General features: G+C 34.3%; 1 protein-coding gene across 4 annotated transcripts; it reads right to left on the reverse strand.

The window, feature by feature from the left end:
• Positions 1 to 28,750: 28,750 nt before the first annotated feature.
• On the reverse strand, positions 28,751 to 116,518 carry Ube2e3 (ubiquitin conjugating enzyme E2 E3). Of its 4 annotated transcripts, none has more exons than XM_071619013.1 (6): positions 116,330 to 116,518; positions 114,653 to 114,871; positions 112,859 to 112,909; positions 34,626 to 34,758; positions 30,790 to 30,937; positions 28,751 to 29,381 (listed from the first exon to the last, which is right to left on the reverse strand). In XM_071619013.1, the coding sequence occupies exons 2-6, from the start codon at positions 114,844 to 114,846 to the stop codon at positions 29,284 to 29,286; spliced, it is 624 nt and encodes a 207-aa protein (XP_071475114.1). In that variant the 5' UTR covers positions 114,847 to 114,871; positions 116,330 to 116,518; the 3' UTR covers positions 28,751 to 29,283. The 4 variants fall into 4 exon arrangements, with proteins under 4 accessions (XP_071475114.1, XP_071475111.1, XP_071475113.1 ...); XM_071619010.1 differs by lacking the exon at positions 116,330 to 116,518 and adding an exon at positions 115,899 to 116,275; XM_071619012.1 differs by lacking the exon at positions 116,330 to 116,518 and adding an exon at positions 115,488 to 115,692.
• Positions 116,519 to 144,179: the final 27,661 nt, after the last annotated feature.

A 144,179-nucleotide genomic window follows, 5' to 3' on the forward strand; every position in this document is an offset into this window, starting at 1 on the left:
ACTTACACTATCACATGCTCTGCAGACCTGGGTGGGGAAAGACCCTTGTCAGGAAAGACATAGTGTCTTATGCCCTCCATGCTCTGGGCTGAACTGCTCAGAACTGCAGGAAAGGACACTGGAAACAGCACTAGTTGCTAAGATAATCAAATACCTTAAAGTGGAAAAGTTGAGACTATTAGAAAATGAAAAGAAGTAGGAAGGTAGAAAGGGTGGCTTCAATGGAGGAGGAATGAGATCAAGACCATCTGGATCCAGATTCAGCCTTCACATGGGACCCCCAGCCACTGATTCCCAAAGGCTACTGCACCCATTGCCACAGAAACACAGATCAGACTGGCAGAACAATAAGGACCAATGCAGATTTTTGTGTTAAAATGTTTGTTTTCACTTAGTAACATATACCATTATTTTTGTACTCCTAATTTTAGCCCATCTTTATTTATTATTAATCTGGGAGCCTCACAAAATGAGTGTCTCTGGAAAGTCCTAGAGAAGTCCCCGAGCATTCAGGCAAGGCTGGAGAGTAAGTGTGTTAAGGAGAAGACTCAACAGTTTGGGTTCTGAGGATCTGGGAAAATCAGTGTAATGAGACTGGAGAGGGCTCATGGGAACACCAAAGGGAGAAAGTCCCCATATGGGAGGCACGTCAGGCACTTCTCAGCTCCCTAATAAAAGAGAATGCATGGGAAAGCCTTGGTTTTATCCCATTACCTTGTACAAACTTTCTGCCACTGATGTGGATATTCTTCTTTTGCTGATATTCACACTCATACTATTCCCTATATTTTAAAGGTCAGTATAAACCACATGCTTTCTCAGATGCTAAATTCTACTAAGATATTCTTAGGTAAGCCAGGCACCATCCAGACTTGTTTACGAACTCTAACATTCCCCTGGCTAAATGCCAGGTGTTATTTTGACTTGTTTACAGACTCTAACAGGTAAGTAAATATGTAAAATATTTCCTTACAAACTACAAAAAGAAAGTTGTTGGGAACTTGGCATGAAATCAATAGCATATCCTATAAAAGTTAAAAGATATCCTTAATTAACAAGTGCTATGAACTTAATATTGAAAAATAAATTGTGCAAGGCAGGTTTTCACTGTATTGCCAAGGCTGGCCTTAAACTCCTGGGCTCAAGTGATCCTCCTGCCTCAGCCTCTCAAGTACTAGTTGGGACTACAAGTGTGTAACATCATACCCAGCTCAATATTTGAAGTATTAAAAAACATTATTGAAAACTTTAGAATATACAATAATCAAAAGTGAGTGGGTTCTCCTTGGGCAGAGACGTGAGGAAGAACACATGACTAAGAAGCAGTGAAACAAAATGAGATAGACCCATGGTGAGAAGGGGCTAGTGTGACAGCTTTTACATAAAACAGCACAAAATCTCTCTAGTATAAGCATTGACACTTGAAAACATTATAACAAACATTTCTGCATTAAACTTACATACTATTTTCAATAATATTTTAAAGATTTTTTCAATTGGCCTTTTGTATTTTGAAATAATTGCATATTAACATGTAGTTATTAAGAAATGATACAGAGGGGCTGGGGTTGTGGCTCAGTGGTAGAGCACTTGCGTGGCATGTATGAGGCCCTGGGTTCAAATCTCAGCAACTCATATAAATAAATAAAATAAAGGTCCACTGATAACTAAAAATACAAAAAAAAAATTAAAGTAAATGATACAGAGAGATGCTGTATATCATTTACCCAGTTTCTCTTAAAAATAACAATTTACAGAAAAATAGTAGAATTTTTTAAAACTTAAAAATTATACTGTAATATCACAACCAGGACACTGACATACAGACAAGATACAGAAGGTTTCCATCATCATAAGTGTCATTCAAGTTGATAGCCACATCTAATTCTCTCTCTTCCCTCCTGTTACCTAACCACTAATCTTCTATTACTATAATTTTATCATTTCAGGAGTTTTATATAAATGTCATCATTAGTGTATAACCTTTGGGATTAGCTTTTAACTCAACATAAGCATAATTCTCTGGAGTCTTTCTCAAGCTACTGTCTGTACCAAAGATTCATTTCTTTTTACTAAGAAGTCATAATACTTTGCCATCATATGAAGCATATGTATGTATCACACTTTGTTTCCCTGGTTTCTTGTTGCAGGATCTCTAGGTAGCTTCAATTTTGGAGTTATTACTAGTAAAACAGCTATAAGTATTTAGAACAGGTATTTGAATGAATGTAACTCTTCGTTTTTCAGAAATAAATTCACAAGGGTTCAATTGATAAATTTATAGAGTAGTTGCATGACATTTTGCTTTTTCCAGAATGCAATATAGTTGAGATCATATAGTTTGGAGCCTTTTCACATTGGCATCTTCCACTTAGTAATATGCATATAAGTTTCCTCCATGTCTTCTCATGGTTAACAGCTCATTTCTTTTTTAGGACTGAATAATATTCCACTGTCTGGATATACCACAGTTTATTCATCCTTTCACCTACTGAATGACATTTTTGTTGCTTCCAAGATTTGATGAATATGAATAAAGTTGTATAAACATCCACATGTGGGTTTTTGTGTAGACATTAAATTTTAAGCTCATTTGAGTAAATATCAAGAAGTGCAATTGCTAGAACGTTTGGTAAGAGTATGTTTAGTCTTTCAAGAATCTGCCAAACTGTTTTCCATAGAGACTATACCATTTACTATTTTTCCACAGGCAATGTGTTAATAATTCAGTTTCTCTGAATCCATCATTTGGTACTGTTACTATTTTTTAAATATTAGCTGTTCTAACTAATATACAGTAATATCTTTGGTCTTAATTTGCATTTTCTAAATGGCTAGAGTCTTGAATATCCTTTAATGTGCTGATTTGCTATCAGTATATCCTCTTCAGTGAAATGCCTCCTCATATCTTTTTTCCATTTTCTTATTTTTAATACTGATTTTGAGGGTTCTTCACATAGTCTACATATAAGTTCTTTGTCAGATCTTTGCAGATACTTTATCCAAATCTGTAACTTTTTAACAGCTTGTATTCTTCTTCTAGCTTATTAATATAGCTGACTACATTTAATGATTCCAATATTGGAGCTGCCTTGCATACCTGGAATGAAGCCCATTTGATAATGATGAATTTCTTTTTCATACTGCTGACTTCTAATTGTTAATATTTTGTTCAGTATTTTGGGGTCAACATTCAAGAGGGATATTTGTCTGCACTTTTTTATATCCTATCATTGGTCTGGGTATCAGGTTATTACTAGCTTTATATAAATAAATGAAGTACTATCTCTTTTCTAGAAGAGATTATGAAGAATTGGTGTTAACTCTTTTTTTTTTTTTTTTTTTTTTTTTTACATTTTTGATAGAGTTTTCTTGTGAAACTACCTGCATCTAAAGATTTCTCTTTTGGAAGGATTTTAATTATGAATTAATTTTCTTAATAGTCATAGGGCTAGTAAAATTATCTATTTCATATTGGGCAAACTGCGATAGTTCGTGTTTTTTGAGTTTGTCCATTTCATGTGTTGTCACATTTATGCATACAGTATTGCTAATGGTGTTCTTTGTCTTTTTATGTCTGTAGAGTCTGTAATGATATCTCTTGCTTCATTCCTGGTATGAATATGCGTATCTTCTGTTTTTCTGCTTTGTCTGTATTGCTAAACATTTGTAAATGATACTGAATGTTTTAGGAAAGCAGCTCTTTTTTTTTTTTTAAATTTTCTCTACATTGTCTGTTTTCAGTGTTATTAGTTTCTGCTTTTAATTTTATTATTTCCTCCTTTCTCCTTGCTTAGGGTTAATTTTCCATTTTTTTTCTAGTTTTTTAGGTGAAAGTTTAGATTATTGACTTTGAGATTTTTCTTTCTTCTAGTATATTCCAATATAAATGTTTGTAGTATAAACTTTCCTTTTTGCCTCGCTTTAGCAGTGTACTCAATTTTCTGTTATATTTCATGTTTAAGTCCATTAAAGTTTTCTCCTAAGATTTCCTCTTTGACCCCATGATTCATTTAGAACTTTGTGTTTACTTTCCACATATTTGGAAATGTTCTTGTTATCTCTGATATTGGTTTCTAGTTTGATAGTATTGTGACCATAGAATATGGACTATATGATTTCAATTTTTAAAAATTTGTTAAAGTTTGCTGTATAGTTTGAGTTTGCGGAGGATATAGTTTACTTTGGTATATAATTCATATGTCCTGTGGACACTTGAAACAACATGTACTTTGATGCTATTGGGTGGGGTGTTCTGCAACATTTGATTACATCTCATTTGTATACACTGTTAACTTCCCCCATATTTTTGATAACCTTCTATCCAGTTATATCAGTTAGTAAGAGGGAGTTTAGACCCCAACTTTGTGGATTTATTTATTTTTTCCCTTTAGCTTTATCAAATTTTGCTTCACATATTTTGCATATATCTCTTTTGGTGTATGCATATTTACAGTTTTTACTCTTTTTTTATGGAACTGATACTTTTATTCATTAAACAGTGTCCCTCTGTCTCTGGTTTTTATCTTCACTCCAGGTTGATTTATCCAATATTTTTATAATCACATCTACTTTTTTGTGCTGTTGAGATTAGCCCAATGTGGATTCTTCCATTCTTTTTCTCTCATCTTGCCTATATCATTGCATTTTAAGTGAGTTTCCTGTAGGCAGTAAATAGTTGAATCATATTTTTAATGTGCTCTATCAATGTTTATCCTTTACTTGGTGTGTTTGGAACCAATATTTAGTGTAATTATTGAATATATTAACCCATTAGTATAACATTTAATTTTTGATTTCTTTTCATTTCTTTATTTTCCTTTTCTTGCGTGCCTGAGGATTACTTGAACATTTTTTAGAATTACATTTTGATTCATCTGTAGTATTTCTGAGGGTATCTCTCTGCATGTCTTTGTAGTGGTTGCTTTAGGAATCACATGCTATTTATACACAGGACTAATCAGTCCTGTGTTGAACTTTTGCCAGTTCAAGCCTTATCTCCTTTAGATCTCTGTATCTACCTTTATATAAAATGTAATTATCTTAAACATTTCCTCTACATGCATTTAAGACTACATCAGTCAATATTCTGTGTATCAAATGTCAAACATAATTTAGGATATTTGGGAAGTAAATCCTATTACTTATATTTTTGCCTATGGGCAGTTCCAGAACTGGAACTACCTGTTGCTGGAAGGAGTAGGTCATGAGCATGGGCTTCTAGGTCTCCCAACAAACCCTGCAAAACCTTCCATCATTTCTTATCTTATAGTTGTCACAGGAATGACAGCTAAGAAATGGTGAGACATCTATGAAAATTTTATTAAACAATTATTATTCCTGCAAAATAGCAGGAATATTCATGCCTTCCCCTCTCCCTATATTCTGTTCTCAAATTTTGGCAAGTAAGATTTTATTCTCAGGCTGAAAACTGAAGAATCTTCTGGTTACTAAACTAAACCTGAAAAAACAATCCTATATGATCCTATACACACAGAACCTCCAATCAGCCATTTAGGGACTGACTCTGAAACCAAGGGCCTTCTGGCACTGAAAGAAATCTTCTGATGGGAAAGAAAGAAACCAAGGAAAACACACAGAAAAATTAAAATGTTAGAAGAATCTGGGACAACACACTAAAGTGAAGAGAAAGTAAAAGAGAAGATGCTGCATTCAGGAAGGAAGAGTATGATACCCTAAAAAAGGAACATTCAAAGAATAAGAAAGAGTTCTTGAAAATTAAAAACAAAACAAATAAAAGTCTTAATAACAAGTTGGGAGGTCAGGTTGCGGATGTTTCTTAGAAAGCAAACAAACAAAAACAGATACAGCATAAAAACAGGAGAAGAAAAAAAAAAGGAGAAAACCAAATCAGAAGTTCCAACATCCATTAGTAAGAGTTCCAAAAAGCTATAGTATATAAAACAAAGAGAAGAAATTATTAAATAATAGAGCATGATTCAGGACAGGGCCCTGGAGGAGAAAGAAATGAAACTGACAGATTACCTATGTGCTCAGCTCTATTAATAGGAGTTTTAGAGATCTAGCAAACAGTTTGGAAACAAGTTAACAATGGGAACATAGAAAACAAGTTCACAAACAAAATTAGGCAACTTTTAGAGGGGAAAGTTGTATAAGAAAGAAAATGTAAATATGCTACAATATATGATGTTACTGTGGAAGACTTTTGTGCTGTCATAATAATATAGCACTGAATATATTTTTAACCCAAATGTGACATGATTTGAGGGGAATGGAGTGAGGGACAGTGGAAGATGGTATGGGCTGGGGTATAAACTTCCATCCTCTGGAGCAGAATCTCTTTATCAACAGATAATGCCACAAATGAGAAAAACAAGAAATAGCAGTATAAATTTGTTATTAGAAATATAGAATTAAAAATCAGAAAATAATATATAAAAGAGCCAAAATAATTGACATACCTAAAGAAAAAGGAGTCAGAGTATGGGAGAGTTGAACAGAGGCCAGTCTCATGAACTTAGGAGTACTATTTTAATTTAAATGCTGTTGTTATTTTACTTAAAAACTAATTTGAAAATACAAGTAACAGTGATAACAATGTATAATGAGGACATGTGAGCAATATAGAGAAATACGAAAACAATTAAGATTTAACCATAGTCTAGGGTGACATATTCCTATCTACAAAGATTCTAGTGTGTAACTTCCAGATATTTTTCTCTGAACCCAAAACAGACATAAAAGAAAAAGCAGTACCTCAGCACTAAGTAGCTGTGATTAGTTAATTTTAAGGTCAAATTGGCTAGGCCAAGGTAGCCCATTTGGTTAAATACTATGTTAGATGTTTCTGTGAAGCTATTTTTGGGATGCCATTAACATTTTAATCAGCAGACTGTGAATAAAGCAGAGTGCCCTATACAGTTTTTTTCACTGCTGTGACAAAATGCTGAGAAAATTAACTTAAAGAAGGAAAGATTTGCTTTGGCTCATGGTTTCAATCCATAATTACCTGGCTTCATCACTGTGGGCCTGGGTGAGGCAAAATATCATGGACCACATGGTAGAGCAAAACTCCTCACATCATGATGATCAAGAAGCGGAAAGGGATGGGGGAGGGTAAGGGAAAGGTCCACAATCAACACATATCCTTCAAAGACACACCTCCACTGACCCTCTTCCAAGTAGGCCTCACTTTCTAAAGTTTCTACCACCTCCCAATAATGTGACCACCTGGGAACCAAGTCTTCAACATATGAGGCTTTGGAGGACATTCCAGATCCAAATTATAAAGCCCAACATATATACATGAGCCTCATTCAATCACTTGAAGTCCTTAAGAGTAGATAAACCAAGGTCCTCCCAAGAGAAACAGAATTCTATCTCCAAACTATCTTCAAATTCCAAGAGTAACTCTTCTTTGAGTCTGCAGCCAGTCAGCTTATGCTGCAGATTTTGGACCTGCCTATTCCCATAATCATGTATGTCAATTCTGTAAAAGCTGTCTCTCTCTTCATTTGGTATGATTCTTTCTGGAATGGTGTTTAAGTAGTAGTGTTTAAAGACACACAGAAAATGGACTTGACTGAGAGAAATGAGTTTGAACTAAGTAATATGGAATATTCTCTAAATGGGAAGATTAACTGGTTAGGTGGTTTCCATGACTGAAGCACACAGAGAAAGGCATAATAAGCCTCATTAATATGAGACATATTAGTAGAGAGATTTAAATTTTACTACTTTAAGAGATGACATTCTGCTGGTAATTCTCACTTTAATATAGCTGCAATTATTTTAGTCAAGCCAAAGACTAAGGAAAATTTTTGAAAAAAATAGTAACAAGTAGAAAGGCATAAGACTGACTCACTTTGAAATCCCTGAAGATAGAGTTGGTTTCAATTCCCCACTGTCTTAAATTTGCTGTATTGTCCTGGACAGGTTATTTCATTTTATAATCTTGTGTTCCCACATCTATCAAAATAGGGATAATTATACCTCTCATATGGCTATGAAGATAATTAAATAAGAGGATGTATGTGAATATAAAATCCACATTATGTTGGACAAGAAGTCGTTAAAGAATAATGAATATTAGTTGCTTCTAGGGAGCAGTTTAAAGGATATCAGTTCTTAAAATGACTCTTCCTGACAAAGAGAGTTTAATCTCTCTCTCTCTCTCTCTCTCTCTCTCTCTCTCTCTCTCTCTCTCTCTCTCAATCACAGGGGAGGGAGAGGGTAGAAAGGAAAGAGAAGATGGGGAAGAAAGAGCACTAATCACCCCAAAACCAAATAACAAACAAGGAGAAAGAGAATGTAGGTGGAATATTCTCAATGGGGAGGCACAGAACTCCAGCTACAGGAACAAGAAAGGAGAAACTGAAACATTGTTGTCTGTCCTTGTATAGGTGACCCAGGTTAAAATATTAGGATTTAAATGCATCAGAATTTCTCTTAGGTATAGAACTGTCTTTTTGTTCAGGAAAATACCTTGATTGGTCATTTTTTCCCAGCATGATGCATACTACAGGTATTAACAGGAAATAAAACTATCATTGGAGGCTCTGCAGAAGGGAGAGTTTTCTCATTTGCTTGTTTTTTCCTCTTTGGATAAAACGAGAGGAAATGAGTAAAGGTCAGAGAAAAGGAGGAAAGGAGAAACCAGCAAGGTAAGAAAAACACCTATGGGGAGGTAAGATGAAGAATAAGTGAGCCTTCAGGTAGGAGAGTAGACAAAGAACATGAAACCTAGTGTGCTGAGCTTCGTAAGCTGAAGAAGCTAATGGATGCTAAAGGTTCTCATCTGTTCATTGGCATGTTTATCCTCAGGAACATACACTTTGAAGTTCCTAGCATGCAAGGTGTTGTCTGAATCCGTTAAGTCCCAAGGAACCCACAGGTTTCCAATGAATTACTTTTCCAAACTTATTTCTTGTCAACACACATATTTTCCTACAACTATTTTAAGCACCCCATCAACCAAATGCACTCTTCCATTATCATCAGAGGTATTTCTACTATTTTGCCCTATCTTCTGCTCCTTAATTAAACCCTATATAAGGTTCAATTCAATGGCCTCTTCTTTCAGGAAGTTTTCTTAATTACTGCAGTCCAGAGCTACTTTCCTACCCAACCCCCAAATTTTAATGGCTTTAGGATATAGTATGTACTTAATTTGATAACATTTTCAGATGCATGAGTTTTATCTATAAAAAACACTCTTTAAACTACTTCAGGGAAGTGGCTGGTATATTTAGTAAAAGTTACTGAAAACATCAGAGTGTCACAGCTTAATGTTCTAGAGACAAATGACAAGGAGGCTGCCTGAGTTTTTCAACTTTGTGGCTCTATGTTTAAACAGCTATGTGTTTTAAGTATAACTACTTCATGTTTCATAATGTGCAATTTGTTTATCACATCTTTGAAAATTTATACTAATGTTGGGGCACAATGGCTAATAAGTATTTATTATTAATTAATTTTCATCATAAGCTACAAAATATTTAATTTTGGAAGGCCAGGACTCAAGCTGATCAGTAAGTAAAGCATATCTGTTGTGCTTGCTTTTCAAAAGCTTTATAAATTCTTTAAAGAATTCCCTATTAGCTCTGTGTCCTGGGCGCAATACATTTTTGACAGAAGTCTCCAATCAACAATGGAATAAAATTATTTTGTTGGTCTCTATAAATGTAAAAACAACAGAATTTTGGACCCACCAAGTCATGCCCAGAAACATTTTGCTCTGCTTTTTCTTGGCCAGTTCTTGTTTCATATAATATGTTTAAGAAATCAGGTTGATTTGGGAAAAATATGCTCCCTATAGAACATATTTTGGCTCCCTGTTTCATTGAAGAGGATTGTACTGGGGCAACACTGCCCAGCACTCCCAGCATTATTTGGGAGAAAAATATTTCTAACTCCATAAAGAGAAAAATAAAAATAAATCACTCAAGATTGTCACTAAATAATAATAATAATAATAATAATAATACTTCCATAAAAATTGAACCTCAGCATTTTGTGACACATGAAGTACCCTTCTCAACTTCTAACCAGTAAAAGCATCCTTTTAGCAGGCTGTCCCTTTAATACAGGTGTTAAATGCAACACTAATGCTTAGCAAATAAAAATGACGACTTTCTTCTTTCTGTGCCCCATCTCAAAATACACAGAAGAAAAATGAACAACAAATGGTTGTAGAGAAACTATGTCTAGGGACCTGTTTTTGCCTATTATCCTGGGAGAAATCCCTCTGCTGTTGAATAGCACCTTATTTTAACAATGGGCTGTCTACATCTTGACTAATTATTTTAAATGCTATTGTGTATGAAAATCACATTGTATGCTTCTCAAAATGCAGATTTTTGGACTGCTATGCAATAATTTGTGTCATAGATTTGAAGCAATGCTCAGGCACCTATGTATTAACATGATGAGTTTCTGGATCTTGTACTATGTAGGTTCTATGTTCTTTATAATAGGAAATGGGAATAATGCTGAAGTGAATCTCAGGAAAATTAGTCACAATAAAAAATCTCCTATATTGGGATTTTTAAAAAGGGATCAAAGAAACCACATCCAGGGATGGGCTGGCTGGCACAGTAATAGTTCAGTTCTCTTTCCTGCTCTCCCTCCCTTTCCAGTAATCCTTCCTTTCTTGAGTGCTGTACAAGTCACCTTAACTAGAAGATTAAGGGTCATTTTTAAAAATCCCACCCTCCTCTCCTCTTTACTGCTTATCTAAATAGTCATGAGATCTGTCTGCTCTGCTCCTAAAACTGTCTTGACTGCCATCCACCATGTCAGGTCTCTACTTAATCCACCCTTCCATTAGAATGTCACTCCCCATCTATTTCCCCACAGACCAGACAGAAATATCTCCTGCTTTCACAATATCACAAAGCCTCTGATTATTCAAAGTGTCACAGGCTTCTCCAGGGTTATAAGGCAGCTGAGTGACACACAGTGCTAGGCAAGACTGTGACCCTGTGCTTCTTGGTTACTCCCTGTGGTTGTGTTCCTTTCTCCCTGGACGACTGAGGGAAGGAGTATAATCAATACCCAGCCCTGCCCTCTCAGATGCCCACTAAAGCCATCTGTACAAAAGAAAAAAAAAAAAAAAAACTAGAAAGCCCACTGCCAGCTCATCCCTCAGGAAAGATAAATAATCAACCTTTCACAGATATTATAGACCAGATAAAGTAAATTCATTGTTTTAGTCTGTTTAAGGGAATCAAGATGTAAATGATTTGAAATGTAACTTAATAAGAAATGAGGATGCCTAGAAAAACAGAACCAAAGACAATTTCATAGAAAAAAAAATTCTCTAAAACAGAAAATAATTCAAGCATTTATTTAAGGATGAGTTAACATTTCAAATGATTTACCTTAAAGAGTAGCCACTCTACTTTCTTACCTTGGTTAATCCAAATAATTTCCAAAAGCTCAACAAGGACTATGTACTATGAAACTAGTAACATTCATTAAATGAATGACTTTCAGAAATCAGTACGCATGTTGTGATGGACCTATATATTAAAGAGCACAATTAGACAAACTATAAAGTGATGATCAAAAATCAAGAAAATTTTGCCACTTCTTCTTGATGCTGCCAATTCCAAGAACTAAGAGGTGAAGCTTTGATGTTGACTATTGAGAGTGCAGTTATAAAGTTCACAGTGACAAACACAGAACTAGTGGCAAAGGAAAAGCAAAGTGCTGAGGCCCAGAAACAGGATCCCTGCACATGGTCCAAACCCTGTCCTCAGAAGCATTAAACACAGTTAGGACTTATGAGTGATTAACAGATTTATTCGGACATGTGCCAAATACAAGGTAGTTTCATGAGGTTATTAAAAAACATGCTCTGGGATTTACATAGAGCCATGGTTCTAAAGAACAAGGTTTTTCATGATGCACATTTCCTGACTGCTTGACTCTTTCATCTTCCATAGTGTTTTGCTTACACTGATCTATAGTTAGAAATGCTTATGCCAAATAAAGAAATAAGCCAGTGGTGATGAGCTGAGAGAGTTTCAGTTAATCATGAGATTTCAGCAAGAAAAAGAACTAGTCAGATTGTTAAAGAGGTTCCTTTTCTGAAAACAGAGGCTTTAAGTAGCTGTTTAACCATTATCCCATTTGATTTTTAAAACCACCACATAAGTATTATTTTTATTTGCATTCTACAGATGAAATATTTAATCCTCAGAAAAGTTAAGCCATGAACCTAAAGCTTAAACAATCAGACGTGAATGGAGAGCTCATGCTATTAACAACCACCCTATATGCCAAAACTTACAATAGCAGCTTCACTTAAGCAAAAGTTGTCTACTTCTCACAAACTGGAACAAATAAAATCTTAAAAGGTAGAAGATAACTATCAGATCATTCTTCTCTCTACTTAAATAAAACTAAAGAATGAATCCAGTTAAGTGGATTACACTGAAAAAAATATATCATACGAATTAGATAAAAAACACAGTGGGGAAGAACAGTGTTCTTAAGATCTAAAATAAAGTTGTACTTTTTAAAACCAATAAGACTGAAACTGTTCAGATGGTTCAATATGAATATAAGACCTGGCTAACATTATCTTTTTACTTTAAATTTACAAACTGTTAGTTTTACATCTACACCCCCACCCAAATAGTAACACTAAATGTAGAAATGAATTTGATGACAAATATTTGTTATATATACCCTCAATGTCACATTTTCATATATGAATTAATCCTTATGTAGTCAAAAATTCCCCTTCCTGCTCCCACAGGAAATGCTATTGGGGAGTGACAGACACCAAGTTAACCAGCAGAGGATACAAACATGGTGAGGTAGCACCAGGGGAGACAGAATCCTGAGGCTGGGCTGGGAACAGGAAGAAGCAGCTGGAGGACACCTTCAGAAGCAGCAGGAACAGTGGGTCTAGATGACCCCTTTGTGATGGGCTCTGTGGGGTTCAAGTTTACTAGAAGGAATGAAACTGAAAATCTCAAACTCCTGGCACAGAAACAAAAGCAACCTTGTGTCTGAGGAACCTACTTGGGATCCAGGATAAGAGGCACTCAAGATCTTCAATAGTTCCTAGCTGGGGTAGCGGTTGGGGTGGGGGTTACAAACTTGCAGGGAAGGAAGCAGAAAGTGTGGTTCCTGTGAAGATCTAATGGTGCATGGGTGGGGCTCTGGGTGTGTGGCAGTCTCTTCACCTGCTTCTGAAGTTGAGTTCTCAAGGCCACAGATGGGAAGTCAGACATTGTAAAGTGAGGAAGATGGTAGCTGGGAGATTTCTAAGCAATCATCCTTCCTTTATTTAAGTAAAGGGGAGAAATTTTGAGGAACTTTGGTACAAAATAACTGTTAATGCACTTTCTGACTGGATCCCAAAGCTGGCAGCCTAGGAAAATACTACCTATTACATGAGTGTAGAAAATCCTTAATAGCAAATAACTAATAAACATTTATTGAGGTACTATGAAGTTATACCTTACGTGGGGCTCTAGGGATGTAATAAAGAGTAAAAAGCCTTGGTTCTTGCACTTATGTGCTTCAAAAGTCCAGGCAGGGGAAAAAAAATGCAATCAAATAGTCACACAAATGAGGAAATAGTAAGATACAGACCCAGGTGACTTCTACTAGGGAGTCTGATTATAGAAAAGAACTTGGCCAAAGTGGGTTGGGGGGAGGGCATGGAGGAGATTTCCCATTTAGAATTCTTTCACATGGTGACAGTCTGACTTGTAACTGAACTATCAAAATTGAAAGTAGTAACTAAAGAGGTTTCTATAGGAGAAAATAAAGAGAGATGCTTTAGATAGATCTGTTGAGAATAGTACTGCTAAGTAAACCAGCCACTCACAAGCAAAATTTGGTGAATCTTACTATAGTTTTATGTAGCACATATTCTTATACTGTTATGAACCTGTGGTTGCTGAGTTATTGCCAATTCTAATACCCAGCTGTGGCATGCGGGTACTTTATTAGTTGTTTTTCACATCTCCAATGAGGGAAGCTAATTTTCTTAAATGCATACCTACTAAGAGAAATTTTACAAATCACAGAATACTACAGCTCAAATGGGATGGCTATATATTATAATGAAAGACATAAAATTGCTTTTTAAAATGAAAAAATATGTAATCGCCACACTTAATGTGTTAAAATATATCTGCAAACAAAATATTCTACATAATTAATCTTCAAGACAAATTTAATTTTGTTAATCCATAAACCAAAGTGATTATCATACTGCTACCTGAAGGTCAAGAAAATGTAACCATATTTTTTTTTCTCAAAGTAACAGTAATAATAATACATTCAAAGACATTAAGAAAGAGAGAGAACTGATTACTATAGAAAGGAAACCTGGAGATAAAATTCTAAGTTTTGTATTTTAAGCTATTATAAAAATAAGACTGAAAATTTCTTTCCATGCTAACTTATTTGACAATAAAATATTTAGCCCCATCTTTATCATTTAACTTAACAAGAATGAAATAATCATTGCTTTGAAGAGATAAGAACTTTTAAGACATTTCTCCTAGTTGCTTTTGGATGCTTTTTCAATACACTTCCAGGTTCTCAAAATATTTCTAAGTTTTTAAAAGAGTCTTTCAAGAAAAGCCTGCAACATTTGAAACAGTATCACTATCATCTTTCACTGAATGCCCTTATGCAAGCTGTGGATTTTAAACAATTTAACCCACCACAGTCGGAAATTGATTTAAATAATTTTGAAGCCCAGAGCCTACTGAAGATCTTTTCTTTCTCCTCCTGATAGGAGAGCCACCAGTACATCTTGATTTCCTTCATGTGGCTAAGCTTACAAAGACAAGAAAGACAACATCATGACAGCTTGAATGAGTTGTCCTGTTATTTCTAGCAAAATAAAAATGCTGGCTCACTCCTCAAACAATAGCTGGGGTATTTGAGATTTCTATTCACTCTCCTTCAAAATCACCACTTACTCAACAATTTGCTTCAAATAGGGTACAGGTATTTTTTATGAGCTAAGTTACAGTCACTGATAAAAGTGTTATTGATTCTTGTAATATCAACATTAAAAAGATTTCTGGAGATGACTATATTTTAAGCCAAAGAATGAATCTCTAATGGTAAAATTCTAAGGTGAGTGAGAATCTAGAAAACAAAGGATGTAATATTGAATATTGAATACTTTACAAATCATATATGAATTAGGCTGGTCTGGTCTTGGTTTTTCCATCTGAATTCTTTCCCTTAGTTTTAACAAGAATTGAACAAAGAATTCAAAGCCACTGACCTACCATTTAGATTTGCTTCAATGATGTAACTCCAGACTAGTGTGAGCTCAGTATTTTAGGGATTTTAGCCAAGTAACATTTTAGTGGCTCTGGGTATCTAAGGATTAACTTTTGAGTCTTTGCCTGGTGGTGGTTGGTTGATTTGGAGGATTATATATGCACCAGATTTGGAGGATTATATATGCTCTACTTTAGAGCACCCTGAAAACTCCTGGAATTATAGAACTCTTATTAATCTCCTCCATCCACCCATCATGAGTCTGGAAGTCCAGATTCTCAAATATAATCACATGATGGAGACAGTGGCAGGGAACACACATGATTTTAAAAAAAAATATCTATACAATTTTAACACACATGCCTGACTTCCCCAGCTGGTAATCACTAATCAAGTGAACAAGTTTTATTGCTTATTAAATTTGCACACATAAAATCCAACAGTGGCTATATTGTCATTATTTGAATGAAAAATATCATAAAAGTACAAGTTTTGTTTTATACACAGAAAATGTTATGATTTTATAACTCAATTCAATTCATGCATGATTTGCCATACACATTTCAAATTAAAATATAGATCTAAGCATCCAAAAGTCAAGTTACTATAATTTTGATAATCCCTTTAACTTTGCTGGTAATTCAAACTTAACACCATTTAAAATAACATAAAATGAGGACAGCTACATTTTAAACACTTCAACATTAACTTCACACCAACAATATACCAAATGCTATATAGCAAATAGCCTTCTTAGATTAAGACAATAATTTATTCCATTTAAAACTTAAAGTTTGAAAATCTGATTCTGACCCTGTGCTTCTGCTAGATTAGCCTTGATCTTTATGATTTAACTGAAATACTGGTAAACAAAACAACCATTAAATTCATCTTCTTGAGTTACAGTTGTTTTCAACATACTGAATAAAAATAATCCCTTCTAAAACTGAGATTTGTGGCAAATTTTCACAATGGGGACAGTGAAAAAGAAGATATTGTTTCTTTTACAATATTGCTGTATCAAGGAGAAAATAAATTTACCCATAATTCCATACCTTAATTTCTTGTCTGTATTTTTTTAAAAAAATTTATCAACACTTTTTACATTGTTATAACATTTGTATACAATTTAGGGGAAATCACTACTTAAATCCTAATATACAGAATTATACATAAACTTCTGAGGCTATAGTGTAAAATCTGCAACATGTGATATATACCATAATCCCCAAATATCTAAGAATTTCAAACTTCCATACCAAATCACAATTTCCTTTCCTTCTCCCCTTGACTAAATAAACAAAGATGGGGTTCATGTGAATCTGATTTCACCATCTACAAAGCAATACACACAGAAAATTGTAATTGTCTTGGTTGTTTGGCAGTCTCTGTGCAATCATTGTAAAATTAAAGTCCCCACCCCCTTTGGTATAAATATCCCCATATCAACAAGCAATTATTTCAAAGGTTCTTAATTATATCTACTCTTACTGAACTTGTTTTGTAGGAAAGGTAGGTAGTTCAGATGACAGACTTCTCCAAAAGGGAAAATGTACCTAAATATACTACAGTTACCAAAGGATGAGGGTAGAATATCTTGTACTTGTAGAAATATCAATCTTCATGCTACTACAGTAAGCTTGGGCCAGTCACTGTGTCTCTGCAATTCTGGCTACTGTAATATAAATACCATATTTATATTCTCTCTTTGGGGGATATTATAACAAAAAAAACTAGATTATATGTAATAATTTTGAAATCTTCAGATGAATAGTACTATATTTTTTAAAAATATTCATTTCTAATATCCATTAGGACAAATAGCACTTATTACTAACCAGCACCACTGGTTGGAAATTGATAATGAATTTACCTTTCCAACAGGTTTGAAGAACAGTTCTGGAGAGCATACTGAACTGGTTTCATTTAGTAACACACTGACATCTAGTGGAGATTTATAGTGTGCTATGGATTACCTTACACCCCAAACCAACCACAGTTCTGATGCGGGCAGAAAAAAAAATAAAAGCACCTTTTGGTCTTTATGCAAAGCATAAAGAACAAGATACAAAACAAACAAACAAACAACAACAACAAAAAACGAAGAAGCTTAAGTTTTTCTTGTTTAATTAGAAACACTGGACAATTCACCAGACATAATCAAAATGGGGTGGTAGAGATGGGAAAGGTGAAGCATTACTTAGTGTTATGATTAAAGTGGTCCCCCAAACTTCCCCCAAACTCAGAATTTTAAGGGACCAATATATAACTATGTGCTTACCTGTTCTTGTACTTCAACAGTGAATGCAAGCAAAGGTGGGGGGTAGGGAGAAGGAAAGGAGGAATACTGAGAAGGGGCAGTGGGAAGCAAGTCTTACAGGATTCCCACTACATCCCTTGAATTCATTTCTATATCTCTTTGAGGTTAGAATTTTGTTAATTCCGGAAGAAAAGTTCCTTTAAGCAATGACTGTATAAGCTTTTTGGCATGTCACTAAGCATTTATCTAAACCTACTTATTTAATACACAGCATTTCCTCTGGAATAAGTATGTTCCTCTGTAAATAGTATGTTTCCACTACCCTCTACCCTGTGCTTCCAAAATGTCTATCACCGTCAGTGAAAACATGACTTCTTTCTATCCCACCCAAAGGTTACAAGAAATAAATACTAACTGGCCCCATGAAGAAGGCAACTTAACACTTATATACCAAATATTTATTAAGACTGTTACAATCATAATATCTGCTACAGTTCAAATTAAACCATGCTCCCTCCTCCCCCTGTAGTGAACCTGACAAGAACTCAAGAGTGAGATGATCTATTTGATCTACACCAGCCTACTTCCTTATTTTCTACTGAGCTTCAAATACTGGATGGAGGGAGCTTCTTTACACCACTGTGTAATAGCTTCATTATTCCATTGAACAGGAAAGGGTGAGGAGGAGAAGTTCTGGAGTTGGAATAAAGAATTTTTTTTTTTTTAATATGTACATACAGCTGTGTGCGTTAGTCTCTGGTTCTGGCAGACCCTTTTCCACCACCTCTCTTCTGAGGGGGCAAAAAAAAAAAGGAAGAAAGAAAAAAAAGAAGTGAAAACACCTTACTGTTGGTCTCCAAGAAACATGGAACAAAAAGAAATCCTCAAAGATTAGGAATGTGCGATTTTTCTCATGAAGAATGTATGAGTTTGTTCCCAGCACATGGTTGTAGAAATTTTTAACTCCTTCACTCTTTCATTGATGTCTGGGAATCAGAAGAATCACCTAGAAATGATTGGGCCAGACCAACTCCCAAGCTCAAAGTCCTAGAGGAATCTTAAAAGACAGCCACATTGCTTAGTTACAAACAAAACATGCTTAATACAGCCTTAAATAAATATGTATACATTGTTGGTGCTGTTAAACTTTAAAAGAGAAATATACTCACTTTGATCTTCTTGGGAATTAATAGTAAACTTCAATCTTCAGAGCCCAGAGACAAAAAACGGACAAACAAAACAACAACAACAAAAAGATGGGACACAACCTATTAGCAAAAGCAAAAACAATGTTCTAACAGTGAAGTTTCACGCTGCACTCACTCAAATGTATTATTATCCATATTTATTGTATTTTACTGCTTAAAAAGCCTTTGCAAATATTTTATGCTGCCTGCTTTGCCACTAAATAATTCCCTCACTAAATTTCAACAGTTGCTTTTAGTTCAATGATATAATTGAGAAAATTCAAGCCTAGAAGTAGAAAAATAATTCCTAGTTGCAAAAAAAAGCAAATAAGAGATTTGAAAGCTTACATATGATGCTGATTAAATTAAATAATTTGACACTAGAGTTTAGCATACTAAAGATCAAAAAGCCACAATTGAAATATCAGTTACATATAGTTTTATTTATAAGTAAATCAATGATCCCTAAATATTCTAAAAAAACAAATGAAATTTAAAACTTATCCCCTCTCTGTTTGTTTTAACAGGAAGTATAAAAAAAAAAATGACAAGGCAACCCTTGGTAATTAGTTTTCACATATATATCATATATATCTTATTGAAGATAAGTTATAAAATAAATAAAACCTAGGGATTTATGGGAAGGCCCTCAATTTTGGCACTAAGGCTACTATCCCTACTGTGAAAAATAAACAAATTTTTTTCAGAGCAGTCGTCAGTCATTTTGGAGAGTGTGTGTATGTGTAACGTGTTGTACTAAATCAGTCTTCTAGTTTCATTCTCCGAGGATGTGTAGCTATGTTTTAGACAGGAACTGAATTTTCCAGGCATGTTCATATCTGCAGATGCTAAAGAAGAGGTGCCTCTTAAAAGATTAACCATGATACACTATATAAAATGAATCCAGAAATGTGGTCAGAGTGCTTGTGTACAATGTTTAATCTCAAAAAGAGAATTTACAATAACACCACAGAATCAATACCAAAATTTCTACAACCAGAATCCACTGCTTCCTATGCTCTTGGCTTCCCTGGAATGTTAAGAAAATAGAAACAAGATCAACTTAACAGAATCTGGGTAAACTTTATTGATCTCTTTATCCTTTCAACATTATGAGAGCAAGCAAGACAATATTTTTAATGCAGCTTCAAAGGAGTAAATCTTTTTCCATACAGTATAATCTTCTCCCACGAATCAACCCTCCTCCTCCATCACTTTAACAACCACAACTCAAGAGTACAGAATAGGAAGAACTTTGGCTGTTTCTCTTCGGGAGTTCTCACTGGAGTGTCTTGTCTTCTTGTGGCTTTTGGCATCCTATATTTAATACTCAGTGTTCCCAAAATGATAACCAGAATTATAAAAGCCTACTTGGAAAATAAATGAAGAGAAAAAAATACATTTCTGGTTAATCATTGAGGGTTCTAACAAGATCTCAGTAAAAATGAATACAAAACAATTTCTAATTTTAGTTAATAAAATATTTAAGAGATGCTAAAGGACTTTAGAGATGCTGTTCTCTAGATACCATTTGAGATACTAGTCTTGTAATCTTTGTCAGCTTTAAATAAGGAAATGCTATTCAAGCAAAGTGCCTGAGAAGAGGTATTAACCAAGGGAATGAAATGACCATTGTGTGATTTATAATCCTCCGTTCCTTTAAATTCACTTCAGTTTGAAAGAACTCCCTTTTGAGCTTAGCTAACAATCAACTTTAAATTCAGATTGTTTTATGCCCATGTTTAAACATGGCTGAATACTTATCAGTCTTAATGGAAACATCACTATAATGAAAATAATTTAGCTTAACTTTAACTATACCAAAGCACCTTCATAAAATGGTACTACAGGCATAGACATGTTTCAGTTTAACTGAAACATACATGTCTATGCCTGTAGTACCATTTACTGAAACATACATGTCTATGCCTGTAGTACCATTTTATGAAGGTGCTTTGGTATAGTTAAAGTTAAGCTAAAAAACATCTCCAAATACTCAAATCCAGGAAAAAAAAAATCGAAGTATAAAGTTGCCCACTCATCACTGAATTATTTTGGACTGAACAGAAGGCTCAATTTCAGCACTGCCAAATGCTCTTAGGCATAAAAGCAATGCACCATCTGTCTTGAAGCACAAGAGCCTTGGTTCACATTTAAAATACTGGTGTGCCTAGCAAAGTATCTTAAGCAATCCATTTTCTGATGCTTGACTACATGACCAGCAATAAGGTTACATGAACCAATATTTTGAACTATTGGTAGTAAAATAAATTACAAAAATGCTGGTGCATCAGAGACTTGTAGTCCTTAAAGAAGTCAGTGGTTTAAGGAGTGTTTGTGAGTCACTATTGCTATTTTTCTGAGGAAATATTTTTAAATGATTGATGCAACTGCTGCCGTTGGCAGAGTGACTCTAGTATGTCACTACAAAACAAGTGTATCTGAAATTGCAATTTTCATAGATGTTGCTTCGTCATGTAGCACACTACAGTGATGTAGTGAAAGAAAGCCAGGTTTTTAAGAAATCAGGACTTGAATTGGGTAAAGAATGGGCGACCACTGACTTCTGTGAGCAGACTGTCCTGACAGAGCTTACTATGGGAAGATGAATGTAATAGTAGTGTGAAGAATGGGTTTTAAACAGTTCCTATAGATAAGGGATATCCAAGCACCTGGATAAAATAGCAGGACTGGAAGAAAACAAAATCAAGACCCAGATGCCCTTTACAAATAAGGCAAAATTAAAGCAACTACCACCTGTCACTGTGTGAAATATTCTGAAGAATACTGTAATGATCAATTAAACTTAGGAAAGAAGAGCCATATTCTGTAAGTTGAGGGGAAAAAGTTTAGAGTCTACTTGGGCTTACATGTGCAATAATCACAGAAAAATACTGCCTCAAATTTCTTTCCTTCAGTGTCATCTCCAATCAAGCTTGGATCTCATCACTCCCCCAAAAAGTGTGCCCATACAAGTCACCAACTATCACTCCTAAACTGCTAAGTAACATGGTTATTGAGGCCCTCATCTTATTTACCAGTAGCACTAGATGCAGATCATTCCTACTTCCCTGAAACTTTTCACTTCCATCCCAGGTCCTCACACTCCTAGCTTTTCTTTTACTTTTTCACTGTTCTTTCCTGGGGTTCTTTGCTGATTTCCTCCTCTCCTCAGTATGGCAGTGCTAAGACCTCTTTCTTTTCTAGCGGCATTCATTCCCCTGATGAGCCTATATACTCTCAAAGCTATACATCTATTTACTTGAGTCCCAAATTTACAGAACTTATTCCTGAATCACAGATTTGTATGTTCATTGTCCTGACACCTCCATTTCCAGGTCTAATAGGCATAAAAAAAACCAAACCTAACTTCTCCCAATCCTATTCTCAGCTTATGAAAATTATACCCTTCAATTTGCTCAAGTCCTACATGCTTCATTCCTTTTTCATGCCCACCCCCCACCCCCACCCCAAAGTCAAAGTATCACAAAATCTTGTTAGCTCTATCTTCAACTGTAACTTTATCATTTCGTATTACCTATATCACTGCCACCCAGGTTGAAGTCACCATTCTCTTTTCCCAGGATTACTGCATTAGTCCCGTGATTGCCTTATTCCTAATTCCCTACCTTAACACCAACCCAAGTCTCTTCCCTAACAGTAATCTAATTTCAAGTACACCTAAGTCATATCCTGTCACTTTTGGGCTAAAAACACCTTCTGGTGGTTCCCCATCTTATTTTGAATACCAGCCATATGCCTTACAATGTAAGACCCTACATGATCTGTGCATCTACAGCCATCCTGCCCTAGCCTTCTACTCCTGTCCTTGTTGCTTACCTTTTTCTCTTTGGAATGTGTTAAGCTTGTTCTTCCCATGGAATGCAGCCTTTTCACTTGCTATTCCCTCTGCCTGGAATACTCTTCCCCTATTTGGTATATCCTTTACCCTTAATTAGTTCTTGACTACTCTTTTTATAAGTGAATAGCAACCTCCCCTTTCTCTCACCCAGCACATATTCCATGTTTCTATTTCCCTTCCCTGCATTAGTTTTCTCCATACCATCTAACACACACATACACAAAATTTAACAACATTTTTTGGGTAGTCTGTCTGTACTTGAAAGTAAACTCTACAAGAGCAGGGATTTTTTGTGAGCTCTATTCATTGCTAATCCTGTAAAATAATATTTGCCAGAGTATACAACTAGTAACTTGTTGAATGAAATGAACTGATCCTTTTTTCCTAGGACTCATAATAAATTAAGGAGATTATACACATAAAAATACTTTTAAAAAATGTGTCATTTGTCATTTTTAAAAACTAAGAGAAGAAAAAGTGCCTCACATACATAGTAAAATGACCTTCATATTCCAATGGACTTGAGTTTGCTTAGCTGGTTTTAACATGAGTGAGAAAAGAGACTAGTTAGAATTATACTTTTGGTACCAGAGAGCTCTTACCCAGTCACCTTTCAATTATATCTACTGGCACAAGGAAGACATTAGGTAACACAAAAGTGACCCTTTAATTTTTTGTCTTATTCCATTTCTCTTTCATTTCAGAAGCTAGTAGTGGAGTGGGGGACTCGGATGATAGTTTAATAAATGACTTTCAACACTTAAGGACAGCCCTCTCCATCTATCATATAATATGCTAGTTTTCTCTTCCCCTAAAGAATTTCTATTTTCATTTTTCCTGTTTCCCTAAAAGCGTACCATAAGCAGATAGAGTCATGTGCTGCCTAACAATCGGGATACATTCTAAGAAAAGTGTTGCTCATCAATTTCATTGTGATGAAAACATCAGAGTGTACTTGCACAAAGATGGCCACACTAGGCAATGTAATCTGATGGGAACATAGTGATCTATGTGGTCCACTGATCAAAATGTCATTACGCAGTGTGTGAACATACATATATTTTCTTTTTTACCAACAAATGGGAATAGGAGACATGGATCAATTAAGAGGATACTAACAATAATGGGAAATTATGTCAACTTTGTAGAACAGGAGCATTCTGGTGTATTTACAGACTTTTAAATAAATTATAAGATTCATTTTCCATTTTAAATAAGCAGACATTAAGTAGGTTATATGAATAAACTATTGCTAGTTTTCCATATTTCAGTTTAGCAGGAATATAAGCAACACTGACCATATACAGAGCACTCAATCAGGATGATGGGGAATTAAAAAGGCATGTCTGATAAGCTTCACATAGTGTCTGGATAGCCTTAAAAAGGCTTATTCCCATGACTTAATAAACATTTAGCAAATACACAACATATTAGACACTGGGGTAGGTACTGAAATACAGAAATGAAAAGTATAGGTATTACCTTAACAAAGCTCATTATCCAGAAATAGTGAAAAGGTGCTAAATGAATATAATAGTGTTAAAATGCAAGCTAGAGACATTGGGTACTAAAAGTAATTTGAAAGACAGAGTAATTATTTCAAAAGCGTCAACTAGTGTTAAGCATGTTTAGTATTATAATGATTGGGTAAACTTACCAAACATTATACTAATATTTTCATTGCTAAATCAGCAAGGGCATATGTTCAATTTATTATTCAACATCCATTTGTAATGGATACACAATAGCAAAGATGTATTCTCTTCTGCTAGGAAGAGGAAAAAATCTATCAGGACAGAAAAATGATGAACTAAAAGAATGTGAAAATGTACTCATATTTGTACAAACCATACTGCTTGAAAAAAATCTTTCAATTAGCACTTAAAATTTGTAGAATAAACTCACAATAAAGATCAGTTAAGGGATTATGCAGAATAAATGCAGTAGAACCCCCTTCTATTCTCCTACTACTTCCCTGAGAAAGAGGGAGGGAGGGAAAGAGATGGAAGGAAGGAGGGAGAGGGAGGGAAGGAAGGAAGATGGATTGATTCTTGGCTTTAGAGCAAACATTATCAAGGAGGGCAACTGGCTTGTTGCTGGTACTGGGAAATATGCACATACTTGCTTGATTTCTTTTTATTATTTCTGATGTTTATGTAGGTGGCATCTTAGAAAAGACTGACAAACTAAAACGTAAATGAAAGCAGAACAAGAGGAAGGAAGGTATCATTTTGGAAGCAACCTTGAGATAAATCTTAGGGATCTGTGGCAAAAACACAGCTCTTAGAGACCTGTTATGTAGATTTGCATAATGGCTTTAGCTATACCAGATTCAATAAGAAAACCTATAGAATTAGAAAATCTAAAGTGAAATTAAATTTATCTAAATACAAATTACTGACTAGAATAACTAGACTTGTCAATCCCTTTTATTATGTCATAGTTGTTTCTTTCAGAATAAATCTGAACTAGCACGCTGTCCCCAGTTTCTGCTTCCTAATCATAATTATTTATGTGTATTTACATCAGCGACAAAAACTAATAAAGAATGCTTTAAACTGTCTTTGGGCCTGAATGTGGGTCACCAACTACTACAAAACTTTCTCCTCCAAAGCTTGGTGTCTGTCAACGCCCCCACCCTGCCTCTTTCCCCAATATGTTGGACATATCATTTTAAATCTTCCAGTCACCTGAACTACTGGAAACACACACAGCTGGCAGCACAAAAGGTGGCAAACCAAAGAAGAGAATGCTAGAATTCCAGAATAAATACAGAAGAGAGAAACAGAAAAGAGCAAAGTGAGGGTGGTATCCATTTGCCTTAGTTAGATATGAACAGACAGACCTTAGAGCATCATCCCTCAATTCTCATTTTAACAAGGTTGATGCTGTCTGACAATGATCAAGGCTTTAACATGATTCATTACTGTTGACAATACAGTTATATAAACCACTCTCAGCAATTCATTTTATGACTATCAGTCAACTGTGTAGAAACAGTCCATTACACACTGGATGGATACACATTTAAATCACTGAAGAACCTTATAAGAAAAAGCTGATAAAGTAGTTATTAGGGAAAAAAAATCTACGTTTCATTTCGAAAAATGTGTATCTACTAAAATGTAATTATAAAAGCTTATTTACTTGCTTAGGTATAAAAAAAGGAATTTGTATATTTACCTAAAATAAGAAAAATTAACTAAAATATAATCCCATAATGGAGTTACTGTACAATCACTCAAGTCTTTTAAAAAAATGTTTAATGGTTTGAGAAAAATAACAGATGTCTCAGGTCATGTTATAAGTTTGCCCAAAGAACAAAATATAAATGGTGACTAAAACTTTGTAAATGTACTGCACTAACAAGACTATAACAGGTTAGGATCTGAAATCATGGGGCTGAAATTGATTTAAAATTTTACTACATATTCTTGTACTGTTTTAAGAATATACTTATTAGTATTCTTATAAGATAGTGGGTTGATTCCAATTTCTTTAAATAAGCATCAGAAAACAACACCTCAGAGTTCTTGTTAGAAAAGCACAGAGACAGGTGAAACTGTAATATGTACTGAATTTTACCTTATTAGTTAACATTACCTTGTTCTTAAAAAGCCAATATCTAGATAACTAAAACACCTTGTGGCTTTGAAAAATGCTTGATATATTTACCAATAAGTTTCCTGATGTGATTACACGTGCTATGTGGTTAATTTGCATCGTTTTCAAATTCAAATAAAAAAGGAGGAGAAATTAGTGATATTATATCTATGACAAATGTCTAAGGGAAAATATTAACAATCCTACCTCATGTTCACAGGAAACAAGTTTGTTAAGCTTCCATCTGAGATTAAAATAAGGATATAGTAAAATGTAAACTGTACTTCACTTTGTAAACTTCAGAAGTTATAATTAATTAATCTATGAATGTCCACTTTTGCAGGAAAGTGATAACTTGTGTATGTGTATTCAACAGTAAGCTATAATGTTATAAAAGACTCTTACCCTAGTGGTAGAACATGGGAACTGCATCTCTTAATTGGATTGGCTACATAATGTTAAGCAAGTTATTTAACCTGTCTGTATATCAGTTCCAACTCTGTTGAATGAGGACCATCAGTGTCTACTCTCCTAAAGCTCTTTAAGAGCATTAAACAAGATATAGCACATGAGCCTCTACAGCCTATAATTTGCATGCAGTAGTACCTTACTACCAAACTACTCCAAGGGCATGTGGTCATAGTGTGAACACTCCAAGTTCAACAGGATGCCTGGAGTCACTGTCTTTCTCAAGCACTTATAAAATTATATTTGGTCTTGTAAAATACAAATTTTGATTTTAATGGGTAAGAAAAAGTCTGGGTTTTGTTTGAAATATCACAATTTACATCTAGAGCAAATTTCATGAAGAAAATAATTTCTATGATAACCTATGTAATTACGAAGGAGATCTACAGTTTTTTTAGAAATAGAGAATGAGAAAAAAATCGAAACTTTGAGGTAACCTATGATAGGAAACCAAATGAAGTTTATTATTTCTTGAAAATATATCCTTTTGATTATCTTCTCTCAAACTTAGAAGAATTTACTCTCATTTTATAGGTAGGCTGACTCATTATAACACTTAGATACTATTAGCACCCATTTAAAAATGTTGACAGTTCCCTGAAAAGAGAAAGCAGAACAAAAATTTATGAGATTAGAATTACTGAGTTTGAGGGATAATAGAAAACAGGGAAATTAATTCAACTCTTATATTTCATATATGAATAAATTAAAACTCAAAGAAGTATCCTATTCAAGGCAACAAAGGTAGTTTGTGGGAGAGATGCAAATATTTTAAGTAACCAATTCCCTCAACTTTGTCCCAGGCCAACAAAGCAAAATAGGTTGGTGGTATTCATTAGATATATAGTAAGACCAGAAAATCCAATCATATCTATCTTCAAATATCCTATTATTGGGCATAATGAAAGATTTTCTAGCATCAAGAAAATATTTACTACTGTAGGACACAGAATGAACAATTTTGGTAATACGGAAAAACTACTTTTTAAAACTCCCCCAGTCTGATAAAAATTATTTTTGTTTACATAAAAGGTCTCCACTCTCACTGCACTGACTTGGACTCTATTAGATGTATTAGATTTTGCTTAAAATAGTCAAAGCTCAGAGGTTTTCAAACATAAGCCTCAAAATATTTTGTTTGTTGTTTCTTTGTAATAGGATAATTTTGGGGTATGGGGGTACTTAACTGAAAAACAGATACATAAGTTTCATTTTACTCTAAGACTTCTATGACAAATACTCAAGTAGGAGTCCATTATTCATAGTGATGAAAATGCAACTATAATCATATTTTGCTTTATTATCTTATAGCAATGTATTTTTTAAGCTAATGATTCAACTCTAAAATTTTAAGATGGTACTCTATCACCATATTAAGGACTAAAGAAGATACTTGCTCCATAAACCACAATCTTGATTACATGACCAAAGATAATTATACCATCATGGGGAATGGGAGGAGCACATTAATATGTTTACATACTCCAATAAGAAAAGCTTGATAATTATTATAATTAATAATTACGGCTAGAAAGAAATTAAGTTAAAACTGAGAAATAATACTATGTCTGCACAGTAACACAGTTCTTTTCTACCTTCAGGGCAGACAAGGGTTTTGTGTTCAACTCTGCCTCTGGCTATATTGGTTGGCCAAGTGTCACAGTAAGAAGGGTAAATGAATCATAAAAATTCAAGACCAGGATTAAAAGGAAAAGACACCACACAATAGCTATCAGATCAAAGTTATTATTTGACAATATTGCCCAATGCTGGAAAGAAATCACCAATTTAGAAGCAAAATGTTCTAAATAAGATATTTCCAGACACCTAAGTGAGTCATGGTTTTATTTTCTTTAGCTCAAATACCATATTATCAAAGTAAAACTTCATGGTTTAAAATTCAGTTTTGTATATTTCATTTCATTTTATTTTCTCATTAAGATTTAAAGGAAAAATCCTATACTTCAAGATTTTAAATGCTTTCAATTGAATAATTCATTCATTTGCAGTAGTCCTTAGTAGCCCATCTTCATATTCACATCTTTATTTCATCAACAATCATCTCAGACACACCTTCTGACAAGACTGACTTCAAACATTACGACAGGAAACTATGCCTTCAGGAGCATGTTTATTGTGTTTGAGATGATACATCAGTGCTCTCTGAGCTACAAAGGGTAAAAGGAAATCCTCTCATTACAAACTGACAAAGGTAAAAGGTAAAACATTTTCACAACAGCATGAACCACATACTCAGAAATAGATCTGGGTTTAATACAAATGACATAATTCCTAGTCATCTACGGCTACTTTTATAACTTCATACAGATAATGAATTAGGCTAAAATGCACTATAATATTTGGTAGACTTCAGGACCAGTATCCTTAGTACATCACAAAATACATTTTGATATCCCAAAGAAGCAAGACTTGCAAGTAGGCGTTTTAAACATAACTAATCTACAGCTACAAAGTTCTACTCTTGATAGCATTTACCTTTTTGGGGAGTCTCCCAGTCTCCAAAGGATAAAAGCGGAGAGTAGAATCAGTATAACATATACACAGAAGTCCGTATTGTAAAGGCTATAAAGATTTGCAGCACAGTGAGAAGATGCCTTCTGCTCCTTCACACTGCATACAAATTATGTGAATTATGTTGCGTATCTCTTGGTCCACTGTCTGGCTATCCTGTCATGTTCTGCTCTGTTGGTCAAATACTGAGTGGCTATGCTTCCAACCAGAGGATCCGCTAGAAAAGTAGAAACAACATTAAGATATTATGTGGAGTCTTAATGGTACAAGTCTAACATTATTTTAAAGTAAAACATTTCAGCAGTATCTTTACATATCTTTATATATAATAGATTGATTTTGAAAGAAAAATGCTTAAGGTAGTATGTCCATCTGAATATATTAATATTCAAATTAAGTATTCACTAAAAAATGAATGTTGAGTTAATGGATAGGATTTCTCTAAAAGACATGCCTTTAGTATGCAAAAATTATTTTGTAGTCTTCGCATTTTATTGAACAATAAAAATGCAGTAGGTGGTGTATTTCTGGTTTATTATAGATATTAAAAAATCACTCTTACATGGAACCCTGATCTAAGAATATAATGCTATTCAGAACGAAATTTTCCTTCATTCTATGCAATATGACTCTAATCACTATGTATGTCTCCATTTAAAAACATACTTGCCATTTTATATCTACGATGTAAACTTTTAACTGATGGTTTGAATTACTTTTTAAAGTATACATAATATTTGAAGTGATCCAAATGATAGTAAAGAAAGTTTTAAAAACTGCCTTCCTGACTCCAACTACTCCAACTTCTCTCTCTCTGGCAAACAATTGTTACTCATTCAAAATATTTCTTTGCAGAGATTTTATATGTATTCAACAAGCATCTTAAAGACCTTCCCCTGTTGTTAGTTTACATAGAGGCGCTTGATTATTTTTAATAGCTGCATTCTTTATTAATGGACACTCAGCTTATTTCTGTCTTTTGCTTTAATAATGATATAAAAACTTCCATCTATTTATCCATCATATATATCTAACTGTTGAGCCTAAGGTAACAATAATAGCTGTTAGTGAATTATAAAATATTTAGAAAGAATTAGCAATTTCTTTAAAAATGACTAAATAGTAAGATAAGTGAAAATCCAGATCTGTTTACCTTGGTAAACAAGTCAGTCACCCAGTTAGATATTTCTGAAAAAGTTACAAATTACATACTAATGATGCCAGAGTTTAAATAATCAAAATCTAGTACAGCTCTCATATCAGCTATCATTTTAATGTCCATTACTACTATATTTACTATAACTAACTTTAATCCAAAAAGGGAGAGAGAAGCCCTTCATTACTGAGTAGTTAAAACTCATAGAAGCAGGCAGCAGAGAAAAGAACGCACCAGAGTCAAAGACACTGCTTCCTTCCTGGCAGAAATGCACTCTATAGCTACATGTTTTAGAAAGAAGAGATTCTATGAATGATAGTGAAAAATATAATTGTAGAGTGGCATTCATAATTTCCTCACAAAATGTTTTATACTCATTTTTCTACACACAGCATTTATTTCTTTATGAACACTTAAGCTAACCAAGAAAATGCACTAGTTTTTGTTTATGCTTATAAAGATTGCTTACCAGGGTTGCAGTCTGTCAAAAGCGAACAAATAGACAGCAAAACCTTTGAAATAGTCAAAGCAGGACTCCAGTTGTCTTTAAGGATGTCCAGACAGATGACTCCCTGACTGTTGATGTTGCAGTGATAGATTCTCGTGCGGAAAGTAACCTAAATAGAGTAACATTAACAACAAAGAAAATGAATGCACCATTATCAACTAATATTCCATGCTTCATTGTCCACTAAAATTCCCACCAGTAACACACCATGAATGATACTAAACAGCAAATAATTTAACTATAGGTAATCTTGGATTAAAACAATAACAAAGTTAAATAGTTTTGATTCATTTGAATATCTTTGTTTTCACCTGATATAAAAACAACTACATTGATTTTAAAAGAAAGTAACCGATCAATTAAATCTAAATGAATGATATGGGAATTCTATGAATGTATGCACATATTGAAAGTAAAGGAGAACATGTTTGGGTGCCAAACTGTGAGAATCTGAAGAAGACTTTTCCTTAGCATAAAAGTTACATTAATTTCTTAGTAGAAATAATCACTATCCCACACATCAGAAAATAATGGAGAAGAATTGAGGGGAAGGTTGATAAAACCATCTATATTACTAGACTTTCTATTTTTCAGCCTTTGATTTTCACAATGGTTTATAGTCTAGTTAAGATTAAAACATTAAGATAAAATAAGCACAGTTTTTAGCTAATGGATAAAAGAAACTCATACTTCCCAACATGTGTGAGAAAAGAATATAAATCACAGAACAAATTACTGGCAAGTTTCAAAACAACCCAAAAGATAATTAGGTGGTTAGTTCATAATCTGTAGTTGTAGAAAGAAAAAAATTTTCTCATAGAACTAGGAGTACTGTGAGCTTCAAAATAGAATCTGGGAAGAAAAGCTGTTGAAAAAATGAGGAAAAGGGCTGTTGTGGCTCAGCAGTAGAGCACTTGCATAGCACAGACGTGAGATGTGCTAGGTTTGATCCTCAGCACCACATAAAAATAAATGAATAAAATAAAGGTATTGTGTCCAACTTTAAAAAATATTTTTAAAAAAATGAGGGGAGAAAAAGAGACAAGACACAAACACAATCTCAAAAGACCAACTGTCTAGTGGAAGAAGAGTAGGAAGGAGACCAGCTCCTATAGAACTGCTCTAACACAATATATAGAAGTTATATGTGCATCTAGAGATCTAAATTGTAGCTAGACAAATTAAGATGAGCTAAAAGTGTAAAACACATAGCATATTTAAAGACTTGGTACCAACAACAGAATGTAAAAGATCTTATTAATATTCTTATATTGGTTACATGCTACAATGTCAATATTTTTTATTTACCAGGTTAAATAAAGTTATTATTAAAATTTACTGTTTATTTCTTTTTATTTTTTTCAATATGGCTACAAAAAATGAAAATTACACATACATCTCTGCATAATATTTTTATTAGTGTTGCTCTAAGATATGGGAATTATATTCATTCAGGTCATTAACAGCTGACTACTAAATAGATATGAAAGTAGTTTACAAATACAATTAATATTTTAATTCCTTTCTGTTATTAATAATGAATTAACAGAGTAATATTCATGAAAAAAGATAATTAAATTTTTATTATTTTTCATGAAGTTCAACACCTTATGTAAACTTCAAAAAGAACAAGTATAGTAGAAAAATAATTGTTCCTAACACTAATACTACAACCCTTATTTGTTTCACTTCCCTAACTACAGACCTCAAGAATGCTTAATACTATATATCACAGCAAAAAATGTATATTAAAAAAATATAAAATTAAAATATTGCAATTTCAACAAATATTATTAGCATACTAAATTTTATAAATAACCATTAGCCAAAACAATTATGACAAATTATGTATAAAACTACATTTTGAAATTCTTATGGACAATTTTTATTTTCCACTAAAAGATGCTAAAAAATGTAAACATTATTTTAATTCAGTTAATTTTGTCTACATAATAAAAGTTGTATAAAACACACCTTGCTAATAACTTTCCCCACTAATTTTGCTAACGTTTTAAACCAATTTCCAATATGAAAAATTAGACATGTGGAAGTATCAACTATTTATAAATACAGTCATGAGGTTTGCCAAGTTGAATCACTGAATGCAAATTGAGCATCTAGTAGATATACTGATATTAAATAGGTCAACTAATTTGTATAGTTTGTGGTATTATCAACATGAGGGTTTTCACTTTTTATTTGACTGATTCAGCAAGATGGACTCTACAGACTTGGGTGCATTAAAAAAGACAACAATTTCAATATTGGTAGATTCTGATAGGATCACACAGTACAGCACTCAAAACACAGTCTTAACTGGGAGTTAAAGGGCCTTAGTATCTGCAATTTGGGGTAAACACCACTAGGTGGAACTATTATTACATTGTAAAATAATGCTTATTTTAAACAAACATTTTCACACACAGAAGTATTAATTCACTATATAAATGACAAAGAGTATAGGAAACATAAGGAATTATGTTGAAAAGAAAAACATTTCATCACAGACTTGATAACTTTCTCCTGGCATGTTGGACATCTCTGTAACAAGGGCAAAATTATGTTCAGGTTTAATTCTGGTGATTTTTATCCTTTGGCTTGATCATTCTAAATGAGCAATCAGGAAGAACCCATTCAAGTAACTGTTATATGTCTTAAGCTTTGCGAAATAACTGACAGTCATTACCAGGTTAGAACCCAGTCCTTCTTTGTTATTCATCCAATTTATATTTGAAATTAACTAATAGCCAACAAAAAGGAGGAACTTATCCTGCCAGATAAGTTCAAATTCCATTACCAGTCATACCCACAGAGGGCCCAAAATGAGTTTATTAAATATTATTAGTATTCTGCTGCCTTTCCTATCCTCTACTCTCCCCCCTCCCCTCCCATCTTCTCTCTCTACCCCATCTACTGTAATTCATTTCTCCCCCTTGTTTTTTTTTTTTTTTTTTTTCTTAGAATACAACAGACACTAGTATGGCAATATGTAAATTAGTGGATGTGTAACCGATGTGATTCTGCAATCTGTATACAGGGTAAAAATGGGAGTTCATAACCCACTTGAATCAAAGTGTGAAATATGATATGTCAAGAACTATGTAATGTTTTGAACAACCAACAATAAAAATTAAAAAATATATATTATTAGTTTTCCTTTCCTTTGTTAGGCTTTCTAGTTTTTGCTTACCTATATAGACAAAATTCACATTATTAAATCATTACTTCTGGAAACTGTCAAACAGGCTTCTTTTCTTTTCTTTTTTTTCTACAATCCTGGGAATTAAACCCAGGGATGCTGTACCACTGAGCTACATTCCCACCTCTTTTTATTTTATTTTGAGACAAGGACTTGCTAAGCTGCCCAGATGGCCTAAAACTTGGGATCCTCCTGCCTCAAGACTTCTGCTACACTGTGATTACAGTAATGTGTCGCTGCCCCACTTTATCCTAACACTTTCTTAAGGAAGGGTCATATGTTATTTTTTCTTGCTCATATCATAAATTTAAAATTTATCACTTTTATTTTTGTACAAGGTATAGTTCTATTAGTATTAATAAAACTGCATAACCAACTGAAAAAAGGTATAGCTTTATTTATAATTAACAAATCCTCTGTTGAATAAGAAGTTACTTGTGAAAGAAGTCAATTACTTTGAGTTTAAAAATCCTTGGTTCTGTGAGTTTCCATATCAATTCCTAAATAATAAAATTATTATATTAATATGCATTTGAATTCTATGATAACCAGTTTTGGAGAAAGATAAATATTAAAGAATGTATTTCTAGGTTCTTACCTTTGGTGGCTTAAATGGATAATCTGATGAAAATGTGATATCCAGAAAAAACACACCACCTTCATATACAGAACCTGGTGGACCAAGTATGGTTGATCTCCACTCATAAATGTTATCTCCTTTAGGCCCAGCACTACATAAAAGAAATTAAAATTTAGCAATATGTTCATCTGTAAACAATGCATATTAACACCTTAAAACCAATAAAGTTTAAGTTAAATTAGCAATCAAGAAAAATGAGGGATATCATTTGTTTCTAAGCTATTTCAAAATAGCCCTTTTCATATAAATCTTCAGTGTTCATTTTCTAAAAACACTCTCCTACAAACCTCAACACAATACTTTAATCTACAATTTGCATTATGAAGTTGTCAACTATCTCAATAATCCTTTAAAATCTTTTTTTTTCCCCTCCAGACACAAAAAACAGTCTTGGTGCCAATTATATCCTGTCTTCAGTCTCCTCTAACATGGGTTCTCTTGGCCTTTCATTTTTGTAATTAACATTTTTTTTGCAGAACATATTCTTATAAAAACAAACAAAACTCATCACTTTGAGCTTGTCTGGTATTTCTTCATGATTAGATTCAAGTAATGTTTTCCTGGTCAGAGCAACACAAAAGTGTTGTGTCCTTCTCGGTGTATCACATCCAGAGGTACATGATATCCACCTGTTCCTCATGGGTAATGTTTCATCATGAAGACAAGGTGCTGTCCAATTTACCTACTATTTAATTGACTACTTTACCCCACAACCAGTAAGTAATCTTTGGTCAGATAGTTGAAGATCATGCAAATATCCTGCCCCTTATCAAAATTTCTTCCCTATGATTCACACCCACTTGTGGACTCTTTGAACTTTACTAAAATGGTGGCACAATCATGATTTTTCAATTTTAGTACTTTCTCCACACTTAATGATGCATTACTGGTGTGGACTCATGGATTTCTATTTTCTTCCAATGTTTTATTATTATTCACTACTGCTTTTTATTTATTTATTTTTTTTTATGCTCATATTTGGCCAGTGGGAACCCTTCACTGACTCCATCTAACATGCCACCATTAGTTTTTAAAACACTTTTCTCCTTTCTGGCTCAATAAAACATTCCGGGCTCCCAGCACTAGAATCAGCTATTTTTTCAGGAAGACCTGGTTCTTTTTAGGTGAAAGTTGTTAGGAAAGTTCTAGGTGCTACTAAGTCATAGTTATATTTTGATACAATGTGCTCACCACTGTAATTTCATTTAGAAAATACAAAGAGAGTTCAAACAAAATCTAAACTCAGAATTACTTGTGGAAAGGCAGCTCTAGTACTCCTTAAATTCTCTTCAAGTCTTATAGACCTCTGTTTTTCTTTAATCATTACATAACAAATTATCTTGGCTTCCTGAACATATGTATATATAAAGCTTTTCTTATTTTGAAGTACTTATCATTTTAGAAATCCAAGTTCTACATAAAACAAGCACAAACTACATTGATAAATCAACCATATTAATTAACAACAGAACATTAGTTAAAATGATTGAATTACATGTTAATTCTGTAAAACATACTTTTATAAATTGTGAAACTTCAGGTAAGCCATATCATCAATTATCGAATGTATGCTCTGAGAAATGATTCATACCAAAAAATACACTAAGCTTGACACTATAATAAAAGTTACAGGTTGTTTCAATAATCTATATTTAAGGCAGATATATATGAACAATAAAACCTGACTATTGTGGCCTAAATATTTATTTGAAAATAACATTTTTATATGTTTTAAATATAAACAGCAACTACAACTAACCATAATAATGGCTCACTATTCTGTCGTTTGAGAATCATGTATATTTCCTACAAGTTAATATTCACTATAACAAAAAACATAAAACTGAGAACCAATTTTATGAAAGAAAGAAGTTTAACTTCATCAATAGCATGTCTTTTCCATATTAACTTTCCACTTGGTGATTCAAGGTAATCATAATAAAATTAAATTATAGCATCAGAGCTTGTACCAGCTGCTCTAGTAAAATGTTTCTAAATGACACCTTTTACATACTAGGAATAGTATTAACAATGTCAGCAACAGTTTACCCCATCTTTACTATAAGTCAGGTATTGTTTAAAAGCACCATAGCACATAATTTATTTAATTCTTTTACCAACCTTTGAAATGGGAAACAAGGCATAGAGTTAAATAACTTTCCATATAGCTCAGAGTTATAAAATGACACAGAATTTAAACAAGCTATATGGACTAGTCTATATTTTCCTCTAAGGTTTTAATATATTTCCCAGAAGTACCTACCCAAAGGGAGCTGTTCTCAAAAAAAAAAAAAAAAAACAGACTGTCTCAGAGAAATTTTTCTGTATTATCCTTCAGATGGCTGGACTTGACTGAAAAGCATGCAGTTGAGGACAAAATCCTCTCTTCAGACTTGAAGAATCTAACACAGGGAGTATAGGATCCATGTTAAATTCCCTCTGCTAGCTGGTGGAAGAGCTGGGATCCTCACACCAAACTCAGTTCTTCAACTTGTTTTCTTCCCACTTAAGTTATACGCCACAGGACAAGAGGTACATTAAAATTACAGCAAGATATTCAATGTGACTTTTCCTGTTGTTCTGGAGTAAAATGAGTAGGATATAGCTATGCTACTACAAAGTAGTATCCAAAGATGCCTAGCCTAAGGGGAATGAGCCTTGTGTTGGCTACCTTGTCTGGAGTAAGGGGTCTGTTCATAGTAAGGTACTATCTGCTACTCAAGGCCTGGGGAGGGTGGAGATGAGTAGGAAGCAATATGGGATAAGAGCAGCTGCAGGTCTGACTTCATTCTAATCCAAACAAAGCATTTTATAGGCTAACAGCTGAATTGCTACTGAGATCTCAAGAGAAGTAGAAAATGAATGATAAAAATGCTGAACAGTTTCAAGACAAGCACTATTCATACCTTTTTACTACTTCCCATCTCTCTCTCTTCCCAAGTCTCTCTCTTCCACAAGAGCAGCATTCCTTTTGTCTCTGACCAACCACTTTTCCCTCTCTATGGAATAAATGTCCACAAGAGTCCAACAATGCCTTTCTCTAACATTTAATAACTATTCAAAAAAGCCCCTCTATTTCACTACCCCTTCCAGCTTCAATCTCAATTATCGTCCTTTATAGCAAAACTCCCTGCAAGTATTATCTACTTGCTGTCTCCAACTTCTTTCTTCCTGTTTTTACTTGAAACCAATCCAAACAGGCTTTCCCTCCCTGTTCCTCCATCACAAAAGAGCTCTAATCCAAGGTCATTAATCTCATCACTCCAAAGATTATTTCTGAATCCGCATCTTACTTGGTCCAGCAACATTTGATAAAATCAATCATTTCTTGCTTGAAAATTTCTGTTTTGTTGTTAGAATAACATAAATTAGTTTTCTACCTAAACTTCCTGGACTCCTCTCATTCTGTACTGCCATTCATTATTTCCCCAACATCTAGATATTGCTAGTTCTTCAAGGCTCAATCCTTAGACCCTTCTATTTTCTATCTACATGTACTCTTTTGGTAATCCCACATAATTTTATTCCCTTTAAACATGCTAGTATCCTCTTAACTCCCAAATCTGTATGTACCAACTAGATTTTTATTCTGAATCTCCAATTATGCATCTAAATACTAAGTCTCTATTTTGAAATTGAATATTTAAATCTAGTAATTTTTAAAAGTACCTCACACTTACCACATCTCAAATGAAATTCCTAACATTCCAACTATAATCTTTCCTATTTCATCTAATGGCATGTTCACTTGTAAAACAAAGGAAACACTGCTTCAGCTAGTTATAATTTACCATTGCAGCCACCATCTTTTTCATCTCTTCCTTGTTCAACTGGCTGAAGCAATGCTGCTTTCTCCAATACACAATACACACTTCCACCTCATGACCGCCATATCACCAGTGTCTCCCTGCCTGGAAGGCTCTTCCCCAAGGTACACACATGGTTTAATCCCTCATCATCTTCAGGTTTCAACTCAAAAGTCACAGTTTCAGCAGTCCTTGCCTGGTCATTCTGTCCAAAATGTCACACATACCTTTACACACACTTGTCCCCCTTTCCCCCAGAAGCATTTATCATTCTCTAACATATTTCTATCTTTCTTACTGTCTTTCTCAGTAAGTCACAAGCCCCAGGAGGATATAAGACATAAATGGGGCTCTTTATCTTTCAGCAGCCTGAACTTTTTATGCCCTGAAAGTGATACATTATTTCTTGGTAACAAGAAGTGAAAAGGGTGGTAGGATCTGCCTAATGAGACAGGAAAGGAAGATGTCACAGAGTCTACAAGCAGTGGTAACAAAAATAAATATATAGATAAACTGTTATATAGATAAAACTTTCTTAGTTTCATAAGAAAGGGTCAATTTGTTTAGTAATTTACTTCACTGGCATTGAAAAAGTAAATTTCATCCTAGCTTTGGATCAAACTGTGAAAAAGATGATGAAATAACAACATAGTTTGCTGAAACCTCACTATAAGCTAAGAGCGAGCTGGGGATATAGCTCAATTGATAGAGTGCTTGCCTTGCATTTTTATTTTGAGACAGATAAAGTTTTCCAAGCTCGTCTTGAAGGCCCTGGGTTCAATCCCCAGCAACACACACACACACACACACACACACACACACACACTAAGAACGGTCAATTACTAAAATGCATAACTCATTTTTTTTGTCTAAATATGATTCAGCCAATGAGAAATATCTTCATTCTACTATTTTTTCCTTGCAAACCATAATTTCCCCTTCAAACATGATGTTTACATAAATTATTATATCAAAACAAAATTTAAAAGTAGGTATAAAGTATAGACAATTACAAACTGACACCCGGGACTATTCTGTTACCAGTGACTCTTACTGTTAACAAGTGATATTTCAAACATTACCATCATTAGGTCCAATACCTTACAAAATTCAGTTTTCCACTGTTTGAATGCTAATTTGGCAATTACTTTTCCAAAAGGAGTCATAAACACTATTATTCTACAGCATAGCAGTGATTTCCTGCAAGGACTTTGAAATACTTAAAAATGTGTTCATTTTTACAAATATACTTTTTCCCCTAACACAATGCTTTTTACGAGTCCAAGTTTTTAATCCTGTACTAAGCCAAATACAAAGGCATATCCTAAATACCATATGGTTGAATTTTTATCCCTAAGGCAAAGAGTCTAAGATGAGTTGAACCAATGCAAAGAGAACTAAGATGATATGTTGATGTAACTTTAATAGGCTTTATCAATCTAGATTAAATTTTAAGAAACTAAGTCTTCTGAAAATAAAAATAAAAGTAGTAAATAGCTATTAAATACATTTATGCATAAGAACTCGAATAAATATTTTCAAGGTGACAATTCTTCCAACTTCATCTATAGATTCAATGCAATTACAACAACAACAAAAAACCCAGCAAGTTATTTTGTGGATATCAAACTGATTGTAATGTTTATTTGGACAAGAAAGCCTCAGAATAGCTAACTCAGGAAGAAGAGAATAAAAGAGAAATGATAGTACTCAACTTAATATAAAGCTACAAAAGTCAGTCTGGTACTGGTGAAAAGAAAGACCAAGATAACAGAATAGAAAGTATGAAAATAGACACACATAAGTAAAATTTACTTGCTTTTTGTTTGTATGTTTGTCTTTGCCATGATGGGGACTGAACCTAGGACCTTGCACATGCTAGGCAAATATTTTGCTTCTGAGCTTTTTTGAGACAGCTTAAGTTTTCCAGGCTAGTCTTGAAATTGCAATCCTTTTACCTCAGCCTCACAAATAGCTGGGATTATAGGCATCATCACCATATCTGGTTTCAATTAACTAATCTTTGACCAGGGAGCAAAGACAATACAATAGGGGAAAGACAGCTTTTCCAATAAATGGTGCAGGAATGATTAAACATTTTCCTACAAAGAAATGAATCTAAACACTGAACTTACACCCTTCACAAAAATTGACTCAACATGGGTCACAAATCTAAGTGAGAATGCAAAACTATAAAACTCCTAGAAAATAACATAAGCGAAAAATCTAGATGATCTTGGGCATGGTAATGACCCAAAGCACACAATCTATGAAACAATTACTGGACTTCATTGAAACAAAAAAAAACTATTGATCTGCCAAGATAAATGTCAAAAGAATAAGACAAAGCATAGACTAAGAGAAGCTACATGCAGAAGAGAAAATGTATACAAAAATAATTTGATAAAGAACTGTTATCCAAAATATACAATGAACTCTTACAACTCAACAAGAAAATGAATAACTCAATTAAAAAATAAACAAAGACTTATACACCTCACCAAGAAGATATACAAATGCCACATAAGCACATGAAAAGATTTTCAATGTAGCATCATTAATACAGAATAACAAATTAAAACAACAATAACATACTAATGCATATCCATTAGAATGGCCAAAATCCAAAACCCTGACAACACTGAATGCTATGAGGATATAGAGAAAGAGGAACCCTCATCCACTGCTGGTAGGAATGCAAAATGTCTAAATTCATTTTTATGCATGTGAATATGCATTTTGTAAGACAGTTTGGCAGTTTCTTACAAAGTTAAACCTATCTTACCAGATGATCCAGCAATTGCTGGTATTTATCTATGAACTGGATTTTTTTTTTTAAGCCCAATTTAAAAAAAAAATTATTCTTTTTAGTTATACATGACAGTACAGTATATTTTGACATAGTTATACACACATGGAGTACATCTTATTCTAATTAGGATCCAAGTCTTGTGGTTGTATGTGATATGTAGATTCACTGTGGTGTATAATTACATGTACATAGGAAAGTTATGTCAGATTCATTTCACTGTCTTTCCTATTTCGGTCCCCCTGCTTCCCTTCATCCATTTTGTCTAATCCACTAAACTATTCTTCCCCTTCCCACCCCTTGTTGTGTTTTAGCATCCACACATCAGAGAAAACATTTGGTCTCTGATTTTAGAGGGATTTGTTTATTTCTCTAAGCAAATAGTCCACAGATCCATCCGTTTACTGGCAAAAGTCATTCTTTTCTATGGCAGAGTAACATTTCATTGTGAATATATACCACATTTCCTTTATCCATTCATCTGTTGAAGGTTCCAGAGCTTGGATATTGTAAATTGAGCTGCTATAAATACTGATGTGGCCATGTCCCTGTAGTATGCTGATTTAAAGTCCTTTGGGAATATGCCAAGGAGTGGGATAATTGAGTCAAATGGTCAATGAATATATGGAAAAATGTTCAACAGATCTAACAATTAGAGAAATGCAAATTAAAACTACACTGAATGGCAGTTATCAAGAACACAAGCAATAATAAAGGTTGGCAAGGATGTGGGGAAAAGGGTATACTCATATACTGAAGGTGGGACTGCAAATTGGTGCAACCACCCTGGAAAGCAGTATGAAGATTCCTTAGAAAACTTGGAATGGAACCATTATTCATATTTCTTCTTCTGTGAAGTGTCTATTCGGTTCCTTTGTCCATTTGTTGATTGGGTGAAATGGTTTTTGGGTGTTATTCTTTATATATCCTGGAGATTTATGCTCGATCTGAGTTACAGTTGGCAAAGATTTTCTCCCATTCTGCAGGCTCTGTTCATGTTCTTTACTGTTTTCTTTGCTGTGAAGCCTTTTAGTTTGATACTGTTCCATTATTTATTTGACTTCTTGTGCTTTAGGAGTCTTGTTGAGGAAGGTGGTTCCTAAGCCAACATGATGGAATGTTGGGCCTACATTTTCTTCTTGTAGGTGTAGGTTTTCTGGTCTAATGCCTAGATCTTTGACCCACTTTGAGTTTTGTGCAGGGTGAGAGACGGGGTTTAAATTTCATTCTCCTACATATGGACTTCATATGTGTTCTCCTACATATGAACTACATGTTTTCCCAGCCCCATTTGTTGAAGAGGCTATCTTTTCTCTAATATGTCTATGGCACCTTTGTCTAGATGAGGTAACTGTATTTATGTGGGTTGTTTCTGTATCTTCTGTTCCATTGGTCTTCATGTCTTTTGGTACCAATACCATGCTGGCTTTCTTACTATAACTGTACAATAAAATTTAAGGTCTGATATTGTGATGCCTCCTGCTTTCCTTTTCTCACTAAGGATTGCTTTGGCTATTCTGGTTCTGTTATTTTTTTCAAATGAACTTCATGCCTGCTTTTTTTTTAAAATTTCTGTGAAAAACATCATTTAAATTTTAATAGGAATTGCATTAAATGTATATAGTGCTTTTGGTAGTATAGCCATTTTGATAGTATTAATTCTGCCTATCCAAGAACATGGGGGATCTTTCCATGATCTTTCTATGTCCACACACAAAGACCTGTACATGGATGCTTTATTCATAAAATGGAAAAACTTGAAAGGAACTGAGATGTCTGTTACAGTTTGGATATGAGGTAACCCCCAAAAGCTCTTATTAATGCAGGAATATTCAGAGGTAAAATGATTAGATTGAGAGCTATAACTCAATAATTCCATCCTACTTTGGATGGATTAGGCAGTAACTATAGGTAGGTGAAAAGTGCTCTTTAGGAGGAGAAGCACAGAGCATGCCCTATAAAGGTATGCCCTGGAAGGCCTCTGCAGTCCTGCACCCCTTTTCTCTTTCTCCCCCTCTCTCTTCTTCCTTGCCTCCACGAGTGGAGCAGCTTCTCTCTGTCACACACTTCCCCAGTGATGTTCTGCCCAGAGATATGGAGTCAGCTACCTATCGACTGAGATCTCTGAAACCAGGAACCCTAAATAAACTTTTCTTCCTCTAAGTTGCACTTGTCAGGTGATTTGGTCAGTTTTGAAAAAGCTAACTACAACACTGTTCTTCAGTAGATGAACAGATATAGAAACTGTGGTACAACCGGATGATGAGATATTATTCAGTGTTAAAATAAAAGGGATATCAAGCCATGAAAAAAACTGGAGGGACTTTAAATGCAATATCACTAAATGAAAGAACATACTGTACAAGTACATAACACCCAGATGAGACAAAGCTATGGAAATGGTAAAAAGATTAGTGGTTGCCAGAAATTAGGGGAGAGGAAGGGATAAACAGGACCAGGACAGAGCACTGTTATGGCAGTGAACCTATTCTGTATGATGCAACAGTGGTAGATTTATATATCACTGTACATTTGTCAAAATCCAAAAATTATACAACACCAAGAGTGAATCCTAATGTAAACTTGGGAATTTTGGTGATAAGAATATGTGTCTAAGTAGGTTCATGGATTATAACAAATCTACCACTGTGATGTGGGATGATATCAGGGGAGGTTGTACATGTGCGGGACCAGAAAAGGGTAGTAGAAATTCTATATTCTGCACTCAATTTTGCTGTGAACTTAAAGTTGCTTAAAATAAGTAAATAAATCTTATTCTAAAGAAAACAAGTAAATATTTAGAACAAGTAAATATACATATATAAAAACAAGAAGCAGCAAATGTTTCTTTTAAGTGTGGGCTTATAAAAAAGCAGTTTCTAATTCACCAAGGGGTGTGTTCCTAATATTTGTCTTAAAACCAGGTATTTTGGACTTGGGATACATTCTTATCACAATAATATAAATAGTGATTTCATCCTGGCCCAAAAAAGTTTATTTAAACTATTTCCCCATAACATTGAGTTAATGCATACAACACTACAAATTTTAGAAAAAAAAAGATACTAAAAAAGCGATGTTTATTTATCATGGTATCAGACTGAACATTTAAAAAATACATAATCAACATTACCCTCAGCTGGACCTGTATGGCCTCAAATTCATTTAGTTTGTAGGCTTTTTTTTTTTTTTTTTTTTGGCCTATTCTTTCAAACACAGCTTTATAAGCAAGGAGAAAAGAAGGACAAAAAGTAAGATTCTGGTAACAAAGAGAGAGGCGAAAGAGAATTATTCTTGGAGAATTAGAGTGTGAAAATGATTGAAATATGGAAAATAGAGGGAACAGGATTTTAAAAGTGATGAATAGGTGTGCTCAAAAACACAGAAGTAAATGAACAGCCTATCAATCAGTTCAAGACAGGAATAAAGTCAAGATAAAAAGGAAAGCAAGGCAGAAAAGTGAATTGTAAGCATAAAAATGAAGAAAGGGGGATCTCCTGGGCCAGAGACAGGGTAAAGAAAATAAAGAAAGGGATGTCCCCTGGCCCAACAGATGAATGGATACCAACAGTGGGTATTCCCTTCAGCAGCAATGATGAAGACTAGGACTTAATGACTACAAGCAGAGATCTGGGAGGTAAACAAGGGAATTTCTGCAGCCGTCAGGAGACACATAAAAAGGACCAGTCAGTGTTAATGCTAGCATTCAAATAATATGTGAAAATCAAATGTTCTCAGTTACCTTAATAATTATTTTGCAATTTGGGCATTACATTCATTTTCTTGTTAGATGTGGTTGTGTCAGCTATCTTTATCACAGCTCAAGAAAGAAGACAATTCACTATCAATCAGTCACAATTAAGTAAAGTAACATAATTTTTACAATGAGACAAACTATATGGAGATGACTGATTAAAAAATATATCTATCTATAGATTATATGCAAAATATTTTATTTGGAAACTATATGTTAACTTGGAAACAGATAAATGAACATTTTAGATTATCAATACTTTGAAAGAGTAGCAGAGAAAACAACAGCATTTTATAAAGCTAACTCATCTCTTCACTGTAAATACACATTCAAAAGGAAATTCCTACATATAAAATGTTATTAACTCCATTAGACTGGATAACCACTGTGATAAGTTTTCAGAGTTGTACACATCATCTGTTGTAAAAGACACTTCAGAATTGGTTCATGACATTTAAAAATGAATAATAGTGCAAATCAAAATCAATCACTGTTAATATCACTAAAATAAGCAATACTTCTAACAATGATATACCTGTTCCTATTATGAATCTATCACTTTAGAATGCATATTATGGAAAGAGAGGATGAGAGACTGAAGAAGAAAGAAAAACCCATAAATTAAAATCAATCTTAGATTGGAATGAGTTAGGCAACTGAAAATTTTCATTATAAACCTTTTCAGGCCAGTAGCATACATTTCGGGGTAAGGTTTAGTAAATACATTCTCCTAAGCTCTAAGACTATATTAAAAACATAAAGATATTCAACCTAGTATAATTCATGGTAGTGCAAAACTACAATAATGTCCATTAATGAGAAATAAATGTATTTTTTAGAAATTAAGAAAAAAATGCTCCAACTTTTCTGCAAGAATTCCAAAAAGGATGACTGAAAAAGATAAACTGTAGGATTAAGGATATTATATGCAAAATATTTTATTTGGAAACTGTATGTTTATCAGTTTTATCAGATAAATATACAGTTTATCAGATACCATTTATTGGATACCTTTTGTCAAGTTTTTAAAATGTAAACAGATAATGCATATTCTTTACCACTACATCCATACATAAGCAGTAAAAATATATAAACTTAAACAGAAATTATGTACAAAAAACACAGGACTGTCTCTACCTGTGGGGAAGAAGGAAAAAGACTCGGAAGGAAACATAAAGAAGCTTCAACTACATAGTTTAATTTCCTTTAAAAAAATGTATTTGAGGCTTCAAATATGTTAGGATTATCAGATTATTAGTCACATATTTATTTCTGTACTTACATTAAAACAAAAAAGCTTCAAAGTGCATCAGAGCTCTTTTTTACTATAAACATAAGTACATTAAGAAGAAACATTTTATCGAGTGCTAGGGCCATGCCTATTTATCTGTGCAGAATTTTGTAGTTGAAAAAATGAGCCAAGAAGGTTAACTGACTTTCCCATGGATATATGTAGCTAAAATTCTCTTTTAAAATGTCTTCAAACTGGGTGCAGTGGTGCACAACTGTAATCCCAGTAACTCAGGAGACTGAGGCAAGAGGATCTTTAAGTATGAGGCCAACCTTGGCAATTTAGCAAGACCCTCTCTTGGGGGAAAAAAAAAAAAAAATTAAGGGGGTTAGAGTGTAGCTAGTCGTGGAGCACCCTTGGGTTCAATATCCAGTACTACAATCAATCAATCAATCAATGTCTTCATCATAAATTTTAAAGCAATAAATCCAAATATTCTAATTATTCAGCTCCAGTCCCCATAAAAGTTAACAGAGTCAGAAATAAAAGTATCTGATGATCAACATTTAAAAATAACATATTAAATCCTTCATATAATTCAGATTATTAACCTTTCTGTTCCATCTCTGTTTTAAATGTCTACTATAGTAATCCCTCCCCTATTTTAGGGGTTATGACCCTGAAAGAACCCTGTTGAACAAAGCAGGTGGTAACAAGATGAATTCTAGTGTTTTTATACTTACAACTAGAATATGGAGAAGGAAGGAGAAATAATAAAATTGACAATAAATTCCATTTTTAAAAAAATAAGGGGAAAAATCCATAAGGCATCACCTTTAAAACAAATATAAGTCATCTGCATTAAAAATCTATAGTGGTATGTAACTCTCCTCTGAAACATCATTAATAATTTTCACTGAACTATGATCAGCATACTGTACTGGTAAAAAAGCGAATTGTTTTCTTAACATTTTTGTTAATCAGATTCTAACTCCTTTAAAAGAAAGTTTTAAAACCATCCCTTATCAGATTAACAACTTTTACATAAATGACTGCAAAATACTTCTGTAACCTATTAGTCCTTTTGTAAATTACAGTGACAATCTGTGAAAGTATGATTTTTGAGACCTAGTCTTCTTTTCATATATTGAGAGAGTAGCAAATAAAAAGATTTCCTCTTTCTGTCCATCCCTGATGAAGTTACCTCATGGTTTACAAAGATAGAAACAATATTTGTTTTCATGGTCTTTTAATTTAGACTGAATTAAAATTGGATTATACTGAACACACCCCTAAAAAGGCAGTGTGTGTATATCATATATACACATAAATAACTTCACAGCTCACAAAACCATGTTTTATAGAAGAATTAAAGAACATTTCTAGCAGTTAGAAACAGATATATATAAAAAGACTGATGAACTCAAAAAGTAATATCTAAATGGCTAAAGATATCTAATGCAAAGCTTTCTTGATTCAGTAATTACTAAATAGTCTTCTTTAAAACTATTACTATAAAGTTTGTGCCCTGTCTATATTAAGTTCTATTATGACATTCGTGATTCAAACGCAGTCAGGTTTATTGTGTATAATCATGGGAAAGACTTTACAAGTGAATTAAGAATGCTAGTTCAGACAATATTTATTGTGAAGTACACTTGTATAAATACAGGCGAAAACATTGCTAAAACTACAGACACAAGATGAAATATTTTTTTTAAACAACCAAACTCAGTTAGTTCAACATTATTTTGAATATCTAGCAGGAACCAGTCATAGTGAATTAAATACACACTGTGAGCCTCATGAAATTAAATAAATATCAATAAATACAACATCTTCAGCTAATACCCTGATCACAATCTTACACTTAAGTCCCTCATTTTTTATATTCACATTTACTGTGGAATGTAATATTAGACTTCACTAAAATACACTCAGAAAGCTGCACTGTCCAGCAGATCCCTAATTTCTTTTTTTTTTTTTTTTTTGAGAGAGAGAGAGAGAGAGAAAGAGAGAGAGAGTTTTTTAATATTTATTTTTTAGTTTTTGGTGGACACAACATCTTTATTTTATTTTTATGTGATGCTGAGGATCAAACCCAGCGCCCCACGCATGCCAGGCAAGCGTACTACCGCTTGAGCCACATCCCCAGCCCCCCTAATTTCTACTAATGGAAGCATCAAAAATACCTTTCTTCTCCTAGTGTACTCAACTTTCCTCAGCTGACTACCTATGGAGTTCTACCTTTACGACACAAGAAGAGAGAAACAGGAAATTTAGTTACCAATGAGCTGTTCACTTAACAACAGTATCAACAGTGGTTGGGATTCTAAAACATCTCTAGCATATAGAACAATTTAATTACATTAAGCATATTAAGTACTACATAGACATGTTCAGTGAGTAAGGCTGGAAATCTAAGCAGTCTTTATAACATTTTTCTAAGGGAAACCCCTCTATTTCTATATTTCTCTCCTAAATTTCTAACAATTATTTTACATGTGAACAGTTATGATTCGTGAAGTGTCTTGGAAAAAGTCCCATTTCTCTAGGTTGGAAGTAAATTAGAAGTTCTTCATTCATACAGACAACTGGTGGCAGGGAGATAGCAAGGAAAATAATAAAGGGAAATAACTAATAACTAAAAAAAGGTATACCTAATCATCTGCTGGTAGTTCCCAATTATTTGATATTTCTATTCCTCTCCCCCAAAATGATCTCTCTTATAAATCTGTGAATTCTGATGAATACTACAACCAATCATGAAATGGTATTGATTATTATTCCATACTGGGCCTAGTGAACATGAATTCACCTTGCATTAAAAGGGGTATCTGAACTTCTGCAATTTGCAGTACTTGTTAGATTCAAAGGAGAAAACAAATTTATTCATCAAAGATTTGTTGAATGTATTTTGTGATGGGCACCTGCTCTACAAATGATGCAATGGTCACTGCCTTTGAGAAGATTATACCCTATTTGAGGATATAGATGTTAATTAAATAAATTTACATAAAAATACATAAAATAGAAAAATGAGACAAATGTCACAAAGGAAAGATATGCCTTGTCCAGGAAATGTGACCTAGTTAGGGAGATAAGGGAAGATTCAGAGGAAGCAATACTTGATAATATATTTGAAACACCCAGTGGGAGTTAATTAGCAGACTGAGAGGAAAAAAAAAAAAACTGTGAAAGACTGAACAGATGCAAACGCCCTTAGGCAGTAGGGAGCAAGGTGAATAGCAGTGCCTAGAAATAAGGACAATGTAGCAGAAGCAAAGAGAATATTAGGAAGTAATGCACAGGGAGATGGAAGTTATAAGGAAAGTAGTGACAAATGTCCCTATGGGACCTTGTCAGGATTGTATAAAAATATTTGTCTTTAATATAAAAACAACAAGGTTACTAGTTATAACACCATATGGGAAGTCCTATGTAGTCATGTTATAATGAAATACCTGAGATAATAAACTTATAAAGAGAAAAAGTTTATTTTGGGAGTTTTGAAGTTTCCAGTACAAGATAGGGAAGGCCAATTGCTTTAGGTCTCAGGTAGAGGTGTCAGATGACAATGTCAGGGAGCATGTGGCAGGTTAAACTGCTCAAACCATGAGCCAGGGAGAAAAAGCCAGAAAAAGAAAAGGGACTAGAATCCCCACAAATCCCCTTTGAGGGCATGCATCCAATGACCTAAGAACCTTCCATAAGGCCCCACCTCGCAATGGATCCACCCTGGGGCCAAGATTTCAACACATGGACCTTTGGATTACATTTACACAAACCATAGGGGAAAGTTATCAAAAGGTTTTAAAGCAGAGGGAGTGCTCAGGCTATTATTAACATTTTGGAAAGCTTCCTCAGGTTGCTATGCAGAATTTGTTCTACATGCTAGCAATTATTGCAATAATCAAAGTGAGAGATGATGATAGGCTGTACTATAATGATAAGAAAAATGGAATATGGAGTTGAAAGATATTTAGAAGATTAAAAAAAAAAATCAACCAAACTTACATTTTGGAATATGGAAGGTCAGAGAGAAGAGAGTATCAAGAAGAGCTTGGGTGGGGGGGCGCTGGGGCTGTGTCTCAGCAGTAGAGAGCTCACCTAGCACATGTGAGGCCCTGGGTTCCATCCTCAGCACCACATAAAAATAAATAAAGATATTGTGTCCAACTACAACTAAAAAAATAAGAGTGTGTGTGTGTTTTAAAGAATAGCTTATGGGCTGGGATATAGCTCAGTTGGTAGAGTGTTTGCCTTACATACACAAGGCCCTGGGTTCAATCCCTAGCACCACCACCACCACACACACACACACACACACACACACACACACACACACACAAAATAGCTTGTAGTTCTGTGGACTATACAACTGCAATGATATGTCATTCACTAACATATGGATGTGGAAGAAGACGGTTTTGAACGTGGTGGGATTCAGAAGTCTTTGAGATATCCAAGAAATCAAAATGTCAGAGAAACATACACACTTACATAAATAGGTATTATGTATCTGTGGGACCTGGGCTGTAAATATAAACTTATGAGACCTTGGTACATGGGTAGTACCAAGGTCTCATAAGTTTATAAGTTTATCTATATATGAGATGAACCAGGCTAGGGAAATAATGCAAAGTGAGAAGAGGAGATGATGTCTGGAACAAGAAAACTTTACGTAAGACAAATATATATGGCAGACCTGTGACTGATATATAATAGAAGGATTCCCCCCCCCAAAAAAAAAAAGAAAAAGGAAATTAGAGTAATTTGAGTAAAGTAGGGGAGCTATGGGAAGAAGAGCTGGGTTTGATAAGGGTGTAACAGACTAAGGAAGACTTCAACAGTGATGCCAACTCACATGACAGGAAAAAAAAAATCTTTTGGAATAACTTTCAAGACACAAAATAAGTAGGATGAAAAAAAAAGGATCATATAGATCAGTAGATATAAGTGTTCCTGTTATTATAAGTATAAACTATAAAAGCTATCTGTATGTGTAAGCTGCCAATATGAACTTTTTTGGGGGGGAAAAATATAAAAGGAAATGCTAATAGGGGTTATCTCAAGAGTCTGGCATTCTCCAGTGGAAAGAAAGTCTTTCCAATGTCAACTCTTTCTACTCTGAATTGTTTTCTATGTTTAAAAAAAAAGAGAGAAAATATTTTTCAAATTTTTTTTTTAAATGAGGGGAAAAAAACACTCAAGAGTGTTATGGAGGAATTGCAGGAGAAAATCTGAAAAATATTAAACAGAGTGAATTTCTATTACATGCTATTATAGCCTAAATCCTAAAACTGGAACTCCAACAATAGAGTCCCTCTAAAAATAACACATATTAATAGAAGAGTTTTTTAAAAGATATCTTACCTAGAATTATTTACACCATCTTAGGTAACTTCCTTCTCATTCTTTACACAGAAAGGTTTAAATAGGCTTATACAAAATTTAAATCATTTTGCCAATATCCTGTAACTCTATTTGACAGGATCTCAAATAGATCTACCTTTCATGTTAAGACAAATTCTAGTAAAATACAATTGATAAACATGTTAACTTCAAAGTTCAGTTTGTTACAAAGCCTAAACAAAACATGAATTCTAAAAGCACCTGTTTGTACATTAGTCTTTTCTTTATGTTGTTTTAGAGCTTGATACACGAGGAGCAGATATGGACATGTAACACATACCAGAACTATTTCTATTGCAGTGCTATATTTCTGTTCCAAATTTAATAATGTCTAAACAGAACTCATTCAATGCAAAATATATTCAAAATTCAATAAATCTATTTTCCTGCTTAATCATCTGTTTTATGAAAGAACTTTTTTCCTTTGTGAGTAATAAAATTATAAAACTTCGTAATATAGATAGTATACACAGATAATACCTAAGGTACTCCATTAAATATAGTGTTAATGATTCATTCTTGTGATAGCTACTGAGTACCTAACATGTACTGGGCATTGCTGGATACTGAAAACACAGTGATAAACAGAACAGACATAGTCTCTTCCCTCACAAAGATTATACAAATACTAATAACACAAAATTATTGATATAAAGTAATACGAGATAAATGCAAAGCCACTTACATAAATAGGATACCTCCAAGAGAATAATGAAGGAAAAATACTCCTTTAACAATGGTTCCTATGTATTTTTTTTCTCCAACGTATCCAAGGCAAGGCTATACTCACATCAATTAACATTGGTTCATTCAAATAAGAAGAAGAGAATAAGAGAAGGAACACCGTGGGGGCAATCCCCAAGTGATTCTAATAAGCAACTTCCTTTATTACTATTAAGAAAGTGAATGGTGTTACTACATTTGAAACCATGGACCCCAATTGACTCCCAAGTAGAATCACGTATGTAGTTTTCTTGTTGTTGTTGTTGTTGTTGTTTTTGGGGGTACTGGGGATGGAGGGATGGAACTCAGCGACATTGGACCACTGAGCCATATCCCCAGCCCTATTTTGCATTTTATTTAGAGACAGGGTCTGAGTTGCTTAGTGCCTTGCTGAGGCTGGCTTTGAACTCAAGATTGTCCTGCCTCAGCCTCCAGAGCCACTGAGATAACAGGCATGTGCCACCAAGCCCGGCTCACATATGGATTTTTAAGAATTACTGATCCCTGGTCCACCCCTGCCCCAAGTTTCTTAATATTAAGACTGAGGTGTGTCTGAGCTTTCATAGAAGTTTAAAAGCTCATCAGATGATAAATGTACAGCCATGATTCAAAACTTACTTAGGGAAAGAGGAGAGCTAACATAGGGAAAGAATGGGAAATAAAAGAATGAAAACAAAGTATTTCTACTCCTCAGATACAACATAATTACCTAGTCTCTGAAACTGTTACTCCTCCTGGGCAGATAGATGTAACAAGTTATAATGTTTTGCCAAAACTCATTATCATCTTTGGATTGTAGTGAATTTATTAAGGTAATGCTACTCTGTTGGTCTTAGCCAGGGGCATGCCAGCCTCCTTGGAAAACTTCCCTATTACCACCTCAGAAAGCTCCAATGATTACTAGCCTAAAATCTTTTTAACTTAATTGATCAAATAAAAAAAAAAAAGCTTGACAACATTTTTACTCATAGTTCACAAATAATTTTGCTTATATATTTGTAACTGAAAAGTAGAATAGCACGACAGTTTAAGGTCCTTGCTCTTCCCGCTTTATGCCTTCTTTTCTTCCCCTCTCTGCTTATATAGCAGAAGCATAAACAACAGATGTAACAATTAGAGACAGGCAAAATCTTAAATTTAGAATCTTACGGAAACATCTGCCTTTAAATTCTAATGTTAAGAAAATTCTAAGTAATGGGAAGATATAATAAATTATATTTAATTCTAAAATATTAACCAGTACACAGCACTAGACATTATGAGTGTTGTTCTATAAAATACTTTTCAAAGTAAAACTTAACAGTTTGAGACCTGTAACTCTGAAAGTCCTGTTTAAAAAAAAAAAAAAAAAAAAAAAAAAAAAACAGAAAACAGTGGACACTGAAGAATTTTAGCATACTGGTTCAGATAAAGAGCACTGAAGGATTTCATAATATGCTGTCATATACAAACAAATAAAACACAGAAAGTTCACTGAGATCAGAAATACATTAATCTATGTAACATAAAATACTTCTATTGGCATAATTGTGGAATTATGTCAGAAATTTTGAAATTATAAAGGTGGTTTACAACTTAAGCTAAATTGCCTATTCCTCAGGATGAAGTCTCATAAAACGCACAATGTCCTATTAATGTAAATCCATATCCTCTATTAACTCCAGTATTCTCTAGCACCACTACAGGTCTCTCCCAACCACCTTCATTTTTATTTCTTATGTCCTCGCTTTGTCTTTAAGGTCAGTTTTTAGCACCTTACCTCTTGCTATATATGATGTCATAAACATTATCACATACACTATATATAAATATCACTTTGAGATTTCATCCTGTTTCACATAAAGTACATAATGTCAGTTTCTAAGTCTTTAGTTGTACATTGTATATTTTGCCTTAGTCAGTCTGATTCAAGTACTTGCTTGACATTATACTTGTCCATACAACTGTGACCCAAACTCAACAAAATCAAAATAATTATTTAAATAAAACCTGGTCCTATAAAAGACCAACAATTGTAGTACTTAAGGACGACAAAAGTGTAGAGGTACAGGAATCTTCAAACACTACTGGTGAAAACAATGCAACTTCTTAAAGATTCCTAATCACATAAATCAAGAACTATTTGGTAAATTAATCCTATTTCCAAGAAGCAGTCCTAAAAGAATAAACAGGTGAATAAAGAGTTTTGTACAAGGGGGCTCAAAGCAAAACAGCAAGAGTAAAATTCAAAAAAACTTAAAATTTCAACAAAATGGTAACTATTAAATAATTTTTGGTTTATGAATCAACATTGACATAGCTACTAAAAACCAAGATTTGAAGACTAATGATATGAGGAAATACTCATAACAGATTAAGGGGGAAAAAGAACCCACACAACTGTAAATACTAGTTATTTAATTGTGTAAATATGTAACCTATTTTAAAGATGGGGAGAAATATTAACAGTGGTTATCTCTACAGTGATATAGTTGATTTTTATTTTTCATTTAATTTTGCTTTTATGTCTTGTCAAACATTCTACAATTATTACATATTCATCAAGATTTTTTTTAAATGGTTCTTTGACTTGTTTCATTTATATAGCCATAAAAATGAGTTTTAAGTCTTTCTCCATACCACCCAATCATTTTGCAAGTTCTTAAGAATAATCTTTCTTATGACACAGAAGAGAAGCAATAACTGTATTGGAAAAGCTTGGACATCACACAAGACCTAAAACCTGGTTACATTTACTAGATTTACGACAGGTAAATTACATAACTGTCCCCCTTTCTGTGTGTGCTGGCACCTAGCTTTATGGATGCAGTGGAAATGGCAACTTCACTTCCATTTCCCAAGTACTCAGGTATTTGACCTGGGACTGAATTATGGATGTTCAGAATTGAAAGGAAATTTAAAAATTATTTAGCACCAATTCTCTTGTTTTATAAACATGGAAACTGAGACTGGGACTTTCTCAAAGTCACAGAGATGGTATGTGGCAAAACCTGAATTCTAACTTGTTTCTTGACGCCAAGTTCAAAACTGTATTAACAGAATCCTTGGAAAATACCTTGATTCTTGGTAACTGCATTTCTTTCTACCTCCCTGATCATTGCTGTCCTCTTTCAATATTCTTGATCTGAATTTAAGTAATAAATAGAAGGCCCTCCCCAATGCCAAACATGACTTTTTTTTTTTAAGTTACTTAGTACATTCTGATGTTTAGCTTTTTGGTAGGCCAGAATAATAACTTTAAGTTTCTCAACAGCCTTCAGTTAACAAGAAAAGACTGAGTGATATTATTCAGGATGTATTCTACTCCCTAAAATATGCAAACAGATTCAATTTCAGGTATTAGAAAGCTTAGAATATGACTGAAAATTTGGGGTTAGACCAAAGAGACATGACAATTAAATACAATATGGTATCCTATAAAAAAGACATTAGTTTAAAAAAAAACTTAAAATTCGAATAAACCCAAGAATTTAGTAGTAATTTGCCAACACTGATTTCCTGGTTTTGATAAATGTAGCTAAAAGTTTCACAAATATTTCCTTACTTATACTTGCTTTCTGTCATCTAAAGGATGGGTGCCACTATGATGTTTACAGTCAATAAATCTGAGAAACTAAGGTTTGCCCAGATGACCCTCCACTTTGTGTTGGTGGGGATAAGGTCTTCTGGCTAAATTCAAACGCTCTTCAAAACCACATGACCTTTCATCAACCTGGTTGTCATTCAAGTCACCAAGTGAAAGCATTGCCCATTAATGTAATTCTTTTTTTTTTCTTATTATGCAGTAAACATATTTGTAGAATTTATTTAATTAAATTCAAATCCTGAGTATATTCTTTACTTACAGATAACTAATTTGTCTTTTTTCCAACCAATCTTTTTTTTAAATTTCTTACAAACATCACATCAATGTATTTCTTGACGAAACTTTACTGCAATTTGTGGTATTAAAAATCCTGTGTCACACAGCACTCAAAAGGAAAAAAAGAAAAAGCAACTAACATCTACTCTAACAATTAGTATAAAGCTACACTGACAACCTATATAAAAAAATTATAGCCAAAGCTTTTATTAATGTTCAACGCCTCTATGAGAAGATATAAGGGGCTTTGGTTCAAGTGCTATTTGACACTTCATATCTACTTTAAAAAGAAAAAAAGCCAGTCATTCTTTGAAGCAGTACTTTTCACTACATGTCTTTAGAGAAATGTGCTGAAGCATCAGAAGAAACTTCTAAGAGCCTACTTAAGAAAATTCAAGTCCTTTGCTCTTCTAAGGTAAAGAATTATTTCATTTACTACACAAACTCTTTTGACCAACAATACACGAGTAAGGGAGTAATGTTTTAAAAATCCCAAGACCTGTTTCTTAAATGACATTTTAAACTATGATTATTTTAAATATCATAGCTATTAAAGTGACTTTGTCATCAAACTGAAGAGTTTTTCCAATATTTTTAATCTATGATCTGTCTGAAAGCTCTGGTGATTACCCATTCTCATCCTTTGTATTTACATTAAAAAGAAATAACATTTTATTCTAACCCAAGAGTTTAGATATTCTATTATTTTTATATATTCCAAAGCAACTAGCATATTGCTTACCACAAAACAAGGTATTCAATAAATGTTTGCTAAATAAATGTCAAGCATATTGAAAATGTATTATGACACAAAATTGATTCTTATATAAAAAGTATTTCCTATCCACTAATGTTTACTGTATGCACATAAGCTGGGCATTGTAGCTGTGGTATGAATAAAAAGAATAAGATGTAAGCTGATTAAATTTACAAATATGGAAAAAAAAGGCTAGATGCATTGTAGTGTAACATATACAGAACTAGAGATTTCAATGTCCCATGAAAGAATGAAGAACTATGTATGCATCATTGATGCTCCACTGAATACACCAGAAAACTCTATAAATGTAATGCAGTCCTCAATTTTCCCAATAACAAGATTTAAAAAAAAGAAAAAAGCACTCTCCCACACATTAAATGTCAGGGAAACAACATGAACGACATGGATGAGTCTAAAACCATCATGCTAAATAAAGAAACACTCACAAGTCTACACAATACATGCTTCAACTGCTAGGACATCCTGGAAAAGGCAAAACCACAGTGCCAGAAAGCAGATCAGCGGGAGGGGTATGGGGAAAGGATATCGACCTGATCACAAAAAATATTTATTAGTTTAGCGGCAGATTATTTAATATCACCCAGTAAAATAATAAATCAATTTGTAACTAATGATTTTTCCACATTCCTGTTTCACCAAAATTACATTTCATTCTTTAAAATCAGTCTTTCATTATTACTTAGTGAGATACAGCATCTTTGTTTTTGCAACTGACATTGTTATCAGAACTTTTATCAGTCCAAATTATAATCTGTACAACTGCTTCATTTGACCTAAAAGTTTATCTTATATTTTGAATGTAACCATTTACTGAACTCGTTTAAATCAGCTTCATTGTGGTTAATTTATAATAAAATTTGCCACTATGAAGTAAATAATTTGATAAGTTTTGACAAATACACACAGTTCTGTAACATTACCACAATCACCATACAGAACATTTCTATGACCTTAACAAAGTTTCCTCCTGTTCCAATATAGTCAATCTCCCTCTCTCTACCCCTTACTCTTAGCAAGCAAACATCTACTTTCTAACACTATAATATAGTCTACCTTTTCTGGAATGTCCAATTTATAAAAATATACAGTGTGTAGACTTTTATGACTACAGCTCCATCTGAAATAATTATATATTACAGTTTACTTCTGGAATCTCTCTCAAAGGCTCCTTCCTGTGTTGAAGGTTTGGCCCCAGCTGTGGCACTACCTGGAGGTAGTAAAAGCTTTTAAGAGGTGAAGCTTAGAGGAAGTTGGTCACTGGAGGTATGTCCTTAAGGATGTATCTTGTCTTTTGCCCCTTCTTCCCTCTGCTTCCTGGGGTCCATGAGGTGAACTGCTCTGCTTGACCACCAGCTCTCCACCATGATGTTCTGCCTAACCAGAGACCCAAAGAGAATGGGGCCAAGTCAATGCGGACTGAAACCTCTAAAAAGGTGAGACAAAATAAATCTTTCTTCCTTTAAGGAGCTTTTCTGGGGTATTTTGTCACAGTGACAAAAAGCTAACATATCCTATTTCCAAATCAGATCACATTCTGAGGTACTAGGATTTAGGACCCAAACATACCATTTTGGGGGACATAGTTCAAACCATAATACTAAGTCACATGGTGTTTGTTTACAAAAAAAAAAAAAAAAAAAAAAAAACTGCCAAAATGCTACATAAAGTGGCTATACCATTTTTGCCTTTTTAATACATATATATGACAGTTTCAACTGAACCTAGGGGTATTTTACCACTCTTCCCCAACACTGAGTATGGTTTGGGATTTTTTTGTGTGTGTGTTTATTTCTATTTTGAACTTTAACCATTATAGTCAATGTGTAGTTGTATCTCATTGTGGTTTTAAACTGCATCTTCTAAATGAATAATGATGTTATGACTCCTTCACTGATGCCATGTCTATTCAAACTTTTTGCCCCACCTTTTTAAAAATTTATTTATTCTAATTTTTATATATGACAGCAGAATGCATTTCAATTCATGGTACACACATAGAGCACAATTTTTCATGTCTCTGGTTGTACACAAGGTAGAGTCACACCATTCGTGTCTTCATACATGTACTTGGGGTAATGATGTCCATCTCATTACACTGTCTTTCCTACCCCTTTGACCCCTCCCTTCCCCTTTGCCCTATCTAAAGTTCCTCCATTTTTCCCAAAGCCCCCATCCCCATTCCCATTACAAATCAGCATCCTCATATCAGAAAGCATTCAGCATTTGGTTTTGGGGGATTGCCTTACTTCACTTAGCATAATATTCTCCAACTCCATCCATTTACTTGCAAATGCCATGATTTTATTCTCTTTTAATGCTGAGTAATATTCCATTGTGTGTGTATGTGTATATATGTATGTATGTGTGTGTGTATCAATCATAGTTTCTTTATTCATTCATCTACTGAAGGGCATCTAGGATGGTTCCACTATTTAGCTATTGTGAATTGTTCTGCTATAAACAGTTTATAGCAGAACAATTCACAATAGTATGCTGTTTTTAAGTCCTTTAGGTATAAACCAAGGAGTAGGAAAGATAGCTGGGTCAAATGGTGGTTCCATTCCAATTTTTCCAAGGAATCTCCATAATGCTTTCCATATTGGTTGCACTAATTTCCTGTTCCCCCATTTGAACTGATTTTTCTCACAATTAAGATGTAAAAGTTAATATATGTTCTGGATATAAATTATTTCATCAGATACAGGTTTTACAAACATTTTCTCCCTTTCTGTGGTTCACCTTTTCATTTTATCAACAGTTTATTTTGATGAAGTCAATTTACCAATTACTTTCTTTTACTTTATGCTTAAAATAGTTTTGCTTAATTCAAGGATATAAAAACTTGCTTTTGCTTTATTCTATAAGTTTTACAGCTTTAGCTCCTACATTTAGATCTATGACAAATTGTGAATATGACATAACAATCAAGGTCCAGTATTTTTCATATGAATACTCAGTTATTCTAGTACCGTTTGTTGAAATCTTCTCCCTTCTGAATTAGCCTGGTACTTTCCTGAATACCAACTAACCATTTGTGTGTGGATCTTTCTCTGGGCTCTCTGTTCTGTTTCCCCTGATCGTTATATTCATCCATAGACCAATAACACACCATGATGATTACTATTGTTCGAGATAGTCCATCTCAGAATCAGGTAGTAAGTCCTCCAAATTCACCTCTCCCAAATTAGAATGTTTAAGATGTTTCCTGCTGTGATCCAATTCCTTCATCTTCTTTCAATCAGAAATTTGGTATTTCAAAGATAACATTCAAGAAAATCAGTACTTTTGTTGTTTGAAGAATGTACTGAGTGGACATCGGCTACCACATTGGAGGATTACTTTAATATATAGAGTCCAACATCACATAAAGTATATCTAGCTTTTAGCTACTGAAGGATAAAAAGTATTAAGAGATTATGTATTCATTACATAACCTTCTTCCCATCCCCATGGTAAAAATCCTAGGAACATATATAATAAAACCATGGATTATACTAATAAAATATTAACATATTACTACAATATATTTTAACATATTTAGCTAATATGAGTAATACACTATTACTAGTAAGAGTAATATTATTAGCACTTATAATTATTTAAAAAGTAACTCGTTGTTTGGAACATTTCCCCCCCAGTACTGGAGACTGAACCCAGGGGTATTTTACCACTGAGCTACATACATTCCCAGACCTTTTTATTTTTTAATATTTTGAGAGATGGTCTTGCTTTAATTGCCAAGGCTGGCATTGAACTTGCAGTCCTCTTGCCTGTCTCTGGAATAGGGAAGACAGTTTCTTTTATCAACAAAATGATGATTATTTCCATGAAAACAAAAAACGCTGTGCTTAAGTTCAAAAAGGAAAATTAACAGTTGGAAGAAACACTGTAACCCCCAAAAGAATACTTGGGAAAAGGAATATACATGTATAGCCTGGCATTATACAAGTTGGAGGACAATAGGTACCTCAGAAATCTTTTACTTGTGAGTTTCACTCTTCACCATTGAAAATATTGCTGGTGCTTGAACACAGAATACAAATACTGAAACAAAATTATTTGGCTTATAATGTATGTGAATCAAAAATTTTAAATACCATAAAGCAACTACATAGTTTGAATGACTTATGATTTGTATTATCATATATAAGGAACATTTCCAAAGGGGATTTTGTCATTTATTTAGATAGATTTACCCAAAATATCAGTTCTCTCACTTTTCCCCTCTCTAACCTTTCCTAACTTACATTACAAACCAATTCTTCCTCAGAAGATGTTCTTATTACACCTTTTAAATATGTAAAATATGTAAACTTAAAAGATTTTCCCATGAAAATTATAAAAACTGTGTTATGGTTTGGATATATAGGTGTTCCCCCAAAAGCTTCTGTGTTAATGCAGGAAAGTTCAGTGGTGAAATGACTGGATTTCTGAGAGCTATAACCTAATCAGTCTATCCTAGTTTGAATGAACTAACAGGGTGGGGTAACTGTAAGCGGGTGGGGGTGTACCTGGGAAGGGTTCATCTTCCCTGTGGCCTCTTCTCCTGGCCACCATGCACAATTGAGCAGTGCTCCTCTACCATATCCTTTCACCATGATACTCTGCCTTGCCTTGAGCTCAGAGTAATGAAGATGATCCTCCATGGAGGAAACAGAGCACCAGGTTGCTTTGTTGGGTATTTTGGTTACAGTGATGAAAAGCTGACTAGCACAAATTGTCAAATTTTAATTTTTTTCTATTACTCACACCGTTTCATTGGTAAAAGTCACATTTTGTCCTCTCAATACTTTTTGAAACTTTAATATAAACAGTAATGAAACAAGTAAACATACATACTGAACTTTGAGTTGGGCATGAAATAGTATTTATTGTAACATTCTCATTTCAGGAAATTTTAGATAGTGTATAACCCCAAAATCTTATCAAGCGCTTGCCCATAAATTTCAGTGGTTCTGAATCAGCTGGAGAAAGGAGGATACATTTAAAATTTATATTCTGTTCATCTCTATTTTCTCTTCATGTCAAAATTATGGTGAATAAAAAAAAATCTCCTTTCTGCTTTTGTAGACACTAAATTTTTCTTAGAAAAAAAATATCAGTTAACTGAGCATAAAGGCACATTCCTATAATCTTAGCCACTCAAAAGACTGGGGCAGGAGGATTGACAAATTCAAGGCCAACCTCTCTAATTTAGTGAGACCCTGTGTTATGGTCTGGCTGTGACATGTCCCCCAAGAAGTTTCAAAAAGGTATTGAGAGGAAAAAATGTAACTTTCACCAATGAAAGGTTCAGAGAAGAAATGACTGGGTTATGAAAGCCTTAACCCCAATCAGTGAATTAATCACCTGATGGGATTAACTGGGTGGTAACTGAAGGCAGGTAGGGTATGGCCAGGGGTGGAAGGGCATTAGGGACATGGCTTTGGGGTATATAGTTTTATCTGGCAAGTAGAGTGTGTGTGTGTGTGTGTGTCTGTCTGTCTGTCTCTGTCTCTGTCTCTCTCTCCTGTCTGATCATCATGTGAGTCTCTTCTTTCCATTACACTCTTCGGCCATGATGTTCTGCCTCACCTTGAGCCTCAAAGAATACAATACAACCTGTTGTCTATGGATTGAGACCTCTGAAACCATGAACCCTCAAATAAACTTTTCCTCCTCTACAATTGTGCTGGTTGGGTCTTTTAGTCAGCAAAAAAAGCTGACTAAAACACCCTGTCTCAAGATAAAAAATTTGGATAAGAAAGGATAAGAGATGTAGCTCCTCATTGGTAATTCATCCCTGGCTTCATCCCCTGTACCATAAGAAAAAAATACACACACACACACACACACACACACACACACATATTAAAAGAATATAAAGAGTTGATAATAAAGAAATGGAAAATGAGAAAGACCTAAGTTTCAAAAAAATAAACAAATACAATATCACTAAATGACTCATACTGTTTCTTTTAAACTTCATTATCTTATCTACATTATCTACCAGATTTTCTTCAACAGGACTTAGATGAATGAATAGCTTACTCAAATGATTTTCTGTAGTCTATGTATATAAAAGGACAGCATACATTTTTATCAGTTAGTAGAAGCCAACTTGTCAAAGAAATAAACTTCACAATTAAGAATTAATGTTAAATGTGTTATTTCATACTGTTGCTACCAGATGAATAAAACGTATTCTGTTTTTTCTTTTCCTTTGAAATAATGACATTTGCTTATCAACAAAAAGTGCACTTTGTCAGATGTTAGACTTTTTCCAAGTCAAGCTGGATATAGAACCTGCTCAAAGAGGCATTTAAGGAAGCAGCTTCTTCAGGGACCTAAATCTTCAGAAGAATGATCATCAGCAGTTTTTGGTTTCCAGATTTTGCTAATACAGTACCTTCCTGAAGCTGCTTCCCATTTCAGAAAATAATTCTTGGAGGATAAGAACAGGTTACATCTCATCTCCACAATGGCATTTGTGAGATCTTGCAAACTTCTGAGTTAGACAGAAACAATGGCATTTTAAAAGTTACTAACTTGGAAACATTTAAATCAGTAAAGTAGCTGATTAAGTTAAACTGTTATACAGTGCTTGGTGTTACATTAGAGGGAGTTAAGTGTACATTTTCCAAAACTGGAGCTAGAGGAAGAATGAAATTGAAAAAGCAGCATACACCAAAACTAATAAAGCAAAAACCTTCATCCATCAAAATGGGGAGAAAAGGGAACAGGAAAAAAGAAAAAAGGAAAAAGAAAGTACTAAATAGATAGTAAAAATGAGTCCCTATCTTCAGAATGTAAAGCTGAATAAAAACATATATATTAATAATAGTATTTTAAAAAGACAAAAGTTACAAAGGTACTTGTTTCAATTTTTGAAAAATGATGTGAGTCATGCTTCATGTAACAGTTTCAAGACATATTACTACAGCAGAAATTAGGCAAGTGCCCACACATATTTTTAATCATCTTGTTTTACTTTTAAACAAATAAAGCTGGAAAAATTTAAGATATAAAATATCTGAACTACATAATTATTAAATTTGATGTGACAAAAACAGAGAAAACCTGTACAGAACAATTAAAAGATAGTTTTCTCAAGCACACTGGAAATATTTAAAAACCTAACAATAAACTATTTAAAAAAGCAAGTCTGATCTAATTTTTTGAAAATCACTATCAACAGAATTTAACTTAGTCTGTACCTTTGGCTAATTTATATTTTTCTAGAAGTTGGACATATAGCATGATTTTTGAATGTGTGTAAATCTAATTTTTGATTAATCTATAATTAATAAAAAATAAAATGAATTGGTTGATTTCTTCCTCTCCACCTCACCCTAAATACAAAAACATAACTTACAGAAGAGATTCATCAGATTTCAAGTTGAAGATTATCTGAACTCTGCTGGGAGCCATTAGCCAAGTGGGTATGACAATTTCCTTGCCAGCGTACCCCATGTTGCAGTGACATTGAATGTAGGTGACCTTGCTCAAGGACCAAGGCGGATTAGGGTGTTCCAGGCTTAAGATAATCGGGTTTAGGGCGTTCCTGGTTTAGGTTCCAGGTTTAAGGTTTAAGATTATTCCTGCTGGGAATAGGGCGTATCCTGCTGCCTGAGTTCCCCTTGAGTTCTCACGGGATTCAGATAGTATTTTTTGGGAGACAGAAGCCCAGTGGATGTGGATTGGGCAGAGAACGTGGATTTCCCCAGAACGTGATTGTAGACGGCTGGTGTGAGTTCGGGAATAAAGAGTTACTGTTTGAATCTACAAGCTGTGTGGTGGCTCGTGATTGTGTGCCCAGCCAGACTGCGGCATTTGTGCCCAGCCAGACTGCGGCAGAACTCAAACTTTTCTCTGAAGTAAAAAATTTCTTCTCTGAACCAAAAGATTTCTTCTGAGACCAATATAAAATATAACCTTAATATTTTTAAAAAGCTATGAAAAAGTTAAAGGCCAATCTCACAGATGTAAGGTCTTATTGATAACAAAACACATCCAAGAGTTTATATTAAAAAAAATATATCATGACCAAGTTGAATATGCAAAATTAGCTTAACATTATAAAAATAATACAAATGCAAATCATTATATTAGCAGATCAAAGCAACATGACTATTTTTCTTTAGTAAACAAAGTATTTGTTAAACTTTAACACACTTAATGAAGATTTTACATATGACCACCACCAACAAAAACAACCAAAACACCTTGGAAAACTAGAAAAAGAAAGGGATTTATTTAATTGTAAACAGTCATCTTTCTAACATCTACACAAAATATCATTATTAAAGATGGAAAGGTTCTACCACACCATTTAATATTCAGAACAAGACAGGAAGTCCACTTATGACATGGTTTTGCTGGACAGTAGAATCCAATACAAAACAAAAATAAAAAGAAAGTTTTTGTTGTTGTTTTTTTGACATTCTTCTGAAGACTGTTAAAGATTATCATCTCTAAATTGTATGTTAAAAAATGTCTAAGCAAATTATTAGAATTACTAACAGTATTTAGGCCATGTTTTAGATCCAGGACATCAATTAAAAATTAATCTCCATAGAGCAGAAATAAACAATTGTTACAAGATATGATTTACAACAGCATCAAAAAATACTAAATACCTAGAGATAAACCTAACAAAAGATGTATAATACTTACATAGAGAAAGTTATTTTTAAATAAGGGATGAAAGGCTATGTTCATGGACAAGGATAATAACCATTTTAAACAATTTTACAAATTTCAATTAAAACCACAAGAAGAGTTTCCAAGTTACTTGATTGATTCTCAAGTTATATGAATCAGTTAAGCAGCTACTGATGAAATACACAGATTACTTCCTCTACCAGATAACAAGACTCATTAGAATTATCGTAATTAAAACCACCTCATATACTCTGTGTAGGGATAAGCAACTTAAAATACCAGAAGGGTCTACCATAGCCAAAATCATAGAAGTGGCATTCTCCAACCACTGGAAGGTATACTCAATGAACAGTAATAAAAACAGTTATCTATTTGGAGAAAAAAGGCAGCCAGACCTTACAGAATCAATTCCAAATAGATTTAAAATAAATATGAAGGGCAAACCTTTAGAAACAAAATATAAACATTACCTTCAAGACCTCAGACTATGGGAAAGATGTACTAACCATAACATGAAAAGTGCTAATGAATAAATTTAGCTATATGAAAATTCAATTCTCTTCACCAAGATGACATTAAAAAATCATTAAAAAAAGAGAAACTATTTACAACACATATAATACCTGTGTCCATAATATACAAGAGAACACTTAAGAATAAGAAAAAGCCAACAAAACAGTGACGGTATGGCGGGGATACACAAGCTAAGACAGAAATCTCACAGATGATAACAAGATACACATAAAAAAATGTTCAACCTTATTATTAGTCAGGAAATATAAATCAGGAGGATTCAAAATGTTCCACGAGAGCATTCTTCTGTTTTATGGGAAGTGAACTGAAGTTTAGTTGTTGCCTGGGGTTTATTCATTATTTTCTTAAATTAAAATTTTAAAAAATCTCAGATTACAAGAAAATGACACAACAATCTACAGAACATGAAATTTATATTCTAGTTTTTAAAAAATCCTGTTTCTATAAGAATACCTAAAGTATAAGCCCCCATCATTATTTTCAAATTGTGACTAGATCTTCTGAAAAGTTACCATGTGTGTTCTCAAAATTTCCTGCTTTTTAAATTAAAACTAAATATTAATCTAATACATCTGATCTTATAACAAAAGCTTCGTCAGTTCCATCATTTTATTAACTACTCTGTTGATCCTAAAGTTTACATGAAGTCAAGTTGCTTCTTAGTTTTATTCAAAATTTAGCAGATTTTTGAAACAAAATTAGAAAATGTTTTACACATTTTAAGTAAAACACAGTTACATGTTTATATACACATTTCCATAAATCAATTTCCTGCTCTTTAGAAAATTATTTACATATAAATTTGAACCATCTTAGGTAGTTTAAAAAAAAAAAAAATCATTAACGTTAGAATTGTTCTTATACAGGCCTAAGTATAAACTCAAATTTTTCTTTGTCTTTAAAGTCTATTAAATTGTCACTAAATGTTTCTTCACTGCTAATATATGAAGATGTGATCTGGGAGATTATTAATAGCCAGTAATAATTCAAATCCAGTGTTAACATAATAGCCACATATTTCCCTGTTCTGAAAAAAAAAAACTTCAGTAACAGCATGGTGCTCACTTAAAAACACAAGTGATATGTGAAATTTAGCAACTATGATTAAAGGTACCTCAAACAACTTTTCTAAAAAATAATATCCTTAAATGACTTATCCCAGGCAATTATAGCTGCTTTCACAATAATTTCAGAGGGCAAATACAAAGCTAACTTTGCCTTACAAGGCAAAGTTACATCACCAATCAGGGAAATAATGTGTTTAGTGACAACATCAATATTATAACACAGTGAAAACTATTTTTAATTACAAATAAAATATTGGTAATAAAATGAAAGCATTTTTAAAAAGCAAGCCCATTTCACTACCTTACGTATTATTAACAGCAGAGTTTTTGGTGGACTTAAGAGATTGTCTAGGTTAGTGAACACATTTAGAAATTCAAATACACTGGTCAGGGAGAGTGTAGAAGTTATTTGATATTTTTAATTTTCTGAGAATACAGGTTGAATATCCGTTTTATAGGATGGTTTGGAAATAACTGTTTTGGATTTGAGATTTTGGAATATCTGCATACAAAGATATAATGAAATATATCAGGGATTAGACCCAGGTATAAAAACAAAATTCATTTATAGTTTATATATACCTTATACACATATCCTGAAGGTAACCTATGCAATATTCTAATTCACCTATGTTATGACTGTAACCCATCATGTTAGGTATAAAATTTTCCTCTTATGGCATCATACAAACACTCAAAGATTTGGAAACATTTTGGATATTTAGATTAGGGATGCTCAACCTGTATTTTGAACTTTGGTCCCAGAATTTACCCACTTATGACTAACAACAGACATATGGCTATCCTACCAAATAAGATCATGAAAATTATTTTGCTATTGTTCTATTTTTATTAATAGAACTGATATGATATGAATATAATAATGCAAAGAGAAGCCTACTTTTGAAATTACTACATTTTAATCACTACAATTCAAGCAATATTACCTAAGCAAAAAAAAAAAAAAATGAACAACCTTATTTCATTTCTAGAACTCTGAAGAATTCTAGAGATCACATGCAAGGGACTGGAATGATGCATCCACATGTTCAAGAATGCCAAGGGCTGCCAGCAAACACCACAAGGTAGAAGAAGCAAGGAAGAAAATCTCTACATGTTTTAGAGGAAGCGTGCCCTGCAACACCTTACAATGGAGAACTTTTTTTGCCTATAGACTTGTAAAACAAAAAATTAATATTCAAAGTCATCCAGTTTGTGGTACTATTATGGCAGCACTAAGAAATGAATAAATATGTCAGCTTTCCCACATAAACTAACAGTATACAAACTAAAAAAGAAGAAAGAAAAGAAATCACTGGGACATTGTGCCCTTCAATGAAAACACATCTTTGATACAATTACAGATGAAGTTCACAACTCCTGACATTTCCATAGTTTCTATTATTTCTTCAAAATGAAAAATAAAATTAATTCTGTGCTTTCCATGTAACAACCTGAAACAATAAGTTAAAAATGCCAATGACATTTTTAAAGTTTGAAAGTTTATATTATGGGGGAAAGAGATTAATGCAAAGTTAATATAACTCTGAATGACATTTATGGGCAGCAAATTTTGAGCAACAGCTGAGTATATTCCAATGATATAATGTCTGCCAACTGAGAACTTCATGGACTCACATTCTCATAAATTTTAGAGCTGGAAAGGAAGTTAAAAGTTTTATTATTTCCAACTTGCTTATTTTTACAATGAAATATCTGAGACCGAGAACCTAGATCTCTCCTTACTCCCAGCCCAGATAATTGCTTATCAGAAAATAATTTTCTCTTATACAAAAAGCATGAGCCTTTCTAGACCCTCCAGACACTAAAGAAAACAAGTACATGGTAACTACTATACTCTACGGCCATTAACCCAGATGTTACCAACTGTATCAAACCACAATGCATATACAGAGATATGAAAAATTGTGGTATATATGTGTAATAAGAATTGTAATACAAAAAAGTACATGTATATAAAGGCATGAATTGGCGTGAACATACTCTATATACAAAGATATGAAAAACTGTAATAAGAATTGTAATGCATTCCACTGTCATTTAAAAAATAAAATCAATAAAACTAAAAAAAAACAACAAAAAAAACACAATGAAGAAGCCTGAACTCATCCGTACAACTAAAATGACTTTTCTGCTTTAAGTTCTTCAAAATTAGCTCATTAAAAGATCAAGTAAAAGAACAAGCATTAAACAATTAAATTAAATAAGAAATTAAACAATATCCAGGTGTCAGCAAACAAGGGCACATAGCTTTACCTCTACTCCTGAGTCCTTTGGCACAAAAGCTAATCAGGAATGGACCATCTGCTCTGAAATGCATTTCTGTGCATATATCAATATACATAAACAACACTCCTACAGATATACTGCATAGTATATACACTATGTCTTCCTACATCAAATATGTGTATAGATGAAAACATTAGTCACGTGTAAACAAAGGTGCATGTATGTTTATTATATGTTCACATACACATCACCAGAACAGATTATCCCAGATGGGACAGACTCTCCAAATATAATGATCTGTAGATTTTATTGGCATAAATTGTTGTGGTAGTACAATTTTTTTTTTTTTAACTTTGAACATTTTAGAAGAAATGGCCAACAAAGTAGCAAGAGCAAACAAATGAACACTCAACAGTCATAAATAAAATAAAGGTACAATTAATTGTGTAGGTCTCACAATGTAAAAGTAAGTACAAACTAAAACATCAAAATTAACTAGCTGATCTTCTGAGTAGAAAAAAGAAAGTGGGAAGTAAAGGCAATGTGAAAAGGAAGGAAAAGTAAACCAAGCTCAGAAGACAGAGCAGGAAAATGATGGCTGTCATGAAGATAGGATTCCTTTAACTAGAAAATCTAGAGTAGCAGTATACCAAATGAATTACACTCATTAAAAAAGCAGCCTGAGCTGCAGAGGCATAACCCTGTAATCTTATCAACTCGAGAGGCTGAGGCAGAAGAATCACAAGTTCAAAGCCAGCTTCAGCAATTTAGCAAGGCCCTAGCAACTTAGGGAGGCCCTAAGCAACTTGGTGAGACCCTGTCCCAAAATAAAAATGGGCTGGGGATGTGGCTCTGTCGTGGTTAAGTGCCCCGGGGTTCAACCCTCCCACCCCATACACACAAATCAGCCTGATGTTTCTGTCCAGTAGTTATCAAAGTGCCTTGTTTCAGTTGGGACCTAAAAGATAAGGCAAGCCAGAAGAGTACTCTAGACATAATTATTATTTTTTAAAAGAACTTTCACACTGTTAATGTACGACACAAGAATAAATAAACAACATATAACACTTCTACACGAAATAGATCAAGGGAGACTCCCAGAACTGAAAGGCAAAAAGAAAGCAAGTATAGAAAGTGCCACATTTCCTGAAAGGATGGTATGTATACTACTGCATGTACATGATATGATTTTAGACAATATATATATACAAACTTTTCATCCCTTGGAGAAAACTGCCAAGAATTACTGTATTTGTAGTCCAGTCTTAGAAGAAAAATTGTAGGCTTAATACACTACGGAGTCATGATTGATTTCCCATCCCACACCCCCAATTCATCATCTACTGGTCCACCCTCACATGTACCACACCTAAGTTTTCCTTTAAATCCCATCACCCCCAGTGTGTGTGTGTGTGGGGGGGTGACTTTCTTTTCTTTTCAGGTTTTAATACCAGTTTTTTATTTAGTTTTGCTTTTAATTGTCAAACACTTTCCTTCTTAAATACGAGTACAAGAATAGAGATTTAAAGAAAAAGTTCAAGAAAATAACAGTAGTAGTGATACCTTGACAGGGCAACAGTTGCTGAAATGGCATAAAAATGAACAAACTATGGAACAAACAACTGATACTATAAAAAAAAAAAAGCATCATTTTGGGGTCATGAGGCTTCAGATGGAATTTTGTGTCCTTCAATTCAGGTAATCTGGTTTAATTACATAAACTATGGCAGTTCATAAGGTGATTACAATTTAAGTGTCAAAAATTAAGAAAATAACACATTTACATAGTTAGTGTTCAAAAAAGGTGAGTTTGATCATAGCTCTAACTCCAATTCCACCATTTTATTGATGAAGACAAAACATTACAAAGGAAATAAATGTTTTATGTGTCTTATCCTGGCTCTCAAAGCTAAATCAATGGCAGATTTAAGCTTAAAATTCCATCTCCCAAGAGAGTCCACTACCACTTATTTCAAAATCTGCCTTATAAATGCCACAGGTTGAATGTGGTTATTTACCTTTCTAAAATTCCTATAACTTTATAGAGCTAAGATAAATTTTAATCTTCATTAGTAATTACTCTGGTCTTATTCTCATAGCTCTAACACCATAGTATATTACAAAAATAACACTGGCTGGTGAGAAGAGGACAATTTCTAGTTTAGGTTCTTACATACAGCAGTAAATTACTTGGGCTAGTGATTGAACCTGTGTGAAACTCATCTTTAGTATCTGAGAACAGAACCATGTGATACTTTAAGCAATTATACTCTATTCCAGATGTCTGTAAATTCCTTTAAGTACATGCCCCAACAATTCTTTACTTCAAATGTACTTGCAGCTATTGGCTTCAATCTCTCTCTTCCCCTCTCCTTAACCAAACATCTTGATTAAGTTCTTTACCAAGCATCTCTACTCTTTCCTTCCCACTCACTCCACCTTGTCTTTACTTCCACTTCTCTTAAAGAATTCAGCTTTGATGGGATTTGTAGCATCTCTTTTTAATATGTCTATTATTTCTTGAGGACTTCCTAAACCAATATTAGTTTTGTCAATTTTTATCTGTTGATATAATTCAAAGTAAAAAAAAAAAAATTGTCTTACCTATATCATATAATGAAAATTTTCCCCAGAATTCTGAAACTGTCTTTTAATACTGGCACTAGTTTACTTAGACAACAAATTGTTTCCTTGAGATTATAATCTATCATTTATTTTACAACACGGTCTCTTTTTAAAGCACAATCTTTCATTTTTGTTCATCTTTACAGTGAAAATTCATCACATTCTATCATCTATCCCTGCTTTGTTGCAATGAATCCTGCTGTGACAAATGTTCTAGTTTTATTAAAATGAAAAAAATTCAAGTCACTAACTCAGTTCACAAAGAACACAATCTACATAATCACTTTTTAATTTAAAAAATTAATTAAAAATTTTGATTTCTTATTTTGAGATGGGTTTTCCTAAGTTGCCAAGGATGGCCTAGAACTTGTGATCCTCTTGTCTCAGTCTCCAGAACTGCATGGATTATAGGCATGCACCACCATATCCAGCAAATATTTGCATTTTAAAATGGCCTCATTCGTTACATGTAGAAGTAGATTAATATATTGGGCTATAAATGTCGTTGTGACTTTTAAATAAACATGCTTTTCCGTGTCCTGAGTTTGTACCCAGGGTTCTGCCCTTATTAATATTTCCTGATCTTTAAATAAATATTTAAATATTCTGAGTCCTTTACAGTATGAAAGGCAAAAAAAAAAAAAAAAATTTAGTTAAAACGATGACTTTTTAAGCTGAGGTCTCATTAAGTTGCCAGTGTTAGGTGGGCAGGCTTCCATTCCCCTCCCCTTTCACATCGCGCATCTGTGGGCAGGAAATTTCCACCTGGAGGAAATGGCCAATCAGAAGCTGACATGGCAACAGACCCCCAACCACCATGGATCCACCGGTGACGCAATCGCCCTATCAACTCACATCAGCCCTGACCAACCAGGGGCAGACATGAGCCCCCTAAACTCGGCTAGACCAACTGTTGTGGGGAGCTGCAATTTAGATGGCCTAGGCCCTCCCACCTCCAGTTTCCCTTATTAGCATTGTTCTTGCCTTTCTTGCCCACAGCACCCGCCAATCAACCTTCTTTTGGTGCCTCATTCTTGTTCTGTGATTCTTGATCTTGTGCGCCGTTTCTGCTTTAAACCCCTTGGCTCAAGTAATTCTCCTACCTCAGTCTCCCCAGTGGGTGAGGCCACACCCATGTGTCACCATGCCCCAACAATTCTTTACTTCAAATTTACTTGCAGCTATTGGCTTCAATCTCTCTCTTCCCCTCTCCTTAACCAAACATCTTGATTAAGTTCTTTACCAAGCATCTCTACTCTTTCCTTCCCACTCACTCCACCTTGTCTTTACTTCCACTTCTCTTAAAGAACAGTTCTGCTTGAAGAGTAAACGTAGGAAATCAGAAAACGGAAGATAAGAGTAAAGCTGCATTCCAAGTCACACAGTGGTTGGGTACCAAAGCAGTGGGTGTACAGCTTCTCAAGAGAGGTAGTGAAAGAGTGATTTCACCAAAATCTTTCAAAGTGACTTAGGGACTCAGAAATTTGGGTACAATAAAGTCAGAAATTTTGGTACGATAAAGAGAGAATATATTGGGGCTGACCCAGCTGCCCACCAGTGCTGAAAAACAAGTGGTAGTGGTATAGATTCATCAAACAAGAAAGGAGAACACCGAGTTAGTAAAGAAAAATCTTAGATCAACAAAGCTGCCTAAATGTAACTGATCTAGAGGCTGCACTACACACTGGTGCTTGAAAAGCCTGCTTTGTATCTCAACTAGCAGCAGAGAGCTGAGGAAAGACCCATCTTGGGGCTATCTGCTGCAGCAGCTCTGGGAGACAGGAGATTAGAGGGAACTCTGTCACAGTATCCTGGCAGGCAACGATGGGTGCCCTAGGATGTGCCTGGCAGAAATGTGAGTGAAACAGGTGCGGAGAAGACTGTACCCAAGGAGATTCAAGTTGGAAAGGTAAAGGTAAGTCCAACTCTCTTAACCCTTGAGACTGGCTGCTTATGTGACCAGCTGAAGTCAACCAGAAGCCTGAGCAGGCAAGGAGAATTCACTCAAGGACAAAACCCAAGAAATCTGCTGTGGCCAGCAATGAGTGGAGGATCAGATTCCGGCCCCACTACTGGAATCCTTGGGAGGATTTGAGACCCAGACCCACAACTGAGATCAGCTACTATCAAGCCCTAGGGGCAGGTCAATCTAATCTCTCCAAAGCATAGCCACTCAATGAAAGCCCTCAGGCCTGATTAGACCTAAGTTCAACCAGCAAGAACTCCCCCCACAGATCTTGCATAAGCTTCACCCTTGGAGTGCAAGTAAAAGATATGAATGAACAAAACACCCATTCAAAGTACTTCCTAACCCATCCTTACCTCACATTGGTGAAAAGGGAAGCTGAGTCTTATAACAAACAGCTTCAATCTTAGGCCATCCAACTGGCAGCTCAGAAAGCAACACAAAAACAGAAAGGGGTTAATAAACCAAAGAAAGATTGCTTGGACCACCACAGTAGTGATGGTAGTAATGGTTCCTTCATTAAGAATTTTTTTTTTCTTTTCCTGCATGCACATCTGTGTGAATTCTGGCTGTGCTAATTGGTTCAATAACATATACAAACACTTGTTTCTTTTTCTCTCATTTTTAACACTTTTTAAATGTAGCTAATTTTTCCTTGCGTATCTTTAGTGTTCTGGTTTTTGACTATTACATTGTTGGTTTTTATTATTTTGTTTATTTATTTTCTCTTTCTTCTCTTCTACTCAGAAATTCTACTGTTCTAGTTCCCAAATCTTTGATGCTTCTATTTTTCCCCTCCTACTATAAAATAGCACCTGCTACATCTCTTCTGCATTCTCTCTTCTCACATTTTAAAACTGTAAACACTTTTCTATCTTCCTAACGTATTTTCTTTTCCCCTAATAACTGTATTTGTACCATTTTCCAGAACTAAATGGCTTACATATAACTCCTGTTTCCACCATTAATGTTGATGCAATCATTACTGCTGTGGATGATATAGTTGGCACCCTCTGTTTGCTTTGAAGCCAAATCTAATTCATGGTTATTGCTTTTACTGTTGATAATTGCTGAACTGTTTCTGGTTTTTGGTGGTAATTAATGTTAAAGATATCATAGTAGGAACTGGGTATTTAACTTTAATGCTGTGTACTGCTTGCAACTGTTGTTACAATTGTTTATTTCATCCTATTCTGTGATGTGCTGGGAACCTACAAGGACACTGAAAATTCAGGTCAGAGACTCTGCTGCTGAACCAAACTCAACAACAAGAAAGTACACCTTGCTCTTCACATAAATCAGTGACACTCCACCTTCAGCCATACTTTAATACAAAGAATAGAAGAGTCAAAAATCAAAACTAAGGATTAGACTATGTAATCCCCACCCAATCCATGTTAGAGTGATCATAAATACATAAATAGTATTTATGATCAATTTGACAGTAAATACCTACTGTCAAATTAGTGATCCAATTCACAATTTTTTAATTGCTAGTAATGTTCTTAAATGCTGGCCCCACCATTCCTATAGAGGTGACAAATAATATCACAGACATCAAAGAAGACACCAGACATTTAACATATTGTACACATTTGTTGCTGACATTAGTGCCAGTTCTGGCTCACCCTCCAAGAGGGGTCAGAAAGAGATCAGAGGGCTGGGGATGTGGCTCAAGCGGTAGCGCGCTCGCCTGGCATGCGTGCGGCCCGGGTTCGATCCTCAGCACCACATACAAACAAAGATGTTGTGTCCGCCTCCGCTGAGAACTAAAAAATAAATATTAAAATTCTCTCTCTCTCTCCCCCCTCTCTCTTTAAAAAAAAAAAAAAAAAGAGAGAGAGAGAGATTGGGACACTTCAAGATAACAGAGTAGAGATTGTGCAATCATGAAATACTTACATCTCAACCAAACAACAGTGAATCTTAATTCACACACAATCTTCTACACCTGGGCCCTAAAATTACTCTAACTCAAAGAAGTAAGGCGACAAAAGCCCCGAACGAACAATAAGGGCCCAAGGAGGAACAATGTAAGAGGAGCCCTGGGTCTCACCGGCTAACATCTACTCTTACATCAAAAACAGAGGGAAATTCCAGAAAAAATAAGATAATTACACACAAAGGACATACATAAAAAAGAGGTAGAGAAGTCCTCCTCAATTGATGCACAAGTCCAAGACCTCTGAAAACATAAGGAAACAGGCAAATAAGTCTCCCTCCAAAATCCACAATCCTCCAACAACAGATCCCACCAATAGCGAGGAGGAGGAAATCCCAAAGTTTATAAAAACTGAGTATTAAAATGTTCAATGAACTAAAAGAATATCTAAGAAAGGAATTAAGATGGACGACCACTTTAAAAGAAATAGAAATAGTGAAAACAAATGATGCAGAACTCCTAGAAATAAAAGACAAAATCAATTAAATTAAAAATTCACTTGAAGGCCTCACTAACAGATTAGAATGCATAGAAAATAGAACCTCAGCCCTTGAAGATAAAACTTCAGGCCTGAAGACAAGAAGTATGATCTTCAGCACACAGAATGCAATAAAGGGAAAATAATTACAGAACATGACCAGAATATACAAGAATCCGGGACAAAGTTAAAAGACCAAACCTGAGAATCACTGGATAGAAGAGAACACGGAGATACAAACAAAAGGCATAAAGAACATTTTCAATGAGATAGCTACAGAAACTCTTCCCACATCAATAGACATCCATATAAAGGAGGCTTACAGGACCCCAAACAGACCTATTCAAATGAGAAGGTCACCAAGACATATCAAAATCAAAATGCCTAGAATAGAAAATAAGAACATATTATCACTCCCAAATTTTTTAGTTTAGAACCTAAAATTAAGGAAGACCTGTAATGAGATATTCTAAGAACTAAAAGAAAAAAACTGACAGCCAAGGTTACTAAATGCAGAAAAGCTCAGTTTCAAATTCAGGGGGAAATAAAAACTTTCCAGGACAAAAATAAACTAAAAAGAATTCATGAGCACCAAGTCAGTACTACAAGGAATACTAAAAGATAAACTGCACACAGAGGAACTAAAAAACAATTCCCAAAGCTTCCAAACAGAGGATGTTCAACAGAAGAATATCCCAATACATGAGAAACAAGACAGGATAAAATACAGCAAGAAAAAAAAAAAAAAAGGCAGGAAACCACAAACACATATCCATACTAACACTAAACGTTAGTACTCAACTCCCCAGTTAAAAAGACTAGAGGAATGAATCAAAAAAAAAAGCCAACTATACACTGTGTACCAGAGGTTCATTTTATAGGGAAAGATATCCACAGGCTGAAGGTAAAGGGATGGAAAAAAATTATTCCATGAAAATAAGCAGAAGTAGCTATTCTCACATCTGCCAAACCAGTTTTCAAGCAAAATTTAATCAGAAGAGACAAAGAAGGCCACTACATCCTGGCAAAGGGAACAATCAAACAAGAAGATATAACAATAATAAACGTTTATGCCCCAAATGTCAATGCACCTAACTACATGAAAAACAAAAACCAACCAACCAAACAAACAAAAAAAAAAATCTAGGACATTAAATTCCACAAAGACCCCAACACAATACTGGGTGATTTTGATATACCCTTATCACCGATAGGTTATCAAAACATAAAATCAATAAAGATATCTCAATATAAATAACACTGTAAATAAAATGGTCTTAACAAGTATCTACAGAATATTTCACCCCAAAACAGCTAAATTTACTTTCTTCTCACCTGTGCATGGAACATTTTCAAAAATAGATCATACTCTAGGCCACAAAGCAAATCTCAGCAAATACAAAAAACAAAGAAAAATTATATAATCACATATATGTCACCAGATCATAATGGAATGAAACCACAAGAATCATCAGCAAGAAAAATCAGAGAAACCACATAAACACATGCACATTGAATACTACTTTCCTAAATGAAGAATGGATCAAAGAAGAAATGAGAATAGAAATCAAATTCTTAGAAATGAATGAGAACAGAGATAAAAAAAAATATATCAAAATGTCTGGGACAGTGTGAAAGCAATTCTAAGAGAAAACTGATAGCATTGAATGCCTACATTAAAAAAAAAAAAAAAAAATCACAGAGATCCCCAAAACAAGCTTTTGCTTCACCTTCTTTTTCAAGTCCTTAGAAAAAGAAGACCAAATTCCAAAACCAGTAAAAGACAGGAAATAATTATGATCAGAGCCAAAGTCAAAGAAATTGGAAAAAAAAAAAAGAAAATAATACACAGAATCAATGCAACAAAGAGTTAATTCTTTGAAAAGATAAATTAGATTGTCAAATGCTTAGCAAAACTAACCAAAAAATAAAAAAAGTGAAGAGCCAAATAAACAAGATCAGAGATGGAAAAAAAGAGAGAGAGAGAGAGAGATAACCACAGACCCTTCTGAAATCCAGAGGATCATCAGAATCTAGTTTGAAAATGTATATACTCCAGGGCTGGGGTTGTAGCTCAGTGGTAGGATTGCCTAGCATGTGTGAGGCACTGGGTTCAATTCTCAGCACCACAAATATATAAATAAAATAAAGGTCTATTAACAACTAAAAAAAGTATTAAAATATAAAAAGAAAGAAAGGAAGGAAGGGAGGGAGGGAGGGAATACTCCAATGAACTGGAAAATCTGGAAGACAGGGACAAATTTCTACACACATATGACCTGTCCAAACTGATTCAGGAAGATATAGAAAACCTTATGAGAACAAAATAAAGTAGTAAAATTAAAACAGCAATTAAAAACCTCACACACACACACACACAAAAAAAAGCCCAGGACCAGGAGGATTCTCAGCTGAGTTCTACCACACCACCAGTCTTTCTCAAATTATTCGATGACACTGAAAGCAGTATAGCCCCATACCAAAACTAGACAAAGATGCATCAAGGAAACAAAACCACAAATCAATGTACCTGGTGAACTTATATGTAAAATTCCTTAATAAAATATTAGTAAACTCCACTCTCATTACTCCTATTCAATGTAGTCTTTGAAACATTAGCCAGAGCAATCATGTAAGAAAAGGAAACAAAAGGAATACAGACAAAGGATTAATGTGACCAAGGAGTTAAATGAGCTCTACAATGAATAGTATAGAACACTAAAGAAACAAATTGAAGAAGACCTTAGGAGACAAGAAAGATATCCCATGTACTTGGAGAGACAAAATTCATATTGTCAAAATGGCTATACCAATGACATGCTTCACAGAATTAGGAAAAAACAATTCTTACATTTATCTGGAAGAATAAGAGACCAAGAAGCCAAAGCAACATCAAGCAAGGAAAGCAAAAGCAGGAGGCATCACAATACGTGATCTAAAGCGATACTACAGAGCTGTAGTAACAAAAGCAGCAGGTTATTGGCATCAAAATAGATAGGAAGATCAATGGAAAAGAAGACACAGTGACAAAGTCATATACCTACAGTTATCTGGTATTTGACAAAGGTGCCAAAATATATTTTAGAGAAAAGATAGCCATTTTAACAAATGGTGCCAGGAACACTGGATAGTTATATGTAGAAAATTGAAACTAGACCCTTATCTTTCACCCTGCCCAACTCAAATTGAAATGAATCATAGAATTAAGAATTAGAGTAGAAACTTTACAACTACTAGAAGAAATCATATGGTCCAAATGCCACCATAAAGGTACTGGCACCAACTTCCTTAACAAGACCTCCAAAGTACAAGAAATAAAACCAAACAAGCGGGATGCCATCAAACTAAACACAGCAAAGGAAATGATTAAAAGCATGGAGAGAGAGCCTAAAGAATGGGAGAAATGATTTTGGAGGAAATGCTTTTTAGTTTTTCTCCGTTTAGTATGACATTAGCTTTGGGTTTGCCAGCTAACTCCTCCAGTAGAGGGAGGAGTTATATATATTATATATATGGAACTAGAATATATAAGGAACTCAAAAACTCAACACCAAAAAACAAGTAAGCCAATCAATAAATGGGCAAATGAACCAAACGAACTTCTCAAAAGAAGAAACACAAATGGCCAACAAATATATGAAAAAAATGTTTGACATCTCTAGTCATCAAAATGCAAATCAAAACTACACTAAGATTTCATCTCATTCCAGTCAGAATGGCAATAATCAAGAATACAAATAATAAATACTGGTGTAGTTGAGGGGAGAAAGGAACACTTGTACACTGTAGGTGGGACTGCAGACTAGTATACCCACTCTCGAAAGCAGCATGGAGATTCGCTCTAAAACTAGGAATAAAGCCACCATGTGACCCAGCTACCCACTCCTTGGTATTTCCCCAAAATATCTAAAATTGTCATTCTACAGCAATATAGCCACCTCAACGTTTATATTAGCACAATTCACAATACCTAAATTATGGAATCAAACCAGATACCTGTCAATATGAAGAGATTATGAAATTGTGGTGTGTATACACAACGTGGTCCACTGAGCCATAAAAAAAGAGTGAAATTATGGCATTTGCTAGTAAATGGATGGAAATGGAGAATAACATATTAAGTGAAACAAGCTGAACTGAAAAACTCAAAGATCCCATGTTTTCTTTCATATGCGGAAGCTAGAGTAAAATAAAGGAAAGGGAGAGGGAAGGACAGGATAAAATAAAGGAAAGATCAATACTGGAGAAGAAGGAGATCAAGAGACAGACTGGATGGATGAGTAATAAATCCTTAAATGATCATGTTTTTTGCATTTGTAAATGTATGGCAGGGAAATCCACCTTTATAAAAGGTAGAAAGAACCAATCAAATATAAATTAATAGATGAGCAAAAGGGGGTCTAGTAGAGTAAAGGAAGAAGAATGGCAGAGAAAAGGGGAAGTCATGAACTATAATTGAATTCCGTGCATGTATGAGTTTGTCAGCTTTAACCAAACAACTAGGAATATAATTACAATGCTCTACAAAAAAAAAAAAAAAAGTCAATGTAAATTCATAAGGTCACAATAAATGTTCTAAAGAATGGGGGGAAAAAAACTTTGGTGAAGTCACCTCAAAGAGGCCAAACACGGTAAATGTTTAGTCCTCTGCTTGACCTTGATATACCCTTAAAATAATAGGTTTCTATAACTTCCTTGTTTTATTCCAAACTTAGGTCAGCCATTCTCAGTCTTGTTGCCAGTGTGGAAAATTCTAGCCAAACAATTAAAAATTTACACTCCTCAAAGCTTTTTTTTCCTTTTTATTCATCTTCTCAGTTTACATTCACCAAATTGAGCTTTATTTGTACTTACTGCCATCTTTACATTGAAATTATGAATTATTTCTGATGCAGACAACTCCTCTGAGCTAGACTAGCAACCTTCCATTTCCACTGTGTGTCCCCTCAAGTAATTCAAACTCATATATTGTCCAGAAATGAATGTTAATCTCCCACCCAGCCTACCACAATTCTAAACATTAGAAACAAAAACTTCCATTTCAATATCCCCTAGGATTTCCTATTCTAGAGTATGATACCACATTCACTTCATTACCCATATCAAAATCCTAAAGTCATCCCCCATACTTGCATTTTTTCACCACCCATATCTTTTAATCAATAGACTCTGTCCATCTTTCAGTATATCTTTTGTATTTACCTATATCTTTCCATCCTCACTTCCACCACCATCATGTTCCCAGAGTACTAGATGCATGTTAACTGATCTCTCAGCATCCCCTTCGGTTCTACCTTCTACAGAGACTGAATTTTTCCAAAAACGAACATATCAATAACTCTAGTCCAAAGGCTCTTTCAGAACCTTGCCAATCCCCACTAAGAGGCCTGATCTAGTTTTTCCTCCATTTGAATTTGTGTAGGACTTTGGACTCATTTGACAAACAAAATGCAGCAGCATAATGCTGTATGACTTCCAAAGCTAGGTTAGAAAAGGCAAAATGCAGCTTCCACCTCTCCCTCTCTCCTCACCAGATGCTTGCTCTTGAAATCAGACATCAAGTTTACAGAAGATCAGGCCACACAGAGAAAACTCCCTCCCTCCTAACCTCCCTCAGATCACTTATTGTGGGGGAAGTTAAATTTTAGTCTAATGTATGATGTCAATGAATGATCTTAAGTAACTCAATTTGAAATCCAGATTATAGTTACAAATATATGTTATTATGTATAACAATTATATAATAATAAATACAACATTAATATTATGTTAATATGTAATGATACATCAAAAGATACAGTAAATATGCATATCTACAACTATTGGCATGGACAGAATACAATGCACTCATTTAAAGTTTACATGGTGAGAATCTAAGACCCCCTGCCAACAACTGTGTGTGAGCAATCTTGAAGACAATCTAATTAAGTCTTCAGATAACTACAACTTGCTGATACCTTGAGTAATTTCACAAAGAACCTCAAACAGAACTACCCAGGTAATCCTCTCCCAAATTTCTGACTCACAGAACATAGAGAATAATAAAGTTTTCTAGTTTAAGCTTCTAAACAAGAGTAATCTATTAAGTAGCAACAGATAATTAACACAATTCCTATGGTCCCCTATCATAACAACCAATACTATTCTGTTGTTGCACTTAACATATTTGCAATTTTTAAAAATTAGTGTATATGTTTTCCTGATTCCTTTTAAGGAAGGACAAAAGCATCACTTGTTTACGGTTTTGTGTGTGTGTGTGTGTCTGTGTGTGTGTCTGTGTGTGTGTATGTTTATACCACTCTATAAGCACTCTACCACTGAGTTACAGCCCTAGCCCTGTCTAAAACATGCAGAGGGATGAATGAGAAAAATCAACAATTGTCAGTATCTTTAAATTCATAATTATAAATGTGTTAGATAATAAAATTTAGTCTAATGTATAATGCCATCAAATGGTTTAATACCTGAATTCAAAACCTAGATTTTATTTATTTAGGAATATATGTATGTATTTGTAGTTAGCAGTACAAGGAACTGAACCCAGGGATACTCTATGCACTAAACAATATCCCCAGCTCTACTTTGAGACAGTGTCTCTGTAGATGCCAAGCTAACCAACCTTTTGATCCTCCCGCTTCTGTCACTGAAAATTTCCGGGATTACAGGCCTGCACCACCATGCTCAGCCCAAACAGAGAGAGAGAAAAACAAACACATACTAGCATATGTGTGTCCATTTCTCAAACTATTGGCATACGCAGAGTACAGTGCCCTCATTTTACTAATCAGACCTTCCAAACTGGCTTGAAACATAAAGAGATTACTTTGAACTGAATGGAACAGAAAGGAAAGGAAGCTAAAAGTAAACATGTCAAAAAATAATCTTCAATACAGGATGAAACAAATATGAGATAGTATCATAACCAGGCCACACATTCCCCAGCAATAGGAAGATCACTAGTTCAAGGCTATCCTCAGCAACAGAAAGACCCTCAAGCAATTTACCAAGACCCTATCTCAAAATGAAAAGTAAAAATGACTGGGGAGGCAGCGCAGTGATGAAACACTCCTGGATTTGTTCACTCTCCCAATAATCCCCCCCAAAAAAGAAATAGTATTATAGTAACATGTTATTAGCCTTATAATCAACTCTGACACTCATAAAATTTATTTCTCTGAATGAAAATCAGAACTGTATAAAGAAATGAGAGCTATACAGAAAAGCACAATTAATAAGGAAAGAGAACACAAAATACACATTGCTGTGTGTTAAAAGTTTGGTCATTAATAGTCCAAGATGCTACTGGGAATTGATAGAACTTTTTAGGAGGAGGAAGGGGAAGGAAGATATAGCATGAGAATACCATGCTATAACTTGATAGTGTACCACTGAAGGTATTATGGAGAATCCAGCCCCTTGCTTTCTCTCTTTCCTAGTCTCTACCAAATACTCCCCACCATGTTATTCTGCCATACCACAGGTCCAAAAAAAATGGAGGCAAGCAACCATGGATTGAAACTTTAAAACTGTAGGCAAAAATAAGTCTTTCCAGTCAGGTGTGGTGGTGAACACCTATAATCTAAGCAGCTAGGAGGCTGAGGCAGGAGGATAGCAAGTTCAGAGCCAGCCTCAGCAATTTAGCGAGATCCTCAGTAACTCAGCTGGACATGGTGATGCAGGCTTGTAATCCCAGCAGCTCAGGAGAGACTCTGCGTCTAACTAAAATATAAAAAAAGGGCTGGGGACATGGCTCAGGGGTTAAGAGCCCCTAGGTTCAGTCCCTGGCATCAAAAGAAAGTCTTTCTTCCTTATAAGCTGATTAATACCAGGTATTTTGTTACAGCAACAGAAAGCTAACACAACCAATATTGAAGATATTAATACTATTAGACATTTATCTTACTCTGTTTCTAGATGGTAAAACAAAACTTCAATCAAGAATGGGTAAAAAAATAGACGAAACTGGAACCTGATTACACTTGCCCCCATAATCTGTATAGAACAGTTTTAAATAAAAGCATAAACAGGCCTGGTAAGGTGGCACATGCCTGTAATACCAGCAGCTCTGGAGTTCAAAGTCAGTCTCAGTAACAGCAAGGTGCTAAGCAACTCAGTGAGACCCTGTCTCTAAGTAAAACACAATATAGGGTCAAGGATGTGGTTCAGTGGTCAAGTGCCCTTGAGATCAATCCCAGGTTTTTAAAAAAAAAAAAGTATAAACAGTATTTACACTATGAAAATAAAAATATGCTTCAGAAGTCAGTTTACCAAGAAAAATGAGGATGCACATTTATGATTTTAAAAAGTAGCTCTTAGTCAGCAGATATAGGCCAGGAGAGAATGGAATTATATAGTCAATGTCCTGAAAGAAAAAAATGCCCAGAATACTATACCCAGAAAAGCCATTTTTTTCAGAAATGAAGAAGAAATAAACATATTTTAAGACAAAAACTGAGGAAATTGACCATTACCAGGGTGGATCTACAAGACATGCTTAAAGGAGACTTACATTAGAAGCAAAGGGATGAAAACACAAAAGTACAAAACAGAAGAGCAAATACATAAAAGAGAAAAAGAAGAAAATCAACCCTATTCATTACAGAAAACCACCAAACCATAAAGATGAATAGGAAGAGAAGAATATACAAAACAGAAAAAAAATAAACAGAATGACAGGAGTATGCTTTTACTTATAATTAACAATCCTGAATATAAAGAGATAAAATTCCCTTACTAAAAGATACAGACTAGATTTAAAAACTAAACTGAACACTATGCTACCTTCAAAACCGTCATTTTATCAGGAAAGAGGCACATACTGAAAATGAATGGATGGAAAGAGATATACCAAGCAAACAAGAGCTAAAGGTGTGCAGAAGTTGCTATACTTAAATAAGAAAATAAAAGATCTGAAGTCAAAACTTTTAAAAGGAGGTTAAGAAGCTCACTATGCAATAATGATAAAGGAATCAATTCAACCAGAGGAAATAGTTATTAAGTAACACATATACATCCAATATTACAGCACTCAATTATACAAAGTAGATATTATTTAGATATAAAAAGGAAGATACAGACTCTAATATAGTAATAGTTGGGGACTCCAATACCCTATGTTCACACATAATGTCTAAACAAAAGTCAGCAAAGAAACAATAGCACTAAACAACACTGTAGACAAAAGGAACCTAATAGACATTTATAGAACTGCAGAATACATTATTTTTCTTCTCAGCACATGAAATACTGTCCAGGCTGGATCTACAAGATAGACTGTATGTTAAGCCAGAAAGTCCCAACAAATTAAAAAAAATTTTTGAAATTATAGCATATATCTTCTCTGTCTACCATGGAATAAAACTAGAAATCAACAAAATAAATTTTAAAAGTTATATAAATATATGGCAACTAAACAACATGCTATTGAACTTTTAGAAACTATTCACTTTTAGAAACTAAAAGAGAAATAAAAAAATTTTCTTGGAACAAATGAAAATACAACATACTAAGACCTATAGAATACAGGGAAACCATAGGAGTGAAGCTTATACCAATAATCGCCTACATCAAAAAATAAAAATTTCAAATAACCTGATGATGCAATTCAGAACCAGAAGAACAAGAGCAAACCAAACCCAAAATTAGTAGAGGGAAAAGAAAAAAACAAAGATCAGATTAGAAATAAGTAAAACAGAGACTTTAAAAAACATAAAAATCAAATAAATGAAGAGTTGTTTTTTTTTAAAGACACAAAACTGACAAATCTTCCACTAGATAAACCAAGAAGGAAGAGAGAGAGAGAGAGAGAGAGAGAGAGAGAGAGAGAGAGAGAGAGAGAGAGAGAGAACAGATGGGGGCAGGGGAGACCAAATAAAATCAGAGATGAAAAAAGTATATTACAATGGATACCAAAGATATACAAAGGATCATTAGTGACTATTATGAAGAACTATAAGTCAAGAAATAGGAAAAGGAAGAAGTGAATAAATCTCGACATATATACTCTTCCAAAATCAATATGTGGACCCTGAAAATCTATACACACCAAATACCAAATATTGAGATTGAGTTAGTTTTAAAAAGTCTCCCAACTAGTTCTTAAAGAAGAACTAGTGCCAATTCATCTCAAACTATTCTCCAGTATTGAAAGGGAGTTTCCAACCATTCCATGAGGCCAGAATTGCCCTAATACCAGAACCAGAGAAGGGCAAAACAAAAAAAGGAAACTGCAGACCAATATCAATGATGAAGACAAAATACCAACAAACTGAATTCAATAACAAAAAGAATTATATACCATGTTATGTGAAATTTATCCTAGGGATAAGGATGGTTCAATACATACAAATTGATAAGCATAACACATCACATCAACAGAATAAAGAATAAAAATCAGGTGATCTTCAATATACTCTCAGAACTAGTGTTCAATAAAATTCAACATCTCTGCATGAAAGGAAAGGAGAAAGTCAAATCATTCGTTTACAGAAGATGATTTTATATATAGAAAAATCTTAAGGTTTTTAACAACAAAACCACATAACCCTGTTAGAAATGATAAATGAATTTGGTAAGTTTGCAGGATACAAAACCAACATACAAACCTAAATAGTTTTTTTTTGCTTTTTTAAAATACACCAGTAATAAAATTGCTTAAAAAAAAAAAGTCATCAGGAAAGCAAGCTCTATCACAATAGTTTAAAAAATAAAAATAAAACCAAAAACCTACGAATATATTTATTTAGATTAAGTTCTACAATGAAAATCACAAAACAATGATGTATGGAACTAAAGACACCACCACACACACACAAAAAAGACATTCTGTGTTCACAGATTAGAAGAATTAATGTCATTAAAATGACCATACTACCCAAATGCAACCTACAGATTTAATGCAATTCCTATCAAAATATTAATGAAAATTTTCACAGAAACAGACAAAACAATAGCAAAATTTGTATAAAACCTCAAATAATCCCAAAAGGCCAAAGCAATCCTGAGTAAAAAGAACCAGGCCAGAGGCATTACAATACCCAACTTGAAAGCACACTATACAGAATGACAGTATCCAAAACAGCATAGTACTAGCATAAAAATGGACACAAAGACCAATGGAGCAGAATAGACAGTACAGAAATAAATCCACATATTTACAGTCAACTGATTTTCAAAAGGCAACAAGTACACACATGAGGGAAAAGAAAGTCTCTTCCATAAATGGTGCTGGGAAAAACTACATAGTCATAAACAGAAGGAACTAGACCTCTGTATTTCATTATATACAAAAGTCAACTCAAAAAAGACTTGAATGTATGACATGAATCTATGAAAACTGTTAGAAGAAAACACAAGGAAAAAGTTTTAAGACACTGGTATGGGCAAAGATTTTTTTTTGGAAAAGATCCTAAAAGCAGAACCAACTAAATTAAAATTGACAAATGTCATTATATCAAATTAATAAGCTGCTGTGAATCAAAGGAATCAATCAATGCAGTGAAGAAACAACCTACAAAATGAGACAAAATACCTGCAAATTATTCATCCAACAAGGGGTTAATATCCAGAACAAATAATGAACTGAAACAACTCAACACCAAGACAAAAAGAAACTCTTTCAATTAAGTCAATTAAAAAATGAGTGAGTGATCTGAATACACTTTTCTCTACAAAAGCTGGCAAAAATGGGTATGAGAAAATGCTTGACATTACTTATCATGAGGGAAATACAAATCAAAATCACAAAAATATACCATTTCACACAGTAAGAATGACTATTATTAATAGGACAAAAAACAATAAATGCTAGTGAAAATGCAGAAAAAGAAGAATTCTCATATGCCATTGATGGGAATATAATTAATATAGCTACAGGGAAAACAGTATGAAGGTTCCATTAAAAAAAAAAAAAGGACTACAAAGAGAACTACCATATGATCCGGCAATCCCACTAAAGAGTATATATCCAAAGAAACTGAAATTAGTATGTCCAGAGATACATGCACTAATATGTTTATTGTCCAAAATGTGGCATCAACTCAGGTGCCCACTGATCGATGAAAGGATAAGGAAAATGTGCTGTATATACACAATAGAATATTATTCAACCATAAAAAAGAATAAAATTCTGCCATTTGCAGTAACATGGATGGAACCAGAAGACACTATGTTAAATGAAATATGTTAGTCACAAAAAGATAAATATTACATTTTTTCACTTATATGTGGAAGCTAAAAAATTGAACTCAAGGAAGCACAGAATAGAAAAATGGTTATCAGAGCCTATGAATGGTGTAGGAGAGGGATGGTTGGAGAGAGGATGGTAAGAGGGATGGTAATAGGAATGCATCTAGACAGGAGAAATAACTTCCACTGTTCTATAACACAGAGGATAATTATTGCTGACAATTATTAATTGAAATTTTCAAAATAGCTAAGTAGAAGATTTTAAATGTTCCCACCACAAAGAAATAATATATGTCTGAGGGGACAGATGTGCGAATTACCCTGATCTGATCATTATATACTGTACACATATACTGAAATTATTGTACCTCATAAATATGTGCAATTACTATTATCAAAAATTAAAATTTCAAGAAAAGCATTTATAAAGTAAGTGCCAGTGTGCTTTTTATCACCTCTTTATAATTCTAGATACTAATAAACCTTAAATCCATTCTTTACATTTCCTAAAGAAATTAATCTTAGCTTTGGAGTGCAGTAGTTAGAAGAAATGTTCACAACAATTTAGAAGATAAAAGAATTCTGAAAATAAACTTGTACTTGTTCACTGACTCCAAGTAGTTGTATACATTAAACAAAAGCAATAAGACAATTTAATAATTCAAAATTGGTTATATAAACAAATAGAGAAAAAAGTCCTTAGTTTTCAGTTATTTGTTTTATGACATGCTCAATCTCATAATATCAAAAATATTATATGCTTATTAAAAACAGTACACTGGCATTACATTTACAATAACTGTGGAGGAAAATCAGGGGCTAGGCAGAAGAGTCAGAAGGAGTAGGACACAAGAAAAAAAAGTATCTGGCTAAAAGAAATACATACAGCATCTATTGATGCTGCTTTAGAATAATTATCTTTAGCACTGTTACAAATATCTAATTGTAACATCAAGATCCAACATCTTTCATTCAACTAGTTTTACATTACCATTTGAAAAGAAAACTTGAAGAAAAAGTTCTGAGACTGAATGACTTTTTTAATGACAGCAAGGGAGAATCATGATCAGATACTTTGAAATACTTTGATAAAGTATTTCAAACTGAGCATCCAATAACCGTTGAATAATGTTCACCTGTACAAAGCCGACCTGACTTTAGCATGTCCAATGTTCTTGGATAGTCTTTGTTCCCAACCCAAAGCCAAGAGGGAATTCTTCCATCCTCGTCACCACTAGATATTCCACCATAAGCAGTCCCAATCCCTCATTCTGCTGTTACCTGGAGCTGCCCACTATGGTTTGAAGAAGAAACCTTCCTTTACAACATAATCAGGGATTCACTACAGATCCAGCTAGACCTCATCTGGAATAAGAACACATATTTCCCAAAGGTCAACTTCTACACTACAAATGAAATGTCTATGATAATTTTAAGAACAACTAAAAAGACCAGTGCAGTGTAGCAGTTAAGAATATGAACTTTGGCGCCAGGTGCCTGGTTTCAAACCTTGGTTCTAACTTTTATCAAATTCATGATTCATGTGTTCATTTCTGTACCTCAGTAGTTTTTTCAAAAGTGAGGATAAACATTCATATAGCTGCTCTGAGACTTAGAATAATGCCTGGTACACAACTGTTCAGTTAACATTAGCAAAATTATCTGCAAAGCTTTACACCACATGTAGAAGACACACACACACACTCACACACACACAACACAAAAAAACATGTGCAAAGTAACTGCCTGGTAAGTATCCCTATCATATATGTCTAAACTGCAGAAACCCCATGTCACAACTGATAATCTTACCATAGGGGCCAAAGTTTAATTTGAATAAATCTCAATACCATTCAAGTCATATTTTAAAAAGCCAGACTGAACAGATAATTCAGAATAAAAAATGTTGTATTTTAGTTTTAGTGAATACTTGAAGAACAAGGATAAATTGACTACTTCACTGTTGTAAAAACTTTGGTGAAGGTTAAAGACTATATGATATGCTAGCCACTAGCCACATATGGCTATTTAAACTTACAATAATTAAAATTAAAGTATAAATACAGTTCCTTTTTCACACTAGCCATACCTGAAGTGCTCAGTTCCCACACGTCGGGTGCCAAATACATACTGCAGAAAGTTCTTTTGGACGGCACTGATTTAGACAGAATCCTGTAGCAGTATCTTCTCTGCTCTACTGCCTCTCTTCACTGTCCTAACTCTTAGTGAGTGGTGGCAAAAGGAATATGCTGATACAGTGCTCCTCCAGCAGTAGTATTAAAAAAAAAAAAAAAGAGTGAAGCTTACTTAGTTGAATTTTTGAATTGAATTTTGAATTTTTTACTTAGTTGAATTTTACTTAGTTCCAAACTTCCTCTTTTCCCCAGTCCTGTCTACTCTATTAAACAACAAAAGTACTAACAAGTTTGATTAACAATGGAAAGCAAGAGCTAGGGTTGATTAAGTGTGTGAGAAATCAGTGGGTCATTCTTCTCCCCAAGCTGTCTGGATGAGGAAAAGGAGAAGGAAGCCAGCTATTCTAATTAGACTCAAAAACTCTGAAAATATGTAGGGTCACTTCTTTTTCTCATCTTATTCAAAAGGGTGGTATGCATACAGGATCTGACGTACACAAATTGTGATTCCACAGTTATGAAATCACCACAAACTACTAGAAAAGAGAAATATAACTCTCTTGCTAAATCTGGGTTAAAGGAGTTGAAAAGCACTCTGAAGGACTAGGGGATAAAAGAGATTGAGAAAACCTGGCTCAAAACATTACTTACTTAGAGATGCCTCAAGCTAAATTAGACCATGGTTTCCTAACATTTCCAGTACAGTACTGTGCTAGAAAGAAGATTAGATTGTTAGATGCTACAAATTCTACCTGGTTTTTAAAGTAATTTTATTTTGAAATTTTTAAAAATTGGAAGAATTTTAGTAGTACTTTACCTCAGATTATTGTTTCAAAAATTGGCTCTGAAGTATCAAGAAGACCCCAGAAGGTTTCTAACTATTTCGTATTTGCAAAACACAAATGTCTAGGGATTGGGCTTATAAGAAAAGACTCAGAGAAGATTACCAAATAAAAACACAGGAAAATCTCTCTAAACAATTTCTTACAACTACATGTTAATCTATAATTCCATTAAAAAATTAAAGAAAAACACTGAATACCCAGTTAAACTTGAACTTCAGATAAGCAGAGAATATTCAGGATGCCCCTAATATTTAGTGTGTATAAATATGCCCCCATATATACGTGAGACATATTCACACAAATTACTCAACGTTAACTAGAAATCCTATATTTTATCATATTACCACCCCACACCTAGAAGTATTAGCCTTTGTGGAATACCGGGAAGGCAACAAAATCTGAAATCACAAAACAATATGGACAGATTAAATGTACACTGGCTAGAGAGGTACACCTATAAAACAAGTGAGGGCATGACTACGAGAATCTAATGCCTTTGAATCTAATGCCAGAGAAAGAGAATCTTGTCAGAGTAATTTTTCCTACACTAGTGTTCAAATTCAGCTCTCTCTCTGTTCCAGCTATGGCAGCCTCCTTGTCCTCGGCCCAACCACTAATGTTTAGGTTGGTCCTCTCTTGGTTTAGTTGTAACTATATACAGGAGCCCAAGTCTTAGCCTCAGGTCCTTCCAAAGCAGTTGAAGACTAGCTGAAGTTTAACCAATAAGTAAACTCATTATTGGTAAAGTCATCTGAAAAAAACTAAGCAAACCTTTCACAAATATCTTTGCCATTACACACTCAAAAAACTAATTCATAAAAATACTTAAGACATACATATCCAAATTATTAAAACTATAAAAATATATCTGTTAAATGGAACAGAAAAATATAACCATAACAAACTCTTCAACAGTTCTGAATATCAGGAAGCTATAAACCAGGTAATCAAACCAATGTCTCCAAGGTACGAAGCAGGTAGTGTAAATCAGTTAAGTAAGTCATTCTAACAGGGAGAGATAAGGACTATAGTCAAACAGAATGCATGTTGATTTTGCTACTCAGCTACATTCACACTTAACTATGGTAAAGCGTTTCACATGTGCACCCCTTTTTATAGCCTATATGCTTACAGTGAAGTTAATGTCAACTCAATGTCAGTACAAACCAATGAGCTGAACTAAATGCCCATAATATTTTACTTTCACCGCCCTCACCCTCCTGTCATTGGTTCAGTGGATAAACTCAATGAGTGTTGATGAAATTAGACGTGATGAAAAAAAATAGGGACAAAACTCACTCTGTTTAACACTACATCTCAAAATGAAGGATATAGTTGGGAGGTAATAGCAGTTTTAACCACAGAAGAAAGTATGTCTAAAAATGGAGTCAATTAAGAGGGAGGAGAGCTAGTAGATAAAAACAAATGTACTCTGAAACTGACAACACTGATGAAAATACAAGCAAGAGGACCATAATTACAGATTCTATACAAATAATGAGATTCTAAGTGTAAAATAGTTAGACAACAAATATGTCATTTTTGGAACAAACTACAATACAGTGGAACCACTTGGCAAAGTTCATCCATAGAAAAAAGAAAGAGTAGAGCCAATGTGTCTCAATCATAAATAATGGATACCTATGGCAGCTTCAGTGGTGGGGCGGATAAATACAATTGGTTAGTTTCAAAATATTCTATTTCTAGTAGAAGTAAAAAATGGTATTAGCCTTTGTTCACGCAAATAATTGGTGTGTGTATTGTAAACTTAAAAAAATTGTTAATACAAACAAGAAAGATCTCATAAATTTGTTGGATTTTAAAGGAGACATCTGTTTAGCATCCTAAAATGATGAATGAGAACCCATCAAAGGAATAAGTGTAATGCTCCTGGACCTACTACTGTCCAAAATTTATATCAGACTTGACATAAAAAGCCATATTATTCTCAAACAGCAAGAACATTGATGTCAAAGCAAGCCATGTTATACAAAACCAATAACACGTCATCAAAAATACAATAAATAATCCTTTGTTATAAGTGTTTTGCTCTCTGCCACCAAAATTAATTGCTGAATAGTCATAAAACTCACTTTTTTGTGTAATGTATAAAAAGATAATGAATTTTCCCAATTTCCCATTTATAATATAGTTTATATTTGCAAAAGAGACATATATTATCCCATTGCTCTATAGGACAATCTGGATTTTCATTATTAATGATAATAACAGATATATAAACTCTAGATTATGAATTTCAGCCTATCTTAATGCACCTGTGTCCATTTCATTGCAATATCTGCAGAGCTTAAAACTTGCAACTCAATGGGTTAACATAATCGTATTGTTTAAGTTACAGCTAATATGTAAAATTTTTGTATACAAATGAGAGATTTAAAATATTAACATATTATTGAGTTTTCTAACTACTACACAGTACTACTGGCTTCAACTCTAACTTCAAAAGTGATTATTTTAAGTTCTTAAAAGATGTTTTAAGCCAATTAATTTCAAACTCTTGTATAATACAAAGGAACGTGAAGAGAAAAGCAAAGTATTGTGCTAAACTAATTAACTTCACAGTTACTAAATTTTCCTTAACTCTCCATCCTAACTTCATAAACACAGTTCTCCACATACACATTTACATCTGACTCTATCACAACATTTCAGGCAATTTGATGAAGAACCCGATCTTCCAATCAGACAGACCTGAGCAAGAATCCTACTTCCATCACTTTATCAGTGGCTTTAGACTAGATATATAATTTCTCAAAGACTTATTTTTCTTTCTAAAATTATGATAATAATATCTTCCTGGGAGAATTGATAATATAAATTACCTATAAGAGTATCTAGCATGCTCAACAATAATCCACTTAAAATTTATATTCAAATGGATACCAACAGATAACAATTAACTTACTTGTCAAAATTAATCACACTTAAAAAAGTATATGGTTGGGCTGGGATTGTGGCTCAGCGGTAGAGCGCTCGCCTAGTGTGCGCGGGACCCAGGTTCGATTCTCAGCACCACATAAAAATAAAGGCATTGTGTTGTGTCCATCTACAAAAAAGATTCTCTCAAAAAAAAAGCATATGGTAATTAAAATGTACAACACTTGAGGCCTTGAAAAACAGAGTCTCGTTTGATTATATATTATGTACAAAACAGAAAAAATTTTACAAAAATTTTAATATTCAAATTTAGTGTTCAAAAACAGCAAAAATATTTATGACATTAGGATGCTAAATTAAATGCAATCCAAAAAAACCCAGAAACTAATCATATCTTTAGACTGTTAACTTTACCTCTAGCCAAGGATTGTTAATTTTCCTTATACAAACTGAGGTGTCCCAGTTCTTGAAATCTACACAATAAAAGAGGTAAGAGGAAATAATAAACCATGATAGGTGGAAGAACACAGGGCAAACATTCTAATACAGTAGCCACTGTTTTACCTCTGACTATTTTAAGCCTTAAAAACTGGCTATTCTGAACTGAAACGTGTTGCTGACTATAAATATACACTAGATTTCAAAGATATTTTGTACCAAAAAATAAAAATGTCACTAATTTTTATATTATTTGTTGAAAGCAGTCATTCTGAATATCTGACTTTAAAATATCAAAATTTATTTCACATTTATTTAATTTTTAATGAAAATTAAAATTGAAAGAAAATTGAAATTTACCTATGTGGCTCGCATTATATTTGCACTTTTCTAAATCATGGCATATAAATCTACAACCTTAGAGCATTTCCATCATTTGAAATCATTCCTAAATTAGTCTTAAAAAAGAAGTTCTGTGAATTGATAGATGCCTGCCTTTTTAAAACGCCGTATTTGTTAACCTTTTCATATATTTTCATACAACTTCTTAAAATGTCTTGCTAACAGCAGTAGGCAATAAAAACATTTATAAATATAAGTAATACTTGAATATAGGTCAGAAGACCAACAAATGATATGCATTTGCATTAAAACAAAAACTCATTTTTAAGTAAAGGGGTGACTGGTAGACACCAAGCATAAAGTCAACCTAATCCCTAAAACTTTCTTTACTAACCAGCAAATACATGCTAGATATGAAAGGTTACATGTATTTCCAGCTAATCCCAACAGAGCATCTATGATACTGTAATGTCTGACACTTTTAATATTTAAGACTTTGGATCCATGTGCAACAGCTAGAAAGGTACAGCTTAGTAAACTTCCATTATTAAATCATAAAGAGGCATACACTTTTTTTATAGTCACCAAATATTTAATAGGATAACACTCTTATTAGAGGGGAAAAAATTTTAAATCGCCTCAACCAGATTTGAAAATACTATATTAACAGATTTGAAAGGTGATCTGCATCCAGATTGTCATCCTTCCTCAATCACCCATTTTTCAGTTACCCAAGTCTCTCTTAACCACCACAAGTCAAGTTATATATAAGATAACTTGTTACCTTCTAAATTAATTCTTCTTTTCAATACCTTGTAAAGATTTCCTATGGCCCTTCCTGACAGGATCTTTACTGTTAGTTTTAAGGGACCTCTTTAGTAGGTCACTTCAGATTTCTAATCTCCTTTATTTATTTTCCCCTCCACTTTTCTGCCTATTCCTCCCTTTGTGCTTTCTCCAAACTGTCTCTTCCATTGGATTTCTATTACTTGTTCTCCCACCCTACACATTCACTTTGAGGGAGAGGGATGACTTCTCTGACTCAAAACAAACCATAATATTTATTTTCCCCAGCCACATGGATTCTTAAAATTCTACTTTCAAAATCAAAACTCTCAACTTCATAGAGGCTTTGCTGGCATTTCTCTCCTACCTTTCTTACATAAGTGATATATTTTACCTTGCTTCATTTTCTCACACTAATTTATGTTAAATGTAATAATTCATACTTAGAAAACTCTACAGTATGAAAGGAATCTGTGGCCTCCAAAGCCAAAACTTTTAAGTATTTTTCTAAAGAGTTGGTTCAAAGCTTTCAATAAGGTTTTTTAAGTAGTCCAAGGAGTAAAATCCTTCCAAAGCTGTTTATAATTTTTGTAAGAGTTCCTGTGACTTTACTACCCTTCATCCAATCAGTAAATCCTGATTTTTTATTACAGATGAGTTAAATTCTTTATGCATAATACATATTCTTTGTAATGTTCATGTAAACATTTGTTCTGTGTTTAAAATGTTGTTCTTTACAAAGCACAAAAGTTCTTACTTTACATACCAGAATTTCAATCATATCCTTCATAATGTGCTTTGGGATTCTGAAATACAGTTATTCTTCAGGGTTTAATCACAACTACCAAAATGCACAACTCCAGCAAGTACCATTCCCACTGCACTCTGCTCAACACAGAACAGAGCAAGGTGAATGGCACCCCCCCTGAAGTTGTACAACATGAATGTTTTGAAACCAACCAATAATGCATAGTATCTCATATTTCCCTTTTTCTACATTGTCCAATAGCTTGACTTTTTATAATACAAAAGACTTTCATCCATCTGAGTTTACATTATAAAAGTTCTAATTAACAATGTCTTAGCTGGGGTTGTGGCTCAGTGGTAGAGCACTCACCTAGTACAGGTGAGGCCCTGGGTTCGATCCTGAGCACCACAAAAAATATAAATAAAATAAAGGTCTTGTGTCCAACTACAACTAAAAAATAATTTAAAAAAAAAAAAACAATGTTTTAAATCACTACTCATTTATCTCAGTTTTATTTAATAAATAATCTTAAACCTATGTTTTAAAAATCTACTTTAATGGGTGTTTAACATGTATTCACTAGGTGCTAGAAACTAGACTAAATGCTGAAAATAAAAAATGCAAAAGACAGCTACTAAACACAAAGGTTTTAAGTCTTACCAGAGAAACAGTTATAGTATCATGTGATATTTTTTATTCTGTCCTACTGATTACTGCTATTTGTGGGCCAGAACCACTTTTTAAAATAAAGCTTTGTATTATAATTGATTTTATCTATTTTTTAAACATTTTTTAGTTATACATGGATACAATGTTTATTTTGTTTATTTTTATGTGGTGCTGAGGATCTAACCCAGTGCCTTACATTTTCGAGGCAAGCACTCTGCCACAGAGCCACAACCCCAGCCCTGTAATTGGGTTTTAACACTTTATTTTTCATGTTCTTTCATAAACATTCCTATTTATTTTCCCATATCATAACTACTATTTAACATTATGTGTTGCATTTACCAGGTACGTACTATCTAATACACTTCAGAAAAGATGAAATAGGATTATTACCCACATTCCCGAGTGTCAGAAAAGATATAATTATTACTTGCTCAAGTTTTCAGTTATTCAATTGTGAAGCTGGACTTCAACTCAAATTCATCCAACTCCAAAGCCCTTTATCTGAGTCATTTGGATGTCCTGGATTTCAGAACAGTTTTATGTTCTAGAATTTTTTATTATGATTTTGGGGGGTGAGGGGCTACCTTCACCTGTCTTTATCTTTCCTTTTTCAAACTCTGCATTATAATCAGTCATTGTGTAACCATATGGGGCATACCCACCTTTCCCCCCAAGAATTTAAAAGAACTATTCACAAGTACTTTTAATACAAAGAACATTGGCTTTTGTTGTTGCTTCTGTTGTTGTTAAAGGGAAGTATAATTAGGAAAGAATTCCCTTCTATGTTTGAACTGTCAGTTAAAATATATGATGCCGAACATCTCTAGTTAATACTGGAATGCAAAATTAAAACCACAATGAGATGCAACTTCACACATAAGGATGACTATAATGAAAAACATGGAAAACAAAAAAGGCATGTTAAGGATGGAGACAACTGGAACCCTCCTACACTGTTGGCAGTAAATTAAAATGATGTAGCCTTTGTGAAAAGAAGTTCAGTGTTCATAAAGTTAAACAGAGTATTTACTGTCTGACATGGCAGTACCACTGCTAGGAACAGTAATGCTGGTTACCCCAAAGGGGTACTCAAACAAATGTTCATAACTCTACTATTCACAGTAACCCAAGTATAAAAATAGCCCAAATGACAACAAATGATGAATGGATAAAATATCCATTTGATGGTTCTTTATGGTATTGTGATATTTGTTAAAATGCTCAACAATTTCTCTTCTTCAGCATATTGTTATCTCAGAATACTATAAACTGTCATTCTTAGCAGTGTTACAACAAAACTTCCCTTTGTAGAGAGGGATTATTTTCGTATAATAAATGAATTCTATTTGTTTTACCATTTCAGTAGTCTTGTTCAGTGAGATTAGATACTTGTAATTTTCCATTTTTTTAATGTTCTCAAATAAAACAGGAAATATCTAACACTTTGAAGTTTAAGACATCCTAAATCTATGAGGAAAACTATTTAACATATCAACTATAAAATGAAAAAAAAGTGTTTTTTACAAATACTCTGATTCATGTTTTCAAATACATCATCTCCAGATTATTTGAAGGAACAGCTGTTAAGAGATTTGTGGTCAAAAACATGTTAGCGAGATTTAGGGGTAAATGGTGCTAAGTTCACTCATTTTTCCTCTAAAGTTGCATTATACTAAGTTTCGATTTACTTCTATTTTCAGTTGTTCACACTAAAATTTCATGGTCTCATTAAATCATTAAACACACATACAAGGATATACAACTTTAATGTTTAGCACAGGCTACATACACTACTACTACTACTGCCTCCACTACCACCAATAGCTTTCTGTGTTATGACCCAAGCAAGTACAGGAGGGTGCTTTGGTTAAGAAACAGCCATTAAAATCAGGAAAGAAACACAATCTTAACTGTTTTCCAGCTTTAGAGGATAAACAGTAAGTTCATTTGCCCATGCACCTTCTTCATTCTCCCCATGTCAACCAAGACTATAAGTCTCAGAGTACTATTTTTCAAAGAACAAGAGAAGCACTTGTACTTAAATCTTTAGATATCCTTCTTAAGGTGCACATTCTCAGGCCATACTTGGCCTACTAAATCATAATCTCTGGTTTGGATAATTGAGGATTGAAAGGATCTCTTGATTCACCAAGACCAATAAGAAAACCACCATTTTGGCATCAGAGAAAGGTGATCCAATAGTTATCATACAAACTGAGGTATATTTGAAAGTGGAAATAAATACTTTTAATATTTACATGAAATTAACAGATATAAAAGCAGGGTTCTTGGTGCCAGCCTCAACTAAGTTTTGACTTAAAGTATTTTCATATTTAACTCAAGGACATTATACTAAGAACTGAAAATATAAAGAATACGAGATCTACCCAGTTCTAGCACCTTGTTCAGTTGGGTAAAAAGAAAAGATGACCAGAAGTCCTAAGGACCTGAATTAAATGCACAAGTCTCTCAAGAGGTATATGAAGGAAAGTCTTTGCAACCAGATATAGGATAAAATAAGCCTTAAAGGATCACTCTGGTTTGAAAGATAAAAGCTATTCTAAGCAATGAGAGAAGAGAAACAAAGATGCACAGCCCAGAAAACCTAAGTTATACCCAGAGGGTGGTAAACTTTTAATAGAGCACAGTGCTTTTATACATAATGGAAGATAAAAAATAAGGGTTGTTAAGAGCAAAATGCAGAATATTTTGATAGATAACCACTGAGATTCTGAGGAAATTCTAAAATCAAAAGGCAGCTGTGATGCAAGGTGATGAGTACCAAGCAATAAGAAGAGATAAAAGACACAAGGATGGAGGGGGGAAAAAAAAAAAACAGATACCATATATATAATAGTACCATATATAGGAGGAAACACTAAATACTAAAAAGTGAAGAGAAGAAAGAAGACATTTCTGGAACATCAAAAAAGAAGTTGAAGCTAAAGAGAAATAAGAAGGTGGGTTCCCAAAAGAAATTAAGATATGTCATATGAACGAAATATTGACAACAAAGATTGCCAAATGACCTTTCAGAATAAACAGATGAAGAAAAGCCAGATTATAAAAAGATGAGAGAAACAGAAGACAAAAAAGTGGAGAACTGATGAGATACATACATGCAAACATCTAAATAGACTAAAAGTAAATGGAAAGCCAAATAGGGGATAACAAGGGGAGAAGATAGGACAAAAATTAAACAGGCTTTAAAAATACCTCTTAGAACATAGAAGAGGTTAAGAATCAGAGATTAGAAATAAAAGGAAAGGAAAACACAGTTGAGGTAATGAGCTAACAGAAAAATCCTATCAAGAACGCATGCTTTCCTATAAAAAATAAAATAAAATTCACTAATAATAAGACCAAAGGAATATACAAAGTCACATTTTTTTTCTTGAGAATGTATTCATACATTCATGTTAAGCTCATGCACAAAGTTCAAACCTACTTTGAGATTTCAGAGTAAAGGGAGTTAGGCAAAAATGCTGGAGGGAAGGAAATGCACTTTTGCATTAATAGTAAAAAAAAAAAAAAAAAAAAATAAGGAAAATTTGGCCATGATAGACTTCACATTAAAAATCTATTACAAGTTATCTTAGCTTTCTCAAAACAATGCTATACAAATTTAGTTTATCACAGCAATGTGGAATCTAGATCAGTAATTTTCAAATGTAATTTTCAAGTGTAAATTTCCCCATCCCAGATATTGAGAAATTGGTGGGGTGACAGGGATTGGTAGCCACAACACATAGAGGCAGCAGGGTCCAAGGATATTCAGTATCTCCCAAAGCAAAGTAAAATCTAGCCTACACAGCCTAAGGTACCCCACTATACTGAGCATACAAAGAAAGGTGCTTTCCTTATAGATAACAAGAGGGTGAACTTTTTAATTCAATTCTTGTGATAATTTGATTCTGCTAAAGTTTGCCCTCTACTTTAACCCACTGCCTCAGTTTAATTCAAACCCTAGTTCCAGTGAAGATATTTTAGGTATTCTAATGCTAAGAACTTAATTATTTCCCTACAAATGACAAAGAAATGGTTAGGAGTATGTCAAAAGTTAACAATAGCTTCAATAAATATTTAGTTTTTAAAATAATACCTAGGGCAATAGTTAAGTTGAACGCATTCATTTGCATTATTTTACCACTAAATGTATCCAGGCAATTTCTTTATATCTAAGGGTTCCCAAAGCAAAGTAATTTAACTTAAAGTGTATTCAAAATTAAGAAGTTATATAAGAGAAATAATGGCAATGAGCTCAAATACTACAACAGACTGAAATACAACAAATATGAGTTAATTCTGAAAAGGGATAAAAAAATCAACAAATTGTTTTCAAAAAGAAAAACGTGTTAAGAAAAAGAATTAGACACTTATTCTGCCTTTTACTGTTTAACTTATAGCCTTGAGTAACTGAACAGAAGATGAATGTAAGTTTCTCTTTAGAGATATATCCAATGACTGCTAACATCAAAACATGGCCAAGTTCTAGATGTCTCCTGACAGAAAAGCACAGTACCACCTATGAAGAAGTTTTGTCAAAATAAGAAAGAAAAAGTAGAAAACTCAGCCTGAATTTGATCAAGCCATTTGAGGTCTCAAATTTACAAGAAATACTGAGGACAAAAAAAGATATTATACCACAGGAATCCAAAAAGCAAAATAAAGCCTGTAGGAATCAGCCTAATTTCTTCAAAATACAAGTTAAAAAAAAAGAAAAAGAAATTGAGAGGAAGCTTACAAATTAGTGGATATGAAAGTAATAGGAACCTATCACAACATATCTACTTTATTTGGGTCCTGATTCAAATAAGTTTAGGAGGAGAAAAGACACTCATTAGACATCTGCAAATTTCAACAATGACCAACTACAGTAAAATTTTCAAGTATGTTAATGACAATATAGTTAAGTTAAAAGCAGTTTTTTACCTTTTGAAAATGTACACTGAAATATCTACATCTTTAAAAATACAGATGAAATAATGAGAACTGCTTCAATGTAACAGGGAAGGATGAAATGCATAGGGATACAAATGAAATGAGATTAGTCAAAGATTGGTAACTACCACAGGGTGAAGGCTACATGGGAATTCCTCCTACTAGTCTTTCTTCTTCTTACATATTCCAATTTCTCCATGATAAAAAAATAACTGAAAAATTTAATAAATTTCAGCAGGAAGGAAAAGTGATCATTTTGTAACGAGTTTATTTTAGGGTTTAAAAAAGAACAAAATGAATATTCTTGGCAAAGTCCTCTAACTGAAAGAGGGATATTAAGCATTTGGAAAGATAAAACAAAATATCTTTAAAAAATTTTTGAAGATGCTGGTGTAAATAAAATGAAGAAAAACTAAAAGTATTTTATTTATTTTTGTTAGGTGCTGAGGATCAAACCCAAGGTCTCCAATGTGCTAGGCAAGCGCTCTACGCTGAGCCACAATCCCAGCCCAAAAACTAAAGGTATACAGTTAAAATTGCCATCGAATTCCACATATATCATATGCCTTTAATTTTGTATTCAAAGTATTCAAATTCCAGAGTTTACCGCACCATGATTCCAGGTAAATTAAATTAAGTACAAGCATATATATACATATATATATATATATATATAATACAATAAATAACCCAATACCCTTAGAAACTAGTGTGAAGCAAGAAAATAAAATAATAAAGTCAATGCCTTTTGGTGCCCTCTGTATTTGTTGTTGCTATTGTTTAAATTGAGAAGACCACAGAAAGCAATAGGAAGCCATAAAAAATATGTAGCCACAATATTCTGAGATTCCTTCTCTTGGGGACTCTGAATAAATGGATTCTTGACTTACTAAAATTTGATGTAAAAAATGATCCATTTGTAAAGGACCTATAAGATTTTAAATGGAGAAACTACAAATAATCACCTTCAGAAAGGGAATGAATAGTGTTTATAAAAAGTGAGACACATGGACATAAAGGGAGGATCATCATGATGATTTATAAGTAAAAGAAAAGAAAAGAAAAAGGTAACAAAATTCATGTTTCCCTAGGTCTTTCATTCAGAGCAAAAGATGTGGAGCTATACTCCCAAAAGCAATTTCGGACTAGAGATGTCTTTATTTTTCCCCAGACAAGCTGGAAGTTAAACAGAATGACAAAGTATATTTGCTCTGGGACACTGAAACAGCAAAGAAACTTTGAATGACATGACATTGGTCAGAATCCCTCCAGAAGAGGCAGACTAAACCTCAGACGATAAATAAGCACTTCAATATCCTGATTCCTTTCAAAGTCCCAGTTGTTGCAAATAACCATAAAATTAAAACAGTTATTATCTATACCAAGAACCAAAGAGAAGGGAATAGGATTTTAAAAACTTTAATAACCCTAGAAATCTAACCTGCGTTAATGATATTACTCTTAAGGTTAATTACTACTTGCTATCAAATCCAAAAGAAATGGCAAAAATAAGTTTATACTGTTTACATACACACCCTTATAAAACTGATAAAATATAAAAAGAGACAAAAGTCTCAAGGCCTTAGAATTTAATTTTAATGTGGCATTTAAACACTATCCAAGGCACAGAATTGATTCATAAAACTCATGAGTTTTAACAATCTAAAATGAGCTATCTAAACATGACAGATCACCCTGAGAACATTGGGTAACTTTTGGTAAGAAATCCAGCTCCTCTCACAAAGAGACTTGTTAGGAAAAAAAAAAAAAAAAAAAATCCCAATATCTGGGTATAACCTGTTTATAAAATCACAAGATTAGCAAACACCAATATATAGACTATAAAACTATATAAAACAAGATAAAGTTAAAAGGGAGTAAATTTCTGCAAAAAGTCAGGTCAGTATTAAAAGATTTATTTAACACATGCACAAAGTTGCTGAGATTCCAACTTTTAAAATTCTCCTAAAATCCTGTGATTTTATGCTTTCCCTCATAAAGCACAGAAATTATTATCTGCACAGTTTTTCCATCTTCAAAACTGATAGATATGGAAGGTTTCACAATTACCCAGAAAAAAAAAATGGAGGTTAATTTTCTTGTGGGCTTTTGTTGCCCACAAGACAGCTATACACAAATAACTTCAAGTCAGAAAACAAAGATTTACTTTTTCCACTATAATCATGTTCAATCCCTTTCCTCTGTCCTTATAAGGAAAGAGAACAAGATAGCTAACAACTTGGGGAATGCCCCCGGAAAAAAAAAATGCTTCTGAATACGGGAAAAAAGTAAGAAGGGATACCACCCCAAAACCAGATAAGTATGCTCTCTTCTTTCCTCAACTCACTACTGGGCCATGCCAGATGCTAAAGCCATGGAACAGTATTTGGATGCTTCAAGATAAGCAAACAATGGGATATACTTAAACTAAGCATGTAACCACAGGCCTATAATTAATTCTGAATGCTTTTACCAGGTTTTTCAAACAGTACTGTATTAAAGCAAAAATGATTACTTTTATATCTAAAGTAAACCTAAATTTATGTCCTGCATCTCTCATATGTATGTACTATATAATGACATTTTGCAAGGTTTTGAACAACTCTCAGTTTCAGTTTTGAAATCTAAACAAAACTAAAGACATTTACTTCATACATTTGTTTTCAGAATTAAACAAAATATCATATTAACAGGTTGGTGTACTGTGGAACCTAGTAGAGCGCCAGACTAGTACTCTATTACCCCCCTCCCTTTTTTTTTGGTACCAGGGACTGAACCCAGGGGTGCTTAACCACTGAACCAATTTCCCAGCCTTTTTAAATTTTGAGACAGGTCTCACTAAGTTGCTTTTAGGTCCTCGCTGAATTGCTGAGGTTGGCTTTGAACTTGTGATCCTCCTGCCTAAGCCTCCAGAGCCACTGGGATTACAGGTATACACCACCATGTCCCAACATTTCCTTTTACTCTTAAAGTGAGAGTAAAAGTCACCTATTCATGAAACTATATATCCTCTGTGGCACAGAATTTTTATTTTTAAGAGAGAGGGGGAGAGAGAGAGAGAGAGAGAGAGAATTTTTAATATTTACTTTTTAGTTATCGGCGGACACAACATCTTTGTTTGTATGTGGTGCTGAGGATCGAACCCAGGCCACACGCATGCCAGGCGAGTGCGCTACCGCTTGATCTCTCACTGAATGAATACCCATATTCTCCCACACATTTTCAGCCACTTTTAGTTAATCTAGGCCGTGTGACTAATTCATGCCTTATTTCTAGACCAAAGCACTGAATTTGGCACATGACCCTCCAACTCTCTTGCCTGGAAACATGCTCCAAATGGCAGAGCTTAGAGAAATTAAGCAGCATGGATCTGCGTTACTTTGTGGTAGAGTTACCCAGAGGACTCCCTGGATGCACAGTAGATTTCATATGAATCAGAAATGAACTTTTACATGTTGAGCCACTAGCCCTTCTAGGGTTATTTATAATCATAACACTAGCAAAATTTAACATCTCCTTTTAGAGTCTAATTGTACTTAAATGCTATCTGACAAAATACACACATAAAAATGACATGTTTTATGTTTAAGTGTTAAAAGATATCTTCCTTTCTGTTTAATTTTATATATCTAGAATGAACATAACAAAAAAGACAATTATTTCAAAAGCCAAGTAGAAAAGTAATCCAACATACACAGAACTTAAAGAAAAACTGATAGTTTCACCTTAACAGGAAAGAACTCTAAAACCCCAAGTCTAAAATTTGCTTTAATTAAGCATACAAGTTATAAAAAAAAAAAAAAAAAAGCAATGATCTAAAAATAACAACGGAGAAACTGAAATCAGCTATTAGGAAACAGGTGAAAAGGAAAGCAAAGCAAGACTCTAAAATATCCTTTCACCATGAGTCATAGTTGCAGTCAATGATCGCTGTACAGAAATGGGAAGGGGCCATAAATACTTATCCATACAATGTTGAAATCCCAAAAGCTCTGAAAATCAGGTTTTGTTTTTTGTTTTTATTAAGGCTAGCACAAAATAACTTGATAGAAACACCAGTACAAACTAACCTGAAACTATCTATAGTTTCTATATGTCACACTTGGTATGAATATTCATAAATTTTTGATGAAGAAATATTAATGTTTGATTAAGAAGTGCTTCGGGAGAAGATCTTACATAAAATAAAACAATCACATTATAAGACCTTTCTAAAACCTGAAAATTTCTGCAACAGAACAATTCTGAAACACATCTGGCCTCCCAAGAGTTTGAAATAAAGATTGTGGATTTTTGAGTACAGAATGCAAGTAACCTCTGTATTGTCCTAGTGATGAAAATAAAAACCAAATGAAGAGCATGGCTTTATAACTAGTGTATAATTCAATGTAAGACTTGAATTTTGATTTTTCCAATGGTATTTCCCTTTGATGTTACTTCAATATTCCTAGTAGAACATAATAAACAATCAGCCTACAGCTAGATCACCCAGAGGTATTATTAAACTGGTAGAAGACCCGAAAACAATTAAGATGTTGTTATAATAATTTATGGCCTTAAAAAGCCATAAATGTAGCAGGTATTCATGTTAGCCATTCTTGTGGTTCTACATAAAAAATAACACATACCAGACAATAATGATATACGTAAAATATAACATGGGATACCAGCTCAAAGGAAGATATTGGTTAAAGTATTAAGCAGACAACATTAATAAAACAGGAAAAAAGTCAAAATCAGACTATTCAAAAATTCAGAGGGCAAAGTATAGGAACAAATTTCCAAAGCAGGGTTTTTCAACCTCAGCACTACTGACGTTCCTTTAGACAATTCTTTGTTGTGTACTAGGGTATGCAACAGCATCCCTGACTTTACTATATGGACTAGATCCCTTTCCCCAAGTTTTGAAAAGCAAAATGTCTCCAGGTATTGTCAACTATCTCCTAGACTATGAATGTTGGGGAAGAGGCAAAAACCATCCAGATGCAAAAGAAAGATTAAAAGTTTAAAGACATTCATCGTTTAAATTCTAATGAAATGCCCGGCCAAGATTCTTGTGGAAAGAAATATGGAAAGAAAGAAATCATCACTTTATATGCCTGCAGATCTACAAGTAGTTTTGTTATATCATATTTGTAGAAAAGAGGAGAAAAGAAAAAGTTTTCCCATTTCAATCTGAATGCCCTTGTACTCTAAGCAAGACTTGTTGATTTTCCTTATAACTAAACATCATCTATTTGCTATTACAGCAACACATTCAAGGAGAGAATAAGGTACCAATCATTTACTTGCAGAAAGGAAAATAACAATTTGCTACATGTAACTGTGAAATAGCCATTTAGCTTTTTAAAAAGAACCCAAGGTTTTCACCCACTTTCTCCTTACAGATAATCTGCACTGAACATAATAGACATCTAATAAAAATGTGACCTTTGGGTGGGGGAGATATTATTTTCAATCACTCCCCCCTTTGTAAAAATGTTTTTAGCCATTCAACGGTACTGAGTCCTACTGCTGCACTGGTATATATGGGAGAAATAATTAGGATTCCTGTAATTATCAGTTATTTCTTATAAGCAAATAGAAACGATAGCTAAATAATCTCTGAATGAACAATATTAAATATCACAATTATGAAAAAAGTAAAGAATATGAGTTATTTGATAATTTTTTCTGATTCAAACTCACTGTTTTGCCTGGAATTACACATTATGTTGAAGTAATTAGCAAACTATACCATTATGAGTTTAAATTTTACAAATACTGATATTACTGCATTCTCAATAAAATCACAAACTCTTAAATTGGGACATTTAAAGGGGGGGAGACATTAACTAATACCACTATCTAAAAATTTTTATTATACTTTACTGGGTAGTCATAGTCACAGCATTCTTAAAAAAAAAAAATTTGTAGTTGTAGATGGACAGAATGTATTTATTTTATTTGTTTTTTTTATTTTTATGTGATGCTTAAGATCAAACCCAGTGCCTCACGCATGCTAGGCAAGCACTCTATCACTGAGCTACAGCCCCAGCCCTATATCATTCTTTTTTAAGTATCAAGGGCTTACGCATATTTTTTGGAAGAGAAACAGTATTTGTTCATCCATGACCAACACTTTTAGGCCAATTTTCTGGTTTAACTCAAGTTTAAAAAAACCTGCTTTTTACTCACATTGAAAACAAACTGCTTGATATGTACTCAATAATTAGATGATGAATTAAGATGAAATTATTCCTACAGTAGGATGTTGATGCACTGGAGCAAATACCAGCAAGAGTGAGGGCATGCTGCTAAACTGCCTCGCCTACTTTTATCATGCTGTGTCTACTTTAGGGATCCAATTTATGCAGTTAACAAAACTTCAACATATTCATTTCATCCTCACAACAACTCTACATCGGGAAGATCATTTTAATCTTCATTTTACAACTGGGGAAACTGAAGGACAAAAATATTCCATAACTTATATAAAATGACATGCCAGAAGTGGCACAGTATGGCTCTGAACAGTCTTGCTTCAGAGGCAGGATTTTTCAAACTTTAATACACACACAATGCAGTTGGCAATCCTATTAAATTCAGATTCTGACTCAGTACTTCTGGTTAGAGGAAAGCTACATTCTGAGTTTTAACAATCACACCTGTGATGCAGATGCTGCTGGTCTGCAGATCACCCTTTAAGTAGCAAAGTTCTAATCTAAACTGGACAATGGTGAGACATGGCAACCTCAGAAACACGTACAGTTCATCCTCAGAAAATTAGTCTTATGTGCAAGTTAAGGGTTGCCAACTTCTGTTTTAGAACTTATGCTTCTTCTTTGTCTTTTTTTTTAATCAAGTTAACAAAATTAGCAAGTATTATAGTACCTGATTTCATATTTTGCTAGTCTACATATTATTCATATAAACTTGAAACTGTAATATCCACCCCCCAATAAGGCCTTTCCCTCATCCAAAAATGATTTACAAATATCCCTGAATATCTTTTTTAAAATAGATTCAGTCCAAACCCATTAATATTTAGGAGTACATATCTGTACCCTCTCATACAGGAAAAGAAATTCAGGGTTAAGTTAGAAATCCAGCACCTTTCTAAACTTTTGCTATTTACACAAGTGCTGACTATAAGTGGACAAGGAAGGATACCCTTTGAGAAATAGAACATAAATGTCAACACATTACTAAACAATTCTTGTCTATAACTTTCTCTAAAATAAAGATAGGGAAATGTTCATAACAATTTCCCTTCACACTCACGGGTGAATTGATTTTTTTTATACCTTAATCTAAAATAAAGGATGTAAAGAGTATAAATTTAAACCAAAAACATATATTATATCCCTGTGTTTAAGACGCATTGGCCCACAGCCCTCTGATATTTAAAACATAAAATACCATCAAATCATTAGAAATGACATCTTTATCAACCTTTTTTTACTAAAAGAAATACTCCTATTGACATATAATCAAACATCTTTAAAGTCATACATTTAATCTGACAATGACATCTACCCAAAGCCCACCCTGGATTTGTATATTAGACCTAATTATGTAACTAAAGAATACTTTATTGATTAAAACAAAGGAAGGGATTTAAGAAAAATATCCCTAGTACAAATAATTTTGGTTTTCCTGTATTTCATTCAACATTTTCCTGAATGTACCCAGATATACTTTACATTTCTTCCCTGAGGAAGAATTAACACTATCACATACTTTGACAAGTTTATACACACACACACACAAACATACCCAAAACCATAAGGGAATCTGATTAAATAACTACATATGAAAGTAGAAAGTATTAAGTTTCAAAGGTCTCAGGTAATATTAACCCACAAATCTTAAACGTATTTATGATTGTGGAAACCCATTTTTAATTATAGCATAAATTAACAAACCTAAATAATACAACTACAATAAAGCTAAAACTCTCATTTACACTGCTATGAATTAAAAGAATATAATACTACAATCTATTGCATTATCTGACACAAAAGAAAAACACAATATAAATTTAGGCTTTTCTATCAAAATTACAAGAACTAAACCTTCTACCCAAAAGAATCCAAAGACACACAAAAGCATCTAGATTATTTTACACATGAGATACATGGAAAAAAGTCTCTCCCCAAAGTAGTAAGAAACAACTTCTAATTTCCTGAGAAACTTGTATTTTACATTTGCTTTTTCCCTGTATCACTTACACATCCACAAAGAAACTCAGATATTAAAGAACTAGAGAACTTAATATATGTCATTTGCAATAGCCAACAGTCACCAAAGACCGTGACAGAGGAAAATAGAGATAAGTATTCTATGTTATTGTGCACAAAAAAGCCCAAGTTTCACTGCTTCACTAGTTAAATCACTAAATGTTAAGCATTATTTCATGAACTTAAATGAAATCTGGTATATAAAGAGAAAAATATACAATAAGTGAAAGTTAACTTTCTATTGCACAGAAAGATTCTATTCCTTCTAAAATAATCCTGTGACCTTGTGAAAACAGTCCTGGGTTAAACTCGTAAAGCAGATTTCTTCAGCAAATGCACCAGTACATTATTGCTCTGAGGGCATTCAATATGTCTACTGTGCTCTCTAGATGTATGCTCATACACTGGTTTAAGCCATTTGCAGAAAATCAACAGAAACCTTTAAAAATGTTTGACCTTACATGCAATTTTAAGACATGTGAGTTTTAAATTGATAGATCTCTACATCTTTCATAATGGGAATTATCAGAATACACTCTGCAAGTTAAGTGATTCTTCCACAGAGCAAATTTAACTTGACCTCCTTAAATGGCTACAGATTTGACACTCCATTTAGAAGGCTAGAAGGAAATACTGATTTACTTCTTCTCTAAAGCAATAGTGTTCAGCAAAAATATAATGCAAGTAACTTTGAATTTTCTAATAACTATGCTAAAACGGTGAAAAATACAATTTTAAAAGCATTTATTAAATGTCAGATATTATCATTTCAATATGTAATAAATATTTCTAAAATATTTATTCTTTTACAACTTTTACTAAGTTTTCAAAATCCGGTATGCATTTCATATTTACAGCACACCCCATTTTCAACTAACCACAACAACCTGGTCAATAGTCAGACATGGCTAGTGGCTACATTATTGGACAGTATACCTCTTAAGTAATATTTTGAGATCTGACATACCACTCTGTTTATAATTAGTTCACACTCACGTCTCCTTTTTGAACTGAAATGGTTGTGACTACAAATATAAGCAAAACTGTTAATTCACTGGATAAATCAGGATCAGATCACCTTATCTGAGGATCTGGTTAACACACGCAATAAGAAACAAATGGATTATGCCTTATTTTGTCTCAAGTAGACTTTGGAGATGGTTCTGATCAACAGGAGCAAATCACAATTTGTAGCAAAAACACAGCTTAGACACCAAAATATTTTTATATCAAACCACAACACTGCCTTAATTCTAGCATCCCTTCCCCTCTCATTCTTGAGCACATACTTCTATGCAAATTATTTATAATACTGCTTTCTAAATCTGATGAATTCTGTCAACCATACAGTCACCATTCAAACCATAAACAGAATACTATACATGAAGCAAACTGAAAAAATTGAGAAAAATTATCAACCAGCAACTTTTAATACAACTTATGCCAATCAATCTTAAATTATTCTGAGTTCCACTGAAAGTAATTCTTCCCACAATTCCAATTCATTTACTGCTTATTAAGAATTTTCCCAAGTCATTAGGACATTTGCTTAAAAATAATTCCAACAATGTGTTTTCTAGAAAATAACAACTAAAACCATTAGCTTTGCACATAAAATTTGTCCTTAAGGCAAGTTACTGAATAAATCAAACAGAAACAACTAAACTCCTGTTTACTGCATTTACATTTTGTAACATCACATTCAGCAATTTCTAAATTTGGAAGGTCAGTTCAGATTGCACACAAGGAATAACTTTAAAGCTTGAAATTTTACAAGTTTCTACAAAATACTTGTGAATAAATACATCCCACAAAAATAAAACAGAGAAATCAGCACCATTCAAACTAATCTCAGCAAGAAGAACAAAATCAGTATATTCATAAGTCCAGAATGTATGATACATGCTAAAGAGTATTTTTCTCCCAATTTTATTTAATTCACCTAGGTAATTTTTGTTTAATGCACTTGCAAAGCTGTAAGGAAGCATAGCTAGCTAGCCTCTTCTGCTGCACATATATACAAGGACAATACATTCATCTCCTGATATCTTTCCACAATTTAGAAATCAAAACAACAAAACTTATTTCTTACCTGCAGTTAGGAGGAGGATCAAGGGTTATTTCAGCTAGCTCCTTCTGGATTCTGTTAGTGAAATGAGAACAGACAAAAAGGATTTGAGATAGTCTACAGAATAACCGGGGAATTACACTGCCCTCTACCACCATGCAGTTAAATGCAAGGCTGGCTTTGCCTTCAGTAATGCTAACATGGCTGCTTCCTCTTTGTTCTCAGAGGCATAACCCAAATCCCTTAACAGAAACTTTGCAGCTTTTTTTCTCACTTGCAACTGCAAATAGGTAAGTCATTTACACCTGATTTGAGAAAGTCCTCCACTACTACTCAGCAAAGGATATAAAATCTATTTTAAAACACTTTTTACCAAAGAAATTCTCTTTTCAAGCTTATATGCAAATGAGACAAAAAGGGAGGAGGGAAAGCACTAGAATATTTGACAATGACTTCAAGCCACTTTTACTGTGGTAAAAATTAGCAAGCTACTGCAAGAGCACATTAATAGTTTTGCCAATATTTTGTCTGTTTAAAAAAAGTTTAAAATTTACAAATATCTTTACCAATGAAAAACTTCCAAGGACTATTTTGGCAATCTTATTTAACCATTTGTTTTCTCTGATCTTAGGTACAGCACATAAATTTAATAATCTTGGAGGAAAGAGGATCAGATGTATAGCCGTGAGGTAAGGAGAAAAAGAGCATTTCTCTGATTTTCTTGAAATTTAAAATGTTTTCAAAACTTGTTTAATGTTACTCTCCACAACATTACAACAAAGTGAGAAGAATTTTAAATTATTGCAAAGATTGCTGCAATTCAACATAATATTCTCAAGTTTATTAGTGTTTGATTAATGATAGAATGATGGTGAAAATCTATAGAAAAATAAGAACATGTCACTATAAAATGCATAAATTGATCAGTTTATATTTTTTTCTTTAGTTGAGATCAATGAAAATCAACAAAATATCAACACTACGTAATGCTACAGACATATTTTATGTATGATTACAAGAGTTCTACTCAATACAACCACTATCACTGATGGAGTCACATTGATGGAATCCTTTTTTTTTTTTTTCTATCACAGAAAACAGAAGTCAGCAAGAAACAAATAATCTTTCACTTATACCCAACAAAATGTTTTTCCTGCTGCTGAGTATATTACTATGTCAAGAACATCCACAAGTTTTAGAGTAAAGAGGTGCAAAGACAATGAAAGTTTTCAATGGCAAAGTGACACCTGAGATTGTTAATGGCTACTTTTCAGTTTTATTTGCCCTCCCAAGAACAAGGAGGGATAACTATAATTTAACTACAAAAAGTTATACCTGTTATGCAGGATTTAAAGCCTTGTTTGTGAAACTAAGCAAATTTAAAATAAGCTTTCAAAAACAGCCAAGGCCTGACATTTAAAATTTTTTTAGCAAATATAAACTTTTTTGATCATTTCCTTTCATGAAGAGTGACACTACTGATCTCTAAAAGCATCAATTTTACTCAAGAGTATAACTCACAAAAGGAAATATCCTCAATGTACCATCTAATTCAGTTTCCCCCAAATTTTCCTTGCCAACTCCTTAAACTGTCAGAATGAGAGTTCAATCGCTACTCTAGGACTCTTCCTGAAGTTATCAAAGTACAGAATAAGTTTGCTTAGAAGTATAATTTTAGTGAGGATATTTATATGCTCCCTAAAGGATGACAATTCATTCAAGTACAAATGAAACTGATCATGAAGTATTTCTGGAGTATTGCTCTTGATGTAAAAACACAAGCCTCCAACTGCTTGGACGACAACCTGACTATGTTACCTTTTAGCACTAGTGGATAACTTAGCAGTGGTTTTGCTAGAGAGTTTGGTGTTCTTCTTCTGCTGGGTGGCAGAAGGTTTTCTTTCTTCTTGTTCTTCAGGCTCTGGAGCGGCCGGGTCTCGCTGGTCCGCATCTGAACTGCCACTGCTGGTGCTGGGGCTCTCATCATCGGACCTTTGCCTATCACTGGACATCTTGATGAAGTTATCGCTTGGAAAACTTTTAAAGAGAAAAGGGAAGAGGAGAGAAATGTTAATGTAAGAAATCAGTCAACAGCATTTTCTTGTCTTAATATTAACCTAAAATTGTATCTCAACAAAAAGGCTTCAAAAGTGTTCATACGGCAAGGTTACTGGGGAGAGGATGAATCTTACAACGCCAGCGTTCAGGGATTTACCGAACTCAAGTTAGAAACCCACTCACATTTTTTTTCCATTCCTTGGACAATCTATCAATTGTCTACTTTCTCAGAAGGCATGAAACAGATTTGCCAGGGAACTTAGGCAACCAGCATTAATAACATATGACACACTGTAAATAACAGATCTTGCTGAAAAATGTTAAAAAGTCACTAATAACGTCTCAATATTTACAGACTGACATTGGTCAGAGCTACCAAATTCCCTTTCCCAGAGGAAAACATACCCTGTTAATCGCCCATATGCTTATTTGAGGTGGAGATTCCTCCTCTATGCACGTAAAACCTTTAAACACAACACTCGGAAATTTAAAAATCAACTAACAAGCTGCCCTAGCCGTTTCCACGGCCAGCAGCGAAGATTCATCCGGCCAAGACCCAGCTGCCACCCTGGGAAAAGCAGAATCCAAACTGCACCTTCTGCAAAGCTCCCCATGCCACCAAGGTTCCTCGCTCAATTTTTACATCACGGACCGACATTTTGTCCAAAATAACGAAAAAGGGGGGAAAAGCCCGAGGAAAAACAAACAAACAAACAAAGCCCCAAGAAGTGCAACAAATTTCCGCGCCCGCGTAGGCGAGCCGCGGCCGGCGGCGGCAGCCACGCAGCTCCGCGGCCCTTTGTGGGGAGGGCCGCGCGGGGGCCGCGGGCAGCGCTCGCAGCGCCGGCCGCCAAGTGATGCGAGCAGCCGGCCGGCCCCGCCGCGGCTCGCGGACACCGGCGGCGCGGGCGCCCGGCGCGAACAAAGCTGCCGCCCCCGCCCCCTCCCCCACCGCCGCCGCCGCCCCGGCCGCCCCCCACGCGGCCCCCCGGCCCCGCCGCCTTACCTCGGCCGCCCGCCCGGCCCGCTCGCGCGCCGCTACGGTGTGGGGGAGGGAGAGAGAAAAAAACCCTTCCTTAAGGAAATGGAGGCAGCTGGGGGGGGGGAAAGGGGGGGGAGGGAAAAAAAGAAGCCGAGGAGGCTCTGGCCGGGGAGTGTGGAACATTGAAAGTCGGAGGGGGTTGTGCAGTGCCGGGCTCCGGCCGGAGGGTGGCGCCGCCCAGCGCCTTCGGAAAAAAAGGGGGTGGGGGTGGGAGCTCGGCTGGGCGAGGGCGCGAGCTCCCGGCGAGGCGGAGGGGACGCGGGAGACCCCCGCGCGCTGTGGCCTCCCGCCGCCGCCGCCCGGCTCGGCTCCTCCCGGCCGCGCAGTCAGCAAGTTCCGAGGCGAGCGCGGGGGGAGGGGCGGGCGCGGCGGCGGCGCGCGTGCTCGCTGCTTGCCTGGCGGAGGGACGCGCGCCGCCGGCGCCCGGCGGGGGCGAGCTGCTCCCGCGCGCTCCCGCTCGCTCTCTCCGCGCCTCCTTTCACCCGGGGGGCGCACGCGTCCGCCCGCGCGCGGCCAGGACAAAGAGCGCGGCGGGGACCCGGCGGGCTGGCCCCTGCGCCCTTGGCCGCGGAGCCCGTGCAGAAGAAGGCGGGGGCGCGGGCGCCGTCTCGCGGGGCCGCTGTGCCGCTGGGTGGCTTCCGGCCTGGGCCCGCCTCCGGGGCCAGGCTGCCCATTGGACTACCCGCCCCCGAGGGCTGGCCGCATTCCCTCTGCCTGCGGTGGGGCGCCGTGCACCTCTGGGCCCGCACCGCTGGCAAGGGCCCTGGGCGTGTGGTTGGGAGTTCCTGGCTGTCCTGGGAGACTGAGGACTGATGGGTGTTGTTGAGGAAGCCAGGCACGCAAGCTGAGGAAAGCTACCCTTGACCCTTCATGTGAGCTAGAGGAAGGGGCAGGATGGGTCGTGGGCTTGAAGGAAGGTAAAAAGGATTTTGAGACTTGGGGACTGGCCTCTGCTTATCTTTACCTCACAGACTGCAACTGTCACTGCAAAGGGGACTGCCCTTCGGATGCTTTGAAACTTAAAGAATCCAGAACAACACTTTTTAAAATGTCCCGCCCAAGATTTTAAGAAGTGGAGGCGGAGAGTTTGGGGGGGCTATAGCCTGACACTTTTCAACAGGACAGTTCTGCCCTGCACGCGAAACATCAGGGTAGGCATGACGCTGGGTCACTACGTCCACAGAGAAAAGCTTTAATGCGGATAGGAAAGGTTAGTTTCGTTCTATCATCCTTTTTGCAGACTCTTCAGGTGGGCTCCAAAGTTTTGGCCCCAGGCACAAAGTAAGTGGAAGTACAAAAACTTCCTGTTTGCCTCCCTGATCTCCAGCTACTGAGAACTTGTTCTAGTGATAGAGCCTCAAAGGAATTTGTGGATTCCTCTCCCACAAGTATCCAGGGGCAGTGGTGCTGGGAAAATGAGAAGTACACATAGAGGAAGTGAGAATGGCAGTCATGATAGATGAACCAGAGTTAAGGGAAAGAAGAAAAGACTGAGTGAGCCGACATACTATTTTTCCTCCAAATAGAAAAGTTTTGGTAAAGGGTTGCTCACAACTCTGAATAATAAGTTATATTTCTGTAACTTTCCAGAGGGAAAGTCATTCAGTGAAAATTACTGAGGGTATAGGCTGCTAAGTGCTAGACACACCAACTTCTTCATTCAGTTACTATGATCTAAAGCCAGATCTCTCCACTTCTGATTAGAACAGATTATTAAAGTTCACCAGGTTGATAAGAAGGAAGGATATTCCACTCCAGAATGAATAGGAAGAAAGCCTCTCCTCTCTCAAGAAAGAATATGGTCTGTGTGTGGCCAAACATTTTGATTTGGATGGATTAAAGAGTACTTTGTGGGACGACTTCAGTGGTAAAAACTAAGAAGAGGATTCCCCCAACTTTACACTATGTGATACCACAGCAACAGCCAGCTAATCTAGAGTTTGGGCATTGCTTTGTTTGGCATGGGAAACTGTTCTATATGGTATAAGTGATGTTTTAGTCAGCTTTTTCTCTGCTGTGACTAAAAGATCTGACCAGAACAATTTTAGGGGAGGAAAAGTTTATTTGGGCGCTCTTGGTTTCAGAAGTCTCAGTCCACAGAGAGCAGGCTCCATGCCTCAGAACTGGAGATGAGGCTCAACATCATGGCCCAGGGTGTGGTAGAGGGAAACGGCTTACAAGGTGATCAGAAGGCAGAGAGAGCTCCACTGCCAGATGCAAAATATATATCCCATAGCTATGCTCCCAGTAAGACACTTCCTCCAGCCACATGCCTCCAGTTACCACTCAATTAATCCCATCAGGGATTAATTCACTGATTAGGTTAAGGCTATAACCCAATCATTTCTCCTCCAAACCTCCTCACATTGCCTCACCAGTGAGATTTTGGGGGACACCACATCTAAACCATAACAGGTGAGTTATTTTAGGAAATTTACTGTCACAGATTTAGCCTGAAGACCCGAAAGCCAATTGCTGGTAGAATTTGAGGGGGGCCAAGAGACTGGGAAATAAAAATATTTAGTTGTGTTTTAGTAGCATCTTTTATAGAAGAAACAGTATTGAAAAAAGTAAGGGAACTGGATTCTAATCCTCATTCTGACAAATTTATGTGACCTCATAAAAGATGTTCTAGCTTAATTTTTCTTATATGCAAAAGGAAAACATATCAAAGGTTGCAAGTCTTGCTCAAAAATTCCATGAATGATTCTCTAGTGAGTTTGGAGTTACAAACTCTACTTCAACAGACATTTAGAAACTACTGAATGTTTAGGAAGTTGAAGTGAAATATGGCCCATGTCTTACCAAGTTCAATCTGTAGTAGGGCAGCCAGAAAACAGACTGCAGAATGAGGTGTACTGCATTAAAAGACTAAACAGAATGAGTGGAGCATTATTAACTATCATTTAATAACTAGTAATAGAAATATTAATATAGCTTGGAGCTTTTGTCATAGGGTTATGGATCAAAGAAGTTAACACTGGACTGGACCTGGAGGGATCAAGAGGCCCAGTGATAATGTAGATAATGTTTTTGGCAAAATATGTGGAACTTGTTCAATAAGTAATATTTTACATATTGCTAAAGTTACCATAAAGAGAAAGAGTAGACCCGTAAGGTTAGGGAAAATAGTGTTGTACCCCACAATATTAGTTGCTCAGCTACTTGCATTCAGGCGACTATAGGGGTTGTTCAAAAAATTCTTTCTAGTGCACAGCTCTCCTTTAAAGTAATATACTACCTTGAAGCAACTTGTAAGTTATAAATTGTGTCTAATGTGAAGTTCTTCCTCACAGGACACCTTGCTTTGTACTTATTTTATCTCTTATTTTAGCTGTTTATCCTGGAAATCAGGGATTATGTCCTACAGTCACTCCTGGGGCCATATAAATTTAACCTAATGCAAATTATTCCATAAAAATATATAATAAAATATTGTCCCAGAAGGCTCCTCAAAATAGTACCACAAAGCAGACCCTAGATACCACAAGAAAATTGGTTTTTCTCTATTTTTTTCCCCTTGTTGGTATGGGGTACTATCTGCCTCTGATTTACAACCCTGAGAGGACCCTGGACCTAATTGCAACCAATAGTACCATAAGTATCTCCTCTTTTTTTCCATCAAATGTTGTGACCAAGAGAGACCTTCCCTTAGTACAAGAATAGACAAGGTGGATCCGAGAACATTTTACACCTATCTAGTTTGGGAGATACTTCTTTCAGAGCATTTCTGTGGAAATGCTCATAGTTCGGGAGGGTGGGGGGTGGTAGAGGGTGTGTATAAATATATACACATATGTATATACATATATAGTGGTGTGTGTGTGTAAATACATACATATACATGAGTGTGTGTATATATATACACATACACATATGAATATATATTATCATATACATCATCATATATGATAAGCTGCTAAGGAATTTTCTCCATTGAGTGATTGTATAAGCTGGGATGAGGCTTACAGATCAAAACTCACCCACCATGGCCAGCAATATACTTTGCACATAATAGATGAACAATAAAAACATTATTTTATTAATTTTAGGGGTTTTGTTTGTTTCCTGCCATGCAATAACTTTACTCGGTGCCCCTTAATTTTATCCCTTACTTCTTTTTCTGGCTGTTGCTGATGCTCTCAAATTGCTTGTATCCTTCTATCCTCTGGCTATAAAGTTTCTCTTTCTACCCCTAAAAACTGGATTAGTTTAGTAGGAAAGCATTTCTTGTTCCAGCTTTAGTTTACAGAGCCAAAACTGCCATTGTTAGTTCCAGTGTCTTTGGACCCCCTAAGTCCAATGCACTGCATAACATCTCAGTGATCCTGCATGTGTCCTGGGTGAAAAACCCACTGGATGTCAAATCAGAGGCTATATTTTGGGGATGAAAAGATTCAAAAGCCTTGCTCTGACTTCAACTAACTCAGTGATAATTTCTGGGGTTGTGGCTCAGAGGTAGAATGCTCTCTTAACCTGCATGAGGCACTGGGTTTGATCCTCGGCACCACACAAAAATAAAATAAAGGTATTATGTCCATCTATAACTAAAAAATAAATATTTAAAAGAACAGACTATGATAAAATGTTAATGAGGGCAGAATTTTGTCTATTTTCTTTTGCTGTGAAATTGGAACCTAATAAGGCTGAAGCACAAAGTGAGTATTCAACAAATCTTGTCCAATGAATATGCATTATATTTTTGCACCAACAAAGGAAAAGTATCTGAAAATACACCAACCCAGGCACAGTGGGTCATGCCTATAATCCTAGTGACTCAGAAGGCTGAGGCAGGAGTCTCAAAAGAATATAATAAAAGGGGTTGGGGATGTGTCTCAGTGGTTAAGTACCTCTTGGTTCAATCCTTAATACAAACAAACAAAAACCAAAAAGAAAAAAAAAACTCCAAAAGATTGAATATACTTCAATTTTAAAGTGACTATGAACAACCTATTTTCTTCTATCTCAATATTTTTCTAGTTTTCTTTAATGAACAAGTACTACTTTTACAAAGAGTGGGGTGGGGGAAATAGGAATAAATGCAGAGGTATAGATTTAGTGAAAATAAATGCTGTTTTGTTCTAACAGGATTTTTTAAAATTAAGTTCTTTTATGAATTAAAAGAAAAGATGAAATTTCAAGCAAACTATTTTGAAGTTGTCAAAATGTTAAAGTTGATGCAAGAAAAAAAAAAATAGGGAAGACCATTCTTTAAATCCTGAAAAAAAAATGTTGAGGAGATTCCACATTAACTAAAATAATAAGCTCTGGAAAATAAGTAACCAAGAATTAGATAATTTAATATATGACAAGTAACATTTACTCTAAAACACAGAAAAAATAAAGTTATACAATCAGTGATATTGAGGTAACTAGTTACCAGTGTGGGGAAAAGATCACTTAGAATTATACCTTTTATCATATATCAACATAAATTACAGATGAGTTAAGTTTTTAAAACATCAGTTCATAGGAAAATTGGAATAATTTGAGGACTTAATGTAAATAGAGAAGAGTTATGGTATGTTACACTATAAAGCAATAGAAAAATTATCAAAGAAACAAGCCTGTATCTGATCAGGTACAAAAACTGAATCCTCAGTATGCCTTCCTATACACATAAATGCACCAAGTTGAAATGACAGACTTGAGAAAAGGGTTTATACTATGAAAAATAATTAGTACATATCACATGTAGTTCTAAATAGGCTTATGGTAATATCAAAACATCATAGATACTTAAAGGACATGTTAGAATTTGAGGTTATTAAACTGTATATAAAATACTCACCTTTGCCTTAAATTTTAATTAGTATATATTAAAATGAGGTAGAATATTTTTGCTCATAAAATTTACAAATTGAAAGATTTACAGATTTACAAATGCCAAATACCTGTGAGACTATTATGAGAAGGGCACTTTCCTATATTGCTGGTGGCACTGTAAATTGATATAACCTTTTTGGAAAGCAATTTGGCACTGGGTTTCAAATGTCATAAAAATGTTTATACCCTTTAACCTAGTAATTCTACTTCTGGGAATCTATCCTAAGGAAATAATCCAAAATATTTTAAAATGCCATATGCTTGACAATATTTATCTCAGTATAATTTATACTGTATAAAAATGTAAGCCGCTCAAACTGTCCAACATAAAGGCTGTGCTTTCGTAAATTATGATTCATTCACTTGATAGAATATGATACATGAATATAAAATGATGAGTACCATAACTATCATTTTTCATCAATTCCTCTTTGTTGGTAAATTCTTTTCTGTAAGATCAGCTCATGTCCTACTTGGTTAATGAGACTATCAAATGGTGTTATGCATCATTTTAAAATGATATTTTAACTTAATGTCACTTAAATTTTTCTGAGTTGCTTTAAGGTCTCATTTGTAAAATTGGGTTAATGTACACTTCTGTTTCTGAAAGCAAAATTGTAAATACAATGATTTTCTGGGAAAAAACATAAAAGAGATTTGAAATAAATATTCTAATAATCATTTACTTGTGATCTTGGCTACCTCTTCTATACTGCTCAAATGGTTATCTCATTGGAAAATACTCGATAAGGAGCAATGTGGTTTTATTTGGGGCTGCAAATAAAGTAGTTAAATTTGACAAAATAAACAAATTTATATTTCAGTGAATGTCTTTATAACTAAGAACAACAACAACAACAAAAAAAAACCTAAATACTTTTAAAATGGTGATGTGTCTTTGTCAAGAGGATTACTTTTTTCAGGTTCATTCTAGAGATGCATCATAATTTATAAAAGCTCTCAAAGGGTTGTCTAGTAAAATGCCAACTTGAATATGATCTTAATTTGCCTGAATTGTAATATCCAAAAATAACTCAGAGAAAGTGAACATCACAAGGTTGGTTAAAACAAAAGTGATAAATAATTCTCAGTAAGAATATACTCAGTGTGTGTGAGTTGCAGGTAAGGAAAAAAATCCAACTTGGGCTCACCATCTAATGATTATTTAGTTCTGAAACTTGTAAGCCAAAAAAGAATATTGAAGCACTAGACTATTTTAACCAAGGAAACTGAGGCTCTGAGACACTGAAAGACTGCCCTGAAGTTCTAACAGTAGCTCCAGCAGAACTTTGGACAGAATTTTGGAAGCCATTCCACCATACTGTCAACTCCACTGTGGTATACAGTCCAGGCTCCCAAGTCATCAGCTTCTGGAAAGATTGTCAAATTTGAATGATGTCAGAAAGTTCTTGGAATTCTTTACAGTCTTTTCTCTCTCTTGTCCAAAGTGTGGACAGATCATTTCTGATATGGTGGTAAAATCTGGTAATACTTTTATAATTATTTATAATACCTTATTTATTTTTGATTATATTTATCACCATTTGTAAGTAAATACTTGAGTGATTATTTCTTTAATATTTTTCTCCTTTAACTAGAATGAAGAAAGGGTCCATATCTTATTTTTGTACTCAGGACAGTACGTGGCATAAAGTATTTAGTAAATAATTCCTGATGATGACTGAGTTACCTTCACATTGAAAGCTAATAGAAGGAAAGGTTTCAAATAACAACAAGAAGAAAAAAATGGTCTTTTCTCACAGCCTATTATATTTATGGAACCAATTTTCATGAAAGGTACTAAAGGCTAAGCATACAGGAATTGAAAGTATCTAGCGAAATTAAAGAACAATAGGTTTGTACACTTGAATAAATTAAGGGTGTTTGGTATATTAACCTAATCTCTGAAATAAATGTCAAGAGAACAATGACCACATTTTCTCTCCACACTTCTAATACACCATGCTCAGAGAAGGAATATTGGACCACAAGCTTATGCTCTTTTCTAAATCTCAAAAGTTTCGTAACCTACTTAATAAAATGTCTGCACAGATGAGACCAAGTTATATGATCTATAAGCTAAATGCTGGCAGTTAAGATTAAAATCAGTTAACTCCAATCTATCTCAGACTCATCAGAAGAAGAATTTAAAAGTATTGATGGAGAATAAAACCATTACTTATTTGAACCAACTTTCTCCACTGTCATCTTGGCTTCTAGTTCTAGTTATGATGCTTCAGTCTTCTTTCATCAGAAAATGAAGGAGTAGGAGGGCCTTTCCAATTCTAAAATTGGGATTTTATGTTTATTTTATTGAACATAAACAATTTATGTTCTTGTTTAAATGTACACTAATGAACAAACTAAATTGAGTAACATGGTTGGTAGGCTTTTTTTTTTCTTTTTCTTTTCTTTTCTTTTTTTTTTTTTTTTTACTTTTTTTTAAACACTAATAGTGCTTAAAGGTCAGACTTATGCCAGCAATGATATAAGATCATATGTGTCCACAAGAGTCGCCTAACTATTAAAATTCAGCTTGGATTTACATTTGTGAATGTCTTTCTTCTATAAAGGATACCATAATCAGCCATCCCCTTTCCCTCTGTTATTTTGGTTATTGAACATATCTCTGTCCAAACTAGCTATCAATTTAAATGGGAAAATGTATACCAGTAATTCTAGTTGTTTAGAATTTTGTAAAGAAAATAATTGATATCATTATTCATTTTTAATAAGGTTGTTTATATCAGGCAAGATTTCTACTTCCTAATCTGATTAATTCTAAACTTGACTTTTTTTCTTGTCCTTAAAAAATATTTTTAAAAAATCTGTGACTTACATTATGGCCGTTTCTTGCTTACACACACATGCACATACACACAATTGATTTAAGAAATATAATTATTCTTATATCTAACACTTTGTTTGTTCATTTAAAAAACCTAACAAATGCCTTTTAAGGTGCAATGCATGCTGCTAAAGGGATACATGCCCAACAAGATATACATCATCTCTCCTCTGAACAGCTAAAGAGGGAGAATAGCTAAAGAGGGAGGCCCTCATAATCCCAAAACATAGGCTTCCCACCTTAAAAAAAAAAAAGAAGAAAGGCAGAATTTCATTTACCCATTCTTTATATAATAAGCAGCCCCTTAGAATTGTTTTTTACTGATCTTAAATACATTAGGGGGAAGGCCAGAAGATGTAAAAGGTAGATTTACATGCTTATTCAATAAACAAATTGAGTATCTATCCAAAAGAGAAAAAACTACTTTTGAACATAGGTGACATGTCTTCTCAAACACACATATACGTGCACACACGCGTATGTGCGCGCGCGAGCACACACACACACACACACACACACAGAGCAGGCTCTGAAGAAGTAAGCACTGGTTGAGTAGACGGAAAACAGTTCTATCTTAGGATAATTATATGGTTAAAAAGCAGCAGTTGAATTATTTTTCGCATTGTGGTAAGCTATCCTTATTTTTAAAGGAGATTAGAATTCAGAAATCAACCTTCCAGCTGAGCTACGTCAGATGTTGGGCTCTCTCACCCACTCCCTGCCATCACAATCCCATCACCAGTGCCTCACACTCTGCTGGAATTCAATAAATATTTGTTGAATAAATTTACCAAACACTTCTGTAACACTTTTATTCTCTATTTTATATACATTGACTCACGTAATGCTCTCAAATTATAATGTTGTTAAATATTCATGTTATAGAGGAGGAAACTGAGACAGAGAGAAAGCAACATGCCTAAGGTTGCTGGACTAGTAAATAATGGACTTTCTCCTTAGAACCCTTGCTCTTGGCTGTTATGCTGTGCCACCTCTGAAGAAAGAAGTGGCATTCCAAGTGAGGGGTCAGGAAGGAGAAGGAACTAATAGCAGCATTGGCTGCATAGTTGACAAGGAAAAGATTGGGACCTCTGGGAGAGGCTGGAGATGTTGACAGCCAGTGAAGAATGAATAAGTGCTGTGGTTTCTAGAGGCCAGGGTGTTGCTTTTGGATAGTCTTTGGATTTGGGGGTTAACAGAGACTTCCAATAAGAAGAGAAAAGTAAGAACCTCAGTAAAAATTACAAATGACTATGATCCTTCTGGGCATTTTTTCTTCTACCAATCTCTGTCTAGTTCATTCTGTCTTTATGCCATTTCTTTTCCCTTCTGTCTACTATCCCTTTTAGCCTGTTACAATGTTGACCTAAATTTTAAAGTATTGTATTTGTTAAATCAAATGTATATAACATCCTACTCTCTATCTTTCCACTTCCATTAAAAGAAAACAGCTGAAGTTATTTCAAAATTGTTCCTTATTAGTGTGGAACAAGTCAGTAGCTCTTAACAGAATAAAAAGTCTTCCAAAGGGGAATCACTCTTAAAAAGTGAAAGATGATGAAAAGTACATTGTGGTACCCTGGCATTTCAGGACTGGAAGAAATGGTTAAATATTAAATAACAAGTGTTTCTTATTGAAATTTAACATATTGGTTTATATTTTAAAAATCCCCAAATTAGAATTTAGGAACATTTTAACATTGATTAGACTCTTCACTTTATAATGGGAACAAAAAGTTTATGTGTGCCTAATGTAGGTTGAAGAATAGTTTATAGAATTATGAAATGTCTTAGTTTCTGTAAAGAATATAAAATATTAAAAAATACTAATAAATTATATTTGTGAATTAACTATGTGAATATATAAAAATAATAGTCATTTAAAGTTGTTGTCTGGGGAAAATTCCAAGCATCACCTGGATATCTGTGCCTAGTCTGGTATAAATAAGGTTTGAATTAATATCTCAATGTGAGTAAAGCAAGGTTTGTATATTTGTTTGCACATACATACATGTATATGTGTGTGCACAGGTAGTGGATTTGCTACAAGAACATGCACCTGCTTACTAAAGACACTGCAAATGAAGATCACCATTGCAGCATTAACAACCACAAAAGTTGATAAACTCACCTCGGTTGTGTGTTGCAAATATCAAATAACTAAAAACAGTCACCAGGGAATGATATCAGGAACAGATGCACAGGCTCTGTGTTGCCTGAGCTAAGTAACTACAGTGTATTTTAATGTAGTATGTGTTATATAAAATCCAAACAAAGGGATCCCATTATAAGAGATTGATTTGGGGTGAGGGAAGGTGATATGATATTCATCTCTGTACAGCTTCTTTAAACTGATTTACTGCAGTGGCTTGTGGAAGTAACAGATGTTTATTTGAATGAATATTCATTTGCTCACATCTAGTCCCAGTAGATGACTCTTTCCTCTTAAGAGGTCATATTTTCCTCTTATGCAGTGTTTACTATTGTGGTTGCCAATTGTCTATTTAGAGGACATAACATTAAGGAGATATGTAAAGTGGAGTATTGAAGGATAATGATGTAGAATCTGAAGCAGAGGTAAATATGCTAATTAGAAACAGCAATAATGCCAGATATAAACATCATAGTTGCTTACCTTATATTTCCTGACAGCATGATGATCACTTTTCATCAACCAATCACGAATTCTCTCTCAAAGTACCTTATTAGCACACTGCTTGAGCTATAAAAACATTTATTTAAGAAAAGAGTATTATCAGGCTGGTGATGTGGCTCTGTGGTAGAGCACTTATCTAGCATGCATGAGGCCCTGGGATTGATTCCCCAGCATTGCAAAAAAAAAAAAAAAGAAGAAGAAGAAGAAGAAGAAAAATAAATAACACTACCAAAAAGTGAAGTGACTTCTTTAAAACACTGTAGAAACCAAATAAAGAATTTTATTGTGAAGAATTTAAAAGTTATAAAACCTATATGAATAGAAATGTTCATCATTTGGAAGCCTGTCTTCATTTCTACCACTTGCTATAAAAAATATTGCTTTCTCCCATGTATACTTTTCAAGCAAACAGCAACATCAGAACTACAGATAGCCTGTTTGTTTCATAAGTTCATGTATTGAGGCCATTTTATCATACCTAAAGTTATTTTGGCTCTGCAAAAGATTATTTTGGCAGAAGTTTTATTAGTGTGTCAAATTGTCTTTTAAGAAACTTGGCTAGGATTACTGCCTAAGATGGCAAGTTATAAATTTCAAACCTTATTACTGCACACTCCCAATCCCCTCCCCCAAGTCAGTAGTACTATGGGATTTTCTGGTGCAATGATCCAAACATAAATTCGTTACAGAATTCCATAAACAAATAAGATAATTTAGGAACAGAGTTATAATGAAATAATGATTTGGCTTTATTTTTTGGTCCATGAAATGCCTAATATATTTGGCAGCATAACTAAGTCTCCATTATCTATGGTGTTAGAAGAACAGATATAACATATACATTAAAATCTGTAGCTAATTCAAAAGCTATTTGAGTCAGCCTTCTTTCTCAAACTCACAGATGTGTTTTCTATTATCTAACTCTTTATATTAGTGGTTGTCATCTTTGGCTGCACATGATCATCATCTTGGAATGGTTGGGGAACTTTTAAAAATCCTGATGCATAGGCCATACTCGAGATCAATTAAATCAAACTCTGAGGTGAGACCCAGCCATTAGTGTATTTTTTGAAAGCTTCTCAGTAATTCCAATAGATGGTCAACTTTGAGATCCACTTCTTCATCTCAGTGGTAGGGATGCTAAGAATCAATCATGGTAAAAAAATGTCTATTTGCTAAATTAAAAAATGAATGTTAGTGATTGTTCAAATCAAGGGTATGTGGAAAGAGATTATTAAGCTATTTTTTCTTGTTGATTTCAAAAAACATGACTTTAGTTACATCTATGAGAGTATGTTTTCAGATGATAGAGCTATGTATTTATTAAAACTTATATACACTAGTGAGTAAGTTGCCCAATGTTTTAATCTACAATAACTATTTTACTTGTGGAGTTCTTTCAAAAACTATTTTTAGTTCATGATGTTCTTTTTCAATGATATACATATATTTATATTCACACACGTGCAATATTTTTATCTATATCTGTATATATACAATGCTCATTGCTGTTTAGTCATGATATAAAATACTTAATTTTTAAATGGTAGTTGGAGATGGCAAGTGTCCTTGGGAAGTTGATTTTAAGCAATTAAGTTTAGGGAAAAATTAAATCTACATTTTGTATTATTACTCCTTAAATTATGTTCATTTCATAAAGTATGTTTTCCTGAGGTGTCTTATAAGAATTATCCAGTAAGAAAGATGAATTATAGAACAAAGAGAAAAATTCCCTCTAACTTAATGTTAATAAATTGAAATCAGTATTTATTTGCTTAGATATAATGTATGCAATTAATAATAAACAATGTAGTGTAGTAATTAGACTCAAACAAATGAGGGCTCGAAACCTAGCACAGCCCTTCGTATCCACGTTTCCTAAAGCACATCACTTACGTAGTCCAGGGACTCACTTTTGTCATCTATAAAAGGGGCACCGATATAGTTATATCTTTTATGTAAAGTTATTAATTGTGGGAAATTAAATGAGGAAATGTTGATAAAGCCCTTATGATAGCATCTGTCACCTAGTGAGCCTTGAGTAAATGTTTTCCATTTTAAATTGAATAGTTTTACTTGTTTGTGTATAGCTACCCAATAATAGACTTTTGTCATTTAGAAGGGCTACAGGAAATCTTGCATATTCTTATATTTAGGCATAAAGCGGCAAGAAGAATGTGAGTTTCTACATGGATACACTCATAGCTATGAGAATTGAATGCTTAACTCATTGGGTTTATCCACTCACTGCAGAACCATGTCCTGTGCTCCAGTCAGACAACATGTATACATATCTCAGTAAAGCTGAAATCATCTCCCATCACAGACTACCCCAGCTACTGTGGAAGTGTGGGAATCAGGAATCTTCATATTCTAAGTGTCTCCCTATTATATGTAATATGTAAATATATGTGTGATTTTATTAATTCTAACATGTACATTTTATCATCTCTAAAATCAAAATGTACCAACCAACAAATGATGTTTACAATCACTCTTAGCCAGGCAGCATTTGTGGTGCAGTTGTCATTGGCTGAAACTGCATGAACTTGTCCATTGCTCTTTATATTGTGATGTATGACTAAAATCCAAGCCCAAATAAGTTTAAGAAAATTATTTCAATAAGTATAAAATAAAAATTCTAAATAACAAAGAATATGATCATAGTTTAATTGGTAGTGATTTTTCTTTGATAGTGTCACATGAACTAATGTTGCATCTTTGAATTAACTCTTTAACTTGATATTATAATTTATGCCACTGTTTAGCTGACAACAATTTTTCTTAGAGGCAAAATAATGATGTATTTTAGAATCAAATTTTCAACTTCATGTCATATGGAAAAAGCACATACTAATTTTTAAGACTAGTAATTTTTCAAGTTATTGACTATTAAGAACTCAGAATTATTAATATAGTTAAACACATTTATCTATTAAACTAGGTGTTAGACATTACAAATGTTTTAGACTATACTAGATTTGGAAAGATGATTATAGCTAGTAGTTCTTGAGTACTTACCATATACCAAGCACTATTCTCAGTTCTGTACGTGTCCTAAGATTTAATCCTCATGCAGCCCTACAGGGTAAATATTATAACTATTCCCATTCATTTTATAGATCAAGAAACTGCAACACAAGAGATCAAAAATTATCAAAAGATACATAATAAGTGTGGAGCCAGGATGTAAGTAAAGATTGTCTGATTACAGAAACCATGATCCCACTTAGACACTATAGTCACAAATGTTTGTCCCTGACCTTAAGTAACTAACAAGAAGAAAAAATACAACAAGCAATTAAATTTAAAGGTATTGTCACAATGGAATTAGATATAAAGTTCAAGGGATGTGGAGGAGAAGGATCATGTAAGTTAGTTTGTCACAACATATTTGTGTATAGTTTTCTAATTAATGTCTGTCTTGTTAACCAGTCTATAAGTTCATCAAAAGGCAGGAATTTTGTTGGCTCCTCATCGTATGATCAGCTCTTAACAGAGTGCATAGTACTTAAATGTTTTCATTTTGCCTCAGGGAATAAGGAAGGCTAAAGAGGAGTAATATTTGAATAGACACTTAATAAATATGCTACGTGGTTTTTGTAAATTTAACAATATATTTCAAAACCTTTATAGTAAGCAAACATGTTGGCTCTGCAATTCCAATGCCCATAATTCATTCTAAGGAAATATATATAGTGCTGAGGATCAAACCCAGTGCCTCACACATGCTAGGCAAGTGCTCTACCACTAAGCTACAACCCCAGCCCCCTCATACTAAGGAAATAATAAAAACTAAGGCACATTAACTCTAATACTTTTGTCCCAGTTGCTATTAAAGCTAGGTTTGTTAATGTAGTAGTACATAGAATAATGTACCTTTTCCCATAAATAGATAGATGTCTGTTCTAATCCCTGAAATTTATGAAAAAATGGTGAAAGGAAATCAAGGTTGTAGATGGAATTAAGGCAGCTAATCAATCAGCTGATCTTGAAACAGGGAGATTATCAAAGTGGACTCAGTTAATCATAGGGATCATTAAAAGTGAAAGAGTGAGGCTGAAGAATGGGGGCAGAGAAGGAGATGAGGAATCAGAAGGACTCAGTTTGCTGTGGCTGGCTTTGAAGATGGAGGAAGGGGCTACAAACCAAAGAATGCAGAGTCCTCCAGAAGCTGAAAAAAGCAAGGAAAAAATTTCTCCCTGATTCTCCAGAAGGGAGCCTTCTCCTTCCAGGAGACCCACCTCAGACTTCAATCTACTGAAAAAGAAAATAATAAATTGTTGCCTTAAACTTATAGTAATTCAATACATCAATAATAAGAACCTAACATAGTTAATAAGGTAGAACAATTTTTGTGATTGATTGCTTTAAGTGAATGGTTACTAAGCATAAGAATTTAATAGAATAGTAGAATTTAAAAAAAAAATTGGGGCCAATCGTTAGTTTTTAATTTTGCTGCCTTATTCCAAATTTACTGCTTGAAATTATTTTTTTTAAACTGCATAATATGTTTTTTACAAGGGAACAGTAATATATAACATACAAAAGGAAATAATTACATAAATTTAATTTTGAGAAAACTTATTACATTGTCTTTATTTTTTTCTCACTTCATCCAAGAACTGATTTTTTAAAAAATCCAATACCAGTACTATGCCCTGGATCAAGCATTTGGGAACCCCTACACTGGGCATACTTTGTTGCTTTCAGAGTATTGATTTTAGAGTCTCCAAAAAAAGAGGAAAATTGGTACAACAATAAAAAAAAAATCTTCAGATTATAAACCCTTAGTCCAGAATTTTCAGAGTTTTGGAAATTTACATGCTGATAATTTATTTTATAATTGCTTTTCCTGTGACTTTTAAATTCCTCTTATTTTTTTTTTTGCCATGTTCCTGAAACATGTTGTATTAGTTTCGTGTAGTTGCTGTAACAAATCACCACCAAATTTGTATCTTAAAACAACAGTCATTTATTTTCTCACAGTTGTGCTGGTCAAAGGTCTGAAATTGATTCTCAGAGATGAAATCAAGGTGTGGCAGAGCGATCCCCTCTCCAGAGCCCTGGGAAGACCTGTTCCTTTGCCTTTTCCCGCTTCCTGAGCTGCAGTCCTGGGGCTCCTTGGCCTGTGGCTTCTGCTTTGCCTTCAAAGCCAACACCACAGCATCTTCAAATCTCTCTCTCTGCTGACATGGTCTCATGGGCTTCTCTCTACTGAGTCAAATCTTCCACTTATAAGGATATTTATAATAATATTTAGGGCCCACCAAAGATAATTTAGGACAACGCTCTCATTCCAAGATAGATAATCCAATCACATCTTCCAAGATCTCTTTTGACACATAAGTAATATTTGTGCATTCCAGTATTTAGGACCTAGATATGTTTAGGGGCCATTATTCAGTCTACCACATATATTTACTTTATATACACATTATATAGCTGTTATATTTAAGTTTAAGTAGGAAGATTTCTTTGTAAGAAACCTGAGTTTCCCATTAAAGTGGTGATATGTTCTTTGATCTCTAGATTTTAGAAGGTCATGCTTAGAATATCAAGAAAGAAGGGTTATAATACAATTAAATGGTTTTGATGAATATAGTAACCTATATGTTACTATATAACAGTATCTTACAGAAAGCCTTCTCCTAGGCAGAAAATTATAAACTATGCGTGAACATTCCACATTCATTTTGAAACATTCTCTGAAAATTCTGGTACAGAAGTGACACTCAGACTGCTGGTGCAGAACAGCCAACTGAGAATCTCTCAACAGATGCTCAGGCACCACCCCACCCCCCCAACTAGCAGCTTATTTCTGAGATCAGCTGTCGCTGAGGCATATAAAAATGTAATTTAAGAGAGCTTTGAGGGCCTCTTCTTCCCTTCCACTGAATTGCTATCAGACAACTGGAGGATCAGGTGTACTGTAGGGAAAAAAACAATACAAAGCAAATAGGAAAACCCAACTGTGGGGCTGACCCTGGTGTCCTGTCTAGGCCATTGCCACTGAGGTGCAGTAAACAGGATCTGAGTGACTCTGACCTAAAGCACAGCAAAATGCTGAGGAAGAACTTGGGTAAAGGGAGTGTTTGTGTTAGTTTCTAGTAAATGAAACAAACACCTTCTTATGTGTCTAGAAAAAGAAAGAAAGACAAAATTAATGGTTTATGATTCAGTTCTAGGTACTGTGGGATTCCTAGGTACCTCAAGGTGGGTATCAGAACAGGTGAAAAGGATAGAAGAGACCCAGCCCTGGGTCACCCATCCCATATTCAACCAGAGCAATTACTTTTATCTGGTCTACTTATTGGGGTCTGTGTGAATTTTTAATTTTAGGAGTGAATCAACTACTTTTTTTGAAAGTATAAAAAGCAATTCTAAAGAAATATGAATTATTTTAGTTTTGTAGACAGACACACTTATGCCTGCAGCAAAGGCACGCTGGAAATAGAGTGGTTAGAATCAATAGACCTGGAGGAAAACTACAGCTCTAAAACTTGAGTTGTGTGATATTGAGCCTGTTTATTTCGACTCTCAGGTACAGACTGCTTCCTGTATCTGTACAATGGTGAAAATAGTAATTGCCAGTAAAAACTTGATCCCTTTAAAATCAGGAACAGGACATGGTGACATAGTATTATAGCTTGTGTTCAGTATTGAGTTGGAAATTATAGCAGCATAAGAAAAATGAATACAAGGTGTAAGGATAAGAAAAGGACAAATAACATTGTCATTATTTACAGATAATTATCAACATAAAATGGCAAAACTATTCAATCTATGATAACCTAATGATTGACAGCACAGACTGTGGAGCCAATTAGCACAGCTTCAAATATTGACTCTGCCACTTACTTTCTGTTGGACTTTGGGAAAGTTTTTAAAACTCCATATGCCTCAGTTTTCACATGTGTAAATTAAGAATGATAATAGTATCCACATCATCATCATTGGATTGTTATGGAGATTGAATTTATATGTGCAAATGCATGAACATCATGTAAGTATTGGTTCACATTATTAGCATTTAACCAAATTATTAGAGTTAGTGAGAAAACTCAACAAAAAGGGTTGGACTTCTATGGGTCAGTAGGAAATAATTTTAAAAATTATTAAAAATAATTTACTTACAGTTGCAATACATTACATATAAATTTAACAAAATATGTGCAAGATTATGGAAGATATTAAAAGAAATAACAACTAAGATCTAAATAAATTCAATGGATTACCATATTTATGGATTATAGATTCAACAGTGTGAAATACCAGTTCACTTCAAATGATCCTATAAATTCTTTGCGATTCCAATTAAAATCCTTACTTTAATCCTGGTGTGAAACTTGAGAAACCGACTCTAAAATATGTCTGAAAAAGCAAAAGTCTGGAAGTAGCCAAGACAATTTTGAAGATGAACAAGTTGAGGAAAACACACTCTACCAAATATCAAGACTAAGAGCTATATTAAGGCCAGGTGAAGCATAGGGATAGAAAAATACTATTTGATATAAACAAAGATGAACAAGCTACCTGTTCACATGGGGGAAAAGGTAAGTAGATCCAGATTCCACTCAGTAAATAGGTATAGGCCCTAACGACAACAGCTAAACAGATGCCTGTGCTACATTGTAGCAGTTGGCAACTTTGATATTTCATATGGGAAAGAAAAGTTTGATTGCTCTTCAACTAATGTACAAAATTAATCTTTGAGTGGATTAAAGACATAGTGTGAAAAAAACCTTAAATATTTGTTGAAAATCAGTTAACATGAGAAACTTCTTTGATCAAAAGATACTTACCAAACTGTGTGCACTGGCTCATGCCAGAGGCAGGAGGATTCCAAGTTTGAGAACTGCCTCTGCAACTTATCATGACCCTCAGCAGCTTAGCAAGACCCTATTTTAAAATAAAATCAAAAGTACTGGGCATGTAGCTCAACCCCCAGCACTACCAAAAACAAACCAAATCAAACCAAACCAAAACAAAACAATTCCACAAAAATGGAATAGGTAACCCACTTACAGACAGAAGATATTGGTAACACCTGTAAAAATGATTAATATCTATACTATTTAGATGACACTGAAATCAATAAAATATTTTAATCTTACTAATAATCATGTCCTTGTTATGTAGCTGGAAAGTAGATTATTAACTCTGAAGCCTGGCTTTGTATAACTAACACAACACATTTTATAAAAAGACAGAACACACTGTTAGAAATTGGACTTAGAGATGCAATCTTACCTATCTTTGCCTATTGCACAAAGTGATTTAGAAGAATAAGATAATAGATTTTAAAATATTGTAAAACTTTAAAGTGCTATTTAAATCATTTATCATCTATATCATAACAAAAGTTAAATTAATGCTTGGCCCCAGTCTTAAGCGAGTGTATCTTATAGTAAATTCAGACATTCCTGTACTTATGGATGGCAAGAAGTTCCAGAAGTTCCAGACAAAAGAGCTATTCAAGTAAGACATTGAAAGACTGTGGTTCTGATCAGTCATCCAGCCCTAATTACTGTTCATGACACCAGCCTATTTTTAAAAAATTATTTATTTATTTATTTATTATTCTAATTAGGTATATATGATAGCAGAATGTACACAATTACAGCACAACTTTTCATTTATCTGGTTGTACACAATGTAGTGTCACACCATATATGCAGTCACACATGTACCCAGGGTAATGATGTCCATTTCATCCCACCATCTTTGCTGCCCCCATGCCCCCTCCCCTTCACCCTCTCCCCTTTGCCCAATCACAGTTCCTCCATTTTCCCCATCTTCCCCACCCTCAATATGGATCAGCATCCACTTATCAGAGAGAACATTTGGCCTTTGATTGTTTTGGGATTGGCTTACTTTGCTTGGCATGATATTCTCCAACTCCATCCATATGAGAGCCTACATTTTGGGAGAAAATTTTTGCCACACATGTCAGAGCACTAATCTCCAGGATATATAAAGAAATCAAAAAACTTAACACTCCTCCCCCAAAACAAACAAACAACCCAATCAATAAATGGGCTAAGAAGCTGAACAGACAATTCTTAGAAGAAGAAATACAATTGATAAACAAATCTTTGAAAAAATGTTCAACATCTCTAGTAACTAGAGAAATGCAAATCAAAACTACTCTAAGATTTTATCTCATACCAGTTAGGATGGCAGTTATAAAGAATACAAATAGCAATAAGTGTTGGTGAGAATATAGGGGAAGAGGCCAACCTACTTTTAAATGAAATGGTCTACAGACTTAGCTGTGTTAGCACATCCAAATATTATTAACAATAGGCCAGATAAAAATGAGGGAGGAGCAAGCTCCTGTATTTTTTATCAGAGAACATTTCCAGGATTCTACTAAGGTTATAAATTAGCTAGTGCAATCTATTTTTTTTTTTTTTGCTTCACAACTTTCTGGTGTAGCTTAAAATATTTTTGTTTACTTTTTGTTAAAATTTTAATGAACTATTTTTAAATGATGAAAGTTCTACCCCCTCAGGTTAAAAATGTATAAACAGAATAAAGAGGTAAAGATAAATATAAATTAAAGTTGTCTGGTACCTCTTCAGCTTACCCACCCTGAGCTCAAGTAATTAAGATAAATTAATAATACGTTTTATATTTAAAATAATGTGATATTTCAATAAAAAATAACCTTATTTATTTAAAGTAGAAAATGATATGTCTTAGTGATAACAAACATTGGAGGTCCCAGGAGAAAATGGGGATCTTGAAGAATTCTAAAATTTTAAGTTTTCATCCTGTATATATTCAATTGCTTGACATATTTGTTGGTGTTTCCATATTCTTTTTTTTCCCCACAGTGCTGGAGCCTGGACCCAGGAATTTTGCTCATGAAAGGCATGTGCTCTAGCACTGTACTATATTCCAAACCCTTTTTATTTTATTTTGAGACAGGGTTTGGCTATGTCGCTGAGGCTGACCTCAAACTTGAGATCCTGACAGGTGTGTGCCACCCAGCTCCACATTTCCCTTTTCTTTTTCTTAAGTTCCCATCTCGAACACAGAAAAGAAACAAATCTCTCTTTTGTGGTCACATGAAAAATAGCAATATTGGGCTGGAAACGTAGCTCAGTGGTAGAGCATTTGCCTAGTATGTATGAGGCAAGGTTTGATCCTTAGTACACACACAAACACAAAGCAGCATTAATCATAAAATATCAGAATATTGATAATTTTATAACTCAAAATGTCTCACAGTGTGTTAGTCAGCTTTGCATCAGTGTGACCAAAATACCTGATAAGAACAATTTAGGAGAGGAAAAGTTAATTTGGGCTCATGGTTCCAGAGGTTCAGTCCTTGTTGGCAGAGTCCATTGCTCTGGGCCCAAGTGAAACAGAACATCATGGCAGATGGGAATGGTGGAAGAGCGCTGCTCTTTTCTTGGCAGCAAGGCACAGAGAGCAGGAAGGGAAGAGGCTGCAAGGAAGATGAACCCTTCCAGGGCATGCACCCAATGACCCACCTCCTCCAGCCATGCCCCACTTGCCTACAATTACCTCCCAGTTCATTCAACTAAAATGGACTGATTAGGTTCCAGTTCTCAGAATCTGATCATTTCACCTTTGAATATTCTTGCGTGTACACAGGAGCTTTTGAGGGATACCTCCTATCCTAACCAAAAAAACATTGTTTATCAGAAAGTTCTCACAGAGCAAGCATTAACTGCCACCACTACTGATTCTCATAGCAAGAAGAATAAGAATACCATTCAGAAGAGCTGCCATTTTTTTTTTCCTTGAGCACTTACTGTTTCATGGGCTTTGCCTGCATTTTCTCATTTCCCCCCTCATTTCACATGTACAAGTTTGATCACAATTTCACAGAAAAACAAACTATGAAGATTTGAAGTAACCAACCTGAGGTCCCACAGTAAGCACTACAGCCTACTTTGAAACCAGGCAGCCATGATAACACACAGTACCCTTTTAGGCATTAAGCCTCTCAGTCTCACACACTTACCAAATGGAACTTCTGAAAACACATTGTACTTCATTAGTAACAATTTTTGTGCTTATTAATATTATGATTTAATGATAATTATTTGAAATTATTTTAAAATCCTATAGTGATATAAAAATTTAACAGATTCTCAGGATAAAATTAATCATTGTAGATGTTTTGAAAATCTACCTCAATAGGCACTCTGTTTGAAACAAATGACAATTTGATGGCTGTTCACATTTTCTCTTGATACTGTAAAGGGGAGCCATGAGTGTAACTAGCCCAAATATGCTGATGACTCCCAAATCTTAACTATGATGCCAACTTCTCCAAGTTCCATTGTTTGCACACAATGTATTATGGCTTTTGAAAGGAAATATCTCATAATTATTAAAAAAATGTCTAAAATGAAAATAATTTCCTCCAACAAACTGTTACATATAAGTCTCCTTATAGTTTCTTACTTAGCACTCTGGCTTCTTTCTTTATTCTTTTGACACAATTGATAATCCAGTTTGCCACAATTTATAACCTAATATTTATTTGCTCATGCATTTTTCTCTATTACTAAAGTGTTAGAACCAGTAGGGCAGGGATCAGATTTATTTTGCTTACACAATATTCTCAATATATGGAACAATGTGTGACAGCTTAAACTAAAAAAACAGAACAAAACAAAACATTTGGTAAGTTGGCAAATGAATGAATGAAAAAGCAAATGATACCTGTAGCTCCTCCTATATTCAATGACTTGATAAATAGCAAGGCCATCCATATCCACATGGTCTAAGTCTTAAAATATAAATATAGCAGATTCATTCTTCCACTGAAGGTACACTTTTGCAACCTAGCTTAGTTCCTAAATTTACTTCTTTCTTTACATATCTGCAATAATATCTTTATTGAACTCTACACTACTAGTTTCATCTTAAAACACAGTTTTATTGTCTTGTATGGTCTTTCTAAAGATTGATTGTCAGACTCTTTAACCCATGTCTTTTAAAATGTTTTCTTCTTTATCTTCTGCTCAGTTCCACAAAGATCTTATAAAAGTTTACTTTCTCCTGTTTATATTTCAAAAGTAAGATTTATACTGTAGAACAAAAAAAGTGAAACTTCCAAGTAAACTCCTCTCACTTTGAGAATTAATATTATTCTTAACATAAACTTGGTTTAAAATTCTTTAATGGTTCTGCATTACTAAGCATAGATTTTTAAATCTGGCTGTGTTTTAGACTCACTTTAGCACTTTTACTCATGCCAAGGTCCCTTGATTAAATAATTTTTTTCCCATTTTTATTTTCACTTTTCTGATTATCTAAGACAATTACAGCTGGTGTATCCTAAATAATCTCACTCACCATCTTTTTCATAGTCCTTGTTTATTTTCATGTTTATGACAACATGCATGAAAACGTTATTACATTTAATACTGTGTAAAAGAAAAGAATGAAATAATTTGTCAATAATATATTGCCCCCTTTTTCTCAGTAATAAACTGTAAGTTGTCTCTAATGAAAGCTACATTATCCAGCATCCCTTGCAGCTAGATGTGAACATGGGATATAACTAAAGGGAACATGTGCAACTTCTGGGGAGTATCTTTAAAAAGAGAAAGTATGTTTTCTCTCTTCCCTTTTCTCTATTGTGGAATATAGATAGCTTCCTTCCTGGTGCTGAAGTAGCCTTCCTACTGGGGCAATTTAGGTCCATTTAGGCAGAACAAACAGATATTGTACAGTAAATCTGAGGTACTCACACTGTTTAGACTCTATACCAAACTAGTGTCACCTTCACAGACTTTTATGAGAGGGTAACAAATATATATGCTTTTAAAGTAGTTGTTTGTATTTTTAGCCACGTGTAAATGAAATTAATCCCAGTGAGTACATGGACTTAGTACCCCCAAAATCTTAAGTAAAGATCAAATGACATCAAAGTGGGCTGTATAAATAAGAATTCATAGCAGTTCAAGGAGAAAAACTAGTGGATGAGCTGAGTCACCACATGATACACAGTTGCATCAACATGCTAAATTCTGAAGATCTAGCACTGCACCAGCTGGTAGTCATACTCAATATGGAAGCAGTAACTTAGTTCAGCAAGCATCAGTCCTCATTTTAAAATAATGTTATTAGATTTAAATTTCAATGAATTCACAATTTTTTTTTGTCTGTATTTTGTTTGGAAATACCAGTGATGGTCTGTTACAATTGGTTTTTCCCATTTTTTTTTAATACAAAGTTTACAAACACTGACTAAGATAAAGCTTTTTGGAATGTTTGCTTTCCATTCCCCAGATTCAGATTTCATGGGTCCCTACTGGGACACGGCAATCTATAATTTTCATTTGCCAAGTGATTCTAATGTAACTAGTCTGCTGGGAAGAAATTGGTACATCTGAATTCTTAAGTTTGTTCACAAATCCTTTGAAGGTTCCCCCCGCAGGTCCCCCCACTTTACTTCTTACTGCCACACCACCATACAGTCACACTAAACAACTTGAAGTGCTCCAAAGTTCTAAACCCTATTTCTACTCTGTGCCTTGATGCACAGTTCTCTTCTTGAAATACTTTCTTCATGCTTTCTTTTATTTGACTAAATTCTATTTTTCCTCTGAAATCAGGCATAATTTCCTAAAAGAAACATTCTCTTATCCTCCTTTGCCCCTCCTGTGTTCTATCAATACCCAGAGTCAATTGCTGTTTCTGTAAATTAGCATTCTGTATTCTAATTGCAACTGGTTCATCTACCCTATTAGATCTTAAAATTTGGATTAGCAATAGTCCACTTGGCACCCCCATTTCTTAGTATATTACCTGGTCATAATAGAGGTTTAAAAGATAGTCTCTAAATGAATTAATGGAAAATTGAGTGAAGGAATGAATGAACCACATAATGTATTCCAAACATATGGAAGTTCTTGATATTTTAAGGTATATGCATTTAAGAAAAGTTGCCTGGCCATTATACCTAGTAAATACTAAAAACTTCACTTTTTCTTACTTATTTTATTTACATTATTGGGAATTTCACTGAGACCTCTGAAATAAATTTACACACATCACACAGAAAACAATGGGGCTGTTGTAATCTATTGTGGTTGATTATGAAAATCTCTCCTGGAAATCAAACCATCTATTTATCCTCAGGAGGCCAAATTTAACTTAATTAACAACACCACTCTTTATCCCCAAAATATGATTGAGCAAACTTTGAGACAGAAAGAAAAATAATGCATATAAATTTGTAATAGGTATTGATTGCATCTAACAAATTACCCCAAATCTTAGTATTGATTTTCATTATATAGATCTTTTACCTCTTTCATTAAATTGATTCCCAAGTATTTTTTTTTTGAGGCTATTGTAAATGGGGTAGTTTTCCTCATTTCCCTTTCAGAGGATTTGTCACTGATATACAGAAATGCATTTGATTTATGGGTGTTGATTTTATATTCTCTACTTTGTTGAATTAATTTACTAGTTCTAGAAGTTTTTTGGTGGAGGTTTTATGGTCTCCTGGATATAGAATCATATCATCAGCAAATAGTGCCAATTTGAGTTCTTCTTTTCCTATGTGTATCCCTTTAATTTCTTTCATCTGTCTGATTGCTCTGGCCAGTGTTTCAAGAACTATATTAAATAGAAGTGGTGAAAGAAGGCATCCTTGTCTTGTTCCAGTTTTTAGAGGGAATGCTTTCAATTTTACTCCATTTAGAATGATGTTGGCCTAAAGAAAGAAATCGAAGAAGATCTTAGAAAATAGAAATATCTACCTTGCTCTTGGATAGGCAGAATTAATATTACCAAAATGGACATACTACCAAAAGCACTATACAGATTTAATGCAATTCAGATCAGAATCCCAATGACATTCCTCATAGAAATAGAAAAGCAGTCGTGAAATTCATCTGGAAAATTAAGAGATCCAGAATAGCTAAAGCAATCCTTAGTAGGAAGAATGAAGCAGGTGGCATCACTATAACAGACCTTAAACTATACTACAGAGCAATAGTAACAAAAACATCATGGTAGTGGCACCAAAATAGACTGGTAGATCAATGGTACAGAATAGAGGACACAGAGACTAACCAACAAAATTAAAATTATCTTATATTAGATAAAGTTAACAAAAATATGCATTGGAGAAAATATAGCCTCTTCAACAAATGGTGCTGGGAAATCTGGAAATCCATATGCAACAAAATGAAATTAAACGCCTATCTCTCACCATGAACAAAACTTAACTCAAAGTGGATCAAAGACCTAGGAATAAAACCAGAGACCCAGCATCTAATAGAAGAAAAAGTAGGCCTTAATCTCCATCATGTGGGATTAGGCCCCTACTTCCTTACTATGACTCCTGTGGCACAAGAAGTAAAATTAAGAATCAATAAATGGGATGGACTCAAAGTAAAAATTTTCTTCTCAGCAAAAGAAACAAACTGTGAAGTAAATAGAGAGCCTACATCTTGGGAGCAAATTTTTACCCGTCACACATCAGATAGAGCACTAATCTATAGGATATATAAAGAACTCAAAAAGCTAAGCACCAATAAAACAAATAACTTAATCAATAAATGGGCTAAGAACCTGAACAGACACTTTTCAGATGATGATATACAATCAATCAACAAATATATGAAAAAATGTTCATTATCGCTAGGAATTAGAGAAATGCAAATCAAAACCACTCATCTCATTCCAGTCAGAATGCAGCTATTATGAAGATAAACAACAATAAATGTTGGTGAGGATGTGGGGGAAAAGGCACACTTATACACTGCTGGTGGGACTGCAAATTGGTGCAGCCAATATGGAAAGCAGTATGGAGATTCCTTGGAAATCTGGGAATGAAACCACCATTTGACACAGCTATCCCTCTCCTTGGTCTATACCCAAAGGACTTAAAAACAGCATACTATAGGGACACAGCCATATTAATACTTATAGCAGCACAACACACAATAGCTAAACTGTAGAACCAACCTAGATGCCCTTCAGTAGATTAATGGATAAAAAAAATGTGCATATATACATAGTGGAATATTACTCAATAATAAAAGAGAATAAAATCATGGCATTTGCAGGTAAATGGATGGAATTAGAGAAGATAATGCCAAGTGAAGTTAGCCAATCCCAAAAAGCCAAATGCCAAATGTTTTCTTTGATATAAGGAGGCTGATTCATAGTGGGGTGGGGAGAGGGAGCATGGGAGGAATAGATGAACTCCAGATAGGGCAGAGGGGTGGGAAGGGAAGGGCGTGGGCATGGGATTAGAAATGATGGTGGAATGTGATGGACATTATTATCCAAAGTACATGTATGAAGACTTGAATTGGTGTGAATATACTTTGCGTACAACCAGATTTATAAAAAATTGTGCCTTATATGTGTAATAAGAATTGTAATGCATTCTGCTATCATATATAAATAAAAAATCAATTTAAAAAACTTAGTATTGAAAACAACAAATATTTATTTTATCACAGCTTCTTTGGATCAAGAATCTGGGGGTGACTTGGCTGGATAGTTCTGACTTAAGGTCACTCATTACATTTCAGTCTGGCTGTCATGTGGGGGTGTAATCTCATCTGAAGAAGTCCCCCTTTGTGTGTGTGTGTGTGATGCTGGGGATTGAACCCAGGGCCTTGTGCATGTAAGGCAAGCACTCCACCAACTGAGCTATATCCCCAGTCCTGAAGTATTCATTTTTGAGCTTAGTAACGTGACTGTTGGCAAGCCTCTGGAAATCCACTTTCAAGATAGTTCACATGTGCATTTTTTACAAGGCTGTCTCAGAATTTGGTAGCTGGCTTCCTTCAGAATAACTGGAGATTTGAGAAAGAACAAGAGAGTAAGCAAGAGTATCAAGACAAAAGTCTTTTTATAACCTAATATTGAAAGTGAAAAAACACTACTTCTGTCA

This window comes from Marmota flaviventris, chromosome 11 (assembly GCF_047511675.1).
Source record: "Marmota flaviventris isolate mMarFla1 chromosome 11, mMarFla1.hap1, whole genome shotgun sequence".
Classification (NCBI taxonomy): domain Eukaryota; kingdom Metazoa; phylum Chordata; class Mammalia; order Rodentia; family Sciuridae; genus Marmota; species Marmota flaviventris.

Excerpts from the sequence above, each read along its gene's own strand:
- Ube2e3 (XM_071619013.1), bottom strand. The coding sequence starts at position 114,846 with ATGTCCAGTGATAGGCAAAGGTCCGATGATGAGAGCCCCAGCACCAGC. Across the intron at positions 34,759-112,858 it reads GATCCTCCTCCTAACTGCAG|TGCTGGGCCTAAAGGAGATA; the intron begins GTAAGAAATAAG and ends TCTTTTATGTAG. Across the intron at positions 29,382-30,789 it reads TTTGACAGACTGCAACCCTG|CGGATCCTCTGGTTGGAAGC; the intron begins GTAAGCAATCTT and ends CTACTTTTCTAG.